The sequence below is a fragment of the Pleurodeles waltl genome, chromosome 5 (genome assembly GCF_031143425.1).
Source record: "Pleurodeles waltl isolate 20211129_DDA chromosome 5, aPleWal1.hap1.20221129, whole genome shotgun sequence".
Classification (NCBI taxonomy): Eukaryota; Metazoa; Chordata; class Amphibia; order Caudata; family Salamandridae; genus Pleurodeles; species Pleurodeles waltl.
In genome coordinates this window covers 414,469,514-414,613,692 of record NC_090444.1, presented here as the reverse complement: position 1 = coordinate 414,613,692, position 144,179 = coordinate 414,469,514, and the positions used below count along the sequence as shown (strand labels likewise).

The window sequence follows — 144,179 nt, the reverse complement described above, 5'->3', positions numbered from 1 at the left end:
CACCAGTCGAGTCGGGGTCGCCGGGTGCAGTGTTGCAAGTCTCACGCTTCTTGCGGGGATTGCAGGGGTCTTTAAATCTGCTCCTCTGGATACAAAGTTGCAGTCTTTGTTGAACAGGGCCACTGTTCTCAGGAGTTTATTGGTCTCTTGGAAGCAGGGCAGTCCTCTGAGGATTCAGAGGTCGCTGGTCCCAGGGAAAGCGTTGCTGGAGCAGTTTTCTTCTGAAGGCAGGAGACAGGCCGGTAGGACTGGGGCCAAAGCAGTTGGTGTCTTCTTTCTTCTTCTGCAGGGGTTTTCAGCTCAGCAGTCCTCTTCTTCTGTAAGTTGCAGGAATCTGAGTTCCTTGGTTCTGGGGTGCCCCTAAATACTGAATTTAGGGGTGTGTTTATGTCTGGGAGGGCAGTAGCCAATGGCTACTGTCCTTGAGGGTGGCAACACCCTCCTTGTGCCTCCTCCCTGAAGGGAGGGGGGCACATCCCTATTCCTATTGGGGGAATCCTCCTTCTACAAGATGGAGGATTTCTAAAAGTCAGAGTCACCTCAGCTCAGGACACCTTAGGGGCTGTCCTGACTGGCCAGTGACTCCTCCTTGTTTTTCTCATTATCTCTCCTGGACTTGCCGCCAAAAGTGGGGGCTGTGTCCAGGGGGCGGGCATCTCCACTAGCTGGAGTGCCCTGGGGCATTGTAACACAAAGCTTGAGCCTTTGAAGCTCACTGCTAGGTGTTACAGTTCCTGCAGGGGGGAGGTGTGAAGCACCTCCACCCAGAGCAGGCTTTGTTTCTGTCCTCAGAGAGCACAAAGGCTCTCACCGCATGGGGTCAGAAACTCGTCTCTCAGCAGCAGGCTGGCAGAGACCAGTCAGTCCTGCACTGAACAATTGGGTAAAATACAGGGGGCATCTCTAAGATGACCTCTGTGTGCATTTTTTTATAAATCCAACACTGGCATCAGTGTGGGTTTATTATTCTGAGAAGTTTGATACTAAACCTCCCAGTATTCAGTGTAGCCATTATGGAGCTGTGGAGTTCGTTTTTGACAGACTCCCAGACCATATACTCTTATGGCTACCCTGCACTTACAATGTCTAAGGTTTTGCTTAGACACTGTAGGGGCATAGTGCTCATGCACATATGCCCTCACCTGTGGTATAGTGCACCCTGCCTTAGGGCTGTAAGGCCTGCTAGAGGGGTGACTTACCCATGCCACAGGCAGTGTGAGGTTGGCATGGCACCCTGAGGGGAGTGCCATGTCGACTTAGTCATTTTCTCCCCACCAGCACACACAAGCTGGCAAGCAGTGTGTCTGTGCTGAGTGAGGGGTCCCTAGGGTGGCATAAGTCATGCTGCAGCCCTTAGAGACCTTCCCTGGCATCAGGGCCCTTGGTACCAGGGGTACCAGTTACAAGGGACTTACCTGGGTGCCAGGGTTGTGCCAATTGTGGAGACAATGGTACATTTTAGGTGAAAGAACACTGGTGCTGGGGCCTGCTTAGCAGGGTCCCAGCACACTTCTCAGTCAAGTCAGCATCAGTATCAGGCAAAAAGTGGGGGGTAACTGCAACAGGGAGCCATTTCTTTACAAGTACCTTCAGCCTCATAACCAGAAGAAGGACAGTGGCCAATGTCCAATGGGAAGTGACCGTAAGGAGTACTTGGTCCACAGGCGACTCGACAGCTAAGCCCCTTTTAAGATTTCTTTTAATAATGAAAGATTTTGCAAGATTGAGCGCAAGCAGGCAAAACCTAAAAATGGACTGCAGCACGACTTCCCTCTGTTTCAACTAGAAGACTCAGGTTGCCATGGACCCAGGGGAACTAAGATGGCAAACATTGGGATTGCCTCACCTCTCACTTCCTGCTCTTCCCTTTTTAGGTCTTGCCTGAGTCAGCGCATGTGCAGTTGCTTCGAGATCTGTTGTTCTTGTTTAGAAAAAAATCTAAAAAGAGCTTTAAACCCACCCATTAATCACCATAGTTGACTTCCTCGTCACTCTCTTATTTCTTTTGTTTTCATTCATCAGAGACAGCAGCCCGGTTTCATTTTGCCAGTAGATCCAGATGGCTCTGATGGCCTTTGGGGGGTCTTAACCTCTTTAGATTCCACACATACACAGAGACAGCAGCTTTGAGCCCCCACACATGCTAGTGCACTCTCATTTATTGACTCTAAAGCTAATAGTTCAGTTGAAGATTGGAGTTAAATAGGTAAGCACACTGCTTTATCATTAGCAAATCCTGATCTGTTCCTGGCTTGGACCCACCCCTGACCCCTAAAATCACCCCTATCTTATTTTACCTCAACCCACCCTTGAACCATAAATTCACCTTTACCTGCCTTTACCTCTACCAATTCCCCAACTATAAAATCAGACTTACCTCCCTTTACCTCTATCCACTGCTGAACCCTAAATTCACCCTTACCTCACTTTGGGCCTGACTTAGAGTTTGGTGGATTGGGTTACTCCATTACAAACATCACCAATATCCCATCTGCCGTATTACGATCCTATTATATCCTATGGAAATCATAAAATGACGAACATCATGTTTGAGGCGGAGTAACCAATCTGTTCAACTCTAAATCAGACCTGAATCCTAAAATCACTCTGACCTCCGTTTACCACTACCCACCCTGAACCCTAAAATCACTCTTACCCCCTTTACCTCTACCCACCCCAAACCATAAAATCACTCTTACCTCTCTTTACCTCTACCCACCCTGTACCCTAAATTCAGCCTTACCTCCCTTTACTTCCACCCACCGAACCCTAAAATCAACCTTAGCTCCCCTTATCTCTAACCCTCAAACTACCCCATCCTCTTCTACCTCTATCCGCCCCTGAACCCTCAAGTCACCTTCATCTCTCTTTACCTCTACCAACCCTTGACCCTTCAAGTCACCCTCACCCTCATCTCTCTTTACCCCTACACACCCCTGAACGCTCAACTCACCCTCACCTCCCTATACATATATCCACCTCTGAGCTCTCATGTCCCTCTCACCTCCCTCTACCTCTATGCACCCCTCAGCCCACTAAATCACCTTCACATCTCTTTACCTCTTTCCACCTCTGAACCCTCAAGGCACCCTCAACCTCCCTTGACCCCTACCTACCCACCAACTCTCAAGCCACCCTCACCTCCCTTTATCTCTACCCATCCCTGAACTTTCAGATCACCTGTCCCTCCTTTTACATCTACCCACCCATGAATCCTCAAGTTGCCTTTACCTCCTTTTACCTATTCCCACCATTTAACCCTCAAGTCACCCTCAACATCCTTTAGCTCTATGCACTCCTGAGCCCTTAAGTCACCCTCACATACCATTATCTCTACCCACCCCTGAACCTTCATCACCCTCAATTCTCTTTACCTCTACCCATCCCTGAACCTTCTACTCACCCTTCCTCCCTTTACATCTACCCGCAACATAACCCTTGTCACTCTAACCTCCATTTACCTCTAAGCACCCCTGAGACCTCAAGTCACCCTCAAATCCCTTTATCTCTCACCACCCCTGAATCTTCAAGTCATCCTTGACTCTCTACCCATCCCTGAACCTTCAAATCACCCTCACTTCTCATTATCTCTACCCTCCCTTGAGCCTTCAAGTCACCCTAGTCGCCTTTTACCTCTGCCTACCCCTCAGCCCTCAAATCACCCTCACCTCCCTTTATATCTACCCACGCCTGAGCCCTCAAGTCACCCTCACCTCCCTTTACAACTAATGTAAAGGGAAGTGAGGGTGAGCAATCAAGGTACCCTCTTTTCCCTTTACCTCTACCTACCCCTGAGCCCTCAAGTGACACTCACCTCCCTTTATGTCTCAAATCACCCTCACCCCCTTATGTCCACCCCTGAAGCATCAATTCCCCTTATCTCCCTTTACATATGCTCACAAAATAATCTGCAAATCACCCTTACCCCTCTTTACCGCTTCACTCCACTAAACTATAAAGTCATCCTCGCCTCCCTTACTCCTGTGCACACCTGAACCCTCAGGTCACCCTCACCTCCATTTACCATTATCCACCCCATAATCCTTAAGCCACCTTCACCTCCCTTTACCTCTATCCTTCTCTGAAAGTTCTAGACATTCTCACTTCCCTTATCTCTGTGCACCCTTGAACCTTCAAGCCACCCTCACTTACTTTTACCTCTAACCACCCCTGAGAACTCACCGCCCTCACCAGTCCCCCTCACCTTCCTTTACCTCTGTCTGTTCCTCAAACCTCAAGTCACCCTCACCTCACCTCCCTTTACCTCTACCTACCCATGAGCTTCAGGCACCCTTCCCTCTCTTGACCTTTACCCACCCCTGAACCTTCAAGTCACCCATAACTCTACCTATCCACGAGGCCTCTAGTCACCCTCACTTTCATTTGCCTCTATCAACTTCATAACCCCCAAATCAACCTTGCCTCCCTTTACCTATTCCCACTACTAAACTCTCAATCAACCTCACCAATCAACATCACCTCCCTTTACCTCCATCCACTCAAGCCCTCAAGTCACCCTCAGCTCCCTTTATCTCTACCCACCTCTGATACCTCAAGCCACCCTCTCCTCCCTTTACACCTACCCACCCCTGAACTCTCAAGTCACCCTCATCTTCCCTTACCTCTGCCCACCCCAAAACCTCAAGCCACCCTCACCTCCATTTATCTACACTAACCCCTAAATCCTCATCATTGTTACCTCCCTTTACCCTTTCCTCATTGCAGAACCCTCAAGTTACCCTCACCTCCCTTTACCTCTGCCCACCCCAGAAAGGCAAATTCATGCTATCCTTTCTTTACCTCTAGCTATCCCTGAACCCTCAAGTCACCCTCACCTCTATTTACCTATAACCACCAGTTAGAAACTGGGTTTCTGGTTGGCAGAGGTATACATCTTGTCCAAGCAGGAACAACAATCCAAGTCAGGGCAAGTCACAAACACACCCTAAATTAACCTGTACACACCCCCTGGCAGCTTAGCACTGAGCAGTCAGGCTAAACGTAAGAGGCAATGTGTTAAGTATTTGTGCAACAGTTCAATCAGTAAAACAGTGAAAACACCACAAAAACATATACTACACCTGGTTGAAAAAAATAGAACTTAATTTAATGAACAAAACAAGGCCAAACAGACAAAAATCCAATAAGTAGAACTTGAAATATGAATTTTAAAAAAATAAACTGAAAGGTACCGCTTAAAAGCATAAAGCACCAACCGGGGTATCTGGTTGTGCTAGACTGGGTCAAATCTGAAAAGGTAGGCTGATTGTGATGGTGCACAGGTTGGACAGTGCACCATTACAGTAAAACAGTGACTTGCTTGTGTTGACGCTGAAGAGGATGTGAGGAGCAGAGGAGGCGATGTGTCATTGTCAATGTTGAAAGCAGTGCATTGGGTCAGAGTCGTACAAAGTCAAAGATGTGTTGGAACTGGAGGCGATGTGTGCACCGATGTCGATGCAATGTCTCCGATCCTCGCTGAAGTGATGATACATCGGAGAGATACGCCGGTTCTAAGAGGTGTAATGGCATTGGTGTTGATTCTGGACTTGAGCAGCTCTTTATACCCACTCCAAAGGCCCAGGACTGAGTTGGCACCACGTGGCAGGACAAGACTCACAGGTGGCAGAGACCATGTGCTGTAGGCAATGAGAACAGGAGGCGAACCAGCAAGCCATTGGAGTCACTCTGGTTCTGAGTTAAAGGGATGTGGGTCCAGTCCTTCTTACCCAGGCAAGGAGGGCAGCAGACAGCATGTCAGCACATACAAGAAATCAATTCTTCCAGAGCAGCAGTCCAGCAGAGTAGCAGTCCTTGTAGCAGCACAGCAGTCCTTCCTGGCAGAGTATCCGCAGGTCCAAAAGTATACTGAGTTGGTGGTGTCAGAGGTGCCATACCTATACCTAGTTCTGCCTTTAGAGTGCAGGAGATTTTAGAGAGATGCCTTTTAAGTGCAAAGAGTCCCTGCCTTTCCTACTCTGGCTCCAGACTAATTTTTCAGTTGCAGGTGAGGCAGTGCTCCGGTCCGCCTGCCCCATTAAGCCAGTTATTACCCATTAAGGCCCCTCAAAACACACTTAAGCTCCCGTTGTGTGTGATTGTCTACAGGAAATACACAAAGCCCAGCTATTACCCACCCCAAACAAGTGATCAGAGACAGGTAATAGGCACGAAATGGCTATAGTAAGAAAATAGCAACTTTCCAGAAGCGGCATTTTCAGAATTACAATTGAAAATCTGATTTCACCTTGAGTTATGATTTTGAATTATGATTCCAGAGACACCAAACTTGAAAATTGTATCTCGTCCAGATTGTGAATTACACTAATAAGGTTTAATAAAATAATCCCAATGTAATCCTATGATAGAGATAGAGCTTGCAATAGTGAAAAACGATGTTTAGGATTTTTTTCACTACCTAGACATGTAAAACCTAAAAGTACATGTCCTACCTTTTACATATTGCATCCTGCCCACTAGGCTGTCTAGGGCCTTCCCTAGGGGTGTCTTTTATGTGTGAAAATGGAAGGATTGGGCATGGCAAAAGGTTAAAACTGGACATACAAGCTCTGCAATGGCAGGCATAAGACTTGTTTGAAGGGTTACTTAAGTTGGTAGCACAATCAGTGCTGCAGGCCTACTAAAAGCATTAATTTGCAGGCCCTGAGCACATGTAGAGCCGTAAACCAGGGACTTATAAGTAAATGAAATATGCCAATTTTGGATAAATCACTGTTTCCACATTTTAAGGAAAGAATACAATCACATTATCACTAATTAGCAGTGGTAAAGTGCACAGAGTCCGAAAGCCAACAAAAACAAATTCTGAAAAAGTAGGAGATGAAGGCAAAAAACTGGGGTGACCCTGCAGAGATGGTCAGTTCTACACCACCCCAGAACCACCTAGTCACCCTCATCGCCCTTTACCTCTGCCGACCCCTGAACTGCGAAGTCACCCTCACCTCCCTTTACTTGGACTCCCGTTAGACCCTCAAGTCCACCCTCCTGCACAGGGTCCTCATTGACCATCACGGGTGGGTGGCTTTGGGACAACATCTGGATGTCTGTCCCTATGCTCTTGGAACATCAATGGGATTGTGCATAAGTTTGCCTCAGCTGATCGCTTAGCATTTTTGAATAGCTATGATGTAATTGCCCTTCAGGAAACATGGGCTGAGACCAACTGTCCGCTGTCCGGGTACTTAGAAATGTGGAAACCTGCTCTTAGAATGAGCAAGAATGGTCATGCCAAGAGAGGACTGTCCATCTATGTAACTGTCAAACTAAACAGGAGTATTCTGCCACTGGTTTGGGATGATAATTGGATTCAGGGTCAGTCATTAAGGATAGTATCGCAAAGCAAACCCTTATAGTAGTTAATGTTTATATCACGCCTGGCACAAAGGATAAAAGGGGCAGGTTGTCTCGACTGATGCATTTTATGGGCGATTTAGTTGGGGACTACACTTGTGCTAATTATCTCATAACCGGTGATTTTAATACAAATTTGTTTCAAGACACAATGGAGGCTCTGAACAGCCCTGATCTCTTTAATCGCCAGTTAATTCCCAAACAACTGAGGCCTCAGGGCTGTTCGCTTTGCCCATTGGGAAAGTACACAGAAATGCACCTTAATAGTATGCGCTTTAAAATCCTGAATGAGCGCTTATGCAACGACGTGCCTCCCCGATGGACAAGATCGGTTGGTCGATCCTACTCCTATTTAGATTATGCTATTTGCAACAGTGAATTGTTTCCCCTTATTGAGAAGTTTTCGATTTTGCCTCGAAGTGAGAGCGACCACCATCCACAAATTGTATCCATCAAATCCAGATTTCCTTTGCATGATGTCATGTGGGCGGTGGGCGGTGGCGTCTGCTCTGAATCTTTAAAGTTCATAAAATGGAATTCTTCTATTGGCAGCATAGTGTTATCTGAATGTATTAACTTTTTTGATTCTGAGGGAGCGGGTTGTGAGTCTCCAATTCTGTCTTGGGCCAAACTTTCCTGCCTTTTGTTGTCAAGGTTTCATTGACCTGCACGTAATCATGCTCCACCCCGGTCCTTGGTCATTTCTAGGGAATCCAGGAATCTAAAGAAAGCGTGCAACAGACTAGCAAGGGCACTCAGGAAAATCCTTACTCCAAGTGTTTACCTATTAAATATAAACAATTGAGGAAAGACTACAGGAAGGCTGTTTACGATGACCACCAGTCCCACCTTAATCAGTTTTGGGCTAAACTTTTAAGTGCAAGCAAAGACTCAAATCCCAGGAAATTTTGTTCCCTTATTAACAATCTAAATAGAAATCAAAGAGTCATTGGCATTGCTAACATTTCTGAAGGAGTTTGGACATCTTATCTGACGACCCACTTTTCTGCAGGTAAGTCAGATGGGAAATCATTGAAAGTGGGGACTTATAGCCCTAATTCCGCTCTGTCTAAGATGTGTCCCATGCCCTTTGGGTCACCAACTCCAATACAGGGGGTGAAGAAGTCCTTTCAATTACGTCTTATCATATTATCTTGAGGGCTAAGCAATTTGGAACTCCCGGCCCCAACGGTCTCCTGCAGGCACTGTTCAAACAGGATCCGCTCTTTTGGGCTAACCATGTTGCCCATCTGTTTGAGCACTGCCTTTTGACTTCAACAATTCCTGAGTCTGGGCGGGGTGCCATTCTTCATCCCTTACATAAAAGTGGTTCAAGGTCAGATCCCGCTAATTTTAGGTTGATAGACCTGCTGGATAATGAGGCAAAGTTCTACGCCAGTCTTGTTGCAAAATCTTCGTGCCTGGGCTGACTCAAAGGCCCTAATTCCTGCTGTTCAAACAGGGTTTTCTGCTGCCTCAGGCACTTCGACAAATTTTCTAGCACTCTCTATTTTGATCAACAGGATGATTTTATCAGGCTTAATGCTGAATTGCTGTTTTGTTGATTTTAAGGCGGCCTTCGACCGGGTCCCCCGCAGCGCTTTGTGGGCTAAACTGCAGAATTGGGGTATCCCCCAGTACTCCTTGGTGCCATCATAGATCTTCATACAAATACTTGGGTTCGTATTAAGCTCGGTGATGGGTGTTCTCTTTCTAGAAAAATCCCCACCTTTTGTGGCGTTAATGATTGGTGGCCTTAGGCTCAGTCATCTGTTTTATGCTGATGACCTTGTACTATTTATTTATACTAAGATTGGCCTTCAACGGCTGCTTAATCAACTTGCACCTTATACTTCCGAGAATCAACTGGAAGTTAATTTACTTAAGACCAAAGTGGTTTCCTTTGGAAGGAAAAGACATTCAGGTTTCAGTTCGTATTATTAAAGCTGTAAACTTGTCTCCAACCAGTCTTACAAATATTTATGGGTGCATTTTGACTCTAGGGGCAGTTTTGTTAAACACAGGAAGGAGATCAAACTCAAAGCTGTGGCATTGCAGGTGGCCTTATCCAAATTATCCAAAGCTTTAAGGGGGCCCACCTTTCTTCCCTTAATGGAAGTTGTGAGAGTAAATATTATCCCTTCATTGGTCTATGGTCAAGAAATTCAACTGGGCAAAGGTTCCTGCCTATTAAATAGGCTGGTTAATAAAATCTATAGGAGTGTCTTCTATTTTCTGCGCCTTGCCTCACCAGCGCAGGTACGGTTGGAATTTGGGCTTCCGGATTTGGCGGCAGTTGGTGCTGGTGCTTTTTTGAAGCTCTGTCATAAGCTGCGCAGTGCCACAGATGGCAGTTTAGAGGCAGTCCTGTGGCAAGAAATCAGTGAGTCCAAATCGAAGGGATCATACTTCCATTTTTTGGCCAAACGCAAATGTCGACTGGGCGTTGATGATCTCTGGGAAAGTAACCCATCCCATTCTCTGTATAAATTAGGCGTAAAAAGGCTTGTTCAACAGTATTTGTATCACTCAGATCGTTCCCTCCTTGTTCAACGGAAGCATGCCTGGTCTGTAATTAATTCCTTCAAGCCAGGTATGCCTTTTAGCTTCTATTCCTGTCCTTATGGGTTTCATTTGAAAAGGGACTTTCTGGCCTTAAGGATGGGTGATTGTTTTTTTTCTAAACATCTACCTCAATGGCGGCTATCCTCTGGGGAAGGGCTGATATGCAGAGGCTGTAATAATGCGGAGGAGACTCTAGATCATGTGGTCTGTCTGTGTCCAGCTTTACTTAATGAGCGTAGATCTTTGCTTCGACGCAAATGGAATGAATTGGGAATTCGCTCCTGTCGACAGGCTATTGTTCAGTCTCTGGACCCTGCTAACTTAATGCTAAATGTGTTACTGATTACATTTTTTTAAATTGCTCAATCTAAATTTAGTGGCACTGCGAGCAAAGGATAGGCAGGATTGGAATTTGCTCTTACCACGCCATTGCTGTTGGTTAAGTTGTGGATTTTAATGGCATATGCTGGCACTCATTGCAGTCTTTTTTAATGTACTTTGCACTTTAGGGCCTGCGCTTATGTATTTTATTTTGTTATACATTATGTAGAGTTCCAGGCTTGGTGGTTTATTCTATTTTTATATTTAGGACTGTTTTTATGTTTTTAGGTAGGAATGCTTGCTTCTTATTATGTGTATCCTAATTATGATGTGTTTTATTGTGTATTTAGCTTCTGCTTGTATTTGCATTTCTTTTTCCTTCTGTCGAATTGTATTGGATTATATTATCTGTACAATAAATATATGTACACTAGTGTCATGTACCCTTGGCATGATTAAATGTGACACCAACCTTATTTGCTGATTGAGAGTTGCCTTTCCCCAGGGATTTCCAGTGGTTATTTCTTTCTATGACAGATGTATGTATGTCTGATGCTGTGCAGATTGTTCCAGTGCCACCTCTAGCTGAAAGTTCCTGTGAGTCATCATTTGAAATGTTGGAGCTGGTGCTAGTTGAAGATAATGTTGTCAGTTGTCAAATCATGAGGAGACATTAGCACAGGAGACAGTCTTGATGCAACTAACCCCTGTAGATGCCTTTGTAGCTCTTAGGTAACTCTTATATTTAGATGGTTAGAAGCCTTTCTCTGGCTTTTCCTAAGAGAGGTGCCAGGCTCTTGAGACCACAAATGGCGTTTCTTTGAACAAAGATCCCCTCCTAAGTTAAAGAGCTGCTAGTTCAGAAATTAGCCCCAAAAGGACAACTGCCTAGGTGAAGTACCATGCTTTCATAGTTTAGCAGCATTTGAGGTAATAGTGTTTCCTTTCCCTATCAATTGATTGTCTCAGAGGATTCTCAGTTGAGATTTTAATGGGTGCAGCTTGGTTAGTAAAAGTTGAGTATCCTATTATATGGATGACATATAAGAGTTATTGAGCCAGGCGATGAAAACCTGTTTTTCAGAGAGAAGTCACACATACTATAAAGTATTCATTTTAGCCTTGTGAGGTGAATTTTTTAGAATAACTTTTTTATGGGATGTAGTCCTTCTGTGGCTAATTCACAATAATTTAAATGAAATATAAGCTCACACAAGCTGAATGTATAAATGCTGTCAAAGAGGGCAGACTATAATGTAAATAGAGTTAGGTCAACCAGAGTTTCTGATCTTTGCTACCATTTACCTCTTAAGGTTGGAATAAACAACAACATGCCTTACACCTGACACAAGAATGGTGAGGACAGGGAATTATTATTCTATGAAACCACACCATGTAAGTTATTCTTGCAAAGGAAAAAGTATTTAATAGTTGTTACACAATAGGAAAAGCAGAGGTAATATTGAACAATAGATAAGGAAAAAGATATCAGCAAGACATGACAATGGTGGCACACCCATTGCCCATTTTTTTACATAACTTATTTTTCTGGGATTAGAACATTGTGCTTTAAGACCCACTACTGAGTAGTACAGTTCCTGCATTCACCACCCACACAACATGAAGTTCCTATTTGGCCTATTTAAGCTCCCTAAAGGTCCACTTTCAATTGTAATTGTAATGGTAAATTGTATTTTTATAGCACTTACTACCCCTGATGAGGCGTCAAAGTACTTTTTTGGCCAGTAGCACACTACTCCGGAACCCAGAAAGTGAAAGTTTTTTCTCTCTCTCTCTTCCACAGTAGGAGTAAAGTAATAAATATATAGATACATATAGGAAGGGTATGTATGTATAAGGAAGATAACATACTGAGATTTAAAGTTGCACTGTATAAACTCAGACTTTCAAGTGTTGCTGTACTTGAAGCTAATTTATTTGTGTATGTTTTGCAATGCATTCTTTTAATTTGATCCTTTGCTCAATATTTCAATAATGAAGCACTTGTAAATAAAATAGTGCTGACAATATTTTACATACTGTGATAGATAAATAAAACAGAGACCCATAAGAAATTAATCAGACAACATATATACAAATTATGCAATAACCTATAAACATGTTAAGCGTTGATATAGAGATATATGTATATATATGAATTGATATAGATATGAATTTATCCGTAAATAATATATACATTTGTTAAGCCTTAAGCAGACCTAAAGAATATCTATATATTTTAACAGTTATAGTTATACATATTTGTACAAATAAATGCACACATGTAGATACTTACATATAATCAAATTAATAATGTTTACATTCACAGGGATATGCTGCACATTAGTGTTTGAGTATGGTGGTTATGTAGGAAAGACACAACTTTTGAGTAGTCTTCTGAAGATAATATAGTTATCCGTGGATCGTATATTTGAGGGTAATGAATTCCAAAGTTTGGCCGCTTGAGCAGAGAAAGATGTACCACCTATGGCCTTTTTCTTGTATGGTGGGGTTTTGAGGTTAGGTGCCTAAATCTACTTAGGGCATGAAATGTTAAATTGTTTATGGAGCCTGTAATGTGTATTTATATCACCCACATATGTGAAAAGAAATTATATGTCTGCCAAGAGTCCCACTATTCCGTATCTAGGTTACAGTTTAAAGACTGTCGGTAGAAGGGTATTAGTTATTTAACAGGTCAGGAGTATCTGGAGGAACTTGGTTTTCTCAGAGCAGTCACATGTAGATTGGACACTGTGAAATAGATGTTACCCTTTCATCTGTGGTTGTCAGTCAACAAGAACCTGGCTACCCATGAAGTGTATGGTATAGGGTCAATGTTACACATAGCAGAAGCTTACTTCACCTATAGGGATTGTATGTATGATAGTATTATTAATGCTTTGTTTGATTCTGAGTTATTTTGCACTTACTTTCATAGCTCTAATGCTGTATCTGTTTATAGAGCAATGTGTATAAAAGTAGCTTGGATGATGCCATCAGTGATGTCATCAATGATATCACAAATAAGGCTCGAGGAGAGGGGTAGTGTTGTCATCAGTGATGTAATAAATTATGTCATATAACATATGATGGGTGATGTAATATTTGAGGTCATAAGCAGTGCATGGGGGCGCAGGTTATAATTAGCTCTGCCAACTATAACTGGTGAATTTCTGTGGTTATTGAGTTCAAAATGTTAATTCTTGTCACTGACATATTCACCTAATTATAATGTAACCCTGTGGCAAACCATCCAGAGGCAGTCAAACCCACACTTCGCATGACATTTCATTGTGTGTGAGGTTGGCTGAATGGCTTGCACTGCTTCCAACTTCATGCAGGCTCCCAAACCCAAGTTGCCCATGGCCTTTGGCAGTGTGCAGGAAGGGGTTGGCCACAGGGCTTGGTCAGCCACCTGGCCCTGTGGCCAAACCACCAACATGCTGCCAACCTCAGGCTGTGCACAGCCTTTGGTGTGCTCAGTGTAGGTTGGCGTTTGAGTCCCGGTCCCCATCCCTTGGGGTCAAAATATGTATATTAAGTGGATTGGCCATGCATCTCCTCTCCCAAAGCCTTAAAAGCCCCCCGGGATCCAACCCCCAGGCCCAAATACAATTAAACAAGAGAGGAGAGCATGTAGCCCCCCTCCTTCAGCCTTATTAGTCCCCAGAAAGCCCATCCCCGGGGCCAAATATAATAGAAAAGGGGAGGGGGTCACATGGCCCCCTTCCCTGAGCACTTATAGGCTCCAGAGACACATCTCCTGGGGCTGTTTTTCATTTAAAAGAGGAGGTGGCTGCGCAGCCCCCCTTCCTGAGCCTTCTTGGCTTTGGTGAGCCCATCAACCGAGGTGAGAGGTGGGTGTCGTGGTGCCCCCCCAGGGCACATATAGAGCTTATTTTGAAGGCCATTGGGGAGCTCAAAAGCCCCCACAGCACTAGCTGGCTCCCCTCATGTTGCACAAGCCGTCCTTGCTCCCAAACGGAGGGAGCAGCTATTTTTGCTTGCTCCTTCTGGGTGGGAGTTATACTTGTTCTGCATCAGTGCAAGCAGGGAAACAGAATACAAGTCTGCTCGCAGCTGACTGAAGCATGTTTAACCCCCCTAACGGAAGGGAGCAGACTTAGGGTCTGATTTATGTGTTGGCGGTAACAGTCTCACCATCGACTTTGCAACTGTAAACCATCCCGCTGCAGTGACGGTCCACCTGGTGTGCATTCCTGAACAATGTGCATTCCCGCCAACGCAACTGTGGTGACTAAACCTCCACACCTGAGTTGGCGGATTGGAAGCTATATAAAGACAAAAGTCACCTTTTTAACGCTTTCCAAATTTCCTGCAGCCATGAAACCCCTGCTGCCAGTCCTGCCGGTGCTCATGGATCAGGTCCAAGATTAAAATCAACTATGTCGTTGCCACAACAGAAGGTAAGTCACAGGCATTCCGATTATCCTCAGAGTTGTAGATTCACAATATTACTAGACTAATGCATGACTCAATAATTTGTGCAAACACCACCACAATGCTGCACTATGCTGAAGTGTGTAATGTTGTAATCAGTAAATGTATCAGAACAAACCTCGAGATGTAAGTAGCACCCATCAATCTGGTACAGACTGCCTTCATGACAATGGACACCTAAACAAAAGGTCTCAACAATCACAATAGAAATGTGTTCGCACAGGCAATAATGTCCCCAAAATATCAAAAGCATCAACTGAAACAGTATGCATAATCTGAACCAAATAAATCCCATAATAATGTAGCAATTACATAACAGCATGCTACAGGTGGGTGTACACAGAATGTACTACCAATTTTACTGGTAAACTGCAAACATGACAGAGATGTGTGTGTGAAGGTCACATGTCCCCTTGGTGTGTGCAATATATCACAAACATAAGATTACATTTAACTGTAAAGTGCCAGCTTCCCTGTGTATCGGATATCTGCATGTTATTGACACATGTCAAAATGAGCACAAATACATTCTTCAATCACAAAAACAGAAGCATATATAATTTTGGTGTAAGCTTCCAGTAACAATATGAATTCTTGCACCAACATTAATATGTCTATCACAAATGTACAACACTGATGTATGTCTTGATACAAAATCTAAATATACAACTTGTGCTTGTCACTGTCGTAAATGAGGGTAAGTGTGTGAAACGCACATTAGCAGCAAGAACATCATAAGCAAACATTTAGCAACAATTGCAAAATAAGGCCAGGACAAAGGTATTTTCCAAATAAAATTATTTCTTTAAATGAGATGTCACTGCCCTCTGGAAGGGGTATCTGTGGGGTATAGAGCAGGCATCTCAGTGATCTTGGGGGAGGGGGCCTTGGGAGTAGGAGAGGTGTTTTATATTTGGGAGGGGTGGCTTTGAGTTCTGGAGTGGTGGGTTTGGATTTGGGAAATATGGGCTTGGATTTAGAAGGGGTGCGAAGATGTTTAGATGGGGTGGTCTGGTATGAGGAAGGGATCAGTGAAAGGGCAAACATGAGGTCTGTTTTAGGAAAAAAGGTAGGATGTGCAGGAGGGAGTTGGGGTTGGGAGGTAGAGGGAATGGCTGTGTCTGTTGTGCATGTGTGTTGAAGGTGTGGGTGCTTGAGGGTCTGGTGTATGTGCTATAACTTTATATTTGTGTCTCTTACTGATTGTCTATTGGGTCTGTTAGGCTGATGAGTGAGGGTGTTTGGGTCAAGTATGTGTAGGTGTGGATGCCCGTGTAGTAGATATGGTATGTGTTGGTGTGGTGTCTGTGGGTGTGCTGGTGCATGCATGTGTGGTGGTGGATGCACTGACTAGGGTGTGCTTGTGGTCTGTGTGGGTGTTGTGGTGGATGCTGTGTCTGTTGGTATGCTGGTGGAGTGTGGTTGTGTCATGGTAGGTGCACTGACTGGGGCTGTGCTTGTGGTGTGTGTTGGTGTTGGTGATTATTAGTGTTGTGGCTGTGGGCGTACTGATGGTGGGTGTGTGTGTTTGTGTTGAGGTGGGTGTAATGCCTGTGGGTATGTTTGTGGTGGTGGTGTTTGTGGTGTTTGCATGTGTGTGCCTGTGCCTGTGTTTCATTGCTGTGTCAGTGTTGGGATGTACTCCTTGTGGTTGTTGTGGGTGCATGTATATGTTTGCATGTTCATTGGATAGGGCTCAGTTGTGGAATTTGGGATGAGGAAGGGTTGGGAGTTTGGTTATGAGATTGGGGTCGGTGGGAGGCTGTGACCGATGAGGAGGCCAGACCCTGGAATGAACACTGTAGGCCAGACAAGGCACTGTGGATGCCACCCAAGTAACCCAGCATCTAGGTGTTATGGCCAGGCAGCCCCTAGATGCTATTCAGAAGTGTGGTCTTGTCTACAGCCTTCTCACTGAGCACAGTCTGGGTCACTTGGGCAGGGGAAGAGGTGCCTGCAGCAAAGGTGATGCTACCTCTTTTAGGGGGGTGGCTATGGCCAACTTGGGGGAGAAAGAGGAAGGGTGGAGATTGGAATGGGCCAGACAAAGATGCAGGTGTCACAGTCACTCCAAGGTCCACCACTACTACAGACTGGCCTTCATTGGAAGCCTCTGAGGAAGATGTTGAATCATTTGTGACTTTCTGAATAGTCCCGTCACCCTCCATACCACTAGGTCTTTTGGTGCTGATGGTGTCCACAGTCGATCCTCAGTGGCCAACTTCATCCCCGCTGATGTGGTCACTGTCACTTTCACTTTGTCCAGTTAATGCTGAAAACACAGATATTATAATTTTAGGGTATCTGTGAGAATACAATTGGACATCAATGTACATCACACAACATTTGCACTAAGTTCAGTAATCTTCCATCCCAGCTTCCGTATCATGTCTTCCTTTGTCACTTATCCGTTTGTAGATTACTCCATGACTAAGGGTTCCAACAGCATGAGCAAATACATAGGCCTGGAGACACCTCTGAACCACTGCAGAACAGAGCTAAAATTGATTCACTTCTCCAAAAGGGCAAGGTGTTGGGATGGAAATTGACTGTTCAAGATGGGACACCACATCATCTATGTAATGTAACCTTCTATATGTAAATGTCCATTTCAGTATCACATTGCTCTCCATCATCAATTTCTCCTCTGGGCAGAACTAAGGACACAGATATGTTGTCTGCGAGACGTTCAACTCTCTCGCCAATGTGGAAACATTCCTCTCTGTTGCAATCAATACAGTTTGACTGACAAATTCACAGACTGGCTTACATGCACATTTATAAAGGACTAAGGACTCAGGTCTACCTGTTACTGTCCACTTTAACTCACTAGACGTTTGCTTGGCAAACTGCTTTCAAACATGTGTCAGATAAGGAATGATGCCACTGCACACAGAATTCGAATACATTTGGTGCAGATGCACATTCTCATATTGTCGTACCACCAACTTAACAATATCAAGTCTGAAGTATCAGCTGCATTATAGTTTCGCAGTTTGCTACAGTTACCAGTAATAGGGCCTACAGTTACTACACACATGTGAGGTACCATCCCACCTGACCCAATCATGACATGGGGCATGTTTTGTGAAACTATCCCACATGTCATTGTGAAAATGCTGGAAATCCCTTTGTTTGCATACAGCCATGTGTCTGCCCACAACAGAACTTGGCTTGTGAGGAGGAATCTAGTGGCATCCTTCAGCTCAAAGCAATATACCACACACAGCATCAGACAGTGTCTTTTCAACTGACATTTCCAGAAATCATCATGGGCTTTAGATGTGTGTCAACCTCAATGTTGATGGCGTACAACATAGCTGAAAAGTAAATAGGTTAAACCACAACAATTTGGACAAACAATGACTTGCCCCCTTGTTGCTGCTGTTGGGCTCCCAACTGCCCATTAAGCTCCAGGAGAGCCACCACAACAATACAGGCCATTAGGGGGTCAGGGTGTGGCGCATCCACCTGGATTGCTGTGAGGACTGCCGAACTTGACTCTCAGCAGTCTTTTGTGTCGTGCAACACAGGTCTTCCCACCTCTTCCTACAGAGCAGGCTGTGGCACTTGTTGACCCTCAGGGTCTGCACCTTCTGAACAACGGCCTTCCAAATCTCCTGTTTCTGAAGGATGTATGGATGACAGAAAAGAACAAGAGAAGAAATGTGGGTGTTTATGTTTGGCAGTATTGCTGTGACACTATAGTTTGGATATTCACAGAAACATTCACCAAACAGTAACTAGATTTTTTTCAAACAAAATATTATATATATTATATAGCACAGAAATACTGATTTACAGTGATCTCATGAGCACCATCAAGACTTGCTAGCTCCTCATGTTACCTAATCAGGCACACAACATCAACTTGGCCAGAGCTATGCAACCTATCCAGTTGTGAGAGCCACCCCTAATTACTCAATATTTGCACACAACCCCATGCACAGCTACATTGGCGTCCTGCCTAAACTTCCAAGAGTCAGAACCCACTATCTGCATCACATACAGTGACAGGCTGCTGTGTGTCAGTGAGAGCAGGGATTTGTGGGATATATGAATAAGTGAATGTTGGGATGGGACAGACTGGGATGGATGAATGTGAGGCAGTGTCATCTCAACTTGCTGTACATAAACTAACTTTACCTATAGGTGGCTCAATGACAGGTTTAAACGATACGGAGCAACCTAATACACATTATGTGCTGGAATCCCACTTGACAGCACAGCATCAGACAACTCCAGACCCTCTACATTTTTTCCCTCAACATCAACATAAGTCTAACATTGGCTGTATGTTGTCAGTCTGATACACTGTCTATAGACCAATGGTTTTCAGAGACCTGTTGTTTGTGTGATGAAATAGGATTTGTGTGTTACATTGACACACATAACAGTTTCTACATTCAGGTGACTTAACCTTGCCATGCACAGAAATTTCAGACAGTGGCAAATAACAATCTGTTCCAGCTACATCATTCTGTCAAATCCAAGCACAACACTTCCCCCATTACTAAAAAGGAACAAAATAACCTGTGTAGCAGAAAGGAAGAGGTTACTCGGTCAGACATTCCCCAGTCTGACATGTACCTGTACCTTTGGGGTCCCACAGAGCTGGATGTATAGGGACAGAACCTCCCTGAAAAAGAGCTCCCGCTCCTCTGTGCTGAAGGCAGGGGTCCTGTCACCTGCTGTATCCAGAATCCTGCCTCCCAGAGGTTTGTATCAGCAAACAATTAAGGAGGTCTTGTTGGCTGCAGTGTTAGGAGGGAAGTGAGTGATTTTTCACAGCGCGGCATACAAGTACACGATAGATGCAATCTGTAACAGAGACAGACACAGCCAATGGCTTTTGTGCGTAGCCATCATATACATTAGCCTATAGCAGGGACCATCGTGGAGAGTACCATCTACATGGTCAGCTTCCACTGATAGGCCGTCGGGTAGCCAATGTCCTAATGGTAATGTCAAGCAGACCCCATAATAAGGTGTGTTTTCAAGTGTTTGTGCGTCACCAGCATTCAAAATGGGAACTAGTTTATTTCTAAATGACAGATACGAACAACACTTTTCTTGACAAGACATGACCCAATAAAATGTGAGCCATGACTATGTTTGACACTGATAGTGCCACGGGGGAAGTACTACCTCCATTGACAGTATTTAAGTTTTAATTATGTGCAAATAATACATTTCAAAGTTATTATTTGCACATAATGAACAAAAAATAAGAAATGAAAATAAGTTTTGAGGTTCAAAAAGTTGATGTTAGTGTGTGTACATGTATTACCCAAAGACATTTCTACTGTTACTAAGTCAGATATGAGTTGACATTAAAAGTATGGTCTGACCATTTTAGCTGATATTTTCTTTTCAATACATACAGACGTCTGAACCCAGCCATGGGTAGATGGTGACAACCTCAGGTGTTTCAGCCCTTTTCAGACCTTACCACAATGGAGGAAAGGGACATAACCAAGAAATGTCAGCTAAATAGGCAAACTATCCTGGATTTGTGTCATCAGTTGGAGCCCTTTCTCCTGCCTCACAATATGAATTCAACAGCCATAACACCAATAGTGAAGCTCATGTCAGTACTGCATTTTGTGGCCACTGTCACTTTTCAGTATACTTTGGCGGTATTTGGGGGCAAGTCCCAACTTCTTTCAGTGGTGTGCTATAGTAAATCCTTAGTTCCTTGATGAGACACATCGATACAGTGTCCCACCGGACCCTATGTGCCAGAATCCACACAGCAGTAATATGCGGCAAAGCCCTTTGATGGATACACTCCTTCCTGTCAGGCAGAACTCAGTCAGGCTCCCGCCACATCTGACAGAACCTACAGAAATCAGCTGTGGAGTACCCCAAGGATCCTCGTTGAGCCTCACGCTGTTAAACATCTATATGATCACGCTCGCCCCAGTTGTCAAGAACTACAGTCTGAACATCGTCTCCTATGCTGATGACACCCAGCCAATCATCTCCCTGGCTGAAAAATCCTCAATGGTCAAGAAGAACCTCAAAGATGGGATGGAAGCAGTCGCAGCCTGGATGAAGGAGAGCTGCCTTAAGCTGAACTCTGACAAAACCAAGATCCTCACCCTGAGACCATCCTTCTCAGCCTGGGGTGACTCCTGGTGGCCCTCAACATATGGCAGCCCCCACACCTCAACAGACCACACACGAAACCTGGGCATCGTCCTTGACTCAGCGCTCACCATGACAAGACAGGTCAAGTCTGGTGCCTCCACCTGCTTCCACACCCTCAGACTCCCATGCAAGATCTTCAGATGGATCCTTAGCGACTGCCGCAAAACCGTGACACACACCCTAATCACAAGCAGACTTGACTACGCAACATCCTCTATGCCGGAACCACCAAGAAGAACCTGAGCAAGCTGCAACAAATCCAGAACACTGCCCCAAGACTTGTCCTGAACATCTCCCGCCGAGAACACATGGACAGTACACCTGAGAGACCTTCACTGGCTCCCCGTTGAGAAGAAGATCAATTTCAAACTCCTCATACACACCTACGAGGCTCTCCACAACCTTGGATCCAGCTACCTCAACCACCTCATCACTTGGTACTCCCCTGAAAGACCTCTCCGCTCCTCCCAGCAGTTGCTTGCCACCATACCCCACATAAAGATGTCCTCGGCTGGAGGAAGATTGTCCACCTATCTCACGTCAAAATGTTGGAACACCTTACCTCTTCACCTGAGACAGTCACCCTTGCTAACTCAATTCAGGAAGGACCTCAAAACCTGGCTCTTCGACTGAACCCTGAGGATACAGCCCACAGTGCCATGAGACCCTATGAGTGAGTAGCGCACTCTAAAAATGACTGATTGACTGATAAATTGAGCAGCTACACCCAATTCCTACGTCCCCAGGATTTAGCCACTGTGAAGGGAGATGTTTATGTTTTGGGTGGACTACCACATGTGGTTGGAGCAATACTGCCTTGGTGCCACCACACACAAAGGAACAGGTCTACTACAATCGGAAGAACTTCCATTCCATCAATGTGCAAGTTGTCTGCTCACCGGATTTATAAACCTCAAGTGTGTGTGCCCGCTTTCCAGGGTCAACACGATTCATTTTTACTACAGAACAGCACCATACCCATGCAGATGTCACAATTTGGACCAGAGAGGGTCTGGCTTTTTGGTAAGTACAATCTGACCTGAGGCTCTTTTGCCTGAATCCGAGTTTAGTAGGGGACAATGGCTGGAAATTTAAGTAATCTGTTTATGTGTTGTTTCCATGTAGGAGACTCAGGCCCTCATTTTGACAATTACGGTCAGGTGACTGTCACACCAGTGATGGCAGTAGCACTGTCGCCAGGCTGGAGGTAATGGCCACCAAATTATGACCATGACGGTGATCCCTCCCGTAGACAGCCAATGTACCACCCCAACCACTAGTGCGGTACGGACACTGATCATGGCAGTAGCCACCTACAGGCTGGAGGCAGACAAGGATCCACCCACCAAATTATGAGATAGCAGACTGCCTGGATTTCTGGGGTGTTAGCATCGCCACCAAAAGCATGGCAGAAACACATCATTTAAAAGGAGACACTCACATCCAGGGACGCAGAGGCATCTGCGGCTGACATGGAACCCGACCTGGAAGTCTTCCCGATGCTGTACCATGCGATGGCTGTCCAGGAGCACCAACGCCAACGAGTACAGCCGCCTAGCACACAAGGGACGGAGGGGAGAGTGACACAACCACATGCACAACACACAACAAACACACATGCCACACACCCAGAACAATCTGCAGAGTAAATCAACAGCAACATAACCCAGGAGCAAAGAAAGCCAGGACACATACCTGTTGTCCAACCACCCTAATTAGGTGGGAACAGCGACCTCAATTGTTAAAAGGGATATAGACATATGTACAGAAAGGGCCATTGACCAGTTCAAAGTTTTTAATGGCCACAGGGCAATGTCCAAGGCTCAACTTGACTCCTGACAGCCTAGGCACTCCACTGGGCAGGTGCAACATGGAAATGTCAGGCAGGCATCTCAGGGGTCGGGATAGAGGTTCGGGGGGGGTTTCTTGGGGGGGTTCTTGGGCTTGGGTTTTGGATGGGGCGGGTTCTTGCCCTTCTCTGTAGGGGGCAGAGGAGTGGCCTTAGGACAGGGGGCCAGAGTGCCACTTTTGTTCTCCTTACTGGCAGGGGAACTCTTAAGGAGAGTCAAATGGGAGCTTGAGGGGCTGGGGGGGACTTTGCTCTTACGGGCAGGATGGGGGTGGGGGAGGGAAGAGGAGAAGGCTGTACAGGAAAATGTTCTTAGGACCAGTGGGGGTGGGGTGTGGGAAGAGGAATGGGAGTGGAGGTAGAGGGAGTTGTTGTAGGAGGAGATGTACTGGACTTGGGTGCAGGTGCATGGACAGTGTGCATGTGCGAGGTGGATGGCTGTTGGATGTCTGAGTGGGAGCGTTTATGTGTCTTTGGGGGGCCGACAGGGTGAGGAAGGACAAACAGGACTATTGGATGTATGTTGTGGTAGTTTCTGCAAGTGAGGTGGGTGTGCTGTAAGAGGTGGTGATGGTGGAGGTGCTGACTACACATGGGGTGTGTGGGAAGCATGTCTGCGTGTCTGCTGTTGTGGTGACTGTGGGCAAAGCTGTACAGGTGGCAGGATCTGGGACTGATGATGCAGTGCATGCAGGTGTGAGTGCTGATGTGACTGTGAGGGAGGAGGATAAGTGGGAGACAGTGGAGGCATTGGCTGTTGTAGTGTGTGCATCTGGTTGTTGGCTCTGTGTGTGCTTGTGGAGTGAAGTGTGGTGCCTGGGTTTGCCTGTCTGTTGTTCTGTGTGCATGCTTGTCAGATTGTATGTGTGGAATGGGTTGGGAGAGGGGGCTATGGGACTGGGAACAGGTAGTTGGAGGTGGGGACCACTGGCTGCTGTCAGAAAGGAGGCCACAGCCTGAAACAGTCTCTGTAGGGCCATCAAACAACTGTGAATGCCCTCCAGGAAGGCATTGTATTGCTGCATTTGGGATGCCAGCCCCTGGATGGCATTCACTATGCTTGACTGCCCTTCAGAGATGGATCTCAGGAGGTAAAATATCCTCCGCACTGAGGGTGGCAGGGGTGACTGGGGCAGGGCCTGAAGTGGCTGGGGTGAAGTAGACGCTCACCCTCCTAGGGGAGCGGGCACGGGCAACCTGGTGGAAGGCTATTGGGAGGGTGGTGCTGGTATGGGGTGGTGGAGGGGCTTGTAGCTAGGGTGGTCCCAGAGGGGTCCGCACCACCAGGGAGCTTCCATCAGAGGAGGAATCAGAGTCTGTAGCCATTGCTATAGTCTCCCCTATATGGTCCTCTTGCCCTCCAACCCACTGGTTCCCTCAGTGTCGGTGGACTCTGCCTCCTGGGTCCCGTGGGCTGCAGCTCACTCACCGGTGCCCCTGCTCCTTCGTCAGGTGATGGTAATGCACACATGGACAGGATGACAAAAGGAGAGAGGGTGGGGGAAAAAAAAAGGGAAAGGGAGCCCAGGGTCAATCACAGCCCCCACAGAACCGATGGCATACATATCATAATCACTCCCTGGGACTAACATTGGGCATTATTGACCACAATGACAAACCATTGCCTATATACTACAGCAGGAAGGAAGCCAAACACTACCATCTGCACACCTACTGGGACCAACCATGCCCTGTCTCCCATGATATGCTAGCTGCCTAGCATTACCAAAAATGCTAAACCGGCATATTGGGGCATCCACTAACTGGACCTTGCACCCAAACACCATGGCAGGCAATATATACAAAATACCACACAGTCTGTACTCACCCCCTTGTGGCTGCTGTGCTGCCCTCAATGCCCATCCAACTCAGGATTGGCCACCGCCAGTATGCAGGCTATTTGGCCGGTCTGGCTCCGACGGACACCTCTCCCTCATTGGGAGGCCGTACCCAGCTGGGCCTCCACGGTCTTCTGGGCCCAGCACCCCAGGTCCTTCCACCGTTTTCTGCAGTGGGTGGTCCACCGGCTTTGGACCCACATGTTATTCACGTCCTTGGTGATGGCACGCCACAACTCCTTCTTCTGATGGGCACTGACCTGCAGAGGAAACGCAGACAGAAGAACACCATGAACCATACAATCCAGCCTGTCACGCAAATGACTTTATACTGCATTTGCCCCTCATCAAGCACACATGACCCATACCTCTGCATTCACATTGCCTGCAGCCATACCCCCCCAAATGACACACTGCTAGTACACACATATATTTACATGCAGCCATGTTGCATGCAAAATACCCATGATGTACTCACCTGTTGGTCCGGAGGCCCATACAACTGCCCATACAGGGGTAGGACCCCATCCATGAGCTTCTCCAACTCCTCTGACATGAAGGCTGGGGCCCTTTTGCCCTGTAGCACGGGCCATGGCAGGTTCCAGACACAGGTCACAGCAGCACATGCAGTGGAGATGTCGTTGAGTGGAAAGTCAAGAATCAAGTGAAGTGGTAGAAAGAAAATGGCAGTCACGTCCACGGTGGTGAACACCTTCACGGCCAGCGTTGATCATCATTGGTTCCTGTACTCCATAGACCCCCATGTTAGCCAATGAGGAATAGCACAGCAGTGCAGACTGCCTCCCGCCATGACGCCTAACGCCGGCAGAGTAAGGTCACTTCCACCTGTCCCTGCACACAGATCAGGCGGTTGCCATTTCCTACTGTTAGTACTCATGTTTTGAAATTATATGTGCACCATTGGTGTCGACTGTACACACCTAGACAAGTCTAGTGTCCTACATACCAACCACTGCGGAGGAATGTGAGGAGGAGGCAAGCACCTGTGTACAGACCCCTTGTGGGCTTGGCTACACTGGAGGACCGGCACATCATACTCACCTATCGTCTGGACAGGGCCACAATCACAGAGCTGTGTGAACAATTGGAGTCTGATCTGATACCTGCTATGTGTAGCACCACTGTGGGTTTGGCTGCAGGAATGTCACAGCCAATGTTCTTGATTGTGCTCGGAAGGGTTTAGGCTGCCTTGCTCAAACACATGAGCAGCTTCATCGTATTCCCCCAGGTTGATGATTTGCCCACTGTGAAGACTGGATTCTATGCAATGGGACACATACAACATGTGATTGGGGCCACTGATGGAACCCATATAGCCTCTGTCCATCCCAGAGCAAATGAGCAGGTGTACAGGAATAGGAAGAGTTTCCGCTCTCTCAATGTCCAGATGATGTGGCTTGCTGACTATTACATCTCCCATGTCACTGCCAAGTATCCTGGATCTGTGCATGATGACTGTCTTGAGGAATAGCAGCATCTCAAAGGTGATGGCACAACTACAGAGAGACAGAGTGTGGCTTATAGGTGAGCTTGAGTCCCACCCAATGTATGTAAGTGTATGCCTACTAGAGGCATGCCCCATGCCATTGTGCATGGCTCATATGTGTCCCTCATTTCTTACAGGTGACTCCGGCTACCCAAACCTGTCCTGGTTGTTGAGCCCTGTTAGGAATCGGAGAACAGGGGCAAAAAATTGGTACAATGATGCACATGGGCGTACCAGGGGGGTTGTAGAACCCACTTTCAGTTTCCTGTAGGTGGGTCGCTATGCTACTCCCCTAAGAAGCTCTGCCAGATTGTGGTGGTCTGCTGCGTGCTGCACAATTTGGCCCTCAGATGCCATGTGCCCTATCTGCAGGACTATGGGGTGACAATGCACCTGTGGCAACAGTGGACAATGAGGACACTACCTTTGCATCACAATTGACTGTAACCTATGTCTTCCCTTATTGCAGATGTTGGTGTGGTTACTAATGTGATGTCTACAGACTGCTGAGACACATTTGTTGGATGGATTCACACATTGCAGGACATTTGCAGAGGATAATGCAGTTCAATACAGTTCAATACATTGCACATTTCTTTCTGATAAAGCACTGTTACTCAAGTTGTGCTCAAGGGTGTTTATTTGAATAACAAAAAAACAATGGAAAGTGCAATGGAGTAGGGTGATGCTTGGGAAAAGTCCAGTGTAGTGGCCCAGTCTGTTTGTAGCACAGGTCCAGTGCCCATGGGGCTATAGGAAGAGGAGCAAACACAGTCCAAAGTGAACAGGGTAAATCAGTGGAACGCAAGGGGGACAACCTGGAGGGGATAATTTCATGGTGGTGGTCTTGGCAACTGTTTCTGGTGTCTGTCTGGGTTGCAGGGAACGTTTGCTGGGTGGTTTACCTTCTGCAGGGGGATGGGTGCTGGTTGCCTGTGAGTTCTGTGGCAGGGTCTCCTGTCCACTAGCTGCAGCAGATGTGGATGGCTGGTCAGTACACTGGCTAGTGGAAGGGGCCTGCTGGTGTGTTGTGTACTCACGCACGATGTTCGCCATATCACTCAGCACCCCTGCAATGGAGGTCATGATAGTATTCAAGACCTGCAATTGTTGCCTGACCTCCTGGTGGTGTTCCCCCTGCAGACGCTGGTTCTCCTGCAAGATGTTAATCACCTGACCCAGCCTGTCCGGGGATTGTTGGTATACCCACAGGACATTTGTGAGTGCCGCCTGGCCTCCCCCTGGTGCACAGCTGTCCTCCGACTGACCGTGGCCTCCTGTGTCCCCTGAACAGTGTGCCCAATCCCACTTACACCAGGACCTTCATCGTCTTGCCTGTGTGGTGTAGACTCGGTCCATGTACAGGTTGGCACACTACTGATTGACGTGTTGTCCGGGAGACAGAGGTTTAGGGGCATTGGCTGGCTTCTGTGGTGTTTGAGTGTGAAGGGGGGCCCTGTGGTTGACTGGCTGTGGGAAGTGGTTGCTGACTGACCAGTGGTCCCAGATGGCCCAGGGAGTTCATCCAGATCAAGACCTTCAGAGTTGCTGTCATCACTGAGGGCATCTTCTGGTAGGGGACTGGGGTCTGGGTTGCGGTGGCACCGTCTCGCCGCTGACATTGGCAGGGGCACCTGTGGGTATGTAAATGATTTGTTAGGGTAATTGTCTGTCACATATTCCACATTTCTACCTTTCCCAATGATATTGGTGTTGTCCTCCCACCTTTGGTAGTAGATGGTGATGGATTGTGGGATTGGTAGTTCTACATGCTGTCCATGTATTGCTGGTAAGTGTGCATGCAGAGGTGGGAGGGATGTGCTTGCAGTGGGTATGGCATGCAGGGGTAGACATTTAGATGTGGTAATTGGGGTTGTGCACTGTGTTGGATGGAGTGGGGTGAAGGGAGTCAGAGTCAGTGGGTGACATGGCATACAGGTATGGGTTGTGGTAGGTTGGTTATGGTGACTCACCAGTGTCCAGTCCTCCGGCTACTCCAGTGAAGCCCTCAGTATGCAGTACTGCCAAGACTTGCTCCTCCCATGCTGCCAACTGCGGGGGAGGAGGTGAGGGTCCTCCGCCAGTCCTCCTGATGGTAAGCTGGTACCTTGCTGCAATGCTACAAAACTTCCCCCGTAGGTTGTTCCACCTCTTCCGATTGTCGTCCCTTGTGCATGGGTATTGTTCCATGCTGTTCATACTGTCCACGATCCTCCGTCATAGCTCCATCTTCCTGGCAATGGAAATCTGCTGTACCTGTGCTCCAAACAGCTGTGGTTCTACCCTGACTATTTCTTCAACCATCACCTGCAACTCCTCATCAGTGAAACAGGGCTGCCTTTGTGGGGACATGGGTGTTGAGTGATGTGTGTGTTGTGCAGAGGGTGTTGAGTGATGTGGTGGTATGTGTGGTGTTTGGTGCCTGACGGATGAATGGGTAGTTCTGGTGTGTGTGTGTGCAGTTCTTTCTGAGATTGGCCTGGCAAGGTGTTGAGGTCTTCTCGTGTTTGCAAAGGATTGTGGGGGAAGTGGGGGGGTGCTTTATAGTGATGTTGGTGGGTGTGTGGGGTGTGTGTATTTGTGTCAGGTGTGGGTTGTTTGGCCTCACCAATGTTGACTGGTTTTGGTTTTGGGTGGCCATTTCTGCTGCCAATGGTTTACCGCCATTGAATGTCCGCTGTGGTGGTTCGTGAGTGAGTCATTATTTGGACGGCGTTGTTTTGCTGGCGTAATGTTATGGGTGCTAGTTCCAACAGTTTTTCGTGATCGTTGGGTCTGGCGGATTTGTGGTTGTGGCTGGTTTCTGTCGGTTTTGTGTGTTTGTTTCATATTCTGGTGGGCGGATGTTCGCCTCTGTGGCAGTATGTTGGCGGCTGTCACCACGGTGGTAATGGAAAAACACCGTCAATGTCATAATGAGGACCTCAGTGTATCCTGTGTTCAATGGCACCACTGAGGAATCTAACAACACCAGGGGAAGTACACTTCAATGAGTCCCATGGAAGAGCATGGAGGCCCGTGGAGTTGGCTTTCCAGCTCGTGAAAGCCAGATTTAGGTGCCTAGACAAGACTAGTGGAGCCTTCCTCTACTTACTCGATAAGGTGTGCCAAATCACGGTTGCCTGCTGAATTCTCCATAACATCACCCTGAGGAGGAACATCTCTGTAATTGCAGAGGAGGGAGACCATGATGAGCTCCCGGATGAGAATTTCAAAATGCCCAAAGAAGATGACAGTGGGGAAGAAGAAGGTGTTGACTTAAATCAAGGTGTGATTAACCACTTCTTCACCTAAGTTTAATTCTGTGAATTGTAACCTCCAGCATCAGAATAACTTGTGACATAGGGAACGTATCAGTCAGCAATGGTAATTTGGTAGGAACTGTCAGTGCAGGAAAGTCCAAGGTATACATGTTAGTGGATCAGAGTCTCCCTACAATAAGTACTCTGGTCATTGACAAGGCTGAACTTTGCTTGCGCTAAGTATGTGTGTTCTTCTAACTTGTCATTTGTGTCAGGTTGAAATCATTCCTTGTTACTCTGTTTCAGGGTCCTTCACCATGTCATATTCTTTTGGACAAATCTCATGGAGAGACAACTTGCACTCTGATAGTATGGAAGTTCAAAAGATTATATCAGACCTGGTTTCCGTGTGATGGTGCAATCAATGCAATATGTGCCACTTCATTTGCTCAAGCCACATGTGTATGTTTAGCCCTAGCATACTGTTCATCCTTCAGATTGGCTAAATCTTCAATTTGAGTATGTGAAGGTAGCAGTTGATGTGTCTCCTTATAGTTGATAGGAGTTTTTGTTTGCACACTACTGAATGGTGAATGTGTCATTGCACTAGATACTGCCACAGTTTCCTGTACTGGTCATGTGGTCTCACATGTTGTTACTGTTATGATGTAGACTATTGATGTTATTGATTTAGGATTCCTATTGTAAGAGCAGGATGTATGGCTCCAACTGAGGTCATGCATCAGGGATAGCTTGCCTATTTAGTTTGAACCCCTCAAATATTCCCTTTCCTCTATGGTGTCAATGTCGTGGAGCATATAACTCTGAATGGCACAGACTACCGGGATTAGGCCTGGTTATTGGAACCCAGATTTCTTTTTTTCAAGGACTTGTTGCCAATATATGCATGTTCCAAATACAGAATGATTTGTGTTGGTTTCCTTTGCATAAAATGGATAACACTTGACCTCTTTGTCATTAGAAAATGTCTTTGGCAAATACATTTTCAGAACACATGACTATTTGATGGTGTAAGACAGACATGACAAATGGAAAGCCAGAAAAAATACAACAATAATCTTGTACTCTGTGTCCATACCATTTATTAGCATGAAACAAGTTCAGAAATGTGAATCAAAAAAGTGGAAATGAAACAAATAAGTCTATCATAGTGGATAGTGTATTGGAGTAGAGCAAAAACAGTTTGGTGCCTAATGTACAAAATACAACTGTACTCAGAAAAGGTATATGTGTCTCAGAAATAGTATATGGAGTGAATGCTAGACACACACTGGAGGGAAGAAGGATTTGCATCCCTTGCAGGTGGTGGCGGCGGTCTTGCCATCGTCTCATGGTGGTCTGGATGACTGTCCCCTCTAGGGTGGAGGGGAAGGGAAAGGTGAAGGGACTGGGTGAGAGGAACAGGCTCCTCATGTGGCAGGTCCTCCCTGTCTGTGGCTGACAGTGGTGTAATAATGCTAGATGTAGGGGTGACATAGACTGGGGCAGGTGGAATAGGAAAAGCCCTGCTCACGTGGTGGTGTATGTGGTAAAGCACCCCAATCAGGGAGCTCATATTTTCATTTTGATTATGTATTTCTGATATGAGCTCCCTCTGCCCCTCCTTGCTTTCCCTGAGCTTAGTTACTACCTGGCCCAACATGTCTTGGGACTTTCGTACTGCTCCCAAGACTCACTTGATAGTGGTCTGGCTGACTAAAACCCCAGTGTCCTCCAATGACTGTCCCACAGATTGCATCCAATAACCCCTAACCCCACTACCCTGGGCCCTAGAAGAGGTGTTCCCCTTCCCACTGGTTCCTGGCAGAACTGGAGGTGGTGTTGATATGTTCTCAACAGCAGCCAGGACTGGGGGGCACAAGATTGGTGTGGTGTTCCTTTAGACACAGTAAGTGGAGGTGTCCATTATCTGAGGTGTTGTTATAGCTGGGGTGGGAGGTGTAGGTGTAGGCAGAGTGTGAACCACTACAGCTGTCTGACCAAACTGATCAGATGGACCAGGTTGCTCATGCTCATCTGGACTAGCAGGAGTGGTGTCCTCACTGAAGGCTTGCTCCTGGTCTGGATCAGAGGTGTCATGTGTAGCAGTCACAGTTCTACTGGTCTAGGGTGTTGGACCTGAGAAGGATGCAGAGAATATGTGATTAATATTTAGTTAGTGCATTTTATGTGTCTTTGGCTACAAAGGGGGAACCTAAAAGAAGTAAAATCAGACTGATAGACTGATTAGGCCTTGGTGTGATTTTCATTGTTTTATGCATGGAGGCTGCTTTACACAAATACCACAACCAGTGATGGCATTGTAGATATGTCCTGGGATGCAAAAGTGTCATTTCAATATTGTACTTTACATGTAGTAGACTTTCAGCAAAACTCAGTGGTGAGTAGATTACAGTACTGGAGAACTCCAAGGCCTAGCAGGCTACAAGACATTAAAAGCAATGTGGGTCAACTTTAAAATGTAACTGTCACTGGCCTTCATATGGACAGTGCAATGTAAATGTTGTGAGAATACACTTTTATACCGCATGCCACATCACAATGTAGGGACTCTTGGATGCAGAGGACTATAAAAAATGTGAGCTTTTCCATCACTTCAGTGTAGCTCTGAGAAAGTGTCAACATGCTTGAGATACACTACACCTGACAGTTTAAACCATAGCTTGACATGGTGACTGTGAATTGCACAATTTGTTGAGATGTGTGCACATATGAAAGTAAAGGTAGTTGGAGAAACATTGCACAGTGCTATAGTTTTGTAGATACAAAAACAGGGCATCTTGGACGGTACAGTCATGTGTTCCCATCATGGACAATACTTGTTTGAAAACGAGTTTCACATATTTGTTTCAATGTCTATAGTGATGATTAACACACATTTACAACATATATACACATATGGGTATTATGTGAATAGGTGAGAATACCACTTACTGACACTATACCTTCCTGTGCAAATGGATAGATGTTTGAACCTGTTTTTGGTACAACAACAACATGCATTGATAGAAAGAAAGGGGCTAAACAAATGCAATGGATGATCCATGGTGAACAAAGAACAATCTGACTTAGCATATTGCCCATTATTACAAAAGAGAGATACAACCATGATGCTAGTACTTGGTAGGACAAAATATATTTTAGGGAGTCAGATTTACTTTCAACTGTTTTGAAAAGCATGTTGAAGCATTCTAAATGTCTAACTTAGGGACAGAACTCCATCAGTTACATTACACAAGGACAAAGTAATGTTGGTTTTAGGCATGGGGCGATTAAGCGATTTGCCCAGAATGACAGGATGTCATGCTGATGCTAAAACTCAAAACTGGTTCCCCAGCTGCAAAGTCTGCAGCCCTAGCTGTATGGCTATATCCTCGCCTCTACGTATAACAAATAATCAAGTGATCAACAGGATAAGAAAGCATAAAGATGGCAAATAATTTAAGTGCTTTGTTGCTATCTGAAAACTTACAAAATATGTCCTCAATTTAGTGTTTTAGAACACTAACCATAATTTCTATGGGAATAAGACCCTCTCATTTTTATAATTTCTAAAGGAACTGCTTTAGGTATTACAATTTTGATTACATCCAGATGATGTCAGGCGAGACACAATTTTGTAATAATTATAGAATATTAGCCATCTAGTTGATCATTAGAATATTGTGGGGAGGCAGAAGTCAGGGGGACGGACTCAGACAACTGAGGGCAGGGAGGCAGGTGCAGAGGCAACAAGTTGACCACACTAGGCATGTGGGAGGGGCAGAGGCAGTACAACACACAATTGAGGGAAGAGGAAAGGGAGGCAGGAGCACCAAACCAACCATGCAGGACAGGCAAGGGCGGCTGTGGCAATATGACAGACCATGGAGGGCAGAAGGAAGAGGCAGTGGAAGTAAAACCATACATTCCATTAGAACGATTGAGGCTGGACTCTCCCAAAGTTTTAAAGCTCAAAAGGGCTTTATCTTATTTGCCTCCTGCCTAAAATGTCCCCAGGTTTTTTTTTTCAAAATCTTCCTCTTACCAAGTTCAAAATGTTGGCAAGTATGATACATTGGATCATGGAGGGCAGGAGGAATGGGGTAAGGACATGGACTCAGATAACAGAAGGCAGGAGGGAGATGGGCAGGGGCACCAAACTGACCTTACAGGGAAGGCATCGGGGGTTTCAGCAGCAAAATACACCACACAGGGCAAGGTGGAGGGCAGTGAAGCACAATGGACCATGGAAAGCAATAGGGAGGAGACAGGGCCCTTCGCATGGACAACAGAGAGCAGAGGAGAAAGAGGCAAGGGCAGCAAGCTGGCCATACTGGACAGACAGGAGGGACAGTTGTTGCATAGCGGACCATGAAGGTCAGGGGGGAGGGGGCAGTGGAAGCACATCAGACCATGCAGGGCAGGAGGGGAAGGGGCTGGTGCATTGAGCCAGACAACAGAGGGTAAGTAGGAGGTGGATGGGGTAGCAAATTAACTCTGCAGGGTAGACGAGAAGGGCACTGGCAGAGCAACAGCCACACAGGGCTGCAATGAGAGAGCAGGGGCATGAACTTGGAAAATGGATGGCAAGGAGACGTGGGGGCAGGAGCAGCAAGCTTGAGTGGAGACAGCACACAGCCAAGCCAGACTCTGCATCCAAACCCCCTCCCCCAATGTGCTCAGTCTTGGGCATCCTATCAAAAATTCACTGAAAAAAACAGAGCTTATATGGATGTTATAGTTAGGAAATAAAATAGAAAACAACCTTAGAAATTCACTAAAAAAACAGTGGTTACAGGGACTTTATAGATAGGTTCAGGTTTTACATACACAAAACCAGACAAGTTGGGCTGTTTAGTTAGAGTTATTTCAAGTAACTATAACTCGTACCATAAGGTAACTATAACTCGTGCCCTCGCCATACACTGCTAAATACCCCAGATATTACATCACTCATGACATCTTATCTGACATCATTAATAATATCACAATCACATTTGCAGTAAAATTATTGATGCGAATACCGTGCATGGTTGGGGCGCAAGTAATATTTACCTTTGGGCACAAGTTATAGGGCCAGATGTAGGTAGGTATCAAATTGCGACTTGCAATTTGCGAGTCATAGCGACTCGCAAATTGCAACTCGCAATACGAGATGCAGAAAGGTGTCTCAGACACCTTCTGCGACTCGCTATGGGGTCGCAAAGACCCACCTCATGAATATTAATGAGGTGGGTTGCAGTTTGCGACCCCATTGCGAGTCTAGTCACTCACAGGGATGGTAGCCTGCTGGAGACAGCAGACCACCATGTCGGTGACTGATTTTTGAATAAAGCAGTTTTTTTTTTCTTAAAGGAAAACAAGCTGCAAAAAAGAAAAAATACCGAAACCATTTGGTTTCGTTTTTTTCAGAAGTAGGCAGTGGTCCATAGGACCACTGCCTGCTCTGAAAAAATATTTATTTTGGCATTCACAAAGGGGAAGGGGTCCCATGGGGACCCCTTCCCTTTTGCGAATGTGTTACCATCCACTTCAAGTGGATGGTAACTGCGAGTTGGTTTGTGACCACATTCGCGGTCACAAACCAACTCTGCATGGCGATGCGGTCACAAATTGGAAGGGAACACCCCTTCCTATTTGCGAGTCGCAGCCTCAAATTGCGAGTCGGTACCGACTCGCAATTTGAGGTTGTGCATCGCGTTAAGCCTTTTGCGCCTTACAAACTGCGTTTTTCGCAGTTTGCGAGGCGCAAAAGGCTTCCTACATCTGGCCCATAGTTACTTGAAATACCTCTAACTATAACAAATGAATTTCTATTGTTTTGTGCACGTAAAATCGGAACCTAACTATAATATCCCTGTAAACTTTTGTTTTTAATGTATAGATATGTATATATATATATATACACACACACACACACACATATATATACATATATTTATATACATATATAACATATATGTGTGTGTGTATACTGCTAACAGTGCCCCTACCATGTTGTCTTCTGGGGGGACCACTCCTGGTTGGGGGGTGCAGAACCAGAAGGGAGGGGTGGGGGAGGGAAGCCTCACATCTGGCCTAGTCCAACCTGAAGGTACAGACCCCAGGTTGAAAGATCAGTTGCAGGCTAACATCCCTGCACTCATGGAAGAATTGTGCAGGACTGCTTCTACAAGCACCCTGACAATTTTGGACTTGGGGGTGCCGCTCCTGCAGGGAGGGTACAGAGCCCCAGAGGGGAGGACCAGGGTCAGGCTGTCATCCCTGACCTGGTGGAAGAGAGAGTGGTCAAAGGGTACCAGGCACCTGGGGCTACTGCCCCCCACTCTCTACAGTCCCAGTGGTTGGAGAGGCCCGAGGTTGGGCTTTCATCCCTGACAGTTGTCAGGGGTCACTGTGGCTTGCTGTCCTGGTGGACAGAGTCGCCACTGGAGGGGGGATGGGAATCACACCCCGGGGGTGGAGTGGGCAACACCACTGTGTTGGCCTTGGTGGTGCTATCTGCCCATTGGGATACATCTGTGAACAAAGTAAAGTTAGGTGCTGCACAGATGGTATCTGCGGATGTGGAGAAGGGTTCCCCATGGGTTAGCTTGGTGGGCCCTGAGAGTATGGACAGAGGGATCCAACTGGAGTCAGGAAGGCGTAGAACTGGAACATGCCCCTGCTGATGTGGGCCTGGGTCCTTGTTCTGTCACCCCAATCATGGAAGTACATCAAGGTATTGATTGTTCTCCCCTGGCTTTAGGCTGGTAGGGGGTCGTTTTGGACTTTTTTGCCTATGCAGAGTCATCCCCAATCTTTTTGCCTCCTGCCTCCTATTTTTTCTGACCTGTTGCTGTTGGTTTTTGAACTCTGAGCACTTTACCACTGCTAAACAGTGCTAAAGTGCATATGCTCTCTGTGTAAATTGTATGGTTGATTGGTTTAGCCATGATTGGCATATTTGATTTACTAGTCAGTCCCTAGTAAAGTGCACTAGAGGTGCCAGGGCCTGTAAATCTAATGCTACTAGTGGGCCTGCAGCACTGGTTGTGTCACCCACATGAGTAGCTCTGTAGTCCTGTCTCAGACCTGCCATTGCAGTGTCTGTGTGTGCAGTTTTAACTGTAAATTCGACTTGGCAAGTGTACCCACTTGCCAAGCCTAAACCTTCCCTTTTCTTACATGTAAGACACCCCTAAGGTAGGCCCTAGGTAGCCCCAAGGGCAGGGTGCAGTGTATGGTTAAGGTAGGACATATAGGCCCTCATTACAACCCTGGCGGTCGGTGTTAAAGCGGCGGTAATACCGCCAATAGGCCGGCGGAAAAAAAATGGAATCACGACGTGGCGGAAACCGCCAACATAGACAACCACTTTAACACTCCGACCGCCACGGCAGTACAAACAAACATCGCGGCGGTCATCTCCAACAGACAGGCGGAAGACAATGTACTGCCCACACTATTATGAGAGGCCAATCCACCACCTTTTCCGGGGCGGAACCAATGCAAACAAAAACACGGCGGAAACAGGACTTGTAAGGGAAAACACTCACCTCTCCACACCCCACAAGGAACCAGGACGCCATGGAGCCAGAACTCCAAATACCCCCTGCAATGGTATTCATGCTCCTCTATCAGGAGCAACAAAGACGGCGGCGAAGATCACTGTGAGTACTGTACCTACAGCACAGGGGAGGGGGAGGGAAAAGAGAGTGACACACACACGCAACACGCAACACCCCCACCCCCAACCTCACCGACACCACCAAACAAACAAATACATGCTGCAACATTATATTAACACCCCCACCCCCTTTTCAAGAACACAAGGACAAAAGGAAATGAGTTTAACGATTGTAATCATGAAAAAAGCAGTAGTCAAAACTCGAGATACAGTATATACAATTATGTACACCAACTACACAAGTCCGGATAGTGCATCAATAATTGTCTGTAGACCACTGGGCCCAAAATGCATGGGCGAGGCCCACACTCGATACCAGACATCAAACGGAGAGAACACTGCAGGGGCATCAGATCAAAATGAAACAGGCACCTCAGGGGGAAGGGATGGGGGGGCATCTCATCCGTGTGAGTGCACGACGCCACTGCTCCACGAGGGGGCTCCATGCCCACTGCTTTATCCTGGGGAGTGCAAAGCCACGGTCTCTCAAGTTTCTCCAGTGGGTGGGTTGCCCACTGCTCTATCCTGGGGAGTGCAAAGCCACAGTCTCTCAAGTCTTTCCAGTGGGTGGGTTGCCCACTGCATTATCCTGGGGAGTGCAAAGCCACAGTCTCGCAACTCTCTCTAGTGGGTGGGTTGCCCACTGCTGTATCCTGGGGAGTGCAAAGCCACAGTCTCTCAAGTCTCTCGAGTGGGTGGGTTGCCCACTGCTGTAACCTGCGGAGTGCAAAGCCACAGTCCCTCAAGTGGATAACAGTCTCCACTGGTTCTGGAGGGGGCTTTGTGCACAGAGTGCTACATCCTGCCAAGGACAGAGGTAGTGGATGCCTTTCTCCACTGAAGGCGTTGCATCATGGAAGCTGCCCAGGTTCCTGGAACTGACCACCAGGCTCGGTCGACTGACCACTGGGGATGGCAGCCATGTCTGTGGTGGGGCCACTGGCTCAGGACGTCGCGGGGCCACTGGCGGTGCTTGCGACGGTGTCAGTAGCGGCGGTGCTTGCGCGGCCTCTGTGGCAGTGGTACTTGCGGTGGCCTCTGTGGCATTGGTGCTGGCGGCGGACTCTGTGGCAGCGGTGCTTGCGGCGGCCTCTGTGGCATCGGTGCTGGCAGCGGGCTATGTGGTGGCGGTGCTGGTTGCGGATTCTGTGGCGGCGGTGCTGGTGGCAGGCTTTGTGGTGGCGGTGCTGGTGGGGCTCAGTGGCAGCGATGCTGGTGGTGGGCTCAGGGAATGTGGTGCTGGTGGCGGGCTCAGGGATTGCGGTGCTGGTGGCGGTGCATGTTGCGGTGCAGGTGGCAGTCTTCTCCGCAGTACCGGTTGGCGTCAATGTGGACAGAAAGTGTGACACTGGTCCCATAGTCGGTGGCACCATGCCCTCTCCTGACCTGCCCTTGATTTTCTGGCCCTTCACCACCTTGGATGGTGGCGCAGCTGTCTTGCCACTATCCCCTTTTGTTTTCCCTGAACCCTTGGTGGCAGGTGTTTTCGCCTTCTCCCTCCGGGATGTGGTCAACTTTTTTACTTTCACAGGTGGCGGAATGTCCTTTCCCTTGCTCTGTGTCACACTGGCTGCCCTGATGCTTGGCACACTCCAAAAGCCCGCTGTTGCTGGGACCACTGTGCCCGGTGATGTGGTGGCTGAGGTGCTGGGTTGGGACCTGGAAAGCCTAACCCTAGGGGACGGACGGGGGGGGAGGTGTAGGGAAGAGGTCAATGTTAGCCAGGAAACATTTTTTACACACTCTGGGACAGGTAGATGGAGTGGGTTTGGGAGTGGAGGAAGTGGTAGTGGATGTAGGAGGTGTACGATTGCTGAATTTGGGTGAAGGTGCATGGGTTGGAGGCTGTTGTGAGGTAGATGGCTGTTGGGTGGGTGTGTGCCTGCATTTGTGTACTTTGGGAGGAGGGCTCACAGACACACTGATAGAGGACACAGGGGGTGTGTGAATGGTAGTGGGGTGGTGAGTGCACATGAGCGGTGTGTGGTGATGGGCGTGCTGGTGATGGAGGTAGTGGCTGAAGATGTTGTGCATCCAGGTGTGAGTGGAGACGAGACAAGGAGGGAGGAGGACGACGTGGAGGAGGGGGACACAGTGGAGGCAGTGGATGTTGGTATGTCTGCATGGGAATGATGCTTGTGTGAGTGCCTGTGGGATGTGTGGTGCTTATGTTTGCCAGAGCCACCCTTGTGTGATGAGGTGTGTGCATGCTGGTCTGATGGTGTGCTTGGGATAGGCTGAGGTACAGGGGATTGGGTCTGGGTGGAGGAAGTTGGAGGGGGGAGGCTGGACACAGGGACAATGGCTGCCATCAGTGCTGAGGCCAGAGACTGAAATGCTGTCTGTTGGGCTGTCTGGCCAGAATGAATGCCCTCCAGGTATGCATTTGTTTGTTGCAAATGCCTCTCGACACCCCGGATGGCATTCACAATGGTAGATTGCCCAACAGTGAGGGATCTCAGGAGGTCAATAGCCTCCTCACTGAGGGCAGCAGGGCTGACTGGGGCAGGGCCTGAGGTGCCTGGGGCGAAGGAGATGCCCACCCTCCTGGGTGAGCCGCCACGGGACATACGCTGAGGGGCTGCTAGTGCTGGGAGGGCAGTGCTGGTAGGGGGGGTAGCGCGGGAACCTGTTGATGTAGGGGGCACAGAGGGGCCCACCACCGCAGGGAGCTCCCATCAGAGGAGGAGTCGCTGTCGCTGATGTCACCTCCTGTCCCCACCGTGGAGCTACCCTAGCCCTCCATCCCACTGGTGGCTTCAGACTCCGTTGTCTCGCCCTCCAGGGCCAAGTGGGATACAGCTCCCTCCTGCTCCAGTGCCACTGCTCCTCCGCCTGATGATGCTATTGCACACAATAACAGGGAGACCACAAAAAGGGTGGGGGAAAGACAGAAGAAAGACATGTTCAGTGCATGCAATACCACTACTGTTGGCGGACACTACAGACACAGCAGCCCTCTGCACTACGCCATGCACTTAGAGTTCCTAGATTAATCACATGCCTATAGGGTACAAGACCTATGCACGATTTCTGCATACATGGAAATCCCAGGAGCCTGACTAGGTGTAAATGGCTCTTACCACTGGTGGGTTTGGGGTGCCACATAGCCTGCCTCACAAAGGGCCCTTGCCTACAAGGCTCGCCCTGGCCTAGGGTAACCCACTGCCCACCTCCCCCACCCAGACACCTCGTAATGCACGCAGAGTCAGATGGATGTGACGGTACTCACCCCCTTGTGGCTGCTGTGATGCCCTGAAGCGCCCATCCAACACTGAATACGCCACCGCCAGGATCCGGAACATTAGGAGGCTCATGGTGCGACAGGCACCCCTCCCACATTGGGAGGCCATCCCCAGCTGGGCCTTCACCGTCTTCTTGCCTCAGCAGCGAATGTCTGTCTATGGTGGACCCCCAGGGTCCGAACATCCTTGGCGTTGGCACGCCAAATATCCTTCTTCTGTTGGGCACTGACCTAGAGGAATAGTACAGGGGAAAAGGAAAAACATCAACCGTCTGGACTGTCACAGTCATTGGCCCACGTTCCCACCCTTGCCCTGACGCACATACACTCACCGTCCGCTCATGCAGGTCTCAGTCCCCCCCGTCTCTTCCATCCACACCACTCCAAACAGGCATTGCCCATACAGCATGCTCACAGTGTACTCACCTGTTTGTCTGGAGGACCATAGAGTAGTGCAAACTGGGGGAGGACCCCATCCACTAGTTTCTCCAACTCCTCAGAAGTGAAGGCAGGGGCCCTTTCCCCAGACACATGAGCCGTCGTCGCTTCCAGACTTAGGTCACAGCAGCACTTGCAGTGTAGGTCCTCTCCTGTCGAAGGTCAGGTATCAAGTAAGTGAACAGACAGAAAATGGCAGTCACTTACGCTGCGGTGCGTACCGTCACCGCCGGCGTACATCGTCATTGGCTCCTGGGACCCATAGGGTCCAATGTTAACCAATGCAGGATTGCACTGCGGTCTTCGACCGCCTACCGCGACGGTGTAGAACGCCAGCGCAGTTCCCTCATATCCCCTTGTCCCACGTTACAGGTCAGGCAGCCGCCATTTCAGGGGGCCACATGGCATTAATATTAACTGCGTCACACCTATCTAGGCCTTGCATACACACAATAACAGGCACATTGCAGATTTACAAATGTTTGCTAATGACATTTAGTAATACCTCAGTGTTGGCTGACTCTGTTTGGTGTTTTCCTCCATAGGGCACGTCAGCTGGGGCAGGTGGTGAGAAGGCGGAATCCTCCGGTGTACAGACCGCTGGTGGACCTGTCGACAATGGAAAAGAAGACATGTAATAGTCACCTACAGACTTGATCGTGCAACAATCCATGAACCGTGTGCCCAGTTGGAGCCAAACCTGATGTCAGCAATTCGCCATCCTACAGGAATCCCCCCTCTAGTGCAGGACCTGTCAGTACTCCATTTCCTGGCAAGTGGGTCTTTTCAAACAACAGTGGCCATTGCCTCAGGGATGTCCCAGCCTATGTTCTCAGACGTGTTGTCCAGAGTGTTGTCTGCCCTGCTTAAACACATGTGCAGCTACATAATTTTCTCTCAGGTGGAGGATTTGTCTACAGTAAAAGGTGACTTCTATGCCCTGGGACATATCCCCAACATCATAGGTGCCATTGATGGGACACATGTGGCCTTGGTACCCCCCGCAGGAGTGAACAGGTGTGCAGAAAACGGAAGAGCTGCCATTCAATGAATGTGCAGATGGTGTGTTTGGCCGACCAGTACATCTCCCATGTGAATGCCAAGTTTCCTGGCTCAGTGCATGACGCTTACATTCTGAGGAATAGCAGCATCCCTTATGTGATGGGGCAACTCCAGAGGCACCGTGTGTGGCTAATAGGTGAGGCCAAGGTCCCAATACAGTTTACATAGGTGTCTGGGGTTGTCCCTACGGGTAAGTGTGTGTCTACCAGTTGTCCCTCGACATTTGCAGGTGACTCTGGGTACCCCAACCTGTCATGGCTACTGACCCCAGTGAGAAATCCCAGGACAATGGCAGAGGAACGCTACAATGAGGCACATGGGCGAAGAGTGATCGAAAGGACCTTCGGCCTCCTGAAGGCCAGGTTCCGATGCCTCCATATGACAGGTGGTTCTCTCTACTACTCACCAAAGAATGTGTGCCAGATCATCGTGGCCTGCTGTCTGCTGCACAACCTGGCTTTGCGACGACAGGTGCCTTTTCTGCAGGAGGATGGTCCAGATGGGGGTCCTGTGGCAGCTGTGGAGCCTGTGGACAGTGAAGAAGAGGAGGCAGAAGAAGACGATATTGACAACAGAAACAACGTTATCCAGCAATACTTCCAGTGAGACACAGGTAAGAAGATGTCACTGCCTCACACCTCTAATATAATTGTTAGACCCATCAAATGTCTGTCACTTTCACCCAGTGTATGGACATTGACTTGTCACTTTGCCGTTCCATTTCATAGATGTGGGTACAACTGTGTAACCTCTGCTATATTACCTCATGGACTAGAGCTGTGTTACATCGGTATGTTGGCAATACAATCGACATTGCTATATTCCATAGTTATTGCAAATACACATTTGTGAAAGCACAGACTGACTCCAGCTTGTTTTGTGATTCAAGGGTGTTTATTTCAGTGCAAAATAGTGGAGGGGTTGTAAAATGGGCAGGGGTGATGGTGGAGGATTGTCCATGGCAGAGTCCGGTCTATTTGTTTCACAGGTGCATTGTCCAAAGGGGCATAGGAAGTGGAGCTAGGGCAGTTGATGGATGGACAGGGTGACGAAGTGGGACAGAAGGATGACATTCAGGGGGGTCTCATTTCCTGGTATGGTCTTGGCATTGTTCTCTGTATTTGTCCTGGATCTCAGGGACCATTTGCGGAGTGGTTCCCCATCTGCAGGGGGTGGGGTGCTGGTGTCGTGGTCCTGTGGCGGTGCCTCCTGTCCACTAGCGCCGGTGGAGGTGGTGGGCTGTTCATCATCCAGGCTAGTGTCAGGGTCCCCTTGTTGTGCCACAGTGTCCCTCCTGGTGTTCACAAGGTCCTTCAGCACCCCTACAATGGTGACCAGGGTGGTGTTGATGGACTTAAGTTCCTCCCTGATCCCCAGATACTGTTCCTCCTGCAGCCGCTGGGTCTCCTGAAAGATGGCCAGCACCGTTGTCATCATCTCCTGGGAATGATGGTACGCTCCCATGATGTTGGAGAGAGCCTCGTGGAGAGTGGGTTCCCTGGGCCTGTCCTCCCCCTGTTGCACAGCAGTCCTCCCAGTTCCCCTGTTTTCATGTGCTTCTGTCCCCTGAACCGTGTGCCCACTGCAACTGCCCCCAGGTCCCTGATTTTCTTGGGGTGGTGGTTTTGCCTGGGTTCCCTGTAGTGGTGGACACACTGCTGCTTGACGTGTCCTGGGGACAGAGAGATGGGCCCGCTGGGTGGGTGCTGTGCTGGTGTATCCTGAGGGGGGAGGCTCTGTGGTGGCTTGTCCCAGTGTCAGGGGAACCGACCGTCCCGAGGTCCCAGATAGGCTGGGCTGGTCATCTTCATCCATTTGGACAGAGCGGCTGTCATCACTGTGGGCCTCTTCTGTGGGGAGAGTGGACATGTCTGGAACCTCCTGTCCGGTGACATTGGGTAGGGGTCGTGCAGGGGTTTAAAGGCATGATTATTGCATCTGTGTGTGCCATTGTGTGCAATGGGTGGGTGACCCTGTACTCCAGTGCTTGCATTCTTGTGTAGGACCTTGTGTGATAATTGGTTTGGGGATCTGTGTGGGTATCTGTAGTTGACATGCTTTGGTGATGGGTGTCCATACTTTGGTGTTGCATGCAGGGCTTGGTGTTTGGATGTGTGGGTTGTGATAGTGGGACATTTGTGAGGTGTAGGAGTGATGGGGGTGAGGGTGAGGGTAAGGGTGGGGTATGGGATGGCATGCAGATAGGGTGGGGGATATAATAGTTAAGATTTGACTTACCAGAGTCCATTCCTCCTGCTACTCCTGCGAGGCACTCAGGATGCAGTATAGCCAAGACCTGCTCCTCCCATGTTGTTAGTTGTGGGGGAGGAGGTGGGGGTCTGCCGCCAGTCCTCTGAACTGCAATCTGGTGTCTTGAGACCACGGAACGCACCTTCCCCCGTAGGTCGTTCGACCTCTTCCTGATGTCATCCCTAGTTCTTGGATGCTGTCCCACTGCGTTGACCCTGTCTACGATTTTGCGCCATAGCTCCATCTTCCTAGCTATGGAGGGTTGCTGCACCTGTGATCCGAATAGCTGTGGCTCTACCCGGCAGATTTCCTCCACCATGACTCTGAGCTCCTCTTCAGAGAACCTGGGGTGTCTTTGCGGTGCCATGGTGTGGTGTGGGTGATGTGTGAGGTGGTGTCGGTTGTGATGTGTGAGGGGATGTGTTTGTGTGTGTTGTGTGAGGTGCGTGGCTGTTGTGTGAGTGATGGTGTTGTCTGCCTGTGGATGCTACTGTTGTTGATGGTGGTGTCTCTTTCTTGGCTTCTCTCTCAATTTTTGTTGTAGGGGTTTGTGGGTGATGTGGGTGTGTGTTTTATATTGGATTGGGTATGTGAGAGTGGTGTGTGTAGGTGTATCAGGTGTGTGTATTTCGATTTGTCCAATGTGGTTGTGTTTTGTAAATGTGTGTGTATTTTGAGCGTGGCGGTGTGTACCGCCAATGGAATACCACAGTTGAAAGACCGCCGCGTGGATTCGTGGGTCATGATAGTGTAGGCGTATTCCTGTTGGCGTGACAGTGGAGGTTTTGTTATTGCCAGTTTATCACTGACCTTTGGTGTGGCGGACTTGTGTGGGTGCCTGGATTTTCGCGGATTCCGGGCTGTGGGTCGTAATAGCTGCAGCGGAATTCCACCGCCGCAGCGGTGTGTTGGCGGTCTTCTGCACGGCGGTAAGCGGGATTTACTGCCAATGTTGTAATGAGGGCCATAGTAATGTGTTTTATATGTCCTGACAGTGAAATATTGCTAAAATCGTTTTTCACTGTTGCAAGGCCTGTCCCTCTCATAGGTTAACATGGGGACTACCTTTAAATCTGATTAAAGTGTAGATTCCCTTTGGGAGCGGATGAACATCTGGAGTTTGGGGTCTCTGAGCTCACAATTTAAAAATACATATTTTAGTAAAGTTTATTTTAAGATTGTGTGTTTGAAAATGCCACGTCTAGAAAGTGGGCATTTTCTTGCTTATACCATTTCTGTGACTCTGCCTGTTTGTGGATTCCCCATCTGGGTCAGTTTAACAGTTGGGCTGGTTGCACCTCACACTAGACAGTGACACAAAGGGAGCTGGGGTGTAGTCTGCATTTCCTGATGAGCCATCTGTGCTAGGAGGGAGGGGAGAAGTGGTCACTTACACCTGAAAGGGCTGTGCCTGTCCTCACACAATTCAGTCTCCGACCCCCTGGTGAGTGTCTGGGGCCTGGCCTGGGCAAGGCAAGATTTCACATTCAAAAGAGACTTTACTTTGAAGTAGGCCTACTTCAAAGGAGAAATTGGGTAAAAGAAGGGCACCCAAAACCACAGACTTTAGAACTCTTCTGGAAACAAGAGGAACCTCTGCCTGGAGCAGAGCTGAAGAGCTGAGGAGAAGTTCTGCCCTGCCTGTGACTGTGCTTTGTGGAGCTATCCTGCAGTTGCAGCTTCTGCCAGAGTAAGAGGGCAAAGACTGGGCTTTGTGTGCCTTCCATCTTGTGAAGGGCTTGATTTAGAGCTTGCCTCCTGTTGTTTGAAGTCTCAGGGACAGCAAAGACTTCTCTCTGCCAGCACCTGGAGTCTCTGGAGAAACTCCTGCTCTGACAAGTGGTGCCCTATCCAGTCCCTGGGCCCTTGAAAGGAAAGCTGGTGGAAATCCAAGGAAATCGACTTCGGATGACTTCGGACCGTTGCCGCTGCTGAATCCGGTGACGCCGCCTGCAACCGACTCCGTGATCTTCGCTGGAATGCGACGACCCTCGCAGGCCCGACACCGCTGCAGCCCAGCTGAAGTCCACGACTCCGTGGAAGTCGCCGCACCACGACGTGACCGACGCTGCTCGAAGTGCACGGATTCAACGTTTTGCACAGACGCCGCGATCCCCGACTTTGCGCATTGACTTGTTTTCACTCTTCACCAAATGTAATGTACTTGGGGGTCTACGCGACTCCGTGTCCGGCGGCGCTGGTGTCAGCTTGTTGGGAACGACTCCGTCACAACACCGTGTTAACACCTCATCGAAGCATTTTGTGTTTCTAAGCGCTATTTTTTTAGTTTAATCTTTAAAAATTCATAACTTGACTTGTGTATGTCAGATCTTTGTCGTTTTGGTCTTGTTTTGTTTAGATAAATACTTCCTATTTTTCTAAACTGGTGTTGTGTCATTTTTTAGTGTTTTCATTAAGTTACTGTGTGTGTTTGTACAAATACTTTACACCCAGCACTCTGAAGATAAGCCTACTGCTCTGCCAAGCTACCAAGGGGGTAAGCAGGGGTTAGCTGAGGGTGATTCTCTTTTACCCTGACTAGAGTGAGGGTCTTTGCTTGAACAGAGGGTACCCTGACTTTCAACCCCATTTCTAACACACTCCCAATAGACATTGTGAGAGTCCTAGATATAGAAATATATTTGTACCCTCATTTTTCAAAAATTACTGAACAGATTTAAACTAAATCACATCTGCAGACAAACATCTTGCTTCCTTTCAAATTTGGTGTAATTCCATTCAACAGCTTTTGAAGTGGTGCTGCTTAAAGAGGTCTATGAAAAATGTGCTGGGAAATTTGCTTCTAGGACCCCCCTTTTCTCTCTGCCCCCCACTTGACAGAACACCCAGAATGTTCCAGGAAGGAGCTGAAGTGAGTTTGCTTTTTTTTTTGGAACGTTTTGTGAAGATTCGTCGAATGGCACCAAATCTATTAGTAAAGCAAAAAAACACATCTATGGAAATGCTGACCTAACTATAACTATCCAGTGGCGACTGAAGGATAAATTGACATCCTAGTCTTGTGAAAATGTTAGTTAAAACATTACATTTTAAACTCAAAAAAGCACTGAAATTCAGCAAATATAGTTAAAAGAAGTAAATGTAACTCATGTTCTTGCCATGCATAGTGTTGTCATCTATGATGTTATTTAAGATGTCACATTGATGTTATCAATGATGTCATAAACCATATCATAAGTGATATGATAGGTGAGACAATAAGTAGTGCATGGCGAGAGTGAGGGGCTGTGCCCTCTGCACTGAAAGCCCCATGGTTGTCTAACCTCCCACACAATATGGTCTTTGGTTACATGCAGAATGGCATAAATGCAGGCCCTGCAGTGAAGTTGTGCTCTCAACCCCCCACACGCAGCCAAGATCCCACTACTGGCCAACCACCATGGTCTTGCAAAATTACATGTGGGCTGCACTGAGTAGCATGTTAATATTACAATACTACAATACAGTTAAATCTTTTTATTTAGACACCATTGGGTGTTCCTGTGGGTACGCCTATTAGAGCTAGGGGATCAGTATAACACTAACCTACCCACTTTTCCCTTGCTTTTATTTGTTTTTGACAGCACAGAGACTGAGTCCTGAGTCAAATGGCAGCTGTAACTTTCTCTTCATTTTGCAGCCAGCCAACCAGACCTTGTGGTTTGAGCTTCCGGCACTGTGGTACTCCGCAGTAGTTCTGAAGTGGTACCGCGTCACTACATAAGCATATATTTTGAAACTTAATTTCCCAAAAACTGCTGAATGGATTTAACCTAAATCACAAAAACACACTTTCTGTGTATAGGTCTAGATTTCTGCCAATTTTGGAGTAATTCCATTCACATGGGAGATGGGAAATTGCATGGGGAAACACACACACACACATACACATTGTGTTCCATAGAAAAGGCATTTTTATTTTGTTTTATATATCCCCAAAGATAATAGCAAGTAAAATATTGTTTGACCTTTTTACATTGCACACTTGTGTCAGATCTGTCTTGCAACTGAAATTCCTACACTGGGCTTATGCTGAATCATTACCCACCATGATATGATTTCACAGTGTGTAATTATGGTCAGGTCAGCATGTCCAATGAAGAGGCATTTTGGTATTCCTAATAACTTTACACTGTTTGATGAATCTGCACGAAATCTTCTAATGAAAAAAAAAACTCGATTTGGGATTTATGTGGCAAGTTTTCTTCAGATCAGTGAAGAGTAGACAGAAAAGTGTGATTTCCCATTTAAATCCCCAGAGAATTCTTTGTTTTCTGATATGAAAAACAACTTAAACATATTTACATCAAACTTGGGATGGCAGTAGAGCTTTACTCAAGAAAGCCTTTTTGAAAATATTTGTATTTAAAATAATACATTTGGTGGACTGAAAACACTTGAAGTAGTGGTATTTGGACTGATTATCTGAGGAGGTCAGTGCCCTCTTAAGGATTTTTGGAGTCTAAGCAAGACAAATGTGGGGGACTCCTGTTCTGAACAACTTTGAATGTTTTACCCATTTTGACCTAATTCTGACTGTAATGAAGTCAAAGAATATTCGAGCATTTGTTAAATGTTCAGAAACAGTCAAAAAAGAAAGACTGAGCAAACATTGATGGAGCAATTTCTACTTGTGCTCAGAACGAAATTAGTTTTTGTCTTGCAACAACAATAATTTGCATGGAATTCAATATTCAACCAACCTCCTGTTGTAGAAAAGACATGGTCCGAGTATCTCAAAGGACATTTGGTAGACAAGTACAAAATATTAAATTAAGACTTAAGCATCCAGTACCTGAAATTGATTCCAGATATTTGTAATGCCAAATGGCATTTCTTCTGCAACAGTGAGATGGAAAGGACTGCTTGGGCAATTTTCACAATTCCAACAGGATGAACGGCAGACAGGAAAACAGAAATTTACAAAGTATGATAAAGTGAGAGAGGTGAAGTAGAGGGCAAAAAGAGGTAAAGAAAGATACACGCTGGATAAATTAGTGAGGTAGGAAGAGATGCAAGGTAAAGAGAAAAAATATGATTTGTCCAAAAAGAAAGACATGAGCAATAGAATGTGTTTGAGGTATATAGAGAAAGAGAGGTAGATAGACAGTTAAGGTTTTACATTACAGTGGAGATGTAAAGGGCTTGAGGGAGAAGGAAATGTACACAGAAAGAGTGGGTTATACTGAAGCAGATAAAAGTTAGAAAGAAACTTAAGTTAGAGAGGTAGAGGCAGAAATATGTGGAGGAAGATATGGAAATGAGGTTCTGACAAAAGCGTAGGAAAATGCTTAGTAGAGAGGGTGGTGAGGTAGATGGGTTACATGAGAAAGGTAAAAAAGACAGGTCATGAAAAGAGAATAGCAAGGCAGAGAGAAAGGTTGATAGAGGTAGGAACAGAAAAAAAAAATCTTAGGTGGAGCAAGAAAAGAGTAGAGAGACAGAGGTGAGGTAGAGAAAGAGAAATGAGGTTGATATCAAGAGAAATAGAGAGAGCGAAAGAATGAGGGTAAAGTAGAGAGAGAATTGTCACATAGAGGAAGAGATGAGATAGGGTGAAATTAATTAGAGAGGGAAAGGAGAACTAGGAGGTAAGGATTGAGAAGAACTGGTGGCAATAAAGCAGTAGGCTAGTGAGAGAGGTTAAAATAAGGAAAATAATGTTCAAGAGAAAGCAAAGATGAGAAATTGGGGTGAAGGGGTGAAGTGCAGAAAGAGAACTGGGTTCATGAAATGGATGAAGTAGGTAGAGAAGTAGAGAAACACAGATAGAGTGATAGACAGAGGTGAGCTTGTGAGAGAGTGACAGCAGAGACTGGGGATTAAGGGAGAAAGCGGTGCATTGAGAGAGTAGAAAAGTAGGGATGGGTGAGGGACCTGAGATATGTGACAGATATATAGAGATACAGATAGATGGGAGAAAGGAGTTGTTGGAAATGGTGTTTCTAGTTGGCAGTGGTTTACACCCTGTCCAAGTAGGGACCCTCACTCTAGTCAGGGCAAGGGAGCCACACAGCTATGGTACCCTTGCTCATGCCCTTGGTAGCTTGACTCAAGCAGTCAGGCTTATCTCAGAGGCAATGGGTAAAGCATTTTACACACACACCGTAACACAGTGAAAACACCAAATAAGTACTGCACACCGGATAGAAAAATAGTCAATATTTATCTAAGCAAAACAAGACTAAACCGACCAAAAAAAACAACCTACACAAGTAAAGATAACACTTTTTAAAGTTTTAGATGAGTCTGAATCCATAGGAATCAATGGTTGTATCTGTTTAACACAGTACCTGGGATGAGTCAAAAACAAAGACAATGCAGGCCGCAGGTGCTGAAAAAGCAAAGCAATGCATTGGTTCCTTACTGCTCAGGGGAGGTGATCCGTTGGTTCCTTACTGGCAGGGATTGTGATGCATTAATCCTTTTTTTGCTGGTGAGGCAATGCATTGGTTCCTTTTTGGCAGGGGAGGAGATGCGTTGGTTCTCTCCTCACAGGAAAAGCGATACATTGGTGTCCAATCATGCAGGCTTGGTTCCTTACTGTGGTGCGTGGTCAATGAGAAAATAATGCCCAAGGGATAATGGTTGGAAAATCTAAATGTGCAGTGATAATGTTGCCGCCGTGGAATAGGTGCTACATCAGCCCAACAGGTGCTGTGTGAAGACTGGTGTTGTGCTGATTTTCAGCCACAGCACATTGGTGCATTCATTTTCTCCCTCATGTCACCAGTTTCCACTCCCAAGTGCACATGGACTGGATTTGGTACTACTTCGCAAGCCAGGACTCTCAGCAGAAGTGTCCAGACACTGGCAGATGAAGGGCCTGATTTGGATATTGGCGAAGGGGTTACTCCGTCACATTGGTGGTGGACATCCCGTCTGCCGAAATCTAAATAGCATATAGTACAATGATATTTAGATTTCGGAAGACAGGATATCCATCACCGTTGAGACAGAGAAACCCCTCCTCCAATATCGAAGTCAGGCCTGAAGTCTTTGATTTCCCTGAGACTTCCTAACAGGAGGCATGCACAGTTCAAGCTCTTGGAGAACCTTGGAAAGTAGGATGTAGAAAGCAAAATTAATTCCTTTCACTCCCAGGACAGAAGCAGCAAGCAGCAGGCCAGCACAACAAAGCAACAAGCAGAGTGGCAGCCCCTCCTATAGCATCCAGCTCTTCTTCCTGGCAGAATGTCCTTAGTCCAGAAGTGTTCCAGCTTTGTGGGGTCAGAGGTCTAGTACCCGCTTCTGTCCTTGAAGTAGGCAAACTTCAAAGGTAAGTCTTTGTAGTACACAAGAACCTGACTTTTCTTACCCTGGCCCTGGACACACTCCGGGGGGGTGGTTAGACACTGCTTTATGTGAGGACAGGAACAGCCCTATTCAGGTGCCCTTATTAGAGTCTCCCACCTATCTAGTCCCATCAGGAAATTCCGGGCCCACCTTAGCTCCGTTTGTGTGACTGTCTAGAGGGAATTCACAAACAGCCCGACTGTCATCCTGAACCAGACATGTAGTCCACAGACAGGCAGAGGCACAGACTGGTTAAGCATGAACATTTCTACTTTCTGGCATTTTCAAACTTACAATTCACAAACCAACCTCACCAAACAAATATTTCTAGGCAATTCCCATGTTATTCTATGGGAGAGATAGACCTTGCAATAGTGAAACCTGAATTTAGCAGTACTTCACTATCAGGACATGTATAGCACAACAGGGCATGTCCTAACTTTTTAAATACACTGCACCTTGCCCAAGGAGCTGACTTGGGCCTACTTTAGGAGTGATTTACATGTAATAAAAGGGAAGGTTTAAAACTGCACACACAGACACTGCAGTGGTAGGCAGGAGACATTTTGACAGGGCTACTCATGTGGGTAGCACAGTCAGTGCTGCAGGCCCACTAGTAGCATTTGATTTACAGGCCCTGGTCACACAAAGTACAGTTTACTAGGGACTTACTAGTAAATCAAATATGTCAGTCATGGAGAAACCAATAACCAATACAATATACACATCAAACACTTGCACTTTAGCACTGGTCAGCAGTGATAAAGTGCCCAGAGTCCTAAAGCCAGCAAAAACGAACTTCAGCACAGGATCAAAACCAGGCGGTCAGAAGCAAAAAAACAAAGGGGAAAACATTCCAAGAGCTGACAGGTCTAACAGTGGAAAAGTGTGTGTATTGAAGTAAAAGAACTGGGGTGAAGTAGAAGAGGCGAGGTGAATTAAAGGAAGAGAAAGATGTATGATAGAAAGATTCACTTTGTCTTTAAAAATGTAATTGCCATCAACTGTGAGGGTTATGTTGGGCATACCAGGCCTATACATTAATCTCCTGTGAAATCGTCATGCCCAGTTGTCAAATTAAATAAGAATCTGTTTTTCTTTACACAGTGTTATTTTACAATGGAATGACTGACTGTCCTGATCTTTTATTCAGGGAGCCCCTTGGTAAAGGACGACCCATGCATTTGCCCACTTTACCCATGCTTTAAACCAGCTCTGGCGTAGATCCTCAAATTCAGATTCAAGAATATTCAAGGACAGAGAATTGGAAAATATTCTAATCTGACGGGATGAGGAAGCTTTTCCTCCCATCATCCATTTTGAGGTCCACAATCCAAAACTGGGTTCTCAGGTCTGAATCTCTCTGATTGCATTCCCTGATCCCCCTGCTTAGGTGGGAGGCACGGAAGGAACCCATCCTGTCGTTAAATGTAACAAAGAAGCTCTGTTTCTGCTGGGCACTCCTTCGACGGCATTCCTGGGGTGGGACTCCATCCTCCAGGTTCCTCAGCTCCATCAGGCGCTTATAAGCGCATCATACACACGCAGCATGGGACGCGCTGTTTCTGCTGGGCCGTCCTTCGGCGGCATTGCTGGGGTGGGACTCCATCCCCCAGGTTCCTTAGCTCCATCAGGCGCTTATAAGTGCATCAGACACACGCAGCGTTGGACGCGCGCGGGATGCTTCCGGGCGCATGCCTGGGCGAAGACCGGGGCAAGACGGGCCCGTCTACGCCCGTCATCACCCGTCAGAAGCCGGGCGGTGCGCATCCATCTAACCCCCGGGTAAGTCTTTGTTTAAGGGAGTTGCCTTGGTTACGCTCACTGTCTTTCATATTTTGACTGAACAAGCATGGGGAAGCACAAGGCAGTGGATGTACCCACACACCCCAGTGGTACCAAAAAATCTAAAAAAAGATCTAATGGCATAACGAGCGGCCACTCAAACAAAGGAAGTAACCCTTTAGAAGACATGGCTATTCTATTTGAAGAGGTAGAAGCTATTTTGAGAAGCAATTCCAACTTACCATCTACATGTCATGGTGCTGCTGTTACTTCCGCCAAAAAGATACCCGATATATTTAAGAAAAAGCGACAATTGTCTAATCCCCCCATAGAGGATGAACTAAACAAGGCACCTCAAGTGCTGAGCCCTATTTCTCCTCCCGCGTTAAGCATTCCTCCGTGCAGTGATCTGGCTTCTATAGGGTATTATCCCACTGGGGGAAAGGCCCCTTCTCCCGCATTAAGTACTGAGGTCTTGGTGTCCACCAATATTCCATGTTTTAACCATTATGGGCCTTTGTTAGAGATTGGGGGGTCCCACGACTGTGAGCTACATTTACATCCTGAAGCTTGTAGAGAAGAAAATGCCAATAAATTACCTTATTTTGAACTGTATTCCTGTTATCTCAGGAATCTCAGAGGGGTGGTCATTAGACTTAACCTCCATCCGCCCCCTGGTGAGCCTCCAATTCTATGGGATGGTCCAGTGGGCGAGGATTGCTATCCTGGTCAAAGGTCTACTCTGGTCCCATTAGTCAATCATCCTCATTCACCACCAGAAGTAGATTGACTACTCATCGTTCCTCCCTTAATCTCCCCTATTGTGTTTTTTGGGACTATCTCTGAAAAGGGGACTGCAAATCCTAGGGAAGCTCTGCGTTCAAGGCCTAGTGTTTTGACAACTAGTTCAGAACTTTCCATCATGTCTTGGAATTTGGCTGGGTTAGGCAAGAAGTTGGGAGACCCTGAGTGGGTTAATTATATTAATAAGCAGGACATATGCCTGTTCCAGGAAACATGGGCTGAGGACCCGATTTACCTTGATTAGTTTTTGTCATATTTTTCCGCTGCCCAGCCAGCATTGGGGGGCTTTGGCTGTGCTAAGGGAGGGTCTTATGATACTGCTAAATAAGAATTTGCAGTGCAATCATTTTGCTTTAAACATAGACTCTCCTAATTTATTGGGTGTCCAGCTTGCATTTGACCCCGATTTTAAGATGACCATAATTAATATATATGCCAGGACGGCCTCCCGGGGATTAGAGTCTCAGAATTGGTTCAGTTGTCCAAATATACGGACACAAATATACGGACACTCTGCATCCCTCAACCAAATTAGTGGTTGCAGGGGATATGAATTGTACTTTTGAACCCCTCTGTTCAAATAGTGATCTGACGGTTGAAGAGGATGAATTCTGGGGTATTCCTCCATTGATGAATAAGACACAGTGTACTGGTTCACATGCTGCCTTACAGTTCACTTCCCTTTGTTTTCAATATGGATTAAGAGCATGTAGTGGACGCACTTGTTCTGATTTGAATATTGGTTCAGTTGTCCAAATATACGGACACAAATATACGGACACTCTGCATCCCTCAACCAAATTAGTGGTTGCAGGGGATATGAATTGTACTTTTGAACCCCTCTGTTCAAATAGTGATCTGACGGTTGAAGAGGATGAATTCTGGGGTATTCCTCCATTGATGAATAAGACACAGTGTACTGGTTCACATGCTGCCTTACAGTTCACTTCCCTTTGTTTTCAATATGGATTAAGAGCATGTAGTGGACGCACTTGTTCTGATTTGAATATTGGACCCACTTTTAAGCAAGGGCTGTTTTCCAGTGTTATTGACTATTTCTTAGTGGATGTTAGGCTTTGGTCATTGTCAATTGACATGAAGGTGGACTTTCGTCACAAGAGTGACCATAATCCCCTGCTTCTTACCCTACACAGTAACGTATTTGGGAGATCGCAGAACATCCATTTCACTGTGGTTTCAGGGCCTCTTTTGAACAATAGTCATACTCGTGTTAGTTGGCCTAAAGTAATGTCTAACACTTATTTGATCAGGAAAGTTTATCAACTTTTTTTAGACATTATGGCTGGCTACGAGGAGCATTAGGTTAGCGACATCCCAATCCTTAGCATTCATGAAGAAATGGTAAGGAATCTTCAGGATATTTGTCATAGGAAGACTACCACCATGCAATTTTCTGATAATCTTAAAGCTAGGGAGTGGTTCAACAAGAATTGTTCTAATGCCAAATCAGCTCTAAAATCAGCCAGTATGACTCGCTCACAGGGGGCGATTAGAACAACTAGATTCGCCTATAATAGAACCTGAACACAGGCAAAGAAAAGCTGGGAAGACATAACCTGGCAGAAACTGCTTGATGCAATTAAACACAATGACAATGGGACATTTTGGAAGCTATTGTCCAACAGACATAGAGGGGGCAATGGAACAATTCGCACCTATATCCCTTTTTTCCAACTTTTTGCTCCCATCGTACCTTTGCGATGCAGGAACCCCTCCCCTTGCAGATGGCTAAAATATGTTATATGCCTGTTGATCAAGAAATGGATACTTCTAGTCATGATGACTGAATTGTTTTTACATTGGCGGAAACCACAGCTGCTATTAACTCTTTATAATCTGCTAAAGCATCAGGCCCTGACAAGATACCGGGGGATCTCTTTAAATCTGATTCAGTCATTTGGTCCCGGTACATAAACATGAATTCAAACGCCATAGCTGCAGGAGGCCCAATTCCTAACACTTGGAAAGGGGCTGAAAAAATCCCCATTTATAAAAAGGGTGATGTGAGTTCCCCTGCTAATTATAGACCAAGTAGCCTTATTGAAATTTTTGCTAAGCAGCTTTTGGATAGTGTTGGACTTTTTGCCTTACGCAGGGTCATCCCCAGTCTTTTTGCCTCCTTCCTCCTGGTTTTTCTGACCTCTCGCTGTTGGCTCTAGGATTCTGAGCACTTCATAACTGCTGACCAGTGCTAAAGTGCAGGTGCTCTCCCATCTAAAGTTAGTATGATTGGCTTATACCTAATTGGCATATTTAATTTACCTATAAGTCCCTTGTACAGTGGTATCTCTATACCCAGGGCCTGTAAATTAAATACTACTAGTGGGCCTGCAGCGCTGCTTGCGCCACCCACTGAAGTAGACTTTTAAACCTGTCTCAGACCTGCTAGCGCAGGGCCTGTGTGCACAGTTTTCTGCCACAGGGACCTGCCATCTAAACTTCCTTGCCAGGCCCAGGACTCCCCTTTTACTACATGTAAGTCACCCCTAAGGTACGCCCTAGCTAGCCTTATGGGCAGGGTGCCATGTATGGAGAAAGGCAGGACATGTGCCATATTGCATGGCCTGTCATGGTAGTGACAAACAGCCTAACTTGGTGTCTCACTGCTGTGAGTGCTGCCTTCTCATAGGATTGCATTAGAAATGCCCTGCCTTATGTGTAAGGAGTATTGTCTGATTTATGAGGGGTAGCGTAGGCGTGTTTGGTATGGTTGTGATGGTGAGAATAAATAAGGCTTACTGGTGTGGGTGTATTTTTTATTACTATCACAGAAATGCCACTTCTAGAAAGTGTGAATTTATCTGTACTTATGACTGGTGTTTTGCGGCTTGACTCCAATACACGTCTGGGCAGAGTGACAGTTGGGGCTTTCTGCATACTTTTCAGACAGCCTGTACACAGGGAGGGTGGAGGTGTCACAGAGGTGCATCTGCATACTGAATAGTCTTCCTGGGCTGGGAGACGGGAGATGCGGGGCACACCTACATTTGTAAAGGCTGTTCCCTGGCCTCACACAATAGGGTCGTTATCCCCCCACTGATGTTTGGAGCCTGTGCTGAAAGGAGAGAGGGGCACTCCCAGAACCAGTTGTAACTGGCTGGAACCTCCTCTCCCTACCATTATAAAACACTGTAAGGACTGACTATAAGTACAGGGGAATTTTCCCCACAATTTGGAGACTCTTGAAACATCTTGAAACTGGACACAGAAATGCTGGAGGAACTCACCAGGAACCACCATGGACTAATGCTGCTGGCCTGCTTGGTCACTACAGAGGACTTTCCCCTTGCTGCACATTCCTTGAGCTGGCCTGTTGTTGGGCCCTCCACCTGTGGGCCTTTTCTGGTGGGATTGGCTCCCCAGGGGCAGGGTGCTATGGCCCCTGACCCCTGCATTTTTCACCCTGAAGCACGAGGGGTACTTTGCCTAGATAGAAAACTAAGGCCCATATTTATACTTTTTTAGCGCCGCATTTGCGTCATTTTTTGACGCAAAAGCAGTGCAAACTTACAAAATACAATTGTATTTTGTAAGTTTGCGCCAATTTTGCGTCAAAAAACGACGCAAATGCGGCGCTAAAACGGTATAAATTTGGGCCTAAGCGCTTTGGAAAGCTCTCCTCATGGGATTCCCTTAGCGCTGGAATGCGCTTTCCCCTTGCTGGGGCTTCATGCTGCTGACCGGGTATTTAGGCCCGTATTTATACTTTTTGACGCTAAACTGCGCTAAAGCAGTTTAGCGTAAAAAAATTTTGCGCCGGCTAACGCCATTCTGAAGCGCCATGCGGGCGCCGTATTTATTGAATGGCGTTAGCCGGCGCAAGCAGACCGGCGCTGCCTGGTGTGCGTGGAAAAAAACCACGTACACCAGGCAGCGCCGGCGTAGGGAAAAATGGCGCTAGGGCGTCTTAAAAATGGTGCAAGTCAGGTTGACGCAAAAAATCGCCGCCACCCGATTTGCGCCATTTTTAACGACGCCCAGAAGCCATTTACATGACTCCTGTCTTAGTAAAGACAGGAGTCATGCCCCCTTGCCCAATGGCCATGCCCAGGGGACTTATGTCCCCTGGGCATGGTCATTGGGCATTGAGGCATGTAAGGGGGCACAAATCAGGCCCACCTATGCCACAAAAAAATATAAAAAAAAATAATATTTATACTTACCTGAACTTACCTGAATGTCCCTGGGGTGGGTCCCTCAATCCTTGGGTGTCCTCCTGGGGTGGGCAAGGGTGGCAGGGGGGGTCCCTGGGGGCATGGGAGGGCAGCTGTGGGCTCATTTTGAGCCCACAGGTCCCTTAACGCCTGCCCTGACCCAGGCGTTAAAAAGTGGCGCAAATGCGGGGTTTTCTGCCCCGCCAACTCCCGGGCGTGATTTTTGCCCGGGAGTATAAATACGACGCATTTGCGTCGCAGTCATTTTTTTGGACGGGAACACCTACCTTGCATCTCATTAACGCAAGGAAGGCGTTCACGCTAAAAAATGACGCTCTTTAATCATACTTTGGCGATAGACGCGTCTAGCGCCAAAGTATAAATATGGCGTTAGTTTTGCGCCGAATTTGCGTCGAAAAAAACGACGCTAATTCGGCGCAAACGGAGTATAAATATGCCCCTTAATTTTGTGCCAAAAGGAAATCACCGCCGCAGCCGGGCCCCGTGAATCACTGAAGCGCATTGGAGCGTGCTGCCCTTCCAGCCTCAGGGCTTGCCGATAGATAGAGCAGCTGGCACGCTCCTCCTCATGCCCCCGGGGCACCCGAAGTATCTTTGATTTCTTCAACTCGGAGTACAAGTGCTCCTGTCGTGCCCCCGGGGAGCAGCGCGCTCCGTAGAGCGCCCCCGGGGCACTGGCAGGCACCGACTTTGGTGCCTGCCTCTTCTCCGACGGCCGGACGGGCCGCACCTGCAACTGGACGCCAGGCGGGGGGAAGGAAACCTCATCGGAGGTTCCCTCCGGCCCCAACGAGGCCGTCCTACTGTTTCTTGGGCCGCTGGTGAGGCGGGAGCCTTACCAGAGGCCCCCTGTGCTGCCGGTCCTTAGCGTGGCCCTTGTGTGGGCCAGCTTGAATCTTTTTGGTTCCCCCCTTCGTGGAGGGCCAGTCAAGGCCCAGGGGGGGCCCTACAAGGTTTGCGGGTCCCAGGAGGGGCCCACACTCGAATCGGAGGGGGTGCGTTGTGCCCCCCTCCTCCCTAAAAGTATTGGGCGACCTTGGCGCCCCTCGTGAGGGCTGGTGGAGGCCCAGGGGGGCCCCCAGTGATCGTGGGTCGCAGGAGGGGCCCATCAGTAGTGCAGAGGGGGTGCGTGCCGCCCCCTCTTCCCCAGGATTGTAAGGAGGCCCTCCTGTTTCGCCGAGGAGCACCGGGGGCCCCTTTCTTCTTTATCTTCTAGGCACTGAAGGTGCCTTTATCATCAACCAGGTACTCCTAAGTGACAATACATAAAACCTAAGTTCTTACTATAGACTTTGCACATTTATATATTGCCTACCTGTCTTTTGATGGTGTCTTTTATACATATGTATGTAAATGTTCCTTTTATGGGCATTACTTGCTAGTATGTTTCCCTAACTTGCCATATGTTTTCTAATGTTCCTACTATGGGCGTTTTATGATATTCTTTTGACAAGTGTTCTAAGTGTTCTAATGTGATAACGTGTTTCCTGACTACTGCTTATGTTGCAGAATACTGAGTAACCTGTGTGTTATGTGTGACTACTGCTAATTTGCAGAGTAACTAATGTGTAACGTTCTGACAACTGCTAAGGTAGCAGGATAGTACTGATATGTGATGTTTGGTCTGATAATTGCGTTGTGTACAATACAGTATATTTTCATGTAATCTGGTGTTGTGTTTCCTTTGTGGTGGGGATTTTGCGTCACATGTGTTGTGTGTGTTGTGCAAACGCTTTACACATTGCCTCCGGGTTAAGCCTGACTGCTCGTGCCAAGCTACCAAGGGGGTGAGCAGGGGTTATCTTGGACGTGTAACTCCTTTGCCCTGACTAGAGTGGGTAAGTTCTGCCTGGCTGAGGTGCATACCCTAGCCAACCAGAAACCCCATTTCTAACATTGGTTGTCAGCGGTGAGGATAGGACTTGCGCTTGCACAATACCATTGTGGCTCATTATTTCACTACAAGGATTGCGTTTAGACCATCACATGCTTGGCTTCTCTTAACTTTCTCTCTTTGGTCATTTTTCCTGTTTTCAGTTCTCACGCTTGGGTATTGTGGTTGTCACATTTGAGTTATTTGTACCTTTTTAAGATGTGGCTTACCTTTGATTTAGAGGACCTGCCGTTTTACACACAGGAGGAATTAGAGGATTTCTGTAGAGAGAGAGGGCTGCCTGTAGAAGGGGACCTCAGGAGATCTCTGAATTTCTTTGAAAGGTTTGTGACATATACCCAGGGAGGGAGTGTGCTTAGGGGGTACCCAGAGGATCCTGAGTGTAGCGAGGGTTCCAAATGGGAGGGCTCCCAGACCTCATCCCTAGAGAGTGGTAGAGAGACTGATCAGGAGGGTGAGAATGACTGGTTGGGGACGCCAGTTGACAGGGAAGGCCCCAGTGATAGGGAGTCCCTTGCTGGGTCCAGTGTAAGAAGCAGGGCTACCTCTCATTCCTTGACGCCTGATGAGCTAAGAGATAGGCGGGAAGAGAGGGACCTGAAGTTGCAGTTAGCGCGCCTAGCTGTTGAGGAGAGAAGGGCTGAGGTAGAGAAGACCTTAGTACAGGAGAGAATGGCAGAGAGGGCCTTTGCCAGAGAAACGCTCGCTCTAGAGCGCAGTCTGAAGGTTCTGGACTCACCAGCGCTGCAGGTGGAGCCCAGTGGTGGCAGCAATGTACAGTACTGTAGCAAAGATGTTCCTCACATACCCATAGATCTGATACCTAGGTTCCAAGAGGGGGGTGACATACATCAGTGGTTAAAGGAATATGAGAGGGCTCTGGTAGAGTGCAGGATCCCTGAGAAGGATTGGGGAACTGGCCTAGGGAGCTTTATTCCTGAGGAGGGGAGGGATGCCCTACTGACTCTAGAAGAGAGTAACAGGGAGGGGTACTCCACTGTAAAAAATGCACTGATTGTGAAGTATGGTTTTTCCCCTGAGGAATACAGAAAAAGGTTTAGGGGTGGTAAGAAACTGTCCCAGCAGGCTTGGGAGGAGTTTGTGGAGGGTTGCTGCATTGCACTAGATGGATGGGTGAAGGGAAGCACAGTAAACAATTTTGAAGGGCTGTTTAATCTGATTGTCAGAGAGCACCTGCTTCGTTGTTGTTTTTCAGAGTTACGCCTACACTTGTCAGTGTGTGAGCTCTCTGACCCCAGGAAGCTTGCAAAGGAGGCAGACTTCTGGTTGCGTACCAGAGGGTCTGGTGTGGCATTAGGGGGGGTTCCTAATGAGAGTGGTCTAGGTGTTTCCCAACCAGGTGTGGTGGGAAAGGCTTGTGTCCCAGGTTGGTCCCAGTGTATTGGGGTGGGTAAGGCACCCAATGTCCAGTCTGAGAGGAGAGGGAATGGGGTTGGGGTGAGGCCCAGGGTACCCAAGCTCCAGTCCCAGGTCCTGGATGGTTCCATGAGTGAATGCCAGGAGGTGAGCCTAGCCTGTGCCGTAGGGCCAGCTGTTCAGGAGTATCCCATTTTGTCATTAGGACTTGGGCGGGTGGCTTGTGATAGCGTTCCGCCGGTCCTGGTGTCTGGTAGTCTCGCTCTACAGCGGAGGAGGTGGAAATCCAGGCATAGGGTTGAGAGGGGCTGCGGGCCCCAGTGGAGAACCTGGAGGGTCCGGGGTCCACTCTGAGAGCAGTGCCCCCCAGGAATGACCTTGGTGAGACCATTTCTGGGCTGGGGGATCCAGACTCTGTCAGATGGGCAGAGGTCAGAATACCTGCGCCAGCCAGACTCTTGTGTGGCCCTTGGGGAGGGTGTTTCCCTGGTGGGGGGTAGGTGTGCCCCCCAGGAAGTCCTGGTGTGCCAGGCTATGATTCAACTGCAGGGTGGTGACTCTGGGTTGGATGATCAGGTTCAGGGGGTAAACTCTGACCTGATGGGGAGTAGGTGTGCTCCCAAGGAAGTCCTGGTGCACCAGGCAGTGGTTCAACCGCAGGGTAGTGACTCTGGGTTGGATTGCCAGATTCAGGGGGTAAGCTCTGATCTGGTAGGGGGTAGGTGTGCTCCCAAGGAAGTCCTGTTTCGCTGGGCAATGGTCCAGTCTAAGGGTGTCGTCCCTGGACTAGATAGACAGGTTCAGGGGGTAAACTCTGACCTGGTTGGGGGGGCGGTTACTGTGCTCACCCCCGTGTGAAACCTCTGATGGCTTCTCCCGAGGTGGGGAGACGCAGGACTCTGCAAGTCGGGTTCAGTGAGAGGGAAGCCCACCCCGGACCTCGGTGCAACCCAAGGGTGTCGTCCCTAAGTTGAGTGGTCAGTCACCAGGTAGTGATCCTGGGCTGGCGAGAGAGTTGTGCAGGGCTGCTGTACCCAGCACCCTGGCAAGTGTGGATTCGGGTGATACCCCTCCTAGGAGAGGAGGGTGGGATCCTAGACGGAGGGGTAGAGGGAGGAGAGCCTCGTCTCTAGCCCCTGTAGAACCTATGGGTGCGGACACTAGGTTGGTGGATTAGTGGCAGGGTAGAGGCCCTGAACTGATTGGAAATGGAGTGGAGACAGGTTGCTTTGCACCTGGGGCTACCGCCCCCCACTCGTTATGGTGTCAGAGACCAGAGGCCCTTAGATGGCCTGGGGCCTGGTTCTGGCCCTTGGCAGCTAGAGAATCCCCGTGGGTTGGTCTAGGCTGCCTGGGAAGCATTGACAGAGAGATCCAAGCGGAGTCAGGAAGGCGTAGAACTGGAACATGCCCCTGCTTTTGTGGGCCTGGGTCCTTGTTCTATCGCCCCAATCAGGGCAGTAGATCAAGGTATTGATTGTTCTCCCCTGGCTTTTGGATGGTAGGGGGTTGTGTTGGAGGTTTTGCCTTACGCAGGGTCATCCCCAGTCTTTTGGCCTCCTTCCTCCTGGTTTTTCTGACCTCTCGCTGTTGGCGCTAGGACTCTGAGCACTTCATCACTGCTGACCAGTGCTAAAGTGCAGGTGTTCTCCCATCTAAAGTTGGTATGATTGGCTTATTCCTAATTGGCATATTTAATTTACCTATAAGTCCCTTGTACAGTGGTATCTCCATACCCAGGGCCTGTAAATTAAATACTACTAGTGGGCCTGCAGCGCTGCTTGCACCACCCACTGAAGTAGACTTTTATACCTGTCTCAGGCCTGCTAGCGCAGGGCCTGTGTGCACAGTTTTCTGCCACATGGACCTGCCATCTAAACTTCCTTGCCAGGCCCAGGACTCCCCTTTTACTACATGTAAGTCACCCCTAAGGTACGCCCTAGCTAGCCTTATGGGCAGGGTGCCATGTACGTAGAAAGGCAGGACATGTGCCATATTGTATGGCCTGTCCTGGTAGTGACAAACAGCCTAACTTGGTGTCTCACTGCTGTGAGTGCTGGCTTCTCATAGGATTGCATTAGAAATGCCCTGCCTTATCTGTAAGGGGTATTGTCTGATTTATGAGGGGTAGCGTAGGCGTGTTTGGTATGGTTGTGATGGTGATAATAAATACTGCTTACTGGTGTGGGTGTATTTTTTATTACTATCACAGAAATGCCACTTCTAGAAAGTGCGCATTTATCTGTACTTATGACTGGTGTTTTGTAGCTTGACTCCAATCCACGTCTGGGCAGAGTGACAATTGGGGCTTTGTGCATTCTTTTCAGACAGCCTGTACACAGGGAGGGTGGAGGTGTCACAGAGGTGTATCTGCATACTGAATAGTCTTCCTGGGCTGAGAGAAGGGAGAGGCGGGGCACACCTACATTTGTAAAGGCTGTTCCCTGGCCTCACACAATAGGGTCGTTAACCCCCCACTGATGTTTGGAGCCTGTGCTGAAAGGAGAGAAGGGGCACTCCCAGAACCAGTTGTAACTGCCTAGAACCTCCTCTCCCTACCATTGTAAAACACTGTAAGATCTGACTATAAGTACAGGGGAATTTTCCCCACAATTTGGAGACTCTTGAAACATCTTGAAACTGGACACAGAAATGCTGGAAGAACTCACCAGGAACCACCATGGACTAATGCTGCTGGGCTGACCTGTGACCTGCTTGGTCACTGCAGAGGACTTTCCCTTTGCTGCACATTCCTTGAGCTGGCCTTTTGTTGGGCCCTCCGCCTGTGGGCCTTTTCTGGTGGGCTTGGCTCCCCAGGGGCGGGGTGCTGTGGCCCCTGACCCCTGCATTTTTCACCCTGAAGCACGAGGGGTGATTCGCCTAGTTAGAAAACTAAGTGCTTTGGAAAGCGCTCCTCATGGGATTCCCTTAGCGCTGGAATGCGCTTTCCCCTTGCTGGGGCTTCATGCTGCTTACCGGGTATTTTATTTTGTGCCAAAAGGAAATCACCGCCGCAGCCGGGAACTGTGAATCACTGAAGCGCGTGGAGCGTGCTGCCCTTCCAGCCTCAGGGCTTGCCGATAGATAGAGCAGCTGGCGCGCTCCTCCTCATGCCCCCGGGGCACCCGAAGTATCTTTGATTTCTTCAACTCGGAGCACAAGGGCTCCTGTCGTGCCCCCGGGGAGCAGCGCGCTCCGTGGAGCGCCCCCGGGGCACTGGCAGGCACCGACTTTGGTGCCTGCCACTTTTCCGACGGCCGGACAGGCCGCACCTGCAACTGGACGCCAGGCGGGGGGAAGGAAACCTCATTGGAGGTTCCCTCCGGCCCCAACGGGGCCGTCCTGCTGTTTCTTGGGCCGCTGGTGAGGCGGGAGCCTTACCAGAGGCCCCCTGGGCTGCCGGTCCTTAGCAGGGCCCTTGTGTGGGCCAGCTTGAATCTTTTTGGTTCCCCCCTTCGTGGAGGGCCAGTCAAGGCCCGGGGGGGCCCTACAAGGTTTGCGGGTCCCAGGAGGGACCCGCACTCGAATCGTAGGGGGTGCGTGGTGCCCCCCTCCTCCCTAAAAGTATTGGGAGACCTTGGTCCCCCTCGTGAGGGCCGGAGGAGGCCCACGGGGGCCCCCAGTGATCGTGGGCCCCAGGAGGGTCCCGTAAGTAGTGCAGAGGGGGTGCGTGCCGCCCCCTCTTCCCCAGGATTGTAAGGAGGCCCTCCCGTTTCGCAGAGGAGCACCGGGGGCCCCTTTCTTCTTTATCTTCTAGGCACTGAAGGTGCCTTTGTCATCAACCAGGTACTCTTAAGTGACAATATATAGAACCTAAGTTCTTACTATAGACTTTGCGCATTTATATATTGCCTACCTGTCTTTTGATGGTGTCTTTTATACATATGTATGTAAATGTTCCTTTTATGGGCATTACTTGCTAGTATGTTTCCCTAACTTGCCATATGTTTTCTAATGTTCCTACTATGGGCGTTTTATGATATTCTTATGACAAGTGCTCTAATGTGAGAACGTGTTTCCTGACTACTGCTTATGTTGCAGAATGCTGAGTAACCTATGTGTTTTGTGTGACTACTGCTAATTTGCAGAGTAACTAATGTGTAACGTTCTGACAACTGCTAAGGTAGCCGGATAGTACTGATATGTGATGTTTGGTCTGATAATTGCGTTGTGTACAATACAGTATATTTTCATATAATCTGGTGTTGTGTTTCCTTTGTGGTGGGGATTTTGCGTCACATGTGTTGTGTGTGTTGTGCAAACGCTTTACACATTGCCTCCGGGTTAAGCCTGACTGCTTGTGCCAAGCTACCAAGGGGGTGAGCAGGGGTTATCTTGGACGTCGAACTCCCTTGCCCTGACTAGAGTGGGTAAGTTCTGCCTGGCTGAGGTGCATACCCTAGCCAACCAGAAACCCCATTTCTAACAGATAGGCTTTTGGACTAGACACAAGACCATCAGGTGCTTTCCCCACTTCAGGTGGGCTTTCACCCAAAAATTAGCACAGTGGATCAAGTTTTCAGGCTGACCCTCCTATATTGGAAATATGTAACCCTGGCGAAGCAAAATTTATATGTTGTTTTTGTGGACCTGCAGTCTGCCTTTGATATCGTCCCCAGAGAAAGGTTATGGGAAGTTTTGCGCAGAATAGGTATCCCTGTTAACATATTCTATCTATTACAACGGTTGCATGAGAACACATATGCCCAGGTGAGATGGGTTAGTCTGGGAGAGTTAACTGATCGTAGAGCCATTCAGCGGGGGGTTCGACAAGGATGTGTTCTTGCACCAACTCTTTTTACTTTATTTATAAATGAGGTGGTGCATGTTTTGTCCTCCTGCCAAAACGACGCTACCTCCCTCAATTCGCAAAAAATTCCCATATTACTTTTTGCAGATGAATCCCTTCTCATCTCTAAAACCCCTATGGGTCTTCAGATCCTTGTTTACAGGTTTAATGCTTTCTGTGCAGACCATGGCCTGGAACGCAATGCCAGTAAAACCAAATTGATGGTACTCAGTTCAGGACCGGATAGGAGATGTACCATTACTTTAGACAGGGCTCCCTTAAGCAAGGTTTGCTCAATAGATTATTTTGAACTAAGATTCACAAACAACATACATTGGGAGGACCAGATCTGTAAAAGTGTATCACTTCTTCAGCACAGGTCAGGCGCAATTCTGCGCTTTTAGAAAAGCACTGCCATCAAAGCTGTTTCTCCAGCTATCAAGATCTATTTGGCAAAAATGCAGAGTGCTGCGGCCTATGGTGCTGAGGTGTGGGGCTCTTCTAATACCAACAAATTGTCTGTGGGTGAAAATAATTTTGCCAGAGCTCTACTTGCATGTCCACGTAGTACACCCTTGACTCCGGTCTTCCTGGATCTCGGGCTTAATCGCATCTCCAATGTGATAGCTCTGAGACCCTTACTTTCCTGGGTAAGGATCTGGACCACACCAGAGCTCACCGTCTATAGGGACTCCCTTCTTGACATTCTAAATAGACACAGTGCAGTATCTATTACCTGGCTCAGGTATTTGTCAAATTGGTTTCATACCCTGGGACTTGGGAATTATTATTATGAGAACCCTCAGAATTTGGGAAAGGCCCAGATTCAACTTCTGAATTCTGTCTATTGGTCTTATGTTAGAAATAATTATCTCCTTTGAACCTCATGTGGACAACTGACTACTCAATTCCTTGATTGTAAATGGTATCCCCTGTTCAAATTTTAATTAGATTTTATCCCTGACCTTTTGGGCAAGAGCTTGTATGCTCGTTTTGGATTCAGGTGTTTACTATTAATGTCCTTAACCGGTAGTTGGAGACCACTACCGACATCCGATATATGTCCTGGCTGCAAACATGTTTCTGAATCTGTTGCACATTTTATATTTTTCTGCCATAGCATATGCTCTTCCCCAGCGTAAATGGATACGTCCAGCTTGCCAGAATATGGGCATAGGACAATCCAGTATCGCCCTTAGGGTTTTGAGGAGCGATACTTCACTTGCCTTAATCTGTGCGGTTAGCAAGTTCCTTGTGGCCGCATGGCACACACGCACCTGTCTTTTAAAAATAGTAATCTGTAAATATGCATGCTGCAGGATATAGAATGAGAGTCTTATTTTATCACATTGTTGACTGATGTTTTTTAACTTCTTTTATTTATTCATTTCTCAAGTATGTATTTTTGGATTGTTGAGGTTTTATGCTTTGATGGTTATTTACGACCGAATAAAGCTTGCGTTGATTGATTGATGTAACAGAGAAATTCTGATTTTGCTGATTAACAAAACTATCTGCTGTTCTTAAGCAGAGTTAGGGTTGACACCAGTTCTGTAACCTAACCTATCTCGGGCCAGGTGGTACATAAAAATTATCAGAGCGAGAGCCCTCACCCACACCTTGGGACGGCATGCTTCATCATTGGGCTAGCTCTTCTTGTGGTGCAGCAATGCCTAACGGGCCCCTGAAAAGGGTCTCTTTGCCGTGGATCTTTTCTCAAATTTGCTGTGTGGGTTTGGGAATCTTCCCAGACACTCAGTAATGACTAGAAATGTGTATTGGTCAAATCAAAGAATATTAAAACTAGCTAGGGATACCTCATAACTACTTTATTCAAAGGGTCCATCTCAAAGGTTAAAAATGAAAGAGGTGGGAATATAAAGGGCCATTCCAATGAGGAGCTAGATGAAGCATGTCACCCCTATGTGTGGATGAGGGCTCTTGCTCTGATATTTTCTATATCCCATCCTGCATGAGATAAGTTAGGTTACACAACTGGTGTCAACCCTAACTCTGCTTAGGACCAGCACTTTGTTTTTGTAACCATTATAGATGTGGGAGTGTATGTGCCGGACCTTGATTACTACCAGTTCCCATTTTTCTCTGTTTTTGTTAGTTTGATCTTGTTGCCAGGTTGAACTCTCTTGATTAGATTCTCAACCCCTAGTGCCACCCTTAAGTCCACAAATCTTTTCCAAGGGAACAAAACCATCTTATACCCATGCCAGACCTTCTGCTGGTTCAAAAGATTCTGAATAAGATCTGCACACCCCACAAAAGGTACACCATGAGTACCCAGGTCAGTGAGGCTTCCCGAACCCCACTGCAGGATTGCAAACCTCTGATTTTTTTAAAATTGAAGTGAGGTGATGGTCCAGAGGTGCAAGGGGAGGATGTTTCAGGTTTTTACTGCGATGTGAGAGAAGGAGCTTCCTCAACGTCTGCTTCAGTAGATGCAGGGAGTATGGACAAGTGAAAGGGAGGCAGATCATAGCCTTCTCGATGGCTGCTGGAAGTTCAGGAGGTGGTTAATGTATGCAGGTCCTTGGTTGTGTAGAGCCTTGCGTGTGTGGGTCAGCAGATTGAATTGGCATCTCTTCTCTTCGGGGAGTTAATGGAGTTGCCTGAGGTGGGATGTCATGTGGGTTAGTCAAGGAAGGCTGAGGATGAGTCTGACTGTTACGGTTGGTGATGGGGGCCTGTGTCACTGTGCATCTTATGTGTAGGTGTAGCCACTTGAGGATCTAACGTAGCATGCACAAAGGGAGGAAGCAGGCGGAGAAGACGGCCTTGATCTGTGATTTCATGGTGAGATTGCTGGTGATGATTCTGAGGTTTCTGTTGTGGTCAGAGGGTCAGGGTGCGAGTTCTAGGTTTGATGGCCACCAGGAGTCAGTCCATGTGTTGCTGCTATTGGTAAAGATCAGTACTTTTGTCTTGTCTGTGTTCAGTAGAGGCAGTTCATTCAGTCAGTGACACTTGTCATGCATCTGTGGAAGCTGGTTCTGGTGGTGGAGGGGTAGAGTGCGAGGATGAGGTGGGTTTCATCTGTGTAGGAAATTATGTTGAAACCATGGGCTTTGACGATGTTGGCCAGAGAGGTCAGATAAGAATTGAAGAGCGTGGGGCTGAGGGAGGAGCCCTGTGGGACACCGCAGGTGATCTCCTTGGGTTTTGAGGTGAAAGGTGGGATGTGGATCCTCTGGGTTTTTCCAGTGAGGAAAGAGGTGATATATCTGAGTATGTCCTATTGGATTCCGATGTGGTGGAGTCTTTTGATCAGTGTGTTTTGGGATACGGTGAGAGGTCGAGGAGTGCCAAGTCTGTTGATTCTCCTCAGTCGAGGAGGGTTCAGATGTCATTGTTGGCTGCAATCAGGGCGGTTTTGGTGCTGTGATTGCTGCATAAGCCAGATTGGAAGCCATTGATTAGATGGTTCTTCTTCAGGTATGCCAGGAATTGCTTGTTGATGATCTTTTCTAGTACCTTTGCTGGGAATGGGAGCAGGGGGATTGACCAGTAGTTTTTGGGTTCGCTGAGGTCCACGGAGGGTTTTTTGAGTAGTCATCTGACTTTGGCGAGTTACTAGGTATCAGCAAATCTTGCTGTGGTGATAGAGGTATTGAGCAGGGTGGTGAGTTCCTGGACAATCTTTTGGTTTCCAAGGTTGAAGATGTGTTGCGGTCATGGGTCTGTAGGAGCTCCTGAGTGGGAGGATTTCATGGTGGAGGTGATGTCCTTGGTGGAGAGGATGTTCCAGGTAGTCAGTGTGTGGTTCATGTTGCTTACTGTGGTGGCGTATCTGTCGAGGTAGTCTTTAGGTGAGATGTTAGGGTTCAAAGTTTCTGCATATGGTTGCGAGCTTGTTATTGAAGAAGTGGACAAGGTTGTCGCACAGCTCTTGTGAGGGTGTGATTTTGTTTTCACTGCCTGCCAGGTTGGAGAATTTCTTAACAATATTTAAAAGTTCCTTGGTGTTGTTGGCGCTGGCTTCTATGAGTGCAGCAATGGCTGTCTTCTTTGTTGTCCTCTGCAGATGGTGATAGAGGTTGAGGGAGGCCTTGAAGGCTACTCTGTCGGATGTGTCCTTGCTGGTGGGCCATCTCCTCTCCAGCTGTTTGCTGTCTTGTTTTGCTGTTCTGAGTTCTTGGATGTACCAGCTGGCCTTTTTGCATTATTTTCTCTGGATGTTGCTCTTGACGTGGGTGATGCTGTTGGCGCGATTGGTGATCCAGGCATCAAAGTTTTTCACTCCCTGTTCAAGGTTGGTAGCGATAGCAGGGCTGGAGGTGTTGAGAGCATCCGCCCAGCTGGTCTCTGAGGTTTTGTTCCACCTCCTGTGTGGGGCGCTGGTAATCTTGGGGGTAGAGGTGCGGGGGCCGGAGATGCTGAAGTGGATGATACAGTGATCGGTCCATGTGACTTCTGCGACATGGCTGTATTTGATGTGTTTGCTGGAGGTGAAAATGGGGTCCAGCATGTGTCCTGCAGTGTGTGTAAGATTGTGGACGATTTGGGTCAATCTACGGATCCTCATACTGTCCAGGAGATTTGCAGTATCATTGATGTGAAAATTCAGTTCACCGAGGAAGATGTAGTCCTTGGAGTCTAAGGCTAGTAGCACAATTAAGACTGCAATGGTGTTGCAGAAGTTGGTGCCTGGGTGTTGATTTGCACGGGCGCCTCTGATGGTTGTTCTTTTGTCTGTGTGGAGCTTCAAGTTGAGATGATCCATGGGGGTGTTGGAGTAGTCGATGGTGGTGGTGCACTGAATGGTCTCTTTGTGGATGATTGCTGTGCCTCCTCCAGGCTTGTTGGTGCAGTCCTGGTGAGGGATTTTTTTATCTGTCTGGGATTGCTGTGGCAATGTCTGGGGAAGATGAAGGGTTGAAACAGGTCTCAGTGAGGAAGCCTATGTCGAGTGCGAGGATGGCGATGAGGTCCCATAATTTTGTGGAATGCCTGCATAGTGAGCGTGTGTTGAGAAGGGTGCATGCAAGTTAGTGTTTCTGTTCAGGTGGTGCCTATGGTGTGTTTGGGGTCGGGCTAGTTGGTGGGGTGGTGTGTGTGCTGTGGCAGGTGATGTGGCCATGGGTGCAGGTGAAAGGTCCTAACCTGGAGCATGGGTCGGCATGGTGGCAGTGTCTGTTGCTGCATCCAGGTTTGAGGGTTTAGAGCTTGGCGATGGTGTGTCTTTGAGGGCAGGGAGGGCCAGGGGTTGTGGCACTAAGCAATCCAGGAGGGTGGGTGCATACAGGATTACCTTTGGCTCACCTTTGGCACGCCAGTGGCACGCTCACTGTGCACATCCACTGCGCAATCACGCTGCAGCCTGAATTATTTAGGTCCTGGGGTGGGTGCTTCTGTTGGCAGGAAGAACAGTGAATGAGAAAACCCAGTCAGGAATACCCCGGCGGGGAAAACCTAGGCAGCTGTGGTGTCACTGGATCAGTATGGAAGCCACAGGCAAGTGGCAGGCTAGGTGTCTAAGTGCTTACCAATGTGGCAGTGCTGCAAATACTGATTGCAAGAGAATAGTCCTATGGCTCTCATTATAAGATGCAGGGCATGCTCCATTCATCCTGAAATTCAAAAGCCACATAAGGGGGCAGGTTGAAAACATCCTGACCTCTTGGCCCAAGTGGAGCTCTGCTCTAAATTAGTGAGATAAACCATTGTTTTTAATGATGTGTCAGTGAACCCTGACGAGCTCAGGCCACCCCTACATTGACAATGCATATTCCACGTTCTTTGTAATGAGACCACAGATTATGGAAGTGGACAATCGGTGCTATTTTGTATGTGTTAATTCTGCGCCCTCGAGCATGGGCTGCGCACTATGAAATGCATTGAACCCTACTGGGCACCCCTTAAGTAGTCTGTGATCTTGCAATATCACAAATTCTTTGTAAGTTTTATGACTTCCAACAGTTCTTGTCTGCACACTATTTCCACTCTTTTTTCATTTGCCCCAGGACATATATGCTTCATGGAATGCTGTCTCTGCAGTGCCCTTCTGACATATTTATATGTCATCTGCATCAAGAGCACCCAGACTCCTTTTGGGTTTTATTCCCACCCAATAGAGACACATTCTGCCTGATCTGGGCGTAGGGGGAAAGCAGTCTGATTCATTATGGTCACTGGAATGCTTATTTCCAGGCCGTACCACATTAATATGTATTTGCCACCACGAGTTACTTCACATACATACAGATGAGCTGGGATGGATTTCCTAGCTCCTGCCAGGTCTCTCCAAGGATTGAACTTGCGGGTAGTGTTACGGAAGGGGCAAAGGGCATCTCCATACCCATGCCAACCATCTTGAAACATTGTTTTCTATTGTTGGGAGGGAGGGAGGTGATAGAGATGGTCGGAAGAGCATCCCGGATCTTCCAAACATCCCTGCCATCACATCTACCACTCCACAAACAGATGAAATGAGTAAGGAAGTGGAGATTGGAAGGAGATAGGCTGGTATTGTTCCTTGTTCTGTCTCATTTTATACCTTCTTCTTGATTCAGTTTCCTATAGCTCCTTTATTTTCCAATTCTTCTTTGGCCAATAGATTCATTGTGAGAAGATGCATGCCTTTGATCCAGCAAGGCCCAGACTGTATTTGTACTTTTTTTAGTGTAAGAAATAATCTAAACAGTGCCTGGCTGTTAGGTGTGGTGGAGGTACACAAATGTCTACTCCATAGCTAGGGGTCCAAATGCTGTTTGCATTTTTTAACAGCCTAGGAAAAAATCCAAAAATGCCTCACTCCTTAATGAGGTGCAGCTAGGCCCACATCTGTGCTCCAGCAAGGTGTCTCAATGCTGTGAGACAGCAAAGAGACAGACACCATTTATATTTTTTTCTTAGAATCAAAATAAATCTAAAAAGTGTCCAGCTCCTTGATAAGGCATGGATAAACTTGTCAGGGAATGCAGCCATCAAGCTACTTTGTAAACCAACCCCAGTAATGTCTGAGCACTAGACATCAGGAGGAGTCCTGGGTATTGTTGCAAGTGAGGATGACACCACCTTTTCTCTACCAGAATTCTCTACAAATGTCAAGCACTGATTATTTAAAATAAATGAGTTCCTCACATTTCAGTGACAGAATATTCTGTCTGAAGAATAGAAAAGCTCCCATCACACACTGCTCCCATGTCTACCAACAAAAAAGTACCTCATATGTATGGGTGGATTAACTGGCAGAAACAGGGCAAATATATTACTGTGTAAAGTCAAGATGGTGTCAATTTGATCCTCCCATGGCCAAAATGTTGGGCTATACCAGTCCATTGCAAAGGGCCTATCCACACATGTGGGGTGCTTTGTTTATCAAGAGAAGTGTGGCAATGTGAGATGATAGGACATTTGGCATTTGCCTGAAGTTCATGAGTTATCTGTCATAGAAAAGGGGAACAATTATGTTTTCACATTTTTACATTTGCAGGAGAGTCTGGGTAATTAAAATTGTAGGGATTCAAATGAGCCATATCACTAAAAACTTCCCCATTCTATAGCTTTATGAAATGCCTCGGGTCTGTAGATTCCCCTAGGTACAGAGAGATCTTGCAGCCAAATACTGTAGACATCACCAGTGGAATCTCCCCCATCAAAACATTGCCTGGTGTATAGTGTGTGGATCCCTCCTAAAACCATGGAAACCCCAACTTTGTCTGACAAACTCACAGTAGGATCATCTAGGGGAACACATATTTGTGTCAAGCTGTGTGAGTGATATGTTTGTATGTGAAGAAGGCTGAAGGAAAGTGCCATATTCTGTGGGGAAAATGTTGAAAATGTGATAAAAGTCTTGTTCCATTGTCCATGCCAACCAGTCATGTTGAGGGTAGTGTGGCACCCAGTGGTACAAACTTTATCATGTGCATATATTAAAAATTCATGTGTTCAGTATGATTCCAGAGGTGATACTTGTGACCAAAATTGTGATTTCACAGGGAGCTGCTTTCCAAATGTCCAAAATGTGCTATGCCCAGATTACCATCACTTGGCACCCTTTACCCCACATAAAACGATCATCCAATGCTCAGGAGACCTAGAAGAACAAGGCTGGTGGTCAAGGTACAACAGGCTCATGTTCCTGCATGTGGAAGGCTGGAGGGAATTGCTTTGGTTTGGAGAATCAATTATTGAAATCTGACAATCATCAGGTTAATCGCAATCTCCTAGCCAATCAGTATGAGGCAGGTCGGACACACAGTGATAGAAATCCTCGGAGGTGTATAACCTAAAATCTAAGGTTAAGATATATTTCTATACAGCTATACAGCTTAATGGTGATAGCTGTGACCAAATGGCATGTAACCCAAACCAGCATTTTGTTTGTGTTTGCAGCTGCTTTCCAAATTTTGTGAACTCGCTCCACACACTCTTTCTCCTATGCGATCCTTGATCCCATAGAAAAGCCATATTTGTATCTTACTCCAATGTAGAAGATACCCCGAGGAACAAAAATATTAGTCAACTCTTGGCAAGGATATGTTTCTATGCAAGGGTGATTGGAATAACTTACCATGTTGTGGAAGCAATTGTTAAACTTCTGACAAAAGTCATACTCAGAGTATTCGACTGGCCAGCAAGCCAGGGTAAGTGAGGACTACCTCACATCCAATACACTCCTTATGTCACACAGAATTAGAAAATATATACAGTTTTTATACCTTCCATATAATCCTGAGTTTGATATCTGCCCTCAAATGAACAGTGCATAAACCGAGATTCTAATGCAATTTTGTGCAAATTAAATTTCTCACGTATGTATTTATTGTACAGTTTCGTATGCCACCTATTATGGTATGTTTCTTTACATGTAACAGCAATGCCTCAGTGGTCTTAGAAGTAACACAGTATAAATGCAAAGTATCAACACATACATTATTAGGAGAAAACTAAAACGTATCCAAAAACACGATGAACACTTACAGTATACATTGTGAAGGAGGAGTATGGAGCACAGCACAAGGCGTGGCACAAATAGAGACTGGGGATGGTGAGAGGGAGGATCAAGTAGAAAGTGGGAGAGAAAGAGATGGGTCGGGAGGACGAGTGGAGGAGAAGCAGAGCACGAAAGAAGGAAGAGTGAGAAGGGATGACACGTGGGGAGGGAGGAGAGAGGGATGTGGAAGGGGGAGTGTGAGGGAAGATGGATGTCGTTAGAGAAGGGAGTGGAAGAAAATATAGAGCAGGGGAAGGGTGGAAGGTTGACGGTCTCTGGTGAGAGAGGGAGACTGAGAGGAGGGTGGGTCCAGGAGAAGAAAACAAAGGAGAGGAGGAAGGACAGTGGAAGAGTAACAAAGAGAGGGAAATGGCAGAGGGAGCCAGGAGGTAAGTTGGGTGTATCTATGGAAGGGAGGAAGAGAGAGGGAGAGGAAGAGGAGAGGAAAGACAGTAGTGTACATAGAGAAGGGAGAGAGAAAGAGAAAGTTGAGGAGGAGGGAGAGGAGGGGAGAGAAACGGAGATTGGAGATCAAGGATTGGTACTGAGAGAGAGGCCTAGAGGAGTACGAGGGAGAAGAAGAGAATGAGGGAGAGGAGGAAGGAAAGGTCAAACAAGAGAGTTTGAATCCCAGGAGGTGAAAGAAGGTTGGGGGCCGTGATGAAGTGTATGGTGAAAGGGAAGGAGGGAGGAGCAGGAGACAAGGAGACAGTAAGAGAGAATAAATAAAAGTACATGGAACATTAAGAACAGGGGTTAAAAGAAGAGTTAGATTGTATTGACGAGTAAGATACAAGAAGGCAGGGAACGAAGAGGGCGAGGAGGAACAAGAAAGTTACCTCTTTAGGATGCAATTAGGTATTGATGCAGGGTTTGCCTCAATACATACCCTGAATGTGCTGACAAAACATGAAGGCCTTGATTTACTAACAATCTGCATATGGTTTACTTCTATAACACAAACCCTTCACAAAGCAATGTGTTGGCATTTACTTTTCAATGCAAATCAGGATTTGCATTGGAAAGTGGCCAAAGTAACGCAGAGTATCACTGTGCGCTACTGCGTACTGCTCTGTGCCAAGAGGATGTTTCTTGGTTGGTACATGAGCCTTCCCATGCAGCTACGTGCCGTTTTGATGCAAACCCCCATCTATTAACAATTGTAGACAGGGATTTACACCTAAACCTTTTGTCTCATCAAGGCAGGCATAACCGAAGAGAAATATTTTAATTTTGCTATTTATTTTTAAACTTTACTAGTGTGCTGCATGCACAGCACACACACAAGGTGGGCTGAGTATTAGAGCATAGTTTGTACTGGAAGGGTCTAATTCTATTACAAAACCTATGCTTGACAGAACGTATATGCAGAGAGTAGCCAGAAAATTAAAATATCGCCCACTTTGAACCAAAGCTCTTATGGCACTAAGCAAGTCATTGCGACCCTCCCCAGAAGAGCTTACTTGCCTCTTCCATGCAAGCATCTATACATTCATCTTTTCATTCTTCGATCCACCCACTGATAATCACCATTTCAGCTTAACATTCTGTCAACCATTCAGTCTTTCTTTCAACATTCAGTCTGTCATCATTCTGTCCATCCGTTCACCCATCCATACGCAAACCTATCCATCCATCCTCAAACCTATTCATCAAACAAATCCATCATTTCACTCAGTCATCCATCCTCTCACTTATCTATACTCCTTTCATTCATCATCCATCCTTTCAGTTATTCATGCATCCATTCACTCAAGCATCTACCTATTCTCTCATCCAGCCACACTTCGACTCATCCATCAACTTATCCATCCCTCTATTTAACCTTTTGCTCATCCATCCATCCATTCACTCACTGATTCATTCATCTGCCCTTTCACTCATTTTCTATCCATTCACTGTTACACTCATCCTTCCACCCAACCCTCTAACTTCCCTCCCTTTCACTCTTTCATCCATTTCTTCACTGATCCATCCTTACATCTACCCTTTTACTCATCCATCCACTCATCCTTTCACTCATCCATTCATCCACCCTTTCACTCACTCCATCCATCCATTCATCGATTTACCCTTTTACTCATTTATCCATCCATCAGTGACTGATCCATCCTATCCCACACCATCCATCCATTGATTCATCTACCCATCTATGCTTTCACTCAGCCATCCATCCTTCCTCCTTTCAGTCATCCATCTTCAGATCCATTCTTTTCACTCATTCATCCATGCATCTACCTTTTTACTGACCCATTCATCCACCATTTTACTCACACATCCATACATCGATAATTTTACTCTTTCACTCATCCATCCAGCCTTTAAGTCATCCATCCACCCATCCATCAATCCACCCACCCACCCTTTCATTCATCCATCCGCCGAGCCTTTCATCCAGCCATCCATCTATCCTCCCTTTCACTCATTCATCTTTTCACTTATCCGTCCTTACATCCATTCTTTTACTCATCCATACACCCACCCTTTCAATCCATCTATCCATCCAGCCTTTCACCCCATGCATCTACTTACCCAGCATCCATTTACCCTTTCACTCATCCATTTACCCTTTCACTCACTCATGCATCCACTCTTTCACACATCCATCCATTCATCCATCCTTCCTTTTACTCATCCATCTTTACAGCCATCCAGTCACTCATTCTCCATGCATTTGTGCATCCACCTCTTCACTTACTCATCCACCATTTCACTCACACCTCATCCATCCTTTCACTCACTCACCTTTCAACCCTTTCACATTACTTATGAGCCTTTGTCTGCTGAGTTGCAGACAGAAGAGGCCCATAAACAAAAAACACCCTTCCTGTAGCTGCTAATGAGGGTGGGGGAACGAGGTCGATTGAAGATGCCTCTGTGCCACATATGCGTGTGTTCACGCATATCAGCCTGAAGTGCGCCAGCATCGGTGGAAAACCATGCCACATATCACTAGGTATGGTACTGTTGTTCACTCTTCCATTAATTCAACACAGCACAGAAACGTTAATTGCTCCGCTGGTTTGGTCACATTTTAGAAAATTTACCTGGTAGTTTGAATGGGTGTACTAAAAAAAGACCAAAGAGGTCCACAGCTGGTTTATTGTGTCCAATTAAGGCAGTTGTTTCACTGTCAGGGCAGGTGTGATTTGTTTAGGACCTCCCCTGTAAATAGCGGCCGGAGCGCCATTGGTCACGCCGCAAGCAGAAGCTTAAGCGAGGAGCTCGCCGTTTGTGTCCCACACCCAAGGCTTGACATCATCAATGACCGCTGTGGGTCAGGGGACATTTAAGGCAGCAATCGCGAGGATGGCCCTCTTTTCCCTCCACTGCGCTTTGGAGTCACCCAGATTTTGCACCCACCTGAGTTTTAGCTCACCACATCTTCGCCTGATTTGTCAACCTTCTCTCCACACAAGCAAGGCTTTGTACTAAGGGGAGTGGGGTCTAGGAAGGGTTTAGGCATGGGCGTCTGCAGAAATATTTTCAAGGGGGTGTGTCCCGGACTGTTTTTGGTGGGGTCCATGGCTATACTAGTTCAGGCCTCATAGCGCTAGGGTGGCCCTAGTGTTATGGTACACTGTGAGCCGGCATACCAGGCTGTACATAAATCCAGGGGGAGGCAAGCAGCCCTTCTTCCCCCCTGCAGACATCCAAGGTGCACACGCCACTGCAGTGGGGGCATGCCAGTCCTAACTCCGGTCACAGCATCTTTTACCTGACTTTGATTATCTCTGGGAAAGAGAGTGCCTTGCTTTTATGATGCCCCTGATTCAGTCCCCATCATTTACATGACGTAGCTTTAGGGGTCTGTCTTGTTCGCTATTTTGCTTCTAAAATCTCAGGTGACATCAGGCATGGTGTCAGCTGCAACTGAGGACAGAGCGGGGGAAAAATGAGTAGCTGTATCCCGCCCCAGAGCTTGAGTATCCTCAGCGTACAGGTCAGTATAAGGTAAGGTATGTATTAGGTATGTCTTCTGTATCCTGAGACCCACCATTCCGTCTCTGAAATAGCAAATGTTTAATATTGATAAAGAACGTAAATACAAACAACATGTGCGCCACAAAATGCAGTGATATTTCATGTTTTAGTCAAATTTCGTATGTGTGGTGAGCAGTTTACCCCTGACTATTTATGGATACATGCCCTGGGTCTTGTTTATATCGTGGGTCTAGTATGATAGCTCTGTGGTACGGACACGTGCTGGACCTTGTTAGGTCGAGCATAAGCATTCAACCTTGTGTATATGTTTAGTATTTTTCCTATGGCTTAAGGCAATTTCATTTGTTGGTTGCAGTGTCCTTTAAAAATTCTTGATCGCTAGTGCTCAGTTCTGCCTTTTTCTCCCTCCTTTTTCTGTTTCAGAGCAGTGACCAACTACTGTGTTATTCCACTTTGGTTTCTTTATCTGTTGCAGTGACAGACTATTTTTGTTATTTCTTTGGAGCTCCCATGTCACTGTGGATGTTTTAGGCAGGTAGCTGACTGCGTTTTACTGCAGCATTCCGTTCCTCCCATCTCCTCCCATCTCCTCCCATGTTGCTGATTTTGTTTTGGCTTTATTCCAGTGCTGTCCTCCTTTACCTCTGGCTCCCAAAATAAGCTTATTTTACAAAAGAAACACCAGGTCGTTTAGCTTGCTGCTCACGAAAACCACAATATGCCCTTTCTGGTAGAATGTAGCTAAACCTAGAAGCAATGATGTGAAACTTGCTTAGCCTCACATCGCATCTCGAGTCTCTCTGTCCAGGGCCCCTCCCTGGCAGCACTCATGACATTGCACACAGGGCATTGCTGATCTCCTTTATTGGGGCCATAAATGTTCTCAGAATGTTCTGGTCATTGAAATGCGAGGTAAGGATGCTTCCAAGACTTTTCATTCTGTTAAAATAAAAATAAAATACTTTTTCAGTTTTTTTTCCGATTTCTGTTCAGACATTAACACAACGCGAGGTATTGCAGTCATCTCGTTTCTCCTCAAGGGCTTGTTCTTCATTGTACCTCTCACAGATCCGTTTCCATTGGTCTTCCTGTTTCACCATTCCTTTTATCGGTATCTTCGCTTCATTCCTTGTAAGCTGGCTCAAGTTGTAAATCAAAATACTAGCCATTTTAATGTTTGTCTTACAGAAAATTTAACTAATCTGTGTGTACGCATTATGGCATTTTAATATTTTTAGTTCTTAGAGATGATTACGCTGTGTTGCTTTGAAAGGTTGCCCGCACCTCCTCCTGCCCAGATAACTGTTTCTTTTCACTCATGCAAACAACAGAAATTGTGATGGAAGGGATTTCAAGAAGCTATCAAAATACATTTTTAAAAAAATCTTATTTTGAGTCCGAGCAGGGCTTTTGTTTTTGGTATAAGGTGGACCGTTTGGGACTCTCAAGTTATTATTGTAACTAACATTATATTTCACTTCCTGTTTAGTATTACTGATATTGTGGGCCCTAGCTCTTTATCGTGTGGTTTTAAATAGTTCCAAGTCACTGCCATTGTTAGGGCGCTTTACCAATTGCAGATTATATACTTTGCAATAATACACTATTGCATGACGATGATAACCATATTTATACATTAAAACCTAATTATGAGAAGATAGGAACTTCTTTTAATGACCAAAAGATGCTTTATGTAATTGCAATCAACACAAAGAAATGATAATGACGACTGTGTTTTATGCTGTAGAATTTAGCTAGATGGCATGATAAATTTAGTCAGTAGGACCTTCATGTAGGGACTTGGGAGAATCGCAGTAGGACTCACCAGTTTGAGCTTTCCCACTTGGCTTTGGAAGATCAAGCAGGCAAGCTAAGGATACCACTTCACAAGGGGAAGCCATTCCTGGAGCAGCTGAAGCGGACTTACTTTGTTTAGACTTTCTTCAACTCTCTGCTCAAAGAAGTGTGTGAAGGATCTGTACTAAGTTCTGGATGCTCAATATGTTTGGCCCTGCACCAAAGTTACAAGTAAGGCTGGAACTATTTCCTAGTGGGACAGTTTGTGACTGTCATCCCAGGATGGGATGTTGACTGTTTCTACTGACTTGCCCATCATTTTTCATTTCTCACTTTACTTTAGCAACTCAAGCACAACACTGCTGCCTTTTATTTCAAAGTTGCAAAATTGGTTGTGGCTTGTTATTGATCTGGTCCCATAAGCTGACTCTGACTCTATCACATCTTTCCGCCAACCATGTTGAAAGTCCAGTTACATGCAGTACAGGCACCACAGTGCTGTAACAAACTGAGGGACATTAGCGGAGGCATTCAGTTTAAACATTCTTTAACTGTGTGAGTGGGCAGTGGGTTTGTGTATTTTTCTAAAAAGAAACTGGAATTTTATGAGACAATAAAGGACAGAAGAAGTAGATTTTCTACCCAAACTGAAGTGCTTCGGGAGACGATGTAATAAGCTTTTCATCTGTTCTTTCCATGAAGGAGCAAGCTGCGGTTTATAAACGATGGCCAGTGTCATAGACATTTCGACTGTTGCTTTATTTATTTCTTAAGAGTTGTGAGGAGTGTATCACTTACACATTCAGAATGCTTATTTTGTTTGTGCTGTCTGCGGGGAGTGTACTATTTCTTACTTTGCAGTTGTACTACAAGATACAGCTTTGACTGCGGAGTATTTATTTTGCTCAAAGTGGAAACATTACAGGCTGGGATCCATAAATAATGATGTAGTCTTTTGAAGGACAGGCTTGCCAGTTTACTGGTGTCACCACTAACTGTGACAATGCAAACCAGTATATCTGGTACTCAGATGGACATTTCTGCCCTGTCCATCTGGTGCATATTAGGGGTTTCAATTTAATTTGCGTAATACTCAGAAACACAGTTCATATTATTTCTCTAAAGGTGGTGAATAGCATTAAGTAATCTTGAGAGAGACTAAGAAATTTGCCCACCTCCTCAGCCTAACCAAAAGTTAACACAGCAAAAACTCTGTATCATCTGGTTTAGAGGTTGGTGCTGATGTTGAGAGCATATCTTCATATTTGAATTGCACTTAAATATTAGTTTAGTAAGTTTTCTATGTTGCATGTTAAGTTTCAGTCATATCAGATTCCTGCACCACAGCCCCACTGTCTTTAATTTGAGTTGTTCCAACTCTTAAAAGAAAGGCTTGCACCTTCTCATAGTACTACATTTTGCTTTTCAGTGACTGCCCCAGTTTGTAATTTCTCAGTCTTATTTTTGTATGTAGTGAGCCAGAACTGCATTCATCACTGCAGAGCATATCAAAACCTGATTTTAGGTCGAGAGCGCAGGCTCTCCGGCCTGTTTAAACTATCTGTGGGCTTTTAACCACAGACCACCACAAACCCATCACTATCACTCCTTCATGGGCTTGCCTTTCAAAAATCCTTTGTTATCATTGGTAAATGCTTTATGTTTGTCCCTCCTTGGGGCAGTTTTGTTACTGCCTTGGCCATCAACCTTGTTAACTGGATTATTGCACATTTGCAGATACGTTTGACTGCAAGCAAACTTCTTTTTCATTTTGTGTCCCTCCTTCGCGCTGATACTCATGACGGCCGTGGGACGTTGAATAGGCTTGCTTATGTCAACTGTTTTACTTTTCATTTTCAATTTATGTGGCAAGAAAAGTCCGGTAAGGAATTAACAATGCTAATAGCTCTAATTCGAGCAAACGTGAGACCCATTACATTGCAAATGCTTGTTTGTAGTGTGTAGGCCGCTATGGGTGCACGGCCTCTTAAAAGGTCTGGCTTCCATATGGAAGCCTGGGGCCCCCTTTCCCACGTAGGTCATGCGGTTGGCCTGCGAACATTAGACATAGGATTTAAGCAAGCCGGAATGCAAATCTTTGCTCCTTCCTGACTGTTGCCGCTGAGCCTATTTATGTTTGGGTTATGGCTGACCACTCTAATCTTTTTTTATTTTTGTTCCTCTTTCTTAGTAATCATTGATTGTCTTGTTTTGGCCGGCAACAGCACCCTAAGTTTGTCGATCTTTGCGATGCCCCCATGGTTCAGTGTGGTTTTGGAAGGTAAGGGCATGGGGCTTAGGGCCACGCTGCTAGAAGGAGACTCTTGTTGTTGCTGTTGCTGGGGAGGGACAACATCCCCCAGCATTCCTCACACCCCCTGGCGCTTATTAGGGGGGCCTGACACATGCAGCATAGGACGAGCTGCTAAAGGTGACTCTTGTTGTTGCTGTTGCTCAGGAGGGACCACATCCCCCAGCATTCTTTGCACCTCCTGACGCTTATCAGTGGGGCTTGACACACGCAGCGCGGGACACTCACGGGACGCACCCGGGCCTGTGACCGGGCCAAGACCGGGCCAAGACGGGCCCATCTTCGCCTGTCATCCCCTGACTGAGCCTGGGCTGGGCACACCCCTTAGCCCTGGGAAGCAAGTTTACCCAGTAAGGCAGCTCTCCGGCTTTCTATTTGCTTTTAACATTAGTTTGATCAGGCATGGGGAAACGGAAGGCAGTAGACCTACCTGCGCCTTCGATTGGTATCAAGAAACCTAAAAACCGGTCGAACAGTAAATTGAGCGACCAGCCTAATAAAGGTGGTGATCCTCTAGAAGAAATAGATACTCTATTTGAAGAGGTGGAAGCCATTTTGAGGAGCAATTCTATTGAATCTTCTATATACCAAGGTACTATGTCCTCTAAAAAGATTCCAGATATTTTTAGGAAAAGGCCTCAATTGCCTAATTTGCCTACAGAGGTTGAACCACACATGGCACCACCAATTTTGATACCTACATCTCCCCTCACGACGAGTATTCCTTCATGTGGCAAGTCTGCTGAGTGCTCTCTAAATGGGGGCAAGGCATCTTCTTTCCCTCTAATCCCAGAGGTTTTGGTGTCATCTGATATTTTATGCTCTAATCATTATGACGTCTTGACTGAATCTAGAGAACCACCAGCTTGTGATTTACACCCACTACCCGAAGACTGTCAAGGAGGAAATACTATACCCCACTCATCTCTGATTCAGGATGGACAAGCACGACCAAGTGGGGAACCTGATTTGGCCTCTATCTCCCAGAAGTTGGACGTTTTAAAGAGTCTGGTGTTATTAGTGTTGAACAAATATCTGGGAGAACCAGCACAGATGGTCGTGTGTAACTGTCAGAGGGCTAGTGGGGGTGAGTTTATGCCTGCCCCAGGAGGGGCACCCACTGTTCCCCCTGCAATAGAAATTTGTGTTCAAGTGGATAAGTCTCTCCCAGGTTTGGTTTCTACTGTCCCTTTTGACTGTATGTCTGCAAATTGTACAGAGAATTGTCCGGCCGTGTCAGCAACAACCGACCGAAGTATACTTTAGCTTCTAGGGATGGGAATAGTTGTTATCCAGGAAAGCTGTACATAACTCAATCCACTCATCTTACTAAGGATCTCTGGGGAGCAACTGGTATTCAGGTGCATGCTGGACCTCAGAATCTCTTTACTGGTTCTTTAAGACATCTGACGAGGGTTCATATTGAGTTGGGGTGAATCGACCCGTTGTTAAAAATGGGAGCCGAGGCTCGAGCAGTAAAGGTGGTATTGTTTACATGGTTGGGGTGCCTAAGCTGCCCACCGGCTCTAGAGAAACTCAGGATTCCCTTATAAATAAGGTCACTTACTGGTTACGAATGCAGAGGAATTGTCTTTCTGTCATCCGTGCCGATATTCTTGAGGTGGGTAGACATAGCCAATCAGGATTAGATTCTATTCATTTCATAGATAAATTGTTGGTGGATAATCTTATTGATTTGGAATCACGCACTTGTAACCTAAGGAGGCCTAGAGGGGTCGGTATTAGACTTCAACTTCATCCGCCTTCGGGCAGTCTATCAAGTTTACTAATTCCATGTGATGACCCAGCGGATGGGGTCCATGATTTTGGTAGTAGTTGTGCTTCGACCATGTTAGGTAACCCTCCTCACTCACTATTAGAAGTGGAATGACTACCGATTGGTCCCCCATTAATGACTCCTGTTGTAGTTTCTGGGTTTAGCTTTCAAGAGGGGACCAATAATGTTGAGGATGCTCCTAGGGCTCAGATATCCCACACGGAACTCTCAATTATATCTTGGAATTTGGTGGGGATAGGCAAGAAGTTGGGAGATCCTGAGTGGGTTTGTTTTATTAATAAGCAGGATATATGTCTATTTCAAGAAACTTGGGCTGAAGACCCGATATTTAGGACGGGTTTGTGACATATTTTTTAGCAGCCCAACCAGCATCAGGGGTTTTTGGTCCTGATAAGGGGGAACTTATGATTCTGCTAAACAACAATTTACAGTGTGATCATTTAGCTTTACGCCTTAACTCCCCCGATTTATTGGGCATCCAACTTTGACTCAAACCAGATTTTAAAATGATTATAATCAATGTGTATGCCAGGTCTGTTCCTCGGGGATCAGAGTCCCAGACACTTGCTCAGTTATCCGAATATATGTATACCCTGCCCTCATCAACTAAGCTAGTGGTTGCAGGGGACATGAATTGTACTTTTGAATCCGACTGCCTTAATAGTAATCTGACGGCTGAGGAGGATGAACTCTGGGTTATCCCTCTACTGAAGGGAAATGTCCAGTGTATTAGCTCTCGTGTTGCTTCTCAGTTGACTTCCCTTTGTTTTAGATTTGGACTAAGAGCGTGCAATAGACAAACTAGTTCTGATTTGAACATTGCACACACCTTCAAGTGAGGGATGCTTTCCAGTGTTATTGATTACTTTTTAGTGGACATCAGGCTTTGGTCCCTTTCTATAGATATGAAGGTAGACCTTCGTCACAAGAGCGATCACAATCCTTTACTCCTCACTTTACATAGTAATGTGTTTAGGAGACTGCAGAATATTCCGATCTCCGAGGTCCCTGGACCTCTTTTGAACCATAGGCATACTCATGTTAGTTGTCCAAAAGTAATGTCTAACTGTTATCTGATTAAGAAAATGTATTTATCCTTTTCAGATATTATGTCTGGTTATGAGGAGTATGAGGTTCGTAACATTCCAATTTTGAGCATTCACGAAGAAATGGTAAGGAACTTGCAGGACATTTTCAGTAGGAAGACTACCACTAGGCAAACCTCTGATAATTTTAAACTTAGGGATTGGTTCAATAAGGACTGCTCTAATGCTAAATCAAACTTAAAGATGACAAACTAGTTCTGATTTGAACATTGCACCCACCTTCAAGTGAGGGATGCTTTCCAGTCTTATTGATTACTTTTTAGTGGACGTCAGGCTTTGGTCCCTTTCTATAGATATGAAGGTAGACCTTCGTCACGAGAGCGATCACAATCCTTTACTCCTCACTTTACATAGTAATGTGTTTAGGAGACTGCAGAATATTCCGATCTCCGAGGTCCCTGGACCTCTTTTGAACCATAGGCATACTCGTGTCAGTTGGCCAAAAGTAATGTCTAACCATTATCTGATTAAGAAAATGTATTTATCCTTTTCATCCTTTTCAGTTGTTATGTATGGTTATGAGGAGTATGAGGTTAATAACACGAAGAAATGGTAAGGAACTTGCAGGACATTTTCTGTAGGAAGACTACTACCAGGCAAACCTCTGATAATTTTAAAGTTAGGGATTGGTTCAATAAGTACTGCTCTAATGCTATATCAGCCTTAAAATCAGCTATTATGACTCATTCACAGGGGGCGATTAGAACTGCTAGATTTATGTATAACAGAACTCTGCAATTGGCAAAGAGAAGTTGGGAAGATACCACCTGGCAGAAATTGTTGGATGCAACCAAACTTCGAGACAAAGGACCTTTTGGAAGCTATTGACCAATAGACGCAGAGGGGGTAATGGCACCATCCGTACGCATATTCCACCTGAAAGATGGGTAGAACACTTCTCTCAGCTTTATGTTCTACCCACGACACAGGACTTCTCCTCTTTGTTGCAGGCTGAATTACGTCTTGAGACTGTTGAGCAAAGAAGGTCTACTGATAGTTCCGTAGATTGTATTGTTTTCTCAATAGCATAAACTATAGTTGCCATTAACTCTTTAAAATCGGCCAAGGCTTCAGGCCCTGATAAGATACAGAGGGATCTTTTTAAATCTGAGCCAGTTATTTTGCCAAGTAGCTTTTGGATAGTCTTTTGGACTGGGTCCATGTTCATCAGGTACTGTCTCCACTTCAGGCGGGTTTTCACCCAAAAATTTGTATGGTGGATCAGGTTTTTAGGCTGACCCTCCTACATTGGAAATATGTAGTCCTGGCAAAGCAAAACTTTTGTTGACCTTCGGTCTGCTTTTTGATTTGGTCCCTAGAGAGAAGTTATGGGAAGTCCTGCATAGAATATGTATCCCTGACAATATAGTACACTTGTTACAAAGGCTGCACGAGAATACATATGCCCAGGTGAGATGGAGTAGCCAGGGAGAGCTAAATGATCATATAGCCGAGGGGTTTCGCCAGGGTTGTGTCCTTGCACCAACCCTTTTTACCTTGTGTATTAATTAGGTGATGCCCCCTCACTGAATGCGCTAAAGATCCCTATTTTATTATTCACAGACAATTCTCTTTTGATTTCCAAAATCCTCATGGGTCTGCAGATCTTGGTTGATAGGTTCAATGTTTTTTGTGCGGACCATGGTCTGGAACTTAATGCCAGAAAAACCAAATTAATGATATTAAGCACGGGCCTTGGTAGGAGATGTACTAATATCTTAGATGGGGCTCCCTAAAGTAAGGTTTGTTCTATAGATTACATGGGAGAAAGAATTACAAACAATATGCAGTGGGAGGATCAGTTTGGCAAGAGTGTCTCACTTCTTCAGCATAGGTCAGGTGCTATTCTGCGCTTCTATAACACCACCATTGTGAAAGCTGTTTCTCCGGCTATTAAAATTTATTTGGCAAAGGCGCAGGGTGCAGCGACTTATGGTGCTGAGGTGTGGGGTCCTTCTAACACCAACAAATTGACTATGGGTGATAATAATTTTGCAAGAGCTCTTCTTGCATGCCCTCATAGTACACCATTGATCCCAGTCTTTCTGGACCTTGGATTTTATCGCATCTCTGATGGGATAGCTTTAAGATCCTTACTCTTCTGGGTGCGAATTTGGACCACCCCTGAGCTTACTGTTTACAGGGACTCCCTTCAAGATATTTTAGATAGATCTAATGCAGTTTCTATTCCTTGGCTCAAGCATGTTTCTAAGTGGTTTTACATCTTCGGACTTGGGAACTTTTGGGAGAACTCTCACAATTTGGGGAGGGCCCATAAACAACTTTTGAAATCTGTCTATTGGTCTTATGTTAGGAATAATGATCTTTTATGTACATCTCACGGTTGGTTGACAACACAATTTCTTGTTTTTAAATGGCATCCTCAGTTTGAATCTTATTTGGACTTAATTCCCGATTTATTAGGTAAGAGCCTGTATGCTCGTTTTAGATTTGGATGTCTACCGTTAAAGTCCCTTACTGGTAGCTGGCGATCATTACTAACACTTGATTTATGTCCTAGTTGTAATTGTGTAACTGAATCTGTAGCACATTTTATGTTTTTTTGTCCAGCTTATGCCTCTGTTTGGAGAAAATGGATACGTCCAGTTTGTAGGAATAGGAGCATAAGACATTGTAAAGTTGCTCCTGGTATATTGCGGAGTGATACTTCTCTTGTCTTAATTTGTGCGGTTGGCAAGTTCCTTGCAGTCGCATGGCATATACGTACTCATTTAAAAAAATGTATTTTAATTGTGACACTTGTTTTTAAACTTTTATATTTACTTATTTATTATGTGTATAAATCTTGGACTGTTGTGATTTTATGCTTTGATGGTTGTCTATGACAGAATAAAGCTTATGTGACTTGACAGGATAAGTGGGCACTGGTGCATGGCTCGGGCTTTCTGATTGGTGAGGAAGGCAGCCACACCAGGGCTCCAGCCAAGCCTGCATGGTAACTCAGGGTGGTTAGGCCACTTTGGTGGAGGAATGTCACACACTAGGCCACTTGGTGGAGTGTTTGCTGTGTCATGGGATGTCACACCTTATTCGCACTTATCATCTTTTCACATAGTATGCCTCAAAAAAGAGCACCCGACCATGGATAACCCCACTGCACAGGAAGAACTCACTCCTTCAATGAGCTTTGAAAAGCAGCAAAGGCCCATGGCATTGATTGGGTCCTTTGAAGGAAGAGGACAGTGTGGGCACAATACAAGGACGCCCTCCCAATGTTGGTGAGTGAGGTCAGGGTGCAGTCGCAGGTCGCATCCACAGCAGAGGGTGAGTCAGCAGGGCAATCACTTGTGTCACACCCTGGATGGGAAAAGTATGTTTCAGTCTGTTTTCTAGTGCTAACGTGAGGGCAGAGGGTTAGAGTAAGTGATTTTCCCAATGCCCCGGGAGATGGTCACTCCCTGGCAAGACATCCCCTTCTCTTTTGCAGGCAGCTGTGGCAGCCCCATCTCCTCAGCCCTTAACTTTAACTGTGGTTGCTGCAGCAAGAACATCTGTAGACACAGTTGTACTGATAGTGGGGTTGAGTGCAGTGGCAACATGTGATGTAACTCTGGGGCGAGGGCCCAGCAGCGTAGCTGTGCAAGTCTGGGTGCAAGCAGCGGTTACTGCCCCTACCACTGGTGGCAGCAAGGGTCAGGTAGCACTCTCCACCAGTCCCATGCTCTTCAACACAGTCTTGCCCACTCTGACCCCCCTTCTGCAATTATTTGGCATGTGCCAGCTGAAATTAGGGAAAGACCTTATGGTCTTTAGTGCCACAGTTGTTCCAATATATGTCTTTGATACACAGTGCTTCGTCTGCATTCCAGGGAAGAGCTTGATTACAATATGATGTTAAATTTAGGCTCTTCGTGGGATCAAGCAGAGATAAATATTTGGCACTCCGAATTCAACATGGCTTCTTCTCTGTCAAAATATCCCCAGTCCTTTCAGATGGAAAATGGGTTTGGGGACAAAAAGTCTGCCTGCTCTGCAGTACAATAAGAAAGAATGCCTTAGAGGCATGAAATGCAAGTTCAAATACCTGTGCTCTTTCTCTGGAGCTGAAGAGCATCCCAGGATCAAGTGATTCAAAGAACATAGGTGGCCAAAGGAACAGCCCAACCCCAAACATCACTAACAATCTCCCTTCTTCAGCTGCTGTCACCCATTGACTTGCATGTTTTAGCTCACCTCTTTGTAAAATACAAAAAGAACCACGATTCTCACTTACTCTACCAAGGTTTTAGAGGTGGTTATGGCATCCTTTCCAATGCCTCTCCTGCCTCAGACATACCTAAGAGCTAAATGTCTGTTGCTCAGCAACCAGAGATAATACAGAAAGAAGTATGGGCTGGGAGGGTAGCAGGTTCTTTTGATTCCCCACCATGTGCAACCCTGGGCTTCTCTTCTCTAGGTTTTGTCCTGAAGAACGAGCCTGGCAAGTTCTGGTTGATCCACAACTTGTCCTTTGCCACCAGGTCATCCGTCAATGATGGCCTTTAGCAAGGATTGTGTGCAGTGCATTACACTACCTTTGATGATGCAATTTGCAAGTTGATAATGTAGAGTGGTACACTGTTCCGAAATATAGTAAAGAGGAAAGAGAAAAGAAAAGGAGTCCTGATAATCAGGAGCAATAGTCCTCACACACCATATTTGGTGTCATGCTTCATCATCGGACAGCTCCTCATCAGACCGGCGCTGCAATGTCTGACGGGCACCCCCCAAAGGGGGGCTCTTTGCCGGAGATCTTTTTTATACTCAATGATGCCGCGGAGCCTAATATGGGTCCCAGAGAGGACAAATATACAAGAAAGAAAAGTAAAATTGGCTCAGATCCCTCACTCAATAATTTATTGCTTGCTATTGGGAAATGGTCAAGATTAAAAGAATAAAGGGAGTGAAGTCAGAGATAATGCTCGGACACTCACGCAGAAACAATAAAAATTGAGGAGGGTGGAAATGATCCAACACTCCTTAGTATGCGGTCGACATGTTTCGCGTCTCTTTTGGCCCAACAGGATCCCGTGACTGTTCCTATTGTTGATCCAACACTCCTTAGTATGCGGTCGACATGTTTCGCGTCTCTTTTGGTCCAACAGGATCCCGTGACGCTTCTTCAGGACCTACTAAATCATAAAGTTTCTCTCAAAAAAACAATACACCTATACTCCTGCTGACTAACGCTCACAGTCAAGGCGTCATCAGTCACTTACTAGGATTAAACCGGACTGGCTTTTCTTTCCTATCAGTCGCCCTAAACATGGGGAGAAGGCTGAAATTAGCACTATACATAATCACTCCATCAGTATTAGAGAGTGGTGGGTTCAAGGTAATGTAAAAATAGTGACAAACTGTGCAACACTCAGTGATCAGGTGGGTCAAAGCAAGCCATGCTAATAAAATATAGGGAGGCTTACCATCTCCACTAAAGAATAGGCTCCATGGGATCACGCTGGCCTATCGCCCGGTTCACAGAGAATCTGGTTGTGAGATAAACATATACCAAAAGTGCTAATTTCAGCCTTCTCCCCCTACACCAACCACCTGGCTTCACTTTTGAGGATCAATACTACGATGACATGCATGCTCATGGGGTGCTCTATAGCAGGTTCTCCTGAGATAAGGGAGGACTGGTTCACATGGACAGAATTCCTGACTGACTTTAAGAGAATGCTCTTGTGGCACCAACTGGAGCAGATCTGTCCTTTACCCAGATGGTGTGGGCAGGATTTGCTTTGGGGTGTGTTTGGCACCAAGTGGTGCATCCAGCATTGGCCAGAAGAGTACGTGTCATCCAGTCTCACCTAGGACATTACATTCCTAGAGCTGTCCCCAATTGTAGAAGATCTGCAGATTTAGGACACCCCCGCCAATATAAGGATTGTCTTCTAGTCTGATAGCATGATAGCAGTGGCGGCAATTAACAATCAGAGTACCAGATGTCCTTTTGTGTTGAGGTTGCCTAAAAGCCCTCTCTGCAGTTGCCTCACATCAAATGTTTATTTTTCTGCCAGGCATGTCCCAGGGGTGAAAAACATGGTAGGTGATTCCCTATTGTATTGCTCTCACTTAAACTAAGAGGACACAATGTCAAAATAATTCAGCACACATAGGCCTAGAGTACAACCCTGGTGGTTAGTGATAATGCGGCTGTAATACTGCCAACAGGCCGGCAGTAAAAAAAAGGAATTATGACCACGGCGGAAACCGCTTAAACAGACAGCCACTTTAACACACCGACCGCCATGGCGGTATCAACAAGCACCACGGTGGTAACCTCCAACAGCCAGGAAGAAGACAATGTACCGCCCACTGTATTAAGACAGGCCTATCCGCCACCTTTCCCGGGGCAGTACCAATGACATCAAACGCACTGCGGAAACAGATATCAGAAGTCAAAGGACTCACCTCTGGAGACTCAGGGAACAACCACAATGCCATGGAGCCCGAGCTGCACATATTCCCCATGCTTGGCTGCCTTTTCCTGCATTATGAACATCAACGCTGGCGAAGATTACCACAGTGAGTACTGCCACTTAGAACACAAGGGAGAGGGGAGGAAAAAGAGAGTGACACACGCACGCAACACACAACACCCCCACCACCATACACACAAACAGATGCAGTAACATTACATATTCTCCCCGTACCCCTCAGGAATAATGCAGAGACAAAATGATTGGAAGAAAGTGAGTGTAATACGAGAAAATAACATGAATAAGTGCATCAAAAAACAAACGTATATACATATTTACAAATGTTGGGACACTGCCCAGTCCTCAATGTCTGTGGGCAACAGGGCCACATCACATAGGGAAAGACCCCACCTCACTCCCGCAGCAACACAGAGAGAACACTGCAGGGACATCAGGTCAAAAATACACAGGCACCTCAGGGGGACGGGGAATATGGGGGCACCTAAGTCGGAAGATGGTACAACACCACTTGTCCTGGATGGGGCTGCATGCCCTGTGCGATGTCCTGGGGAGTGCAAGGCCACAGTCTCTCAAGTGGGTGCTTTGCCCACTGCTTGGTCCTTGGGAGTGCAAGGCCACAGTCTCTCGAGTGGGTGACTTGCCCACTGCTTGGTCCTGGGGAGTGCAAGGCCACAGTCTCTCCAGTGGGTGTTTGCCCACTGCTTGGTCCTAGGGAGTGCAAGGCCATAGTCTCTCAAGTGGGTGGTTTGCCCACTGCTTGGTCCTGGGGAGTGCAAGGCCACAGTCTCTCAAGTGGGCGACTTGCCCACTGCTTGGTCCTGGGGAGTGCAAGGCCACAGTCTCTCAAGTGGATGGTTTGCCCACTGCTTGGTCCTGGGGAGTGCACGGCCACAGTCTCTCTAGTGGATGGCCTCTTCCACTGGTTCTGGAGGGGACCTTGTGCCCAGTGTGCTTCATCCTGGTCAGGCTGGGGTCAGTGGATGGCCTCTTCCACTGGTTCTGGAGGGGGCCTTGTGCCCAGTGTGCTTCATCCTGGGAAGGATGGGGTGAGTGGATGGCCTCTTCCAAAGGTTCTGGAGGGGGAATTGTGCCCAGTGTGCTTCATCCTGGGAAGGATGGAGTGAGTGGATGGCTTCTCCACTGGTTCTGGAGGGGGCCCTGTGCCCTGTGTGCTGCATCCTGGGAAGGATGGGAAGAGTGGATGGCTTCTACACTGGTTCTGGAGGGGGCCTTGTGCCCAGTGTGCTTCATCCTGGGAAGGATGGGGTGAGTGGTTGGCTTCTCCACTGGTTCAGGAGGGGGGCTTGTGCCCAGTGTGCTTCATCCTGGGAAGGCTGGGGTGAGTGGATGGCCTCTTCCACTGGTTCTGGAGGGGGCATTGTGCCCAGTGTGCTTCATCCTGGGAAGGATGGGGTGAGTGGATGGCTTCTCCACTGGTTATGGAGGGGGCCTTGTGTCCAGTGTGCTGCATCCTGGGAAGGATGGGGAGAGTGGTTGGCTTCTCCACTGGTTCTGGAGGGGGGCTTGTGGCCAGTGTGCTTCATCCTGTGAAGGATGGGGTGAGTGGATTGCTTCTTCCACTGGTTCTGGAGGAGGCATTGTGCCCTGTGATGCAGAACTTGGGGAGTGCAAGGTCACAGTCTCTCACCTAGGTGTCAGACCCATACGATTTGCAGGGGCTAGGACCACAACAGCCCATGGAGGCAGGACTACACACTGTCTGCCGCTGGCGGTGATTGCTGCACAGTGATGGTGCTGGTGGTGGTGCTGGCAGTGCTGAGGGGAGGTTCCAGCCCTTCCCCTGCAGCCTCAGATGTCTGCCCACTGGGGCTGCTGCTGCTGGTGGTGGCACTGGTGGCGGTGCTGGTAGTGGTGGGGTAGACTCCAGCCCTTCCCCTGCAGCCTCGGACTGCTACCCACTGGGGCTGCTGGCAGTGGTGGTGGTGGCAGTGCTGGCAGAGGTGGGGGGAGGCTCCAGCCCATCCCCTGCAGCCTCGGAAGGCTGCCCACTGGGGCTGCTGCTGGGGGCAGTGGTGCTGGTGGCGGTGCTGGTGGCGGTGCTGGTGGCAGTGGTGGGGGGAGGCTCCAGCCCTTGCCCTGCTGCCTCAGACGGCTGAACCACCATGGTTGGTGGTGGGAGCTCCGAATGAGTCCCAGCACCAGGCCTCCTGTCCTTCCTGCCTGCTGGTGCAGGCCCCTTGCTCTTCCTGGCAGCAGCCGGGGATCGCAGAAGCTGGTGGTTCCTCCTTGCCCTTCCCTACTGCAGCTGGTGGTGCCTCCTTGCCCTTTTGTGTCACAGCTGGTGGTGCTTCCTTGCCGTTTCTTGATGCACCTGGTGCAGGCACCATGTCAGTTTTGCAGCCTGGTGCCCAGGATCCTCTCCCACCTGCAGTAGCTGTCAACAGTACTGTCGCCGTGGAATGGGTGGCTGAGGTGCTTGTCTGGGTTCTGACCACCCTGGCCCGACGAGAAGGACTGGGGGAGTAGTAGGGAAGAGGTCAACAGTGGAGAGGAAAAGCTTCTTAGGGACATTGGGGCGGGAAGAGAGTGAAGGTTTGGAGTGGAGGAAAAGGAAGTGGTTGAAGGAGGTGTCTGTCTGCTGTATTTGGGTGAAGGTGCATGGGGAGGATGCTGTTGTGAGGTGGATGGCTGTTGGGTGCTTGCGTTTGTGTACTTTGGGAGGAGGGGGCACAGACACAGTGGGAGAGGACACAGGGGAGGTGCGCATGGATGTGGGGGTGGTGACTGCCAGTAAGGGGCGTGTAGTGATAGGCGTGATGGTGGGAGTGGATGAGGATGTAGTGCATGCAGGTGTGAGCGTAGACGCTACTGGGAGGGAGGTGGATGACGAGGAGGAGGGGCCACAATGGAGGCAGTGGATGTTGATATGTCTGCATCTTGATTGTGTTTGTGTAAGTGCCTGTGGGATGATGTGTGGTGCTCGTGTTTGCCTGAACCACTCCTGTGTGTTGTCCTGGGTACATGCTGGCCTGCCTGTGTGCTTGGGATGGGTTGGAGTTGAGGAGAATGGGACTGGGAAGTGGAAGTTGGAGGGGGGACTGTGGAAACAAGGACAATGGCTGCCATCAGAGAGGCGGCCTGAGCCTGGATCGATCTCTGTTGGGCCGTCAATCCAGTGTGAATGCCCTCCAGGAATACATTTGTTTGTTGCAAATGGGCTTCCAGCCCCTGAATGGCATTCACAATGGTTGACTGCCCAACAGAGATGGATCACAGGAGGTCAAGGGCATCAGGGCTAACTGGGGCAGGGCCTGAGGTGCCTGGGGAGAAAGAAAAGCCCACCCTCCTGGGTAAGCGGGCACAGGAAACACGCTGAGGGGCTGCTGGGGGGGCGGTGCTGGTATGGGGGTGGCGGCTCTACCTTTAGTTGGGGTGGGAATAGAGGTGTCCACCACCACCAGGGAGCTGCCATCGGAGGAAGTATCACTGTCAGAACTGTCCCCTCCAGTCTCCGCCGTGGTGCTCCCCTCGCCCTCCATCCCACTGGTGCCCTCACCCTCAGTGGATTCGGCCTCCTGGGCCCTGTGGGATGCAGCTCTCCCCGTCGCTGGTGCCTCTGCTGCTCTGCCAGATGATGCTAATGCACATAAGGACAGGGTGACAAAACAAAAAGGGGGGGGAGAGACAAAGGATACACTTGGTCAATGGAGGCAACAACACCACCGTTGGCATATATGACACACATACACAGGGAACAGCCCTACGCAATAGGCAGTGCACTAACAGTCACAATGCTAGTCACCAGCCCATGGACAGGGATACCGAACGTCAATTGCAGTGTACCTGAGACCCACAGACCCCTGCCTAGTAGTGGATGCCTACTAGCTTGGTTGGGGACTTTCACATCAGACCCTGCCAACATGGGCCCTACTCTGCAATGTCTGGCCTGGCCTAGGGGCAGCCACAGGCCCACATGCCCCACCGGGATGCCACCCCACCTCGTGCAAGTAGTATATTAGGACACTGTACTCACCTCCTTGAGGCTGCTGTGATGCCTCTAAGCACCCATCCAGCTCTAGATAGGCCACCGCCAGTATGCGGACCATCGGGAGGTGTCAGGGTTCAACGGGCACCCCTTCCTCGTTGGAAGGCCATCCCCAGCTGGGCCTCTGGTGTCTTCTGTGCCCAGCATCTCAGGTCCTCCCACTGTTTCCGACTGCTGTGAACCACCCAGGGTCCGCACGTCCTTGGCGAAGGCACGCCATGTACCCTTTTTTTGATTGGTGCTGACCTGCAGGGAAATACACATAGGAAAAGGTATCAGTCAGACCGTCCTGCCTGTTACACTCATGGCCGACCACAGCCCTCATAGCCCCTTACACACAGACATTGACAGAAATGCAGCATGCAGCTCAGGGCTCTTCCACCAACCCCCGCTACACAAGGCCCTCACACACAGCACTACATGCATTCATGCCCCATGCATCATGCTCACAGTGTACTCACCTATTGGTCTGGAGGCCCATACAGCATTTGGTACTGGGGTAGGACCCTATTCACTAGTCTCTACAACTCCGCCGCGGTGAAGGCAGGGGCCCATTCCCCAGTGACACGAGCCATGGTCGGTTCCAGACACAGGTCACAGCAGCAGTTGCAGTGTATGTCCTCTCCTGTAGAAGGTCAGGTAGCAAGTGAGTGAACAGATAGAAAATGGCGGTCACGTCCGCAGCGGTGCGTACCGTCACCACCGGCGTACATCACCATTGGCCACTGTAACCCATAGGACCCAATGGTATCCAATGAGGAGTTGCACGGCGGTTCTCCACCGCCTACCGCAACGGCACAAAATGTCAGCAGAATTACCTTATTTCCACATGTCCCTCCATACAGGACAGGTGGTCGCCATTTAAGGGGGGGCAGGCCATGGCACCTAACTGCGTCACCGTACACATAGGCACCATTTGGACATATACAACAATATACTGTCACAGTCACAACGTGCAATGCAGTGTAGTAATTTAGAATATGGAATACTGACCAGCTGCTCACCGTTTGCCCTCTAGATTGCAACCACTGTGGATGAATAGGAGATGGAGACATCCCCCCGTGTACAGACCCCTGGTGGACTTGGCAAAAATGGAGGACAGGCACAGTATCCTGACCTATAGACTGGACAGGGCCACAATCACAGAGCTGTGTGCCCAATTAGAACCTGACCTGATATCTGCTATCCGTCAGCCCACCGGGACCCACCTTCTTGTGCAAGTCCTATCTGTGCTCCATTTCCTGGCAACTGGCTCCTTCCAAGTGACAGTGGGCTTGGCAGCAGGAATGTCACAGCCAATGTTCTTAGCAATAGTGCTGACCAGAGTGTTGTCTGCCCTGATTAAACGCATGCACAGCTACATCGTTTTCCCCCAGATAGAGGATTTGGCCACAGTGAAATCAGATTTCTATGCAATAGGACATATCCCCAACATTATTGGGGCTATTGATTTTGTCCCCCCCGAGAAATTAACAGGTGTTCAGAAATCGAAATATCTTACACTCCATGAATGTGCAGATAGTGTGCCTGATGGACCAGTACATCTCCCATGTCAATGCAAAGTATTCTGGGTCTGTGCATGATGCCTTTGTCCTGAGGAATAGCAGCACACCATATGTGATGCCTCAACTCCAGAGGCACCGGTTGTGGCTAGTAGGTGAGCCCAGGTTCCCACCCAGTGGGTGTTGGTGTATCGGTATGGTGTGGGCTTTAAGGGTTAGTGTGTACCTAACAGTTGTCCCTCGAACTTTGAAGGTGACTCTGGTTACCCCAACCTCTCATGGCTACTGACCCCTATGAGGAATCCCAGTACAAGGGCAGAGGAACGTTACAATGAGGCACATGGGCGAACAAGAAGAATCATAGGAAGGACATTCGGCCTCCTGAAGGCTAGGTTTCGGTGCCTCCATCTAACAGTTGGATCCCTGTACTACTCACCCAAGAAGGTGTGCCAGATCATCATCGCATGCTGTATGGTGCACAACCTTGCCTTACGTCACCAGGAGCCTTTTCTGCAGGAGGATGAGGCTGGAGATGGGCGTGTGGCACAAGTGGACCCTGTGGACAGTGAAGATGAGGAGGCAGAGGATGAGCAAGAGGACAACAGGAGTGCAATAATCCAACAATGCTTCCAATGACACACAGGTAAGACACTGTAAATTCACTTTACATTGACAGTATTGTGTTTGACATTGTCACTGGCAGGCTGGTTTCCCACTTCTAGGGTCACTTACTGCACCCTTTGGCATCTCCTTTTTCAGATAGCTGTGCCCCGCTATTGTTCCTGGTGTGTTGTCTTCAGCCAACTACAGGTCATTCCTATATATACATTAATGTACAGTTGTATTGCAGTGTTTAAAGCTTGTTAAACAAATACACATTTCAATCATTTGACAGACTCCATACTTGTATTTATTCAAATGGTGTTTATTTAAGTGCTAATAAGTAGAGGGGATGTGAAATGGGCTGGAGTGATGGTGGAGGAATGTCCAGAATAGAGTCCAGTCTATTTGTATCACAGGTGCATTTGCCAAGAGGGCATAGGAAGGGGAGCAATGGCAGTTCAAAGTGGACAGGGTGACAGAGTGGGACACTAGGGTAACAATCAGGAGAGTCTTGTTTCCTAGGGGGGGTCTTGGCAATAGTCTCTGGCTTCTGCCTGGATCGCAGGGACCATTTGCGGGGTGGTTCTCCTTCTGCAGGGGTGGGGTGCTGGTGGCCTGCGGGTCCTGTGGCGGGGCCTACTGTCCACTTGCGGCAGTGGAGGGGGAGGGCTGTTCCTTGGTTTGGCAAGTGGTAGGGGCCTGCTGGTGTGCCACTGCCTCCCTCATGGTTTTGGCCATGTCTGCCAACACCCCTGCAATGGTGACCAGGGTGGTGTTGATGTCTTTCAAGTCCTCCTTGATCCCCAGGTACTGTCCCTCCTGCAGCTGCTGGGTCTCCTGCAACTTGTCTACTAATGGTGGTATGCGCCCAGGATGTTGGCGAGTGCCTCCTGGAGAGTCAGTTCCCTGGGCCTGTCCTCCCCCTGTCACATAGCAGTCCTCCCAGCATCCCTGTTGTCCTGTGCCTCTGTCCTCTGAACTGTGTGCCCATTGCCCCTGACCCCAGGTCCCTGATAATACTGTGTTTTTGGGGTGGCCTGGGGCCTTGTAGTGGTGGACACACTGCTGATTGACATGTCCTGGGGACAGAGGTATGGGCCAGCTAGGTGAGTGCTGTGGTGGTGGTTCCTGAGGGGGAGGCTCTGTGGTGGTATGGAACTGTGCCTGGGTAACCGACTGCCCGGAGATCCCTGATGGGCCAGGTTGGTCATCCAGATCCAGGCGTCCAGATCTGCTGCCATCACTGTGGGCCTTTTCTTGGGGGGGGGGAATTGGATATTGCTGGCACCTCCTCTCCTGTGATGTTGTGTGGGGGACCTGTGGGGATGTGAATGCAGTGATATTGTTTCTGCATGTGACATCTTGTGCATGGGTGTGTTACCCTCTATGGTTCTTGTTGCCCTGGTAGCTTTGCCTTGTGTGAGTAATTATTTGGTGGGCTAGGTGATTCTCTCTAGTGTGCATGCTTTAGTGATGGGTGTCCATGCAGGTCTGTGATGGGTGTCCATGCATTGGTACTACATGCAGGGCTTCGTATTGGGAGGGGTGGGTTGTGATGGTGGGGTGTGTGCGAGGTGGTGAATTGATGGGAGTGAGGGTAAGGGTGGGGGTATGTGATGGCATGCAGGTGGGGGGGTGAAAGCAGTAAAGAGTTGGCTTACCAGAGTCCAGTCCTCCTCCTACTCCTGCCAGGCCCTCAGGATGCATGATTGCCAAGACTTGCTCCTCCCATGTTGTTAATTGTTCGAGAAGGAGGTGGGGGTCCACCGCCAGTCCTCTGTACAGCAATTTGGTGTCTTGCTACCACGGAACGCAGCTTCCCCCATAGGTCATTCCACCTATTCCTGATGTCATCCCTTGTTCTGGGGTGCTGTCCCACGGCGTTGCCCCTATCCACGATCCTCTGCCATAGCTCCATCTTTCTTGCAATGGATGTCTGCTGTCTGCTGCACCTGTGATCTGAATAGCTGTAACTCTACCCAGATGATTTCCTCCACCATGACCCTTAGCTTCTCCTCTGAGAACCTGGGGTGTCGTTAGGTTCCATGGGTGTAGTGTGAGTGGTGTGGGTGAGGGTGTGTGGGGTGATGTGTTGGGATGTGTGATGTAAGGTGCGTGAATGGTGATGGTGGTGTGTGGCTGTGGTCTTGTCTGTGGTCTTTCTTTCTCTCTTGTAGCACTTGTTTGTATTGGTAAAGGGCTGTGGGTAGTGTGGGTGGGTGTTTTATAGTGGTGTGGGTGTGGTGTGTGTATGGGTGTCAGGTGGGTGTTATTCAAATTGTCCAATGTAGTGTTGTTTTGTTTGAGTGTGTGTATTTTGAGTGCAGCAGTATGTACCGCCAATGGTTTAGCACCATTGAATGTCCGCCGCGGTGATTCGTGGGTTATAATGCTGTGGGCATAGTTCTCTTGGCGTAACCGTGTGGGTTTTGGTCCCGCCAATTTATCACTGACTTTTGGGCTGGCGGACTTGTGTGTGGCTGTATAGTGACGGATTGCTATGTGTGTGTCATAATATGGGTAGCTGTAATCCGCTGCGGAGGCATGTCGGCAGCAGTCAGCATGGCGGTAAGCAGGGCTTATCGCCAATGTCAAAATGAGGGCCATAGTCTAAATAATTAATTTATCAAGGCCCTTCACAACTATCAAATAAAAGTCACACAAATATATGAGAATAAACATGTAACTCAAATGCAACAGAACAAGTTTATATACAAAGTTAGCTGCATATACCAAGTGGTCAAGACTGAAAAAAGAAATGTGAAATGTGTTAACAAAGCATGTATACGTAAGCTAAATAATCAAGGTTTAAAATATATCATCATCTGGGTTGACATCAGCCTTGCCACTGAGATTGGGGAACTCTTTGTCATCCAAGGCGCGAGACCCCTGATTGGGATTGCAAATTAGATCTAGGGCAGCATGTCCGCTACACAGGTGAGTTCCTGTCTTAACACTAGGTCCCCCTGTCTTTTATACCTTAAACCACCAAAATAAGAAGTTTCCAAGACGCCCCTCTCTCTCTAATGAAATTGAATGGTGGCTGTACTTTGTCTGCTTCAAACACCCATAGGAGATGGCCAGGCTCTTAACTTTTGTTCTGAGACAGACTTGTACATGCCTCTGATAAAGCCAGTTTCAGCCTTGGGAACTCGTATTTAGTCTGCATCCCACCTAATATGTTCTAGCACTGTCTTGCTCTTCACTGGAGAAGAGAAACATCTTTTGTAAGGAAAAATACTTGCACTGCTCTGCAGCTGTAGCAAGGCACAAAATGGAGTCACGCAAAATGGAGTTGATAGTCAAATGATGGTTAAATCTTAATAGCATCACACCTCTCCAATTTTAAGTTGGCAGAATTCAGAGTTCTAAGGTTGCAGGCGGAGGAGGTGAGGGTGAACTTCCCAAAGGCATTGTGGAAATTTGGTGCCCTATTGTCTCAGAGGTCATTACAGCATCATTGGTTTAAAGGACAAAACGTGCATTTGAGACTTCTTAGCGACCTCATGATGTATCTTTTGTGTCACCCGAAAACTCTGAACAGTTTTCTCCCAACTGTGTCTTGCAGTTCTTGGTGAAGAAGGGGACATGGGGCAAGTCCATACAATTGGTTAAGAGGCATCTGTTAGCAATCACCTTCTTCGCAGGTCTGAGGATTGTTGGGGGACCGAGGACATTAGAGTGATGAGGGCAGTCAAGGGATGGGAGCACTTAGCTCATTTGGTGCAGCACAGCAGGAGACCAATTGCTATAGCTAGGTCAATTTCTTTAACATATTGCCCCATGTCTGTTTGTTGCAGCACCAAGTCCAGTTATTCAGTCTGAGCAACTCTCTTGCTTCTTTGGGACGTTCAGAATCTCAGAGTTATGAGCGATCTCCAAGGAGGGGCAGGATATGAGAATTGATTCGATTATGTTGTCGGGAGCTGTTGTGAGAATAAAGAGGTCTAAGACAGATCCACTGGTGAGAGGGACATGGATGCACCTCTTTTGAGTTCCATGCACCACTTATTGCCCTGTGGCACTGACGCAGGATTACCTCCACTATCATCCCCAAAGCAGATATTCCAATCTACTGGTACATGCTGATGATGCCCCACTCAAATGTTTTCAGTTTACAAGTATATGCAAATGCCCTTTGGCCCTGCTGGGTGAAGAGACGGTGCACTTTAGTTTCCACTCATTCTGTATCAGCACAGCCACTACGGCAGCAGCATTGGGCCTATCTCCTGAGGCCATGGAAGTGGTAGGTAGATGTAAGTCATCCTGCTTCGAGCATTATGTCAGGCCACATTTGGCCTACGGAAAAAGGCGCATTCATGCCCAATGAGAGTGATAGCACCATGTAACAGTTGTCTCTTGTCTTTTTCCGCAGACTCCAAGCAAGGACTGGTGAATGTTTGATGGTGTGATGATTCATTTTCCCTAGAATGGCTGACCAGTTTTGCGGATCCAGGTTTGAGAGGGCACAACTGGTGGCAGCAATAAGCAACATTGGGTGGGTATTGGTGGTTTAGATTGATGAATCGTTTTGACCACCTCCAGGTGGCGCTCAAGAAGGGGGGAGTGCCCACCCCGATACTCTTATTATCTATGCTGGGGGCAACAATATGGCCCCTTTGTGGAGGTTCTGTGTGTGGGAAACATTATTATCTGCCCTTTCTAAAGTGAGAAAGTGAATACCAGGTACTGAGATTCTGTGGTCCGAGGTAATACCGTAGTCAGTTTGGCCTGTGGGTGCACTACCGAAGGCCATGAATGACTCAGTGAAGAAGCTCAATCACTGAAGAAATCCTAGCTGGCTCCCCTATGGGTACGATCTGGCATAGTTTGATCCAGCTATCCAGGACGGAGTTAGGATGGCATTCTCTTTTCCTGCAGGGGTCACAAGCTCTTCATTCAGACCATCTTGGGGGCTACTACCAAAACCATCCAGCGGCAGCAGGGCGGGATTGCCAGTGACTTCTTCACCCTGTGGCGGATTTGCTTGCAGCAGATAAACGGGGGCCACCCAAGAACTGGGCTCTTCCACTAGATTGGCCCCTTAGTGGGGTGATGATTGGTGTGGGCACTTGACTGGCAGAAGTGGGGGGGTTGTCCTGCTGGTAGTCCTGGACAGTTCTGCACTATCCCGTGATGTCTGGAGTTGAACTTGTGGAGGCTTCGCCTGCTGACAGGTACCCCGACAGGGACAGTGCGCTATGTAGTGCCCTGATGTATGTGCTATGACAGTATCCCTCTGGGATGGAGGGGATATTGTAAATCCGTTGCTGAAGTCTACCAGCCAAATATTTTCTTTGCTGAATAATTCGCAGATGCCATTGGTTGAGACCCTGCGAGATGTATCATGAATGTGGCCTTCGTGCACAAATGCATTTTGTATATTTTAACATCCAATGGGAAATTGTCACAAATGTGGTATTTGATGTAACTAGTTGTGTGTTGTTTCCGAGCTTGCACCCTGTATTCCTATGACTTCAGGACCACTGAACTATGTATTGTCTCGCTGATATTGTGCACTAAAAGACTATACCTTGGTTTAACTACGATAATGGAATGATCGGCAGGGGCAGCGACTTGCACGTTGTGCGCGCACTAACTATATCACCTTTGGCACACTGTTCACCTCAAATCAAATCCTAATTTACTAGCTAGTAGAAGAAGGTAGCAGCTTCTAAGCACTAACAATGAGAAAGAACAGATCAAGTAGGACACATGAAACATATGGGAACTGAAGCTATGTTGTGGAGGAGAGAATCACAGGGAGCTCGGCGTCCTTAAAAGAGTAGAAATCAGAAAATGTTTCCCTTGATACAAATGTGTGCCCATGGCTGTGTATGCAGACGTGTGGTACAAGGCCCGTGATGGATACCTTGGCAGGAGGGCCACAGATACCGAACTGACGTTCATTGCGTCTAGGAGCGTCCATGGTATTTTAAATCTGAAATAGGAGTCATAAATGTGACAGTTTATTTTAGCAGCCTATGAGCAGCACATACCATCACGACATTAGCTAGTACGATTGCTTAACGGTCTGGAAGTCATCCAGGGGCCGTATGCAAATACCCTGTCTGGTCTTCATAAGTTATACATGCTTTCTGAACACTGAGCGCGAGCCCTAATCAAGTGATAACCCTTTACTCTTCTGTCCTGCTTCTTAACCCATTCCGTTGGTGTTAACTACTTTAGACTTGGGAAACCAGGATTGAGTCCTGGCGTCGGCTCAACATCCTATGATTCTGGATGAATCACTTAATATGCCAGTGCCTTAAAAAAACGTGACGATGCCTTTAGAAAGCGCTCTAGCGTCATTAGACCGAGTTACCGCTATATAGAACTAACAAAAAACATAAAACAACGCAGATGTTGTGTTGTACAGTGCCAGCGTTTAGTAAGTTAGTAATTGAGGGCCTTAAGACTGATTTTTGTTTGAACATGGGGTGTTTAATAGAAAACATTTTCCATCAATACAGTGGAATTAAGCTGCAAATCATCAGTAACAATTCACAACCAGCATTGACTCCTTAAATTATGCATGCATTAGTAGCAATGACTAAACAGGTTCTTTATGTGAAGAACCAAAAAAGTCTAAAAGCACAGTATATAGAAAAGTATATAGAAAAATAATATTTTGTATTGGCAACCCACCATTAGCCATGAGAACAAAATTAAAGGGAAAATCACATAAACATTTTTTTTTGTCAATGGTATTTAAATGTGTCATTGGTATTGGCTGTGTTCATAAACAGTCTTGTGTCAGCAGTGTTTGTCTGTTGACAGCAAAAGTTTGGGGGCATATTTGAAAGCCCCTAGCGCCATTCTAACGTCAGATTAGTGTCATTTTTTTACCTTAATGTGGCGTTAGAAGGCCAAAACCGCTGTACCATATTTACAAAGTGGTGCACTGCATGCAATGCGCCACTTTGTAACCATTTGCGCTACATTATGCCTGAACCAGGCATCATGTATGCAAAGGGGGTCATTCCCTCATTAGGGGTGCCAAACATTTTATGATTGGACTCATCTTTTATGGCACTTTTATCACCTGCTCAGAGCAGGTGTTAAAAGGAGGTCTCTATTGGTTACAATGGGCCTCTGGGTGCTTTGCAGGATTAACGTCAACATTTGTTATGCTAATCCTGCAAAGCGCTGGACTAACATAAAAAATTCGGACGCCAGTCCCCTAAGGGGCGCAAGAAAACTGGCACTACACTGTGTGCAGTCACTTTTCTTAAATAGGCCCCTTGGTATTTTATTTTCTCAGTGATAAACTACACATGTGAAAGTCATTCAATGTATATTGCCTTGTAGCCAGTCCCATTTACACAAAGCACATGGCTTAGCAAACCAAAAAAACGCTGCACTTCTGCAAACAAACACAAATGTCATGGAGTTAAATACTTCCAAAAACTATGGCCACAAACTACTGTAGCTCCTAATAGTCATGAAGAAATACGTTTGAAATTACAGAATAGAGCATCGGCCTCCAACAAGTAGTTTGGGATCTACAAACAGATCACCAGTGCCTCCCCAAAGTAAAGCTCGGGTTAGAACATCATTCAGAGGATTTAAGCACATAAAAGAAGATAGCAATGCTCATCTGAAGGCCTGTAGAGTCATAGCCAGTCATACCAATGAACATACCTCCTGCAAAGGCACGGACACACACTGTGTTGGCCTACACGGCCTGGAACATGACTATGGCCCTCATTATGACAATGGAGGTAAATCCCACTTCCCGCCACACTGACTGCCACCAAAATACCACCGCCGCTGCGGATATTGGTTCATCATATTATGAGACACACACACCAATCCGTCACTATACAGCCACACACACAAGTCCGCCACACCAAAGGTCAGTGATAAACTGGCGGTATCCAAACCCACACCATTACTACAACAGAGCAACGCCCACAACATTATGACCCAGGAATCACCATGGTGGACATTCAGCAGCGGTAAACCATTGGTGGTACATACCGTCGCGCTCAAAATATACACACATATACAAAACAACACCACACTGGACAATTCAAACACACAACTGACGCCCATACACACACCACACACCCACACCACTATAAAACACCCACCCACATTACCCACAACCCTTTATGAATAGAAATCATTGCCACCAGAGAGAGAGACAGCAAGAACACTCACACAACCAGAGCAACATACCATCATCACCTATACACCACACAAGCACCATATATCACACACCCCAACACATCACTCTACACACCCTCACCCACACCACTCACACTACACCCATGGCACCACAAAAACACCCCAGATTCTCTGAAGAGGAGCTAAGGGTCATGGAGGAGGAAATCATCTGGGTAGCGCCACACGCATTTGGATCACAGGTGCAGCAGATATCCATTGTTAGGAAGATGGAGCTATGGTGTAGGATCGTGGACAGGGTCAACGCTATGGAACAGCACCCAAGAACAAGGGATGACATCAGGAAGAGGTGGAACAACCTATGGGGAAGGTGTGTTCCATGGCAGCAAGACACCAACTAGCTGTACAGAGGACTGGCGGTGGACCGCCACCTCCTCCACCACATTTAACAACCTGGGAGGAGCAAGTCTTGGCAATCATGCATCCCGAGGGCCTGGCAGGAGTCGGAGGAGGACTGGACTCTGGTAAGTCAACTCTATACTACTATCACCCCCTACCTGCATGCCATCACATACCCCCACCCCACCCTCACTCCCATCATTACACCACCTCCCACACGCCCCACCATCACAACCCACTCATCCCAATGCCAAGCCCAGCATGCACCACCGATGCATGAACACCACTCACAGCCCTGCATGGACACCAATCACTAAAGCATGCACACTAGAGAATCACCTAGCCCACCACATAACAACTCACACAAGGAAAAGCTGCCAGGTCAATAACAACCATAGAGGGCAACCCACCCATGCACAATATGCCACACAGAGAAATAATAACACTGGGTATACATCCCCACAGGTATCCCAGCCAATGTCACTGGAGAAGAGGTGCCAGCAACATCCAGTCCCCCCACAGAAGAGGCCCACAGTGATGACAGCGACTCTGCTCACCTGGATCTGGATGACCAACCTAGCCCATCAGGGACTTCCGGGCAGTCGGTTACCCAGGCATAGTCCCACACCACCACAGAGCCTCCCCTTCAGGATACACCACCACAGCACCCACCGAGCGTGCCCATACCTCTGTCCCAGGACACGTCAATCAGCAGTGTGTCCACCACTACAGGGACCCCAGGGCACCCCCCATACCCAAGACAATCAGGGACCTGGGGTCAGTGGCAGTGGGCACACGGTTCAGGGGACAGAGGCACAGGACGACAGGGAAGCTGGGAGGACTGCTGTGTGCCAGGGGGAGGACAGGGCCAGGGAACTGACTCTTCAGGAAGCACTCACCACGATCCTGGAAGCATACCACCATTCCCAGGTTATGCTGGGCCAGATCATGGACAAGTTGCAGGAGAACATGTGGCTGCAGGAGGGACAGTACCAGGGGATCAGGGAGGACTTGAAGTCCATGAACACCACCCTGGTCTCCATTTCAGGGGTGCTGGCAGACATGGCCAACATTATGAGGGAGGCAGTGTCACACCAGCGGGCCCCTGCCACTAGCCAGACTACTTAACAGCCCTCCACCTCCGCTGCCGCTAGTGAACAGGAGGACCCGCCACCGGACCAACAGGCCACCAGCACTCCTCCCCCTGCAGAAGGAGAAACAGCCCCCAAACGTTCCCAAGACCCCCACCAGGAAATTAGGCTCTCCTGAATGTCAACCTTGTGTCCCACTATGTCACCCTGTCCACCTTAAACTGCCATTGCTCCCCTTCCTATGCCCCCTTCGACAATGCACATGTGCTACCAATAGATTGGACTCTACCCTGGACTTACCTCCACAATCACCCCAGCCCATTGCACTTCCCCATTTTCTTCTTACCACTGCAATAAACAAACTTTGAAAAAATACAAATATGGAGTATGTCAAATGATTTAAGTATGTATTTGTTTAGCAAGGTTTAAACATTGCAATTCAACTGTACAGTGATGTATACATAGGACAGACCTGTAGTTGGCTGCATTGAACACACCAGGAGTGATAGTGGGGCACCAATATCTGAAAAAAGAGTTGTCAAAGGGTATAGTGAGTGGGCATAGAAATGGGAATTCACAGCCTGCCAGTTACAATGTGAAACACAAAACTGTCAATGAAATGCAAAGTTACACTGTCTTACCTGTGTGTCATTAGAACTATTGACGTATCACTACAGTTCTGTTGTCCTCATCCTCATCCTCTGCCTTCTCATCTTCACTGTCCACAGGGTCCACTGCTGCCACACAGCCATCTCCAGCCTCCTCCTCCTGCAGAAAAGGCACATGGCGTCTCAAGGCAAGGTTGTGCAAAATGCAGCATGCCACAATTATCTGGCAGACCTTCTTGGGTGAGTAGCACAGGGATCCACCTGTTAGATAGAGGCACCAAAACCTGGCCTTCGGGAGGCTGAAGGTACGTTCTATTATCCTTCTTGTTCGCCCATGTGCCTCATTGTAACTTTCCTCTGCCCTTTTCCTGGGATTCCTCACAGTAGTCAGTAGCCATGAGATGTTGGGGTAACCAGAGTTACCTGCAAATATCGAGGTACAACTGTTAGCCACACACTATGCCATATGACCCACACCATACTCATACACCAACATATGCTGGGAGGGAACCAGGGCTCACCTATTAGCCACACCCTGTGCCTCTGTAGTTGGGTCATCACATTTGGGATGCTGCTATTCCTCAGGATAAAAGCATCATGCAAGGAGCCTGGATATTTAGCATTGACATGGGGTATGTACTGGCCCGCCAAACACACCATCTACACATTCATCAAGTGAAAACTTTTACGATTTCTGAAGACCTGTTCATTCTGCCGGGGGGGGGGGGTAACAAATGCAATATGTGTTCCATCAATCACTCCAATGATGTTGGGGATATGTCCCATTGCATAGAAGTCAGCCTTCAATGTGGCCAAATCATCCACTTGGGGGAAAACAATGTAGCTGCACGTGTTTAATCAGGGCAGATAACACTCTGGTCAGCACTATTGAGAACATTGGCTCTGACATTCCTGCTGCCAAGCCCACTGTAATTTGGAAAGAACCAGTTGCCAGGAAATGGAGTACTGATAGCACTTGCACAAGAGGGGGATCCCAGTGGGGTGACGGATAGCAGATATCAGGTCAGGCTCCAATTAGGCACACATCTCTGTGATTTTGGCCCTGTCAAGTCTGTAGGTGAGGATAATGTACCTGTCCTCCATTGTTGCCAAATCCACCAGTGGTCTGTACACGGGCGGTTGTCTCCATCTCCTATTCATCCGCAACAGTTGCAATCTATGGGGCAAAAGTGTGAGGAGCCAGTAATAATCTGTACATTGTAGCCACTACAGTACAATGCATGTTGAGATTTATTAATGTATTAGCAGCATACGTCTTAAGTGTACAATTTTGATCTGTGACACAGTTAGGATTCATGGTCAACCCCCCCCCCCTTGAAATGACGTCTGCCTGTCCTGTATGGAGCGAACAGGTGGATGTAAGATAATTCCGCTGACGTTGTGTGCCGTTGTGGTATGCTTTCGGCAACCGCTGTGCAACTCCTCATGGGTTATTATTGGGCCCTATGGGGTACAGTGGCCAATGGTGATGTACGCCGGCGGTGACGGTATGCACTGCCGCGGACGTGACCGCCATTTTCTATCTTTTCACTCACTTGCTACCTGACCTTCAACAGGAGACGACCTACACTGATTGTGCTGCTGTGACCTGTGTCTGGAACCTATCATGGCCCGTGTGACTAGCATTGTTACTGGGTATGTGTCCCTCCCCATGCCCTGGTGACTTGCATTGTTACAGGTAGTGCCATGCATAGTGCGTAGGTCTGTTCCCTGTGTGTTAGGGTGCTGTGTACTCCAATGGTAGTGTTGGTGCAGCCATTGACCCAGTGTATCCTTTGTCTCTCTCTCCCCCTTTCTTATTTTGTCATCTGGTCCTTATGTATATTAGCATCATCTGGCAGAGGAGCAGAGGAACCGGCGACAGAGGGAGCTGCATCCCACAGGACCCAGGAGGAAGAGTCCAGCGATGGTGAGGGCACCAGTGGGATGGAGGGTGAGGGGAGCACCATGGTGGAGAAAGGAGGGGACAGTTCGGACACGGATACCTCCTCCGATGGAAGTTCTCTGGTGGTGGTGGACACCTCTGTGCCCACCCCAGCTACAGCCGCCACCTCGTACCAGCACCTCCCTCCCAGCAGCCTCTCAGCGAGTAGCCCATGCCTGCTTACCCAGGAGGGTGGCCATCTCCTTCGCCCCAGGCACCTCAGGCCCTGTCCAAGTTAGCCCTGCTGCCCTGAGTGAGGAGGCTATTGACCTCCTGCGATCCATCTCTGTTGGGCAGTCAACCTTTGTGAATGCCATTCAGGGGCTGGCAGCCCAAATGCAACAGACCAATGCATTTCTGGAGGGCATTCACACTGGCTTGGTGGCCCAACAGAGATCAATCCAGGCTCTGGCCTCCTCTCTGATGACAGCCATTTTCCATGTTTCCAACCTTCCCCTCCAACTTCCTCTACTTAATCCCATTCCCCTTAACCCCAGCCTACCCCAAGCACACAGGCAGATGAGCCTGCACACAGGACAACACACAAGAGTGGCACAGGCAAACACAGGCACCACACATCATTCCACAGACACTCACACAAACACCATCCAGATGCAGACATACCAACATCCTCCACCTCCTTCCCAGTTCCGTCTACACTCACACCTGCATGCACTACATCCTCATCCACTACCTCCATCACCAGCACACCTATCAGAACACACAACTCACTGGCAGTCACCACCCCAACATACCTGCACACGTCCCACTGTGTCTCTCACCCACTCCCAAAGTACACAAATGCAAGCACTCAGACACCTAACAGCCATCCACCTCACAACTACATCCAGCCCATGCACCAGCACCCAAAGACAGCAGACAGACACCTCCTACAACCACTCCCTCTTCCTCCTATCCCAAACCTTCTCCCTCTTCCCATCCCAATGTCCCTGAGAAGCTTTTCCTCTCCACCACTGACCTCTTCCCTACCCCTAGCCCCCATCCTTCACATCTGGCCAGGATGTGTAAAACCCAGGCAAGCACCTCAGCCACCCAGTCCACGGGGCTAGTAGTGTCCATAGCAACTTGTGGTAGTAAAGGATCCCGGGCACCAGACAGCCACATGGAAAGAGTGCCTGCCCCAAGTGCTGCCAGGAAGGTCAAGGTGCCACCCCCAGCTGCTACCATGAAGGTAAAGGTGCCACCCCCAGCTGCTGCCAAGAGGAGCAAGGAGCCATCCACAGCTGCTGCCAATAGGAGCAAAGAGCCATCCCCAGATGCTGTCAAGAGGAGCAAGGAGCAATCCCTAGCTGCTGCCAAAAGGAGCAAGGAGCCATCCCCAGCTGCTGCCAGGAGGGGCAAGGGACCCGCGCCCACAGGCAGAAAGAACAAGGGACCTGGTGCTGGGACTCAGTCTAAGCCCCCACCACCAACCATGGTGGCGCAGCCGTCTGAGGCTGCAGGGGATGGGCAGGAGGTTCCCCCCACAACCATCCTCAGCAGCAGCAGCACCACCACCACCAGCATGACCACCAGCATTGGGCAGCCGTCTGAGGCTGCAGGGGATGGGCAGGAGCTGCCCCCCACAACCAGCAGCAGCAGCACAACCACCAGAAGTGGGCAGCCATCCGATGATGCACGGGATGGGCAGGAGCTTCCCCCCACCAACAGCAGCAACATCACCATCACTGAGCAGCCATCACTGCCGGCAGACAGTGTGTAGTCCTGCCTCCATGGGCTGATGTACGGGCTGCTCCTGCAAATCCTGTGGGATTGATACCCACCTGAGAGACTGTGTCCTTGCACTCCCCAACACCTGCATCACAGGGCACGATGACCCCTCCAGAACCAGTGGAGAAGCCATTCACTCATCCCATCTACCCCAGGATGACGATCACAGGGCACAATGCCCCCTCCAGAACCAGTGGAGATGCCATCCACTCACTCCATCCTTCTCAGGATGAAGATCACAGGGCATGATGCCCCCTCCAGAACCAGTGGAGAACCCATCCACTCACCCCATCATCCCCAGGATGAAGATCACAGGGCACAATGCCCCCTCCAGAACCAGTGAAGATGTCATGCCCCCTCCAGAACCAGTGGAGATGCCATCCACTCACCCCATCCTCCCCAGGATGAAGATCACAGGCACGATGACCCCACCAGAACCAGTAAAGAAGCCATCCACTCACCCCATCCTCCCCAGGATGAAGAGCACAGGGCATGATGCCCCCTCCAGAGCCAGTGGGCAAGTCACTCACTTGAGAGACTATGGCCTTGCACTCCCCAGGACCAAGCACAGGGCATGTTGCCCCCTTCAGGACCAGTGGTGTTGTTCCATCTGCCGGCTTAGGTGCCCCCGTTCCCCATCCCCCTGAGGTGCCTGCCTATTTGCCTATTTTCGAACTGATGCCCCTGCAGAGTTCTCCCCGGGTTGTTGTAGGAGCCAAGTGGGGCCTTGGACTTTGTGATGTGGCCCTGTGGCCCACGAACATTGAGGACTGGGTAGTGTCCCTTGATTTGTAAATATGTATATACTTTTAGATTGGATGCACATATTACTACTTTATTTATCTTATTACACTCACTTTTATCTATTCATGTTGTCCTTGCATTTTTCCAGAGGGGTACGGGGTGTATATGTTATGTTTCCTGTCTCGTAATACGGTGGGAAGAACATTGACTTCCTCCTGGCTGTAGGCGGCTACCGCTGTGGTGCATGTTGATTCCACCCTGGCGATCGGTGTGTTAAAGTGGCTGTATGTCTGGGCTCTCTCCACCATGGTCATAATTTGGCGGTATTTACCACCAGCCTGTTGGCGGTATTACCGCCACTTTATCACCGACCACCAGGGTTGTAATGAGAGCCTATATGTATCCACTTTCAATCTAGGTCACAAGGAGATCAAACATTTTGTAGGCCCCACTCCACCAGTCATCCTTTGCGTGTGAATGATGGATCAGAAAAGAAGAGCACCAGAAGGAGCTGAGGCTGAACCCAGAGTGGAGTCACCTAGGTGAGGGCCAGCAGGAGCCACAGAAAATATGCGAGTGTTGGGGGCTTGATGAAGCCACGAGTTGAGAAGCTGGCTACGAGCTGAGATCCATTTCTGAGCTTTACTGTGCTTGCACTTTTGTGCGTAAATTTTTGTGAGCACATTTCTGTGTGTGTCTGAATGTGTATTTTACAAGGCTTGGTAAATGGTGGTGTGTGTCAAAATCCTGTGCCCCCCATAAGGTTGGAGCAAGAGGGAGCAATAACATTATTTCTCAGTTTTTTTCCTCTTTCTAAGTGTGCTGCATTTTCCAGCACACATCGAAAGAGGAAAATGCCTGAAATTGCTGCCACGTGCTAACGCAGGCACCCTTGCACCATGCTGCAAAGGTGTCTGCATTGCGTGGATGATTATTTTTTGTGCAGTAAAGGATATCCAGGGCAGCACAGTAGGAATCCTTGCAGCTCTTCCTTGCACCCAAACCTCGTAAATGAGGCTCTTAGTCTCATTGTGCAATCTAGCAGTTATCATTAAAAGATTTTGAGCATGGCGCACAAAATGTTGGTTTGCCTATCATTGACATAATGGTGGCTACCCCTAGAATAATCACCATGACTGATACATTATAAGCATCTTAGTCATTATGGTGTTCTGCACCGGCACAGTGGTGCCTTTAATTTAATGGTGAACATTATTGGCATATTATGGACTTTCTTTGCATTATGGTGACCATTCACGGCATGGAATTGCAAAGCCTGCATATTTGAAACAAATTCTGTGCATGTGAAGCATTTGTACACATGGCTACTTGATGGAAAAGACAAACTGATGCTTGGGGATTGCGTACGCATGTGCAGTTTTCCAAATCATTAATCTGCCTATTACAGACAACTTACAGTATGGGGAAATGAGTCACTCCAGTTCAAGTACTGGCTGCCATTACTCTGAAGGGCAGCATTTTGCATGTGCACAGTAGCATAATTTTATGTGTTCACCATAAAATAGCCCCCTTTAGTGCTAGGTGAGGTGGAACAATGTCCATTTTTAAAACGACGTTTCACTTTTACAATTTTTCTTTTCATTTTACTGATTCCTGGCAGATCTCTAGAGACTATTGGAAATCACCTTGCTGCCACATGCACAATGCTCTATCCTGCACAAATACAGTTTTTGTATGCCGGTGTTTTTTCTCATTTTCTTCTAATGTTTTGCCATTCCAAAATCACCAGGGTATTTACACATTGCCCACCTCAGAAAGATAAAGAATAACAAAATCAAAAGATGGACACCAGTGCCTGTGCATGCATGGACAGCTATTATTTCGCAGTCCAAGGCTGCTGATGCATTATTGTGAAAAATTAAGGAAACAACATTGACAAAGCCAATAGTTTTGTAAGCAGAAACTAAAGCCCAGACTCACAGACTTTGCCAATGCTTGTTACATCTGATTTGACATCACAGCTTCCTGCATGACCTATTGCTTGTGATGTACATAGAGTAGTCTTTGAGTCAGCCCTCAATAAACATCGACTTATTTGGATCAGCTTCTTTTAGCCACAGGCTTGAGAGATTGCCAATCAACCTGGAGGGGTATTTCTGTCTCATTATGATGCTATTAACTGTGTGGTGTATCATTCCACTCCTATTGAGTACTTGCATTGCAACACATGATGAAATATTTTATATCTAAGGAAAGTACACTCACTTTTTGTCATTTCAATTCGTTTTCAGGTCACCCGATGTAATAAAGAAAAAGCAATTAGGAGGTGTGTTTACAAGATGTACATGTTGCGGTACGGGCCATGATCAGAATCACCAATATCACCATTATCAATACCACCAGAATACTATCAATACCACCATCACAGTTACACCAACACTACTACCACTACTACCAATACCACCTCCAAAATCCACACTACCTATTTCACTAATGCCCTCAACATTAATGCCACCACCACAACCCATACCACCACCAATAACATCATCACCATTTCATCCACAGCCACCAAAACCATCACTACCAGCAATACCATTAATACAATTGCCACCAATATCACTACCACCTTTAAAATTACCACTACTATTAACACTAATCTTAAAATGAATACCAAGAAGACCACAATCACTAATGCAACCACCACCAGTGCCACCACATTTGAAATACTGCACCATCACCATGACTAATACCACCACAAGAATACCAAGAATTCTATGAACATTAATGCCACACCACACTATCAATACCACTGCTAACACCATCCCATCCCCATCAATACAACTTTTCATATCACCACCATCAAGAGCCCCACCAATATCATCAATACCACGACCAAGACTACCACCAATATGATTTATAGACCTACTGCCTCCAATACCAACATCACCAAAAATGCAATTTCACCACCACCAATACAACACTACCACTGACACCATCACCACCAATACCACCACCAATGCCATTAACAATATCACCAAAATTACAACAATACCATCACCACAATAAATTCCAACAATACAGTCATCACCACTATTAACATTAATCCAAATACCATCAGTACCACCCTTACTTTAACAATGTCACATGCAATACCAGCACCACTAAAACCCACAATACGAGCACAATCATTATTCCCACAACCAATACCTAGCAGGGGCATGAATCTATATGTATGTGGAAAATAACCACCACTTCTCTGGTTTATCTCACAGGGCAAGTGCTACCAACACTCAGCAGGGCTCAGAAGGTCTGGCTAAATGATAGGGTGTCAGAATCCACTATTTTTTTTATTATACCTGATGAAAACAGTGTTCATATTCATTGACATCTGTGGATGTGGCTGAATGGTTTGTCATTGAACGGCCTATATGATGCCCTCCATTCATACGGCTAAGGCAGTTCTAAATCTTGGCTCCAACCTGATGTTTGCCTTGTAAGTCACACTATTACTATGAATCTTGAAAATACTTCTTCTGTACAATGAAGAACAAATGCACATGCAAGTGCTTATCATTTCAATCCAGTACGGTCTGGAAAATGCCAATCCGATTTACCTAGTGGCTCCTGTAAAAACTCATATATGGTTTACAGATGTTACAAATTGCCACAGTCTGTCTTATCAGCAGATTCACCATGCAATGCAACTTCTTACTTGTGATGCGATCTCTTTTCTGCATCCTCATTTATGGTCAGGTTCCGTTTAAGCCCACAACCATTTTAGAAAAAGTCCTGTACCTTTGCATAGTTGAATTGACTTCTATGTTTCAGTAATATACACCTAAATGAGCTCTACACATGGTCAAACACTTACTGTTTGTGATTTCAAAGGCTAGATCAGTGATCTTTGGAGGCTATTCCCTCTCAGTGGCTGCCAAGAGAGCCTAGAACTCTGTCTCTCTGATTTTACTAGCTGAATCAAATGTACTGCTCTTTAGAAAGCTCATGAAAACTTAACTTTTCTGCCACTGGTATCCTTCCCCTTTATAGTTTCATTCCAGCATCCTATCTTCATTTTGTGTCCTTTCCTAAAGCATCTAGAAATCCAGTTTATATGCATTCTACAAATAAAGTGACATAATATAATATAATTACCAACAACACACGAGCACCATATCGAATGCCACTAACGCCATGAATATCACCACCAAAATACTAACATCAGCACCAATACCAATGCTACAACATCACTACCCCAACAGCACCATTTTCCCCACAGATTTCCACCTTCTCTACTTACGTAACTTATTTAATTTGTAGACGAAAACAGTTAGCACCCAAGCAAATATTTTTGTGAATTTTAATAACATTCTAAATGGTTCGCAAGCCAGTTTAATACCAGGTAATGTTAGGAACAGTAGTAGTTATAGTAATGGACATTTTTGGATGATGAACCTATCTGCTGCACTCAACTTTACTGACCATACTATCCTAATTAGGCGCCTTGTAGACTGTGGGATCTCAGGTCAGGTCCTTGCTTGGAATAAGTCTTTATTATCTGACTATACTCAGGGTGTGCAATTGGAGAGTGCATATTATCCCCTTTCTACTAGAAATATATTAGCAAAGCTCACTAAATTGATGCCCTACGCACCTTTGCAAAGTTTAACTTCATAATACTCATCATGGGTTATCTCCTTTAAGTATGTGGTTAGACTGGACAGACTTAGGGTGGTCTTTCCCAAACTTCTTGCCTGCCTTTCTCCATTTTTGTGATCTTGTTTTTGCTGTTTTTAGGACTTAGCGCACTTTACCACTGCTGACTAGTGATAAAGTGTTGTGCTCTCTCCCCAAAACATGGTAACATTCTCTCCTACCCAAATGCCATATTTAATTTATCTACAAATCCCTAGCAAAGTGCATTAGATGTGCCCAGGGCCTGTACATTCAATGCTACTAGTGGGCCTGTGCACTGATTGTGCCATCCACATCTGTAGCCCCTTATCAGTGTCTCAGGCCTGCCATTGCAAAGAATGTGTGTGCAGTTTCACTGTCAGTTCAACATGGCATTTAAAACTTCTTGCCAGTCCTTGAATTCCCCTTTTATTAAATATGTCACCTCTAAGGTAGGCCCTAGGTAACCCATAGGGCAGGGTGCTATGAAAGTAAAAGGCAGGACAAGTACTTGTAGGTTTTACATGTCCTGGTAATGAAAAACACCCAAAGTCATTTTTTGCTATTGTGAAGCCCGCTCCTCTCATAGACCAGCACTGGGAATTCCCCAATATACTTTAAAGTGGTAATTTCTTATCTGAAATGGGTGCAAATGTCATGTTTGGTGTGGTTGGAATGGTAGTGATTGGTGGTTGGATTTAACATTTTAGAAATACCACTTTTAGAAAGTAGGCATTTCTCTGCACTTACTGCTCTCTTTGCCTTACAGCCTATCTTCAGTCCACACATGGTCTGGGCTGGTTGACAGCTTCCCATGTGCATTTCACCCAGACAGCCATAAACCCAGGACAGACAGCTGTATCTGCATTCATCTGCATTATGATGGGTCTTCTTGGGCAGGAAGGGTGGAGGGGCTCTCGCTTACACTTCAAAGCTGGTGGCCGCACCCCACACAAAGGATGATAACCTCCCCACAGGTCTCCTGGCAGACAGGACTGTACTGGATTGAAAGGGGAACTGGTGCACTTCAAAAGCACTCCTTGAAGTTTCCCTAACTTCAAAGGCACATTTGAGTATATATAAAGGATCTGTGACCACCTCATTATCAGACACTTCTGGACCTACAGCTGGACTCTGTCAGAGGGACTGCCATGCTGCCCAAAGGACTCATCTGGGCTGCTTTTCTGGAAGGACTGGTCTTCTGCTTGTTGCCCTGCTGCTCCCTGACTTTGCTAGAAGGATTCTGCCTCCCCCACAAGTGATCTCCAAAGGCTTAGACTGAGCTTGCCTCCTAGTAAAAAGTCTCAGGGCCATCAAAGACTTCACCAGAGAGAGACAATCTGCCTCATCGGAAAATCAACGGAACACCTGCAAAAATCAACGCATCGCCTTTCTCATGGCTGAAAAATCACTGCATCACCTACTGGATCGCCACAACAAATGTTTCATCCTCCCAGCGCATTTTGGATTTTTCACACATAGAGGGTCATTATGACTCTGGCAGTCTTTTGACTGCCAGGGTTAATGTGATGGTCTTACTGCCAACGGGCAGGTGGTGTATTCCGCCATATTACAAGTGCGGTGGGCTGGCCGCTGCCAACCCGCCAAATCACTATTCATGCCACCATGGCAGTATGAACTGCCGGGCCAGACATATTCATCTCCGACCCAGAGACTCACAGATTACCACCGGCGGCATTATGAGCCGGCTTACCACAATGGTTTCTGCAGCATTAGCAACACCACAAAAACCATGATGGTAGGGCCTACAGGTGACAGGGTATTTTTTTCCCTGTCACCGGTAGGCAGCTCCTCCACCTCCCCAGCAAGCACCTAACCCCCCACCACCCACCCCTCCTTCAAAACTCACCCCTTCACCCCCGATTCAAACACACAAACCACACCCCTGATTCATTCACAAACACCCCTACCCTTATACATGCACACACATGCAGACATGTACCCACCACACAACTGCCTCTACCTCCACAGCTATGCACGCAGACAGCCACACACACTCACATCACCCCCGACACCTCCGCAGTCATAGCGCCACTCACTTCACCCCCACATACATACACCCAGACACCTACACGCAGCACGCATGCACCCATTCACCTACACTTCCATGCATGCATACTTATACGTACCAACACGCATTCAGGCACATATTCACACAGACATGTGAACACTCACTTCAACTTTCATAAGCGCATTCACTCACATGCATACAACCGCGCATACATCACAACACTCACATTCACACATGCATACATACACATAGGCGGACACCACACACTCACACAAAACACCCCCACCCTCCCCTGTCGGACCCCCAACTTACCTTGTCTGGCTAGGAGGTCATCCTGCAGGGAAGGAGAGCTGCCACTGCCAGCAGTGCCCGCAAGCAGGACACCGCCTGGCCATACTAATGGCCTTAATATGGCTGGCAGCCTCCTACTGGTAAGGTGGTGCTGGTGGTAGCAGCACCAGGGCACCACCATCTGCCAACATTGCTACTGCATGATTTCCACCCGTATTGTGGTGTAGATCCTGAGTATCCATAATATGGCGGGTGGAAGACCGCCAGCACTGGCGGTCTTCTGGTGCCCTTGGCATCGGAGGTATTCTAAGAATACCGCTGATGTCATAATGAGGGCCATAGTTCCTGGGTGTCATAATATTCACCACCGCAGTAAGGAGCCAAGGCTTCACATCTGGAAATCGATGCATCACCTTGCCCGCAAGCAAAACATTGATGCATCACCTCCGCCACGCTGGAAAAATCAATGCATCACTTCATTTTCCAATGGATCACCCCCTCTGTGGCCAGCTGCATTGTTATTTTTGGTGTATCCAAGGTACTGTGTGTTAAAAAGACACAACCACGGATTCTTATGGATTAAGACCCATCTAAACCTTTAAAAAGTGATATTTCAACTTGTGCATATTGGAACCTTTTCGTGTTGGTCTTATTTTATTCAGATAAATATTACCTATTTTCCTAAACTGGTGTGGAGTATTTTTTGTGCTGTTACTGTATGAGTTATTGCACATTGCCTTCTAAGTTAAGCCTTCCTGCTCTGTGCCAGAATACTCGAGGGCGAGAACAGGATAATTTAGGTTGTGTTGTGACTTAGGCTGACTAGGATTGTGGCCCCTACTTGGACATAGTGCATACCTCTGCCAACTGAAGACCCAATTTCTAACATATGATCAGTTTAGTCGGGTGTGCCTCAGGGGTCAGCAATTTCCTTCCTATTATTTAAGTACTTGAGCACTATGGATGTGACCTCCATGTCCTCAGCATAACACATGGGGTGCTGTGGATGTGGAGGTCACCACCAAACAGTTGGGGCAAGAAACTCCCCTGGCACTAGCAGCAAAGAGATTCTCCTTTTTCACTTCAGTGTGTGCTTTCAGGCATATCTCAGTCCCTGAGTACCAATTTTCATGAGTGAAGTGTCATCCTCCCTTCATTGATATTCTTCCTAGTGAATCCCAGCTCTGGGATCCCTACAGGAGTGCGATCTGTGAGCCGGGGCCCACCCACAAGACCCCTGGGATGTGGGAGTGGCTCCTAGATATATGCAAGTAATTTGCACCTTGAATAAAACATTAATTCATGCTGTCTGCCCCCGGGCAATTCATTGGGAGTTACCTCTAATTCTGCACCTGAGGGGGCAAGATATCCCATCAGACACCAGTGAATCAAAGAAAACAAATGAAATAGGGGTGGAGCAGGCCACCTGGCCTTTGGGACAAAGGCTGCCAGACACCAGAGAAAAAACTGTTCAAAAAGAAAGGAGCGGTGAGGGCAGCCCTCCCAGGCATTAAGCTGTGACCCCATACCAGAATAGGCACAGCAGTCAGTCTGCCCTGGGGGCAGTTTGGGGAGGTTTATCCCTAACCAGTTTCCATTGGGGGATAGACTGCTCCATAGGCACTAGCTAAGAAGTGATCAAATCAAAAAGGGCTAGTGCAGCCTGCCCTGGAATCAGGCTGTGCACCCCATGTCAAAATGGGCCCAACATTTTTATTACCCCGTGGATGATAGTTTATGGGGTTATCCAAAATCTGTCTTCCCAGGGACAGACAACGCACTAGACACTAAGGGGAAAATGACCAAAAACAAGAAGTGGTGGGATTGGCTTGGCCAGGTGTCGGGCCATTCCCATGCCCACAAATAGGCCGAAAAGTCTTTTTATGCCCCAGGATGGATGCAGATTTTGAGGTTTACCTGCAATTTCCCCCCCTATGGAGGGAGGGTGAAAACCCATTAGACGCTAGCAAATAAAGTCCCAAAAAAACAACGGATTATATGATCCACACAGGCATTGGGCCATGTCCCCACCCTTAAGGATCCCCACCGTCTTTCTCTCCCGCCCCACAGGTTCAGAATGGGGGGTTTATCACTAATATGCCATTAGGGAGCAGAAAGTCCACTGGATACTAGGGAGATATCTGTATTTCCACTTGATACTAGGAAGATATATGTATCTCCCTAGTGTCCAGTGGGCTTTCTGATCCCCATATGTAGATAGAAAGATATTCTATTTTTCAGGAAAAAATATGAAGTGGTGGGTGGCTTCACAGGCATCAGAACTATCTTCCATCCCTGGAGCCCCAATAGTCTTTCTGCCTATCTGGGGCCTATCGCATCCCCATCCCCAATGCAAGCAAAAGTAAATTTGAACATAAGTTTGATAAATAGGCCAGCAGATTGGAGGTGAATTCCAATTTCCTCTCAGTTGCCATGCTAGATGGCTGCAATATTCAGTCTTGGGGTCATCTGGCACCCTAGGAACGCTATTAAACCAGAAATTTCTAAACGTTAGACACCCTGGGGAGTCAGGATGGTGTGTGAGTTGTATGGATACCATTACATTTCTGTACCCATAATGCTGTGCAAACCTCAAGCTTTGGCTAAAATCAACCATTTTGCACGCATGAAGAAAAGTTTCAGAATCCAAAAATTTCCTACAGCCTAGAAATCCCACAATTCTCTGGATAAAAACTGTACCCGACTTGCATAGTTGGACCTTGCACCTGTGACAGGAAAACCCCCAACACGCAATGTGGAAGCATCCAATTTCCACATCATAATTGACCCACTTTGGCAATATGGGTTTCTGTGGAATTTGTACCTAGGCTTGGCCAAAACCCAGGGAAACCTACCAAATGTAGACATTTCTGCAAGATAAAGCTTCAGGGTCTAGGGGTCCAAAAAATTCCTGCCACCCAGGATTCCTGCTTTTTTCCTGATAAAAGAGGCACCCCAATAACATTATCAAAATGTTAGCGTTGTCTGTTTTTAACTTTGATAACAGAATGCACCCAATTCATCACCACCAACATGTACTAATTTCTGACTGTCTTCATAAAAAATCATGTACTTTTGTAAGAATGCTTAAAGGTGAATATATACTGCATTCTCTACTTCTTAATGATCAAGGGCAAAAGGTAAATACATTGATCATTTCCCATCACCAACAGACTGGCATTTGATTTTTTTTAACAAAAGTAAAAGTTACTCTTATTTCTAGATTTCAGCTGTTATTGCCATCAACAGTGATGCAAAAGATGCAGGTGAAGGAGTCTGGGCCCCTACCAAACAACCGGAGGAGGGCAGGTATTGAAGAGGGGGGCAGGACATATGTAGGTACTTTATCTTTAATAAATTAGTTAATTCAGTCACATGGATGGAGATAAAGGAGGAGTGTTTCAGATGAAGCTCTCTAAAAGAGTCTTTTAGAGTCAGAAGAACTGGCTGCCTCTGAGGGAAACAAAAAACAGATCAATTTAGTTTTATTCTAAACAAAAAGTCAGAGCGATTGCCATTAAATAAATACTTCTTTTGTAGAGTTTTAAGATTTAGAAATTATATTGGGAATATAGTTGGATTAAGCTGACATTGCTTTTTAATAGATGAATAATAGATTTTACCACCAATACTAGTGTTACTAGCACACCAACAATACATATACAACAACTACGCCAATAGGTGCACTAATACCACAAGTACCACTATCAAAATGGCCACCTACACCACACTACCACTAATACTGATACCATTGTCACCAATTTCACCAATAGCATCAGGGGTATCACCATTTCCACCATTAATACCAACTCCCCCAAATAATACTGCACCAATAGCTTTGAACCAATAGTACTTCCTCCGTCGCCACCAACTAACTATCAATAGCACCAGCATCATCACCAAAAATAACATTGGTACCACCACAACCAATATCAATACTGTCAGAAAGTGAATTATTAATTGAGGTGGATGGTATTCCACTACAAATAATAAAGTCACTAACTTTGGTCCAGTCAAAAGTTTCAGTAATTTAAACCTGAGCTCAACCCCTGGTAGTTATGTCATGGAGCAGACAGGCTCACCTTGAGGAAAATGTGAAGAGCGTTTAGCAGTACCATAACACTTGTTGGCAGTAATCCGACTGCTGTATTAAGAGACACACTGCGAAGATCGCCAAAATTCAGCCACAAATGCGAAACTGCCAGGACACTGTAGAGTGAGAAAGAGGCAGTCCCACCACCAGCACCACCAGCCTGACACAAATCTACCCACCAGGTTATAAGCCGCAAATCACCACAGCAGTTCCTCCACAGCAGAAAACCATTGGCAGTGTGAACCGCCACAGTCAGAGCTCACATCAATCAGCACACCATACCACATTAGATAGTTTGAATACCCCACACCTGACACAGAGCCACACACCTGACACACCTACTCACTGCACTATATAACACACCCCTACACAACCCACAACCCTTTGCAACAGAAACACCATTTCGGATTCCCAGAGATTAGGAGAAAATTATGAATATAGCACCTTTACACAATAGGCACGCATATAGATCACACTAGGCACACACACCACAACAGCACAACTAACACAATACACACATCACTAGCACACACATTTCGCCAATTACCCAACACTGCACCCTTACACTCACAACACCACCAAAAACCTTCCCCACCAAAACACCCACGTTTCACTGACAACGAGTTAAGGGTCATGGTGGATGAAATTGTCGGGGTAGATGCACAACTGGTTGGAGCCCAGGTCCAACAAATATTGATTGCCAGGAAAATGGGATTGTGGCAAAGGATAGTCAATGGGGTCAATTCAGTAGGCAGCCATTCACGCACAGGGGAGGACATCAGGAAGAGGTGGAACGGGCCACAGGGGAAGGTGCTTTCCATGGCATCACACCACTAGATAGCCGTGCAGAAGACTGGTGGTGGGCCCCCAACCTCCTACCCCACAGTTCACGTCATGGGAGAGCAAGATCATGGACATACTGCACCCTGAGGGCCTGACTGGAATATCTGGGGGACTGGAGTCCGGTAAGTACCCTCACCACCCAAATACTTCCTAATTAACTACATTTTCACTACACTCCCACCTAATCACCTAATGCCCTTCTCCTGCATGCCACCACTCCACTCAGCCCAACTGCCCTCACAGCCCTGGGCAATGGCACATTAACTACTAGCTATTCATATCACTACAACTCCCAGAATGCACTATTATTGTGAAGATCTGGAATGTGCACAACACATCACATGTAATTCAGGTACAATTAAAGTACTAGCTACACCATCTAGATTCTTCTAGTGAGGACCAGTACATGGCAATGACAGCAATGCAATGGCACAATCACAATAGCAAAAACATTGTCAGGGTAGATGCACAACTGGTTGGAGCCCAGGTCCAACAAATATTGATTGCCAGGAAAATGGAATTGTGGCAAAGGATAGTCAACGAGGTAAATTCAGTAGGCAGCCATTCACGCACAGGGGAGGACATCAGGAAGAGGTGGAACAGGCCACGGGGGAAGGTCCTTTCCATGGCATCACACCACTAGATAGCCGTGCAGAAGACTGGTGGTGGGCCCCCAACCTCCTACCCCACAGTTCACATCATGGGAGAGCAAGGTCATGGACTTACTGCACCCTGTGGGCCTGACTGGAATATCTGGCGGACTGGAGTCAGGTAAGTGCCCTCACCACCCAGAATCACAATAGCAAACAAAGCAAAACACAACTACAGCTGAGTGACCATTCCTAAAGGCCACAGATCAAATATCCCAAGCCAGAAATAGACTGACCTGGGTTGGAAAGTAAGATGGATGAGTCGATGTACATGCACAACATCTAGATACAGGACTATAACCTTTGCATTCTCACATACTGTGTTCCTACTAGGACACCATTGTGTATTGTTCAACTTTAATGTGTGACATCTAGCAAGCCTGACTATTCACTAGCTAGCAGAGCTGAACAGTCATGCCAATTACTATACAAAACCAGACCCCATCTGCAGTGCAATCTGCACCAAACTTTTATGAAAGCTCCCAACTTGGAGAATGGAAATCAAGTCACAGGGTTGTATGTACAACAAAGGTATGCTGTGCAACATCTGTCAATGTAATTGCTGGGAATCATGTAAAGCTGTGGTCTTCATTTCACAAAGAGGTAACCAAACACACATTCTAACCTGAACTCTCTGTCTCGCTCCCTCCACAGGTAACCCTGCCATTACCACCATGGAGAGGATACCTGAGACTGCCAGTCCTGCTTAGGATGAAGGCCCCATTGAGGACAACACACCTAGATGTCTGGACAATGAGGAACAACTTGGCCCATCTAGAACACTTCGTCACTCACCAACGCCCTGTCTCACCCTGCCCACATCAACTCCCCCATCCTTTGTGCATCCACATCACAAGCAACCATTTGCCCCTAAACTAGTGACCCAAGGACTATTCAATCAGTTGTGTCCTCCACAGTACAGGGACCTGAGTCGAACCTTGACATCCCGACAATGAAGGCCCTGCTACTACTGCTAGGGGTGCAGGCACCCTGGGGGCAAGCTGCGTGGGAGGGATGCTATGGGCCAGAGGATGGGGCCTCAAAGGGACTCCATTGACCAGGAAACCATCTTCCAAGTTCTGGGAGCATGCCAAAATTCCCAGGGCAGGATGGGCCAAATAATCACCATGTTAGGGAAAAATTAAAGGCTGCAGAGGGATTACCACAGGAAGTCATGCAGCAGCGGCAGGCACATACAGCCACCATGGCTACAATTGCATGGGTCCTCAGTGACATCAATACCACCCTGATTGGTTCCTCACCACACCATCAGCCCCCTTCCACTAGCAATAGAACATCTGCCCCATCTACATCTGCGGCAGTTAGTGGAATGAAGGCCCTGCCAGGGGAACAAGCCTCAGAAACCCCTGTAGCTGAAGAACCCCCCACAAACGTGGATGTCCACCCACACATCCAGCTGGAGAAGATGTCAAGACCAAACCCACTGCCATAAACTGAACCTCTCCTGATGTGTCACCCTTATGGGCCACTGAGACACCCTGTAGACTGTTCTGAGACACAACTCAATGTTCCTATGGTATAAGGACACTGGGTCTGTGCAACCAACTGGTGTAGCAGTTAATCTGATGAATCCATCTACCAGGACCTCACTCATCACCTTAATATGCATTTGAGCACTTTTATTTTGACCTTTAGTATTCAGATATGCACAATAAATCACAATTGGAAACAGCTACTGTATATGTGTCTTTTATAATACATCAAAACATGCCATGCTTGCCAACTGTGGTCTGGTCATCGCCCGCTGTATCGAATTGCCAGTGTAATGGTCATCATACAGAGGCTCCGTCAGCAGGAGACACATGACAACAGAAATGACACAGGACAGTGTGCGAGAAGCTCAAATCTAGGGCAACACCATAGAATAGTCAGTATTCCAATCTGCAGATAGAGCATGACAGAGAGTAGTGTCAGGATGTAAGGCATGGTGGCATACAATGCACAAAAATCAGATAATAGAAGTCATGTACATGGTAAACCACCTACAAAGCAGGGACAACCAGATTCAACTTTCACCAGGTGCAGGCTCTTCATATACACATACCATAACTACATGATCACATATCCCATGCAACACATAGAGAACATCACTGAGAAACCTAGTACTTTAACCATACACTGACATAGGCCCTATACCTATAGGATTAATACTCACCTTTGTCACTGTACAGTTACCTGCACCTTGGACAGCAACGTCAGAATACAAACACAGCTAGGTCCCTTGGTCATCACAAAGTACCCCACCCATTTGTGTAGCCAGAAGCCATGATCCAGTCATCACACTTGGGCCACAAACTTCAACTATCAAGTGATTCCATTTCACATCCCCCCAACCTCACCCCCACTGGTAATAGGAAAGGACTAAGCAGTCACAACCTCACTTGTATGAAGGTAGTACAAACAAGGTACCATCCCACTGTAACTATATCCATTATACCAGCTATCTGTCATGTACACCACTCATATCTGTCAGCAATTACTAATGGCTACTTACAATAAATACCTCAAGCCATAGGTTGCAGAGGCAAACACAAAATAGCAATTTCAGTGAGTGGAAGGAAAGGAGGATAGGAGAATGTAAGAAACATACCTGAATACTGAGTAATCCATTACAGAAGTGTATGTTAGGATCAGATGTAACAATACATGCTAGAGCAAACCATTTTGTACTGTACACATTACAATCTATCAGTCTGCATCCACAAGTCACACATAGGCATTTGGAGCTCATCATACCCTCACTGATGAATCAAGTCAGGTTTAATGTCAGCCATCCACGTTAAGTTGTGCACATTCAGCACTTCAAAAGGTCCACTTCACATACCTGTATATCAGTGGAAGTACGGATTGATGAGATATGCCCTAGAGTCACCTGCTCCTTCTTCCTCTGGCTCTTCATCACTTGCATATCAGAATTTCCAGCCAAAGCTCCAGCTGTCTCCTCTTCATCTGCTATCAATGGTATCGGACGTCTCAGGGCTAGGTTGTGGAGCATGCAGCAGGCAATGATTATTTGGCATACCTTGTGGGAAGAACAGAAGAGGGCTCCTCTAGATCTGTCCAGGCACCTGAATCTTGCCTTCAGGAGCCCAAATTTTCACTTGAATACACGACTTGTCCTACCATGGGCCTCATTGTAACCAAGTTCACCTGGCCCAGCTGGGTGTCTCACTGGTGTCTACAGCCAAGGGCGGCTCGAATAGCCTGAGTCATCTGTGAACACAATGGTAGAACAACTCATAAATAGGTCCTGCAACTGGTTATATTGTGATGACAGGTGACATAACACACACACAAACACTACAGTGCAAACTTACCAAGCAGCCATGCCCTCTCTGCTTGTAGTCATGCAACCAGATGTGGGACATTTCTGTTCCGCATGATGTAGGAATCATGCACAGATCCAGAAACTTGACTATGACTTGTCAGACACACCACCTGTATGTTGATGGATTGGTAGTTCTTCCTGTTCCTATAAACCTGTTCATTGGCACTGGTGGCCATCAATAGCTCCTACCACATGAGGAATGTGTATCTCATAAAAGTGTGCCTTCACATAGGCTAAAGCCACTCGTTGGGAAAACCTGATGTAGCTGTCCAGGTGTTTCAACAATGCACACAGTACATTCTTCAGCACCAGGCTGAACATGGGCTGAGACATCCCCACTGTTAAGGCAACAGTATTCTGGAAGGACCCTGTGGCCAGGAAGTGTACAACTGTTAAGACTTGAACGATAGGAGGTATGCCAAAGGGTTTGCTAATATCTGGCATCAGATCTGGCTCCATCTGTGCACAAAGATCCATGAAGGTATGACAATTCAGACGATATGTCTATATGACATGTCTTTCCTCCATGCTTTCCAGGTTTACCAGTGGATGGGACACTGTTGGTTGTGTCACTCTCCTCATGGCAGGATAACTATGTTGAGAGAAGAGAATATACTACGAGCTGTGCAATATGTACACATCATTAACTCATTGTATACCACCTGACACCTAACATCTGTAGAGGATGAGTAGCACTTCTGACATATACAGTACAGCCCATAGTTATGCACCTAGTTCACTCTCCTTGCTGCACTTTGGCTAACATGTAAATGGGTTTGTATTTATGAAACTAATGTTATTGTACATCTGTGCAAGACTTAGCTGTACTGCACTAATCTCATAAATGTTTTGGATTTCATCAATATCTACCCGTGGCCTATGTATCTCAGAGTAGCTTTATATAATTCTCACCATATGTACTCCTTCAACACGTCATTGAGTTGAATGTTGCACAATATGTTGCACAACCATGCTGGCACTACATCCGGATACACAGCATTTTGAGGAACTAAGGGGCATATTTATACTCCGTTTGTGCCGGAATTGCGTCGTTTTTTTTGACGCAATTCCGACGCAAAACTAACTCCATATTTATACTTTGGCGTTAGACGCATCTAGCGCCAAAGTCCATGGAGTTTGCGTCATTTTTTAGCGTGGACACCTACTTTGCGTTAATTATATGCAAGGTAGGCGTTCCCGTCTAAAAAATCGACTCGGAGGCATGTGCGTCGGATTTATACTCCCAGGCAAAATTCACGCCCGGGAGTGGGCGGCTCAAAATTTTTTACGTACGCCCGCTTTTGTGCCGTTTTTTAGCGCCTGCAAAAGGCAGGTGTTAAGGGACCTGTGGGCTCTGAAGGAGCCCAGAGGTGCCCTCCCATGCCCCCAGGGACACCCCCTGTCACCCTTGCCCACCCCAGGAGGACACCCAAGGCTGGAGGGACCCATCCCAGGGACATTAAGGTAAGTTCAGGTAAGTGTTTTTATTTTTTTTTATGGCATAGGGGGGCCTGATTTGTGCCCCCCTACATGCCACTATGCCCAATGGCCATGCCCAGGGGACAGAAGTCCCCTGGGCATGGCCATTGGGCAAGGGGGCATGACTCCTGTCTTTGCTAAGACAGGAGTCATTTCTATGGGGGTTGGGAGTAAAAAAAAATGGCGCAAATCGGGTTGAGGCGAAAAAATTGCCTCAACCTGACTTGCCCCATTTCTTGACGCCCAAGCCCCATATCCCCCTACGCCGGCGCTGCCTGGTGTACGTTGTTTTTTTTAACGCACACCAGACGGCGCCGGCGGCTAACGCCGGCTAACGTCATTCAATAAATACGGCGCCCGCATGGCGCTTCAGAATGGCGTTAGCCGGCGCTAATTTTTTTTACGCAAATCTGCGTTAGCGCAGTTTTGCGTCAAAAAGTATGAATATGGGCCTAAGTGACTGACGCAGATAATTAAGCGCATCCATCAATTACATGTGCCCAAAATAGCCGTCATCTGAGCTTTTGTAGTGGACAGTTAGAAGTGACCTATGTCTTCCGGAGGGAGTTGTCATGGCGGTAGGCGGTCGCAACCGCTGTGCAACTTGCATTGGTTAACATTGCTGCCTTTGGTGGAGTGGGTTCAATGGGCATGCCTGCTGGTGGTGACGGTCCTGTACGTGATGGCCATGACCCCCATTTTCTGCAGTATTGCTCACTTGACTCCTGACACTGTTGCCAGCAAGACTTTCACGACTTGAGCTGATGTGTACTGCCTCTGGGAGCCATCATGCCACATCCTGAAGATGATAGGGCCCCTGCCTTCTCCCCAAAGAGCTAGAGAAGTTAGTGGAGGAGGTCCCACACCTGTATGAACAGCTATATGGGGCACCAGAGGAGCAGGTGAGTCCAATGCCCTAGCCATGTGTGATAGGTGTTAAATGTGATGTCGCATCAGGCATGTGAACTTGTGAGGGTGTAGATGCATGCAGATGGCATAAAGTGAAGGTGTGTGAGCTGAGCGGATGGGTATGTGTGCCTATTTGCTGTGGCTGATGTGTACTGCTGACTACTCCTATTGGTATGGTGTATGTGTACATGACTTTCTCCTTTTGTCTGTGTCATCCATGTAGGTCAACTCCCATCAGAAGAAGGGGATTTGGCATGCCATTGCCAAGCAAGTGCAGACCCTGTGGGTCTACAGCTGGCGAAGCACCCATTGTAGAAAGCGGTGGAAGGACCTGAGGCTCTGGGTCCGGAAGACCGCTGAGGCTCAGCTGGGGATTTCCTCCCAATGAGGGAGGGGTGTACGTCAGACCCTGATCCCCCCAATGGCCCGCATTTTGGTGGTGGCCTACCCTGAGGTAGATGGCGTTTGAGGGCAGCACAGCACCCACAAGGGGGTAAGTGCTGACTGTATTATTGTATTTGGCTCTGGTTGTATGGTGTTTGCTGTCACACTTTAGCAGCTGTGACAAAGAAGCAGGTGCTACAGGTATGTAGAATAGTGGGAATATATAGTACTCACATTGTCTGATGAATAGATGGAGATCTTGCATTAGGGTTGGCCAAGTGTACATTGAGATCACCTGTGTCAGGTATATCCATGACTGCATGTGGAGATGCACAATTGGCATTACCACATATGTGTCTCCACCCAGCCCTATATATGGATGTCAGCTGCTGTATCATCATACACATTGAGTGTTTTCCAGGTCCATACATATGGATATGTGAATATGTAGCTCTAAGGTATCAGACCACTCCCATCTGTGTAGATCCCCTGTATTTGCTGCTGACTGTCTGGCATATTTGGTAAAGGGGCTAGTTACCTTTTGACTTGGTTCAGGTATTGACTCTATGTGAGGCTGGCATCTCAATCAGTCAACAGATGCGGTCAGTATAGGACTGTACATATAGGTTTGCAGAGGTAGCCCATTGTCCCTTCATAATCATAATATGGGGTATGTGAAGGTTCTAATGGAAGGGCATCCAACTATGGGTGTCAGATTTTGTCTGTTTTCCCTTACCATGCATTTCCATGCCATTGACATGTGGGCAACTCACTTTTATCCCAATGGTTTTGTTGTAGAGGGAAAAAGTGGCTAGGCTGTCCTACCCTTTGACAATATGCAGTGTCCATGCTATATGGGCCAATGCCCGACCAATAAGAATGCAACATATGTTATCAGCTGCCTACGTCATGTTTCAATAGTTACTTGGAGGCAAATGTTATTGAGTGGGACAATCATTGCTACCCTTAGCCTAACTGATGTGGGCAGTTTGGACAGGAACTGGTATTGGCTCACCTCATAATTCAAGATGTCAGGTTTATCTGTACTGCTATTTCTCATACAGGTGTTGTTGTTGTGGGATATGTTGTCAGTGCAATGGCAGTTGTGCAGGTCCATGTGTACATCATGTGTTCATGTCTTTTCAGGGGGATATGTGTGTTGTCTGGACTTAGGCAATCACATGTCAGAAATGGTCTGAGTGATGTTGGTTTATTCATGTTGTCACGTTGTGGAACTGTATCTGCATGCCAGGTGGAATGTTATGTGCCCTATAATGAGTTTATTGGCTGGCGTTTGTTTAGTTTTTCTTACACAGCTCTCTGTGATTGTCAGTGGACGTCTCATGTGTTCTGTGTAAACCACTGTAGCTGTACATGCATGTATGATGTCATGTGGTGTATCTGTGTATAGTGACTGCAGATATTCCTCTGGGATATGGGTCATGTAGTAACACAACTGTTCTCCAGACATGGATTCTAAACATCAGATGGCACCTGTATGTGACTGCCACTTGTTGTGACTTCATCAGAGATTGTATCCATTATGGCATATGTGTACAGAGGGTTCAGCTAGCCATGTAAGTGGAATGGCAGGTTTTGTGTGGTCTGTGATTAGAGTTGTCTTTACTTGCATGGGCTATTACGTATGGACATGGATTGGTCAGGTGTTGAATCAGTACATGCATGATATGATGTGATCAGTCAACTCCTTTCCATAAAGGTGATAGGAGTATGGAGAGTTATGACCAGGATTAGGGCAGAATTTCAGCTTAAGCCAGGGCATGATGAACATGCTGACATAGCTTTACAGGTGATTTGATGGAATGCTCCAGTTGTGCCACCTTACATGGATTATGATGTCAGTAAGACTGCTGCCACTGCCAAGACCTGGAACTCCCTTCCCATCCACCTCAGAAGATCTCCCACTCTATTGCAATTCAGAAAAGACCTCAAAACCTGTCTTTATGACTGATCCCCAATGAACATTGACGACTGTTCACTTGCTCCCCCCAGCACCTTAACATCCTAGCAGTTGACTAGTCATGATCCACAAGTCTGTTGATTGATTGATAAGAGAGATGACATGAAGGAGTAGATAGAAGTACCATGTTGTGACATGATGTAGGAAATGTGGTTTTCTATATGGGATTTCCTAGCCATGTGATGTATACCTACAGTTGTGCATGTTGTAATGTGTGTATGTGAAGAATGTGATGTCCCTCTCTCTCTCTCTCTCTATCTCTCTATCCCTTCCTCCCTTCCTCTCTATTTGTGTGCATTGGCAGGCAGAGGAGACGGGGCATAGGCGAGTGGGGATACTTCTGGCCACAGGACCCGGAGTACTGATACCACTGACAGTGAGTGACCCAGTGGCCTGGAGGGCGAGGGGAGTGCCGCAGGGGAGACAGGATCATCATCATCATCATCCTCTGAACTCTCCTCCCCTGGACACTCCCTGGCGATGGCGGACCTATCTGGGACCACCCCAGCACCATCTTTGCCCATCCTCCCTCTTACTACCACCACCCTCCCTGTAGCTCCCCACCCAGTAGTCCGTGCTTGCTCACCCAGGAGGGTGGGCGTTTCATCCACTGCAGGAACTTCTGCCCCTGCCCCTGTCAGCCCTGCTGCCCTCAGTGATAAGGCTATTAACCTCCTGAGGTCGATCTCTGTGGTTTCAGTTGACCATCGTGAATGCCATCCAGGAACTGGCAACTCAAGTCTAGCAGAGTAATGCGTTCCGGAAGAGCATTCACAGTGCACTGGGTGGCTTTCAGTGATCCTTTCAGGCTCTGGCCTCCACACTGACAGCAGCCAGTCACCCATTGTCTTCCACCCCCACCTCCACCTTCCTCTTCCCAATCTCAAACCCCTCTTTCCTGACCGAGCCAAAGCACACAGAGAGACAAGCATATATCCACCTCAACATCCAAGGGTACCGCTGACAAACACAAGCACCACAAGACTCACCACTGGCATGCACACAAACACCCACCTGCAGACACACCAACAGACACTACCTGCACTGACTCCCCCACCATCCCTAGCATCACAGGCACAACACTGGACAAACCTGCAGACACCACACCAACATTCACCGATCCAGCCACAACTCCTATCCTACCCATAGGCAGCACAATGGTAGACCCGCAGACATCCACCCCAGTCACCACGTCCACAGACACACCTACATGCAGCACCTCCCCCATGACTGCAGTCACCACCCCAACAGACATCAGACACCCAACCACCATGGCATCTCCCAGCACCTTCCCCTCCTCCCAAGACACATAAACGCCCACAGTCACCCACCTAACAGACACCCAGCACCCACAAGCATACCTCGCACACATATGCACCCAAAACATCCACCAAAACACCTCTTATAACCACTCCCTTTCCCTCTACTCCCAAACCCTTTTGACATGACCAGCCCTGTGGGTCAAATAAATTTTTCCTCTCAGAGTTGTACCTTCTCCCTACTCCTCGTTCATTCCGTGTGACCCCTAAATGCTCTGTGTCCCTCCTCAAGTCCAGCTCTTCCACCTCCAAAACCTCCACTGTCCCCCACAAGTACCCATGCCCCTACTCCTCCCAAGCTCAAGGCCAAAGATCCCCCTCCCAAACCCATGCTCAAACCCCTCCTCTGACCTCCCCCTAATCCCTGAGGTGCCTACCTGTCCCCTTGATTCCCCAACCTGTGGAGGTTATATAGCAGTCAGGAGTCAAGTTCGGGCCATAGGAAGTGCCATATGTGCATATTGCACATATGTGTTTGGACTGGCCTGTGGCCTTCATGATTGCACATAGTTCTGCATATATATATATTTATTACTTTTTTAGCATATATCTGGGCCACCCCGTTGTTGGTTAAAGATTACATCTTTGTCCTGCCTTTCATTTCTTAGAGCTGTTCTGGTCCGAGCTGCTTTTGTTTGTGTGTGAGTACGTTTTTTTGTGTGTGGTGGTTGTGCTACCAGTTGTGTCTGGGCAGCATGTGTGGGTTGTGCAATGCATTTGTCCAGCAGTGATGGTTGTGTATTATGTGATCAGCATGTATGAGTTGGGACATGAATTTGTGTTGGTATTGTGTGTTCTGTTTGGGTTGATGTGTTGTTTGCAGTGTTGTGTGCCCTTGTGTGCCTGTACTGTGTGAGTGAGTGTGTGTGGTGATTGGTATATCATATCCGTTGTGATGTGTGTTTGCAGGATATGATGTATGCCTCGTTGTATGGATTTGTGATTGAGTGTGTTCGTTCTCTGGGGTTGTTATGTTCTTGAGCTCTGGTCAAGTCTGAATATTTAAACTCTCTGTTAGAAATGGCACGATAATCTTTATGATAAGTCTTATGCTTTTTTAGATGTTGGCGTTCTGATTATTGTTGTTGTTATTGTTTTTATTGTGTTTTTACTGTAGGGCACTTGGTTGCTATTTTTTACGGTGTGCCTTACCTGGGGATTCCTTGAATTAGGGGAGTGTTCCTCTTCCGGCTTTCCTCTTTCTCTGCCTGGCGACCGCCGATTTTTGAGGTTAGGGCCTGTTAGAGCCCTCCTCGCTTCGGTAGTCGTCTTTGGTGGGCATTTTGGGGCTATACTTAGGGTCAGCCATCTAGTTGTCGGCTGACGTCATGTTATAGCCCATTTCTGCTTCCTTTAAATGAGGACTCAGATGAGGCCGCGCAGCAGACGCGTGCAGCGGGCGCGCCTAAGGCAAACCCGTCTGAACCCATCCGTGACCGGTCGGGCCCGGGGCAAGAAGCCTGCCCAAATCAAAGGCTATTCCAGTGTTATGCCTTTTCCGAAAAACGAACTTCTCTCTTTGAATTATGGTACTCAAAGTCAAAACTGTATTAGGTTAGAGCCATCGGGGAATAAAGTCTCCGTCTGCGCTGCTTGCAATTGGAGCTACAATAGCTCCTTAGGGGAAAGCACCTCCCATCCTACCAGCCGTAACAAAGTATAGGTTATGGATACAAATTTCAGGATAAATAAAGGAACTAATGGGGGCTTATTAATGCTAGATCTTTAGTTAAACATGATCTTGAAATTCGAGAACTAATGGAAGCGTCCCATCTTGACGGTCTTTTTATTACGGAGACCTGGGCTAGAGAGGACTCCACTCCTGATTTTATAATTGCTACCCCACCCGGATTCTCCTTTGTATGACAGGACAGGGGAGAGAAGAGAGGTGGTGGCCTTGCTATTATATTTTTAAATCATTTTAGCTGCATACTGGAGATGCTCAACATCAGGCAGTCGGTGTGTGAAGGGGATTTTTAAACAATCTGTCACCGACACACTATCGTACTTGAAGGCCTCTTACTTTATAGACCTCCTGGCCCGACGAAAGACTTTGGGGGTCATTCTGACCCTGGCGGTCATGGACCGCCAGGGCCAACGACCGCGGAAGCACCGCCAACAGGCTGGCGGTGCTTCCGGGGGCATTCTGACGCCGCGGTCAGAAAAGGGAAGCCAGCGGTTTCCCGCCGGCTTCCCGCTGCCCCAGGGAATCCTCGCGCCGCCATGGGGATTCCGACCCCCTTCCCGCCAGCCTGGTTCTGGCGGTTTTCACCGGCAGAACCTGGCTGGCGGGAACGGGTGTCATGGGGCCCCTGGGGGCCCCTGCAGTGCCCTTGCCACTGGCATGGGCACTGCAGGGGCCCCCTAACAGGGCCCCACATAGACTTTCAGTGTCTGCGTGGCAGAAACTGAAAATCGCGACGGGTGCAACTGCACCCGTCGCACCCCTTCCACTCCACCAGCTCCATTCGGAGCCGGAATCCTCGTGGAAGGGGGTTTCCCGCTGGGCGGGCGGGCGGCCTTCTGGCAGTCGCCCGCCAGCCCAGCGGGAAACTCAGAATGACCGCCGCGGTCTTTTGACCGCGGTACGGTCTTCTGGCGGTTCCCGCCAGGCCGGCGGCATCCGCCGCCAGCGGCGATCAGAATGACCCCCTTTATGTCAGCTTGGCCCACTATGCTTGAACCTCTGATTCTGTCCCAGAAAGCAATTATACTAGGGGATTTTAATTTGCATCTGGAAGACAAATCAGATCCTATAATAGCAGACTTTCTCAGCTCCATGTTATGTCTGGAATGGCAAGTGGGTCCATCAGTTCCTTCCCACACAGCTGGCCATACTCTTGATGGTATTTTTCACAGACCAAGGCAAATTATCTGCTTAGATAATAGGGCTGTGATTTGGAGTGATCACCACTTACTGTCCTTTAATTTGGTCAGCCAAGACCTAGTTCCTAAGATTTGTAACAAGGGGCAATTAAAGAGACCGTGGCACAAGATTAAGTCGCGCAGTTTGCCCTTGGTGCTTAAAGCTGGCTGGGAGCAGGTGACAGTAGAGAACCAGAGACTCAATTAGAGAGTTTTGATCTAGGGATGAGAACGGCCATGGATCTGTTAGCTCCACCTGCTCGGGCAAACCCGAAGGTCCGTCGGCATCCCTCTGCACCTTGGTTCTCCGATGATTCGAAAAATCTTCAAAGACGATATCGCAGGCAAGAGCGCAAATGGCTATTGAATAAGTCAAAGCTAGAAAAAGATAAACTCATAGCCACCCTGGAAAATTACAAAATGGCGATTAGGCTGGCTAAAACTAATTACTTTTCCAAGGCCATTAGACAAGCCATGAATGCTCCTAAATAACTTTTTATGATGGTACGTGCCTTGATCTCTAATACGGGATCTCCTGTCTTGGAGAACTCGGCCATGTTTTGTCAAAAGGTCGCTGAGCATTTCGAAGGTAAGGTTCTTAACCTTAAGGCAGCTTTTAGGGCCTCTGCTTCGGACTTGGAAGAAATCAAGGTGGAGCCTAGTGTGATTTTGGATGAGAGTAAGCATTTACATGGCTTTCAGCCCCTTACATTTAACAACATTTTGGATCTATTAATGCTGACCAAATCGGGCTCTCCTAATGATCCCTGCCCACCACGTGTTCTAAAGCTAGCGCCTAATCTCATTGCTTCTGCTTTAGAACCTGTGTTTGCCGAAATTTTGGAAGATGGCTGTTTACCGGGAAGCTGGAAAGAATCTATTGTCATGCCCTTTACTAAAAAACCCGGCAAAGAGGCGGATTATTTGTCTAATCTCCGGACGATTTTGCTTCTACCAACATTGGCTAAAATTTTAGAAAAACATCTTAATAGTGAGGTAGTGGATTTTTTACAAGTTAACAGAAAGCTAGACCCTTCCCAACATGGCTTTCGCAGCGGGCATAGCACAGAATCTGCTCTACTATCCACATCAGATCTGATCCCCAGAAGAGTTAACAAAGGAGAAAGCACCATTCTGGTCTTACTTGACCTATCCGCTGCCTTTGATACCATTTCACACCACATTCTGTTACATCGTCTGCATCAGGCTGGTGTCAGGAGCAAAGCTCTAAAATTACTTAGTTCTTTTCTGACCAACAGAACCAGCACAGTGTCATGTGGCGAGCAGCGATCCTCTCCTTTCCAACTGCCCTGCGGAGTACCTCTGAGTTCCTCCCTTAGTCCCACCCTTTTTAATTTGTATGTGTCTCCTTGGCCAATTTGGTACGATCTTTTGGCGTTCACATTGTTTCTTATGCTGACGATACTCAGCTTATCTTCCCTATAGCCCACAATTGGGAAGAGTCTAGGGAGAATTTTAGACAGTGTATGGGAGCTATTAACAACTGGATGGCCAGCAACTGGCTTAAAGTTAATGGGAACAAGACCGAAATTCTTTATTTCGGTCGCTATAATATCCCCTGGGATGCCAGTTGGTGGCCGGAACAATGTGGGGGTTGTCCCCTACCCAGACCCTCGGTTAAAAATTTGGGCATCATTTTTGACTGTGCTCTCTCCTTTGAATCACAAATTAATAACACAATCAAAACCTGTTTTTGGACTTTGAAAACCCTTAGGAAAATCCTCCATCTTTTGGAGGAAGATCTTAGAATTCCAGTTGTTTTGGCCTTAGTTATGTCAAGACTTGATTATTGCAATACATTGCTGCTAAAAGCGAATAAAACCGCAATATACAAACTCCAAATGATTCAGAATACTGCAGCTCGCTTTATTTTGAATCTTCCCTGCAACTCCTCAGCCAGTAGTTGCCTGAATCGGCTACACTGGCTCCCGGTTGAGAGGAGAATTACATTTAAATCCTCATGCCTAACACATAAAGCTCTCCAGGACGAGGGCTGTGAATATTTAAAGTCGGCATTTCAATTTTACCAGCCCCCTAGATCCCTTAGATCTTCACCTAAATACTTGATTGCCGTCCCTCGCTGCCATAGGGCCAGATGGGGGGACCGAGCCTTTACAGTGGAAGGTGCCAGACTATGGAATGCCCTCCCTGATTCGCTACGACAATTAGAGTCATATGCCATTTTCAGGAAAAAAATGAAGACCTGTCTTTGTGCTCAATAGGGGGGCTTCTTTTTCTGGTTGGGAGTTTTGGGAATTCAGTATTCTTGCTCAGATTAGCGCTTCGATGCAGCTGCCGGAATGCGCTCTAGAAATATCCAATACATACATACATACATACATTATGTTGTGTTTCATGTGTGATTTGTCAAGTGGATGTGTGCATTATGGATGCTTAACAGTGCTTTGAGTTGTTGCGGTTGTGCTGTAGTTGTGTCATTTGGTAGTGTTGTGTGTTGTTGTGTGTGACTGTGCCGGTGCAGTGTATATGGGGGTCGGTGTGTGTCTTTGATGTGTGTGTGTGTGATGACTGTAGTGTGTGTACTATGTATTTGTATGTGTGTATGTGACTGTGTGTGAGTGTGTGCATCTCTGTGAGGTTACATGTGTGTGTCGCCCTCACCACCCGTCCTGGATGTTTATGTTGTGTGTGCGTACGTACGTTGTCATTTTGCAACAGTGACAGGTAAGTGTGTGTACTCGCGGTTACTGTCATCTTCGTAATCATTGGTTCCAGACTTGTTTGGTGAGCAGGAGCATTACGAATACATGTAGTTCAGGTTCCATGGTGGCTCAAGACAGGTATATGTTCCTGAAGGTGAGGGTCTCCTTTTATAGAGTTGGTTTCCACCAGGGTTTCCATGGTGGTGCGACCACAGCGGAAACCTTGGTATTGTGCAGCCTCGTAATACGTCAGATGGGAACATGGTCTCCCCCGGCCTGTAGGTGGCTCCCGTAATCCGTGGTGGCCTGACCCCACTGGCTAAGCCGGCGGTGGATTGGGTGTATTCTGTTGTGAATACTGCCATGGTTATAATTTGGCGGTCTTCTCCGTCTATATCCTTTATTAAAGTTTAGAAAAACTCTCTGAGTTTTTACAGGGAGTTGGACACATGACCTGGCCACAGGTCATGCCATGCGGCCAACCCACGTTGCACACAGCCAAAGGCAGTGTGCAGTGCAGGGTTGGGTGGTTATTATGGATTGGCCACAAGACCTGGCCACAGACCAGGCCCTGAAGTGAACCTCCACTGTGGATGGCCAAAGACCTGCAAGGCAGTGGTTGGATTAATGAAGGTTAATTAAAATTATTTTACGTTAAAAAAAAAACTCGAAATTCACTGAAAGAAAACAAGGTTACAGGGATGTTATAGTTAGGAAATAGAATTGAAAAATCCTTAGAAATTCACGTAAAAAAAACAAGCGTTACAGGGACGTTACAGTTAGGTTCTGAATTTGCATGCACAAAACTATAGAAATTCAGCTGTTACAGTTAGAGTTATTCCAAGTAACTATAACTCACGCCCAATGGTAACTATAAGTCGCACCCTCGCCATGCACAGTTTTTTGACAAATAATTTTACTGCAAATTTTACAGTCATATTTTCAATCATGTCATAGAAGATGTCATGAGTGATAGACTATCTGTGGTAATTAGCAGTGCATGGCAAGAGTGCGAGTTATAATTACCTTAGGGCACAAGTTAGAGTTACTTACAATAAGTCTAAATATAACAGCTGAATTGCTATGGTTTTTTACTTGTAAACTCTGAACCCAACTATGACGTTCCTGTGACCTTTGTTTTTTTAAGTGAATTTCTATGTTTTTTAAAGTTCTATTTCATAACTATGATGTCCCTTTAACCTTTTCTTCTGTGGCATATCTACTCTTAGTGTTCTGTTGAGCTGCCACTGCTCCTCCTACCTGCCTAGAATAGTCAGATGGTTGCCTCTTGTCCCTGCCACCTCCACCCTACCTCTCCGATTTCCATGCCCCTATACCCTCCCTCCTGTCCTTCAGGGTCCATTTTGCTACCACTACCTTCTGCCCTCCATGCTCTGTTGTGCTACAGCTGCTCCTCCTGCTTAATCTGTGTGGTCTGTTGTGAAGCCACTTTCTCTGCCATCTCTTGTCTGTGTCCATCCCCTACCCCTCTCTTCTGTACTCCAAGGTCCTTTGTACATGCCCCTGCCCACTCCCTCATGCCCACCATGACCACTGTGCAGCCACTAACCCTCCAGCTTGCCATGCATAGTCTTCTGTGCTGCCACAGCCCCTCGTACCTGCCCTCCGTAGTCAGCCTGCTGCCCTTGACCCCTTTCCACTTTCCCTCCTTGTCTCTGTGTGTGCCAGTATAGTCTCACTGTTGCCATCCATGGTGGGTTGTGCTTCCAGTCAATCCTGTTTGTCTGGTATGGTCAGCTTGTTGTCCTTGCCTCTTTCCCCTCTGCTTTCTCTTGTGCATGGCCCTGTCCCCTTCCTATTGCTTTCTGTGGTCCGTTGGGCTGCACTGCCATCCCGCTTGCCCTGTGTGGTGTATTGTGCTTCTGCAACCCCTGATACCTGTCCTGTAAGGTCAGTTGATGCTGCTGTTCGTCCCCCTCCTGCCCTCTGTTCTATGAGTCCATGTCCCTACCCCATTCCTTCTGCCCTCCGTGATTCAATGTAGCATACTTGCCAATATTTTGAACTTGGTAAGAGGGATCATTTGAAAAAAAAAACAGGGGAACTGATTTCCCCACTGACTTGCATTGGCAATAGAGGAGATTTTAGGCAGGAGATAAAATAAAGCCCTTTTAGGCTTAAAACCACAGGGAGTCTCCTGCCTGAACTGGGCATGTTATCATGTGTGGTTGTACTTCCAATGCCTCTTCCTTTTGACATCAATTATCTGTTATATTGCCACAACCTCTCTTGCCTGTGCTGCATGGTTGGTTTGTTGCTGCTGCCCCCCTTTCAACTGCCGTCTGTGATCCATTGTGCTGCTACTGACCCCCACCTGTCCAGCATGGTCTACTTGTTACCTTGGCACCCTCCTCCCCATCCTCAGTTTTCCGAGTCCATGCCCCTGACTTCTGCCTACCCACAGAATACTAATGAACAACTAGATTGCTAACATTCTATATTTATCACAAACCTATGCATACCTGACGTCATCTTGATGTGATCAAAACTGTAATACCTAAAGCATTTCAGTTCGAAATTATAAAAATGAGAGGATCTTATTTCCATAGAAGTCTTGGTTAGTGCTCTAAAACACTAAAATGAGGACATATTTTCTGAGTTTTCAAATAGTGGCAAAGCACTTTTAAATTATTTGTCATCTTTATGTTTTTTTCTCCAGCTGATCACTTGATCATTTGTTACACTTAGGGGGAGAGGAAGTGGTGTTATAGCCAGAGCTGCAATTTGGGAACCAGGTTCAAGTTTCAGTATCAGCTTGACATCCTGTGATGCTGGGAAAATCACTTAATCTCCCCATGCCTAAAACCAAAATGAATGTGTCTTTGTGTAATGTAACTTATGCTCATGTGAAGCATTCCAATACCTTCAGGTCAAGTCTGTGCAATATAAAACTGCAAAAAAACAAAAGAATTATGGGGCATATTTAAGAGCCCTTAGTGCCACCTTAGTGCCGCGCAGGCATCATTTTGATGCCACTAAGGCTGCGCTAAAGTGGTTTTGCTGCCATGCCATATTACATTGCGCCACTTTCTAACCCCTTGAGCCACATTAAGCTTGCGCCATGCATAATGTATGCAAGGGGGGAGTTCTGGCGCTAGGAGACCCCGCAGAAATGGCACAGTGAAATTTGAAAGATTTCACTGCTCCATTTTGGGAGTAATTTTTAACACCTGCTTAGAGCAGGCATTAAAATGACGCTCCCATAGTGACCTATGGACCTCCGTGCACTTTGCTGCATTAGGGTCAACATTTTTTATGCTAGTGTAGAAAAGCGCCACAATAGCATAAAAAATGTTGATGCTATTGTGCTAACGACTTCCATGGTGTGCTATATTATAAATATGGTGCAATCACGGTGTCGTTAGGTGCAGGTAGGGGGGGTGCAAGAAAAGTGGCCACTTTTTCTTAAATATGGGCC

The 144,179-nt window shown here is 47.2% G+C and overlaps 1 pseudogene; it reads right to left on the bottom strand.

Moving 5' to 3' along the window:
• Window positions 1-34,710: 34,710 nt before the first annotated feature.
• Window positions 34,711-34,834, bottom strand: LOC138297990 (small nucleolar RNA SNORA35; annotated as a pseudogene).
• Between the last annotated feature and the right edge of the window lie 109,345 nt (window positions 34,835-144,179).